We start from the raw sequence: 121,896 nt of genomic DNA on the forward strand, positions 1-121,896 counted from the left end.
CAGTACATTATCTGTAGTCCTACAAATGAAATATCTATTTCTACTTAATTTTTAGATTTACAGCCATATAGATTGTTAGCCAAGGTCTAAATGTATGTGATTAAAATAATGAGCAAACACTTCAGAATGCAGGAAATGCGTTGTACCTGGTTCTGCCTCACGGCAACAAATGATCAATTAAGGAGCAAGACCTAACCAGTACCTGTTTAGTTATATACAGCTTTGTACACACACTTTAGGAGTGTATATATGGTTTGCTTTAGGAGATGCCAAGGAAATACCTCTTTTCTATAAAACCCACATTTTAATGTTTGTAGGATGACTTAACAGCTTAACCCTCCCTGGAGATGGTGTCTGGTTTTGTAGGTAAATCCAGATTCAGAGTAGAATCTTTCAAAACTCAGCAAATTCCTCCTTGAGTCCTACCTACCTTAGAGGCTTATCATGTGAGAGGATGAATAACTCTTTGACAGTACCATTACTCTTCACTAATAAATAGTCCTCTTGTTCATCATGGTCCCTAGATTTTAGACACCCAAAGTAAGAAGGGATTAATTATCCTTAAAGTCACTATGTTCCTTAGAGGATTAAAAAAATGAAAAGTCAGCACATTAATTTTCTTACATACAAGATCAGAAGAAATCCTGAAAAAAGGAGTATTCTAATATTGTCTCATTGTGGCTGCCTATTCTATATATGACATCACTTTATAAACTGCATAAATTTATTCCTGTAACCTACAGATACAATGACAAAATAAAATTGAGCATGAATATAAAAAACATAATGCATTTATCATGCAGAAATAATTTCCACCTATAAACACATTCTAAATTGAACTAGACAAGGCTAATATCACATAAAAAAAATAAAGCAACTAGACATTTACCTCACAGGAAGTAATATGATCAAAGCTAAAGTCTAAATGCCAAAACAGTCAGTAATTGTCTCCGTAAAATTATTGGCAGTAAGATTTTTATGTCATTATTATCAGATTGGTAAAACTTTCTACAGTATAAAAGTATACACTAAACATTGTATTGTAAAAATCCCTGTGGTATGAGTCATAAAAAAACCCTAGCAGAAACAGGTGTCTCTATTACCTGACATCTCTACAAGGCTTTGAAATCAGAAACTAATCTGCACAACCATAAATTTAGCATGCCTTTAAATGATTTGTGAGACCATTTTACTTCTAATGAAATACAGCAAAATGTTCTTTTGACAGAACATTTTTTTCTGAGTCCCTATTTCTATATTTCACCCTAAAAATCACTTTTATAAATTACAAGTGTCACATAGATCAGTTTGAATTAAAAACCAAATCTCAACCTATGAAAGGAGTCTTGATTTGAATAGGCTGTTATGCTTTTAAATCAACTGGAAACCCAGACCAAATTCTCTTTAACATATTCAGTGTGCCTAAGCTGATTTTGGTTTCATTTCAATATAGAAAATAGTGCTGGTGACAGGCAATAACATGAAACTCGAGAGATTTTGGCCATGATTCTTGCAGAATCTGGAGAATTATTAAGTCTGAAGTATGTGAAACCAGTGCAAAAGGGAAGGAATTATCCATGCTAACCTTTTCATGCCTAATTATTTACTGAAGTGAAACGTTTTTGCTATATTCATAAAACCAAAATCCCAATTTGTACAATGGTACTGAACAGGAAGTGTCCCTCTCCTATTAAATGCAGAGTAATTAAACATTGGAGACTGGAAATGCTGGTTAGTAAAAATGGCTGGTGCCTGTCCCAGAGGAGGTTCTCTCTGGAACACAGATTTCTGATAGCTGGATTAACACACTGAATAAATAAGGGTGATGACTTTTTAGCTACTACTACTGGCAATTTCTTTGTTCTCATTCCTCTGGAATACTCATATTGGTTTAGGAAGAGAGGACACAACAAATTAACCATAAATCCTATGCTTAATTCCACATTTAAACAGGATTCTTTGCTGCAGCAAGAGTTGCCACTGCAATGAGAAAGTGTGTGTGTGAGGGCAGTGTCCCATGGCTGTGGAACTGTACATCTCTTCACACCAAACACTGCCTGGGCACGGCTGTGACCTCAGGCAAGAAGGAGATTGCTTGACTTTCATATAAAAAAGCATGTTGCCTGATAACTAGAAAATTATTTTTGCATTATTCCAGTAGTTGGACCAAAAAAAGAGCTGTTGTGATGTAATCCCAGAGACACATCTCAGCTACTTGCTTTGAGCTGCAGAACACTGTCAAATGAGTAGCATAATCCAGAAATCATCTAGGAAAACTGCATTTTGTCCTTAAAACTTACATTCAGAGTATTGCTTGTAGGTGTTATTTCACACTTTGCATAACAAATATGTTTCATTTATACAAATGTACATTTTCACTCAATATTTACACTCTTCATACACACCCATTATTAATGTAACTCTTACTCCCTATTGTAGAATGGATTTTTACCTGTAGCATAAGGTTTATCCATAAGTAACTGCTTGACTAGAATGAATAATATTTCACTTTCAAACAATAACCTACATTAATCACCAGTGGTTAGTGACAGAAAACAACGTGGTTACAGTTTGCTGTAAAATCTTTCAATTCTTGGACTGATTTTTTCTGGCAAAAAATTCACTAGCTTGAATTAAATGTGATAACCACCAAAACAAAGAAGTAGACATATACAATTCCATCAGAATTCCTCAAGTCTTTACCAGCATGGACAAATTGCAATAGAAAATCTTTTAAGAATTTACAAAAGATAAACTCAGTTGTTAGCCTAAGAGTCTGTCCTAAAGTGCAATAGTTTAGTTAGTTAGTTAAAATACATAGGAGAAGCCTTCATGGTGTTCTCTGCACTTGACCTGACTAAAGGCAATACTATTAATCCTCTAATGTCATAAATACTGTAGGAAATAAATACTGCTAATAAAAGACAGATTTGACATCATTTATCATGTGTTGGAGTATATAAATAATGCAGTAATCTCTCTCACTTTTACAAGAAAATCAGCTTTACAACAATTTTCTGAGAAATTTGACTATAATTTCACTGCAAAAATATTTATACTCTGAAAATAAAAGTATTTTTACATAAAAACATGACTTTTTATTCTCATTATTATATCTATGTCAGCTTTTAATGAAAGACTTATGGATGTGTTATTAGTGTTCCTGCTATCTGTTCTGTTTGTGGGAAGGTTTGATTTAGTAATGAAATCCGCTCCATTTGAAAAATGCATTTCAGCCTAATGCCAGAGCTTTGAAAACCTGGATTGGTTCAATATCTAAAATGACTTATAATTGGGAAAAATTAGTTTTCTCCTAATTAAGACAAGACACAATGAGATTGTTCAAATCAACTACTGCTAACAAAAATGCCCAAGCTACATATATTTAGAAAATATTTAGCAAATAGCTGTTTTCTGATACAAGCCTGCTGCAGAGCACTCTGTAGGGAACCCCACTCTGTGGAATTTAAGGGCACTGGTGGAATTTACAGAGTCCATACAATGCATTCCTAAAATGTTGATAAAGACTGAGTTTCAATTACTTACATCAAAGTTTTAAAGGTTGTCAAAATAAATCCTGCAAGGTAAACTCAGCAAAACGCAGCATGGTTTTTACCATAATCTCTCTTTTTCAGGTATTTGTAAAACTGAGTTGTCCATTTCCTATTATGAAGAAATCCTTTAGAATTTTGAGTTATGGATAGCGCCAATATCCATTAAGAAGGAGACAATAAGTATAGCAGTGGCTTTGGCTCCAAAATCTAAATCCTAAACCTGTATAACATTGTAGAAGTAGTTTTTATTTATGATATATAAATATGTTATTCTTCCCTGTGCAAACCGTGCTTTTGCAAGGAGCCCTGTAATCGTCATTGAACATAATTCAGTGATGAAACTCCACAGAGGAACAGGACTGCCTGGATGCAATGTCACATAGAACTGAGGAATTTTTATTCTTTTTACTCAACAGAAGATAAATAAAAGTATATTTTGCTATTGTTTTACAATGCTTATGGGAAAATTTAAAATATCTAAATTTTGTCATAATCCTCATTTTCCTTATTCTTTTCTTATGGGCAAAATATTCTCTTGTGTTATTTAAAGCTGTGTTGAAAAGTGAGGTGATTCATGTCTGTGTGTCAGGATTATGTATATTCTGTATATTTAGATATTCATAATGAGTATAATTTTGGAATGAGAATAAAATATGAATGGAATACTTTTCCCAGTACAAACTGTACAGATTTTTGAAAAACTATATAATCCTCACAAAACTTCTAGGTCCTACCTTTGTCTGCAGCAGACACCTTCTGGCACATACACTGAATTTATGAACACATGCTAGTAAATAAAATATCTCTAGCTAATAGTACCAAAGATATAATTTATAGTAGTAATGGAACTTGCTGTATGTACTGCTGTGGATTATAGTTTTCATTGTATGATGTTTTTATTTCAACCACAACTCAACAGGATGGCAAAGAGAAGTGTGAATACACGTAAATGTGAGATGTTGTGACTAAGCACAGGAGTGTAATGATGGGAAATTTTTCCTACAAATCATCTATTTGCATGAAGCTTTAAATGTATTGCCTCCACAGAACTCAAACCAACACCCTGATGTAATATTAAAGTGAGTGGACTGTTTGTGTATGTCCCTTACTTCATCATTATTTGCTTTGTACGATACACAACTGCACAGAAAGGAGTTTGCTGTGACCCCACCCCTGCAGTTCCCACAAAAGCAACCACTGAAACCCTCAAATGCCTGCCAGAAATCTCAGCATTGGGAAGGCTAAGGAATTTGCCAGCATGGTTTTAAAAGAAGCCAAGAGGATCATCAGTTACATACAATGATTACATTTTTGCCTGCTGATATTAATATATTTTTTAAAAGAAATGAAAGCAATATGTTTTTCCTTTTCTCATGCTTGTGATTGCAGATTCCAGTTAAAAAGTAATGATTTAGGTTACAGCTTTTGTACTTCCATTTTCCCCTTCAATTTGTCATATGCAGTGAGAGAACTAAAAAAAGGAGAGAAGAATAGAGGTGGCAAGACTTCTAAATATAACCAAGATTGTTTATGTCAATGAGCTCTGCAAAAGGATGGTGTGTTTATGTGATTTTCTCAGTGAGTTGGTTTGTAATGCTCATTTATGCTGTGCATCCCTTATTGTTCATATTTCAAAGACCTCTTTTTCCAAGGCTCTAAATATGCATATCATAAGTTTAATTATTAACTCAGTTGTGGAAATTGAAGTATTGAAGCTGACTGACTCTGTCAATATTTACTATTAGAAGAAAGATTAGATTTCATGTCATGCCTCCAAATTTTACATCTAGAATTGTCCACCTACCACACTGTGATAAATGTTCATGTGTTTGGGTTTAAGTGCTTAGATCCCATGGAAGAGCAATCAGGAAAATTACTAAAAAATTTCTTTTGGATAACTCAGATGTTGAACATAAAACCCCCTCATATTTCATGTTACAATTCTCATCACTACCATTTCTCAGGAATGTTCTGATTCATCCCTGTGGAACACTTTATGTGCTGCAGTTTAACTTTGTATTTCTGTCATGGTACCAGCAATGTGCCAAAACAGCAATTTCCTACAGCCAGCATGTTGCTCACTCCTAAACCAAACGTGTCCTGTCTGCTCCCATCCCTGCTGTCTGTTACAATTATAATTTTTTGTAAGATAAGAAAATCCCATTTTTACCACTGGAGAGCCAGGCTGCTTAGGTCACAAGATTCTCCTGGCTTAATCTTTGTGTATGAATCATGAACTTTCCCTAATAAGTACCGGCATTCTTTAGATGATCAAGCTAGCTTATGAAGGCTTCCAGAGCTTTCCACGTTAATTATTACCATGTTTAAAGGATCCAAAGTAGCAGCTAATTAAGAATTAAGACTGTAAGTTGTTTATTCTTACTTTTCCTTTGTGTCCTCTATTCGTTACTCTTATTTGGGTTGATACTGTAAAAGGCAATAATACAACTCATTTAAAAGAAAACAACATATGAATAGGATTATGAAAAATATAAATGGAACTGAAAATTAACTATGTGAAAAATTGTAAACAAATTTGCTTGCTTTCTACACTAGAATGGGTGAAAAGTAAACTATGCATGACCACAAGTTTATTTCAGAAAAAGCTTTTTTCTCATATTAATTATCAGAAAATTGTAAAATAACCTGACTAATAGTAAGCGTCTACTCTGGAAATAAATTACTTAGAGACACTATTGAGAAGTCATAGTAAATGCCATGTGATCAATTAAGTATTCTGTTAGGAATAAATAAAATAAAGACTTCTAAAAGAAACTATTTCTTAACGTTTGAAAGTGGAAACAGAACATTCGCTCTAGATTCAGAGTACAGAAAATTGCTGAAATAACTCTGGACTTCTAAGTACTTTCAATCTGGAAACCTGATGACCCTGGACACTTAAGGAAAAGATTTATATTCTTGCACTAAATTCAGATACTAAGTCTAGTAAAAGTAGAACAATTAAAAGCCTATTATGTATAGCTACCAAAAATATTTTTTTTATCTTTTACCAGGATGAACATATCTAAATAAAGATTGGGTACATTCCTCAAACATTATTTTAAATGTGGCATAGCATGATAGGAGAAAAGTGTATTTTATATTTGGAAAAAAAAAAAGATTTATACTTAACTGGCAGTTAATTAACAAAATGTATAGGTGGATCAATTATATATGTATGAATAATAGGACACACCCAAGTCATAGTCAAAAATCCTTTGGGAACTTCTGTGAAGACGGCAAATATTTTTACAACAGCAATGATTAAGCCTGAAAATAAAAGAAAACCCTGAAAGGAAATCAGAAGTGAGTCAAAATCATTAGTGGTTACTCTCTTATTTATCATCCAAAGTGAGTCAAAATCAGCAGGCGTTACTCTCATATTCATCATTCTATAAAGTGTAGTGTAAGAATGCAGTGAAGAGTAAAAGAAGAAACAAGATTAAAAGAGCAAATCCATCTTTAATATTCTTTCCAAAGAAAGAATATTTGAGAAGAGTACTGAAATTTGAGAAGAGTTACTACTAAAAGAAGCATTAAATAGAAAGTTTTTTAAGCACTCAAATAAGTTCTGAAAAATAATTATAACCAGTGGAATAACATTCCAGTTTATGTTTTCCAGACAAATCCTTTGAAATCAAATTCAGATACTGTATGTAGATATTTACAAATTTTTAAAAAGCACAAAAATATCATAAACATTCAGTATAGCCCTTTTTTGAGGCATAATTCAGTGACATACTTAAACAAGTGAGTAGCTGAACATGAGTCTTGCTTCCAAGGACTTGCGTAATTTAGCACCCAGGTTTAGGAAATTACTCTACGTAATACCAGCCTGATTCAATAAACTATTTGAAGACACAGGGTACTGAATTTAATGTTTGCTATGTCTGTAAACAGATAAACAGAATCTTGCTCCAGAATGAAGGTATCTCTGCAGAAAAAAAAACATTCTCTAGTTCTAGTAAATATTTTCCTGACAGAATACAGTATACAGAAATCAGGCAGAAAATCTAGCATCTGTGGGTAGAGATCTATGCCACCCCTGTCTTAAAATCCCATTATTTGTTAGGGATAAGCTCAAGCCACTAAGAGATACACAGAGATAATCAACACTTCTGCTAAAAAAGTTACTGCATTTTTTCCAGACTTAGTCAAAAACACTGTAAAGTCTTATAAACACTTCATAACATCATGCAAAAATTTAAATGAAGATTTTAGGCTACCACTGTGCTGGGTGTTTAGAGGAGAAATTTAAAGTTCTCCAGAAATTGTACGGTTTAATTATTAACTCTTTTTGTCCTGTTCCTCACTACCTCTGAAAATAATTTGGGATTTTTTTATGGTAGAGTACAAAGCTGCAGAAAATGTTTCAAAATTCATACCAAAAAAAACCCCAACTCTAAACTATGCTTTCCACAAAGCATACTATAACATTTTAACCTAATAAAGTACTGCCCTACTTTCTGATTTGCAGGAATATAAATATTTTACTTTGGCACTGGGACAAAATTACTTCCTAAGAAAAAAAAATTGAAAAAAATTACCTTATCTTGGTACTCCTTTCAGTCCTAGAAACTGCAGAACCAGAAACTGTTTCGAGACGTGACAATGTACATGATGCAGATCAGTAACGGGAGCCACATTCAATTACTGCTCTACAATGGCATTAAGGAATCGGAAAGGACAACAGAAAAGAAACATTTCCAATGCTGTTTTTTTCCTTTGGAATTGAGCTTGTGTAGAGTTACAGAAATGAAATAAAATTATAAGGCCAGAGTACAGGCATGGCATGCTCCTAAGAAGAATTTGTTTCTATCTTCCATATGCTGTACAAGCACAAAAATAATCATGTATCTGAGCAAAAATACTTTTATTTATGAAGAGAAAATTATTCATAAAACTATTTTGAGATAGCATTAAAAGCAACAATGAAAAAAATAAAGGTAAGTATATAGCAAAAAGTGAGATGGTTTTGAATGCTAGACAGATATACAAATTATTTCCTAAAACATCTATCAGTTACTATTAAGTGTGTCATTCTTTGTGGCTCATATTTGCCCAGAAAGCTCCATCACTGATCCAGTGCAGACTGTTGATTAATTCTTCATATTCTCTGTGTATGACAATATTAAAGTACAGAAAAATAAAGATACACAGGATTTACACCACCTTTCTTTTCAGCCAGCGGTTACTTCTCTTACTGGTTTTGTTCAGTCTCTCAAAGGGACAAGGGAAGAAGAACAACAGATTTTCTCAGAAAAATACTGTTTGTAACATATGATATCTACTTTCAAGTATTAAATTCAACTTAATATATGATCACTAGATATGAACTTCATGGGGCAGTGGGGCAGTAGGGCTACAACAATTAAAGTCTATCATAAGTCACTAGAACTGCTGGTGGCTGTTCTCTTTCTACTCTAAGGGTTTTGTCTTGCTTGATATACCAGTAGATTTACATTATAAACCTGATTTTTTTTCTTATGCATGTAATATATTTTAACATATAAGTTCAGCAACAGCAATTGCATCACTTTAACATTCAACATTTATCTTTTCTTCATGATCTTAATTTATCTACCTTATTTATTATCAGATAATGCATATGTAAATACACAGGATTCCTACCACATTACATTACTGCTTATGATTTAAAAGCAAATGAGTTAATTTTTTCTTCATAACAAAGAATGTAGCATGTTATTTTTATGTACCACTAGGAGAAAACTGATAAAGATGAAATGAAGCAGGGGAACAGAAAAACAAAGTGAGAAATGAAATCAAAGTTTCTAATGCAGCGAAGTAATGCCAAGAAACTGCTCCAGAGAAAATGAGTAACTGCCAGCTTTTCTACCTGTTGCCAAGAAAATGTTGCTGTGTTCACTGATCCTGTAATTAAACTGAGTATGTTCTGAAACAACTTCTTCTGAGTTGTGCCATCTTCTGTGAAAGGGGAGGGAGTTTCTTTCCTATAATACACCTATAATACAATAGAAAGATGGTTCTTTAAAAAATTAGGTAGAAGAGCAAGCTTGGTTTAATCATATACATACATTCTTTAAAGAAAAAAAGTAACATTTAGAAAGAGAAATCTTACTGCCTACAGACCTTTGGAGGGAAGCACAGAACTGTCATTTGCATCGTTCAAAATACTCATGTGCAGGGCAAAAATTTTAATATATATCCTGTAATATCCTGCAAAAACAGCAGTCTTGATGACTTCTGCTGTTTTATCAACATTTTAAAATGTGACGTATTAATTGCAGTGTCTTGTAACAATTTCTTGCTAGGATTTTTAATACTTAAGTTATTGCTATTGTGCTGGTCAAGGTATTTGTATACAAATACGTCAGTAAACCAGATCATGCCAGTATACTTCTGTTGTCACATTTTATCTTGTTCAGTCCAATGTTGGTTAGCCAAGATTTAATAAAGGCTGACTATATTCCCTTTATCTCTACTATGGTCCTCTGGGATCTTCTGGTAAAGCTTTATTGTACTTTGTAAAGCTTTTCTGCATTCCTTGTGCTTTTATACCTGATGAGTTAATGAAATGTTGCCTTTTCTTAGCTGAGTCATTCTTTGCTCTGTGGCTGGCTGTGCTAGGCAGGACAATGGCTCTCTCATACGTTTGTCACATAGAAGCACTGAACAGCTGGGATTGGAAGGGACCCCTGGAGATTGTGCAGTCCAATCCCTCTGCTGAAGCAGGTCCACCTAGAGCAGATTGCCCAGGATCACATCTTTATTGGATCAAGAAATGTCTGGATCACCTAATAAAAGTGTCAGAAAGCCCTGGCTTGCAAAACAGTTCCCCAATCCTCTTTCCCACATACAGCAATAACAACTGTCCAAACGTGCAGGCTGACAGGCTCACTCTGGAGCAAGAGCTGGGCACAGCTGGCACCCACACTCTGCTTCATTTGCAGGAGAGTTGCTTTGTTTTAATTCTGTGTTGGCTTGTTTAGTTGAGGAGTAACAGACCAGAGTCATTCACCAAACAGAAAACTCTGCTACTAATCTACCTCCAAACCAAAACTCAGAAACAGAGCCAGGTAACTCTTACTTTCCTGGCTTGCATCAGTCCTTCTCTCTCTTACTGATATCAGCATTATTCACTGACTTTGGACATGCATATGCCCAGGTGGTCCATTGCTGATTGCTTCTAATCCTGACATCAGCTAATTAATTCTTGTACTTCTAAGCCAAGCTTTGGACAGTTTAGCAGAGAATGCACAGTTAGCTGTTGGTGCTGATTCATTATTACTTGTTATTTCTCAGGCTGCGAGCATTGATTCCAAATATATCTCTTCAGATTTTCACTGCTGAGCAGCTCCACTTGCTATGGATCAAGAAGCAAGAGGTTGCCACAGCTGATAACATTATGAGTACTTTTCAACCACTACTAAATGTACAGCAAGAGTAACACAAAAATGTACGTATGTATTTTGACTTGCTGCAAGAAAGGCCAGAAGATGGATGCACAGTTATATTGCACCTGTTCAAAGGAGACCACATTCTGTAAATATTGGGCTTCCAGCAGCCATTCCAGTTGCCATCAGGAGAGCTAATAAAGCTGGCTAGCGGGCAGAGCTCAGCTTCTGGGAGCTATTGCTTGTTACAGTGCTCTCACCCTTCATTAGTTTCTCTGCCTGCCCTGCCAGCAGGGCTCACTGCACACTCGCAGGGATACACATGAGAAGCCACCATCTTTACAGAGGTGACATTAGCAGCACAAAGCGTCTTGTGTGAGATGTGACATCTCACAACTTGCACATGGTTCTTAATCACAGAATTTGGAGAGGGAAATGAAATCTGGCATGCAGCCCTTAATGTTGCCAGTGTATGACCTAGACTGCATTTCCCTAGATGGTTTATGAGAATGTTATTTGAGACATTTTTCAAAAGGGTTATTAAAATTAAAATATACAACTGACTATCCCTCATTCACAAGAGCTGCTACCCTGTCGTAGAGGGAAATCAAACTTGATTAACTTGGTTTGTTGTTCATAAATCCATCCTGATACTCACTTCCTGCTTATCTTCTGGATGACAGCTAACTATTTTTCTTAGTTTAGTCTACAATTTTTTATTTTTATACTTAGTGAAACAAGTTAAAGTTGAATAAAAGTAGTATTTGCAGTTAAGTTGCAGGAAAATTCACCTGTTCTTTGTAGTCTGCATCTAATGGTAAAAGACATCTAATTTGATCAAGTTCATTTAAAATGGGTTTGTTTATTAATTTTTCTTCTTAATCTTATATTATCTTTAACGTGCCTGACTACTTTTTACAGCTCCAACAGGATAATGCTGCAGCAGCTTTGTGTTCTGCTATCTCCCTCCTTTCTGACCATCCTCCACAAAATTAAATTTCATGTTACCCTTTTACTAACCATTTTTACATCTTCCACCTTGTTAACACATTAATAATGGTATTATTATTAAAATATGTTTTTAATATTGCTAATATTCAAAATAGTTTAAAAATCCACAATCAGTTAATTTCCTAAAATCCTTTGCAATAATATTGTCATGTGAAAACTTTTCTTTCTATTCCAATGTACAGAAGCAAAACCTTTACAGCTGCACATGGCTTTAAGAAATAAAATAAATAACACCTTGAACTTTTTATTTATGATATGTTTTGATAATACAGTAAAGCTCTGCAACAGGTGAAATTGTCTTTGAGATTGAAGGCCACAACAAGCTCTTTTAGAGCCATGAAGACATTAAATCATATTTTTGTGAGGCAGATTGCATACTTGCCACTGTTTTACTGATCTTATGGGATAAAATGAATTTGCAGGGAGTTTGGGATTTCTTTTTAACATCAATCTACAAACTATAAAAACGAAAGTGTTTTTTCTCTATGGATGTTTATTTTATGTATCACTACATGCACCATTTGGAATATAACAGTAAGAAGTGTTTTTTATGTACTCAAATGCATTATAAGAAAAGATTTGACACTGAGTGTGTAGGTTAGATCAGTTGCTTACTTAACTGCACTGATTGCAAAATGCTGAACTCAAACCAGCTCACACAGGATTTGTTTTAATTTCTCTCTGTTGGAAGAAATAAAACATATAATTTGGTCCAAATTCCAATGCTGTGCTCTGAGTTTTACATGCCATCTAAAATGTACTAATAATGCCAAAAAATGAAACACTGAATGTTCTTCTATTTATTCTCCATGTATCATTTTCATATTTTGGGAATCAGGCTCTGAAGTGCTGGCAATTGAAATAATCTGAACCATAAGCTTTTGAAAGCTATTCTTTAATATAGACCTTGATTATCATTGTGGGTAGTGTTTCTTTGTACCTACATAAAAAAAAATTGTCATGACTCTTTTTTTATATCCCACCTACAACTTCCTTACTCTTACTAAAGTTTCAGAGAGAAGGCTGTATTTTTCTCCCTAGATTTCCTGATAAATATGAAAAATGCATTTCATCCATTTAGAAAGATGAATAGGCTTCAATTATGAGAAAGTAATATTGGCACACATTTTTGTTGGGCCTGAATTGTAAGGAATTAACTATTACATTCATAAAAATTTCAGGTCTATTACAAGTAAACACTTTACTCAATGGATTTAGATGACAATTTATTAAGCAAATCTGCAGGCTCATTCAATTACATTTTAGAGTGAATTTAGAGTGAAACAAGGATGAGAAATTCTTTCTGGACAGTGCAAAAGAAAAGGTCTTTCCTGTTTTAGTTCCTACCACATATGCACATTTCACACAGGCTTTCTAAAGAGGACTCTGCCAGCATAAAATACTAATTGGAAAACTTTCTCAGTGCTTTCTATCACTGTAAGAAAACAAGGCAGAAGAAGCAGGACCATTACTATCATGATTTGGGGGAACTGATTTTTTGTAGATATGCCAATAAAATTGTTCAGCTAAATCTGCACTGTCTGTACTCTCTGGGGGAAGATGGAAAACAGAAAAGCTGCCTTCTGGTGCTGACTGCTTCTTTACAGGAAAAAAACAGTGGCCATTCCCTGGGAACTGACTCTCGAGGAACTCCAGAGTAACTAACTGAGACTGAAGAGCCAATATTTAAAAAGGTGGAGTGAGAACATTGTTACAGAAGAGATACAAATTTAATCTCTGAGTTGAGCAAGGATGAGAACAATCAGCTCACAGAAATTACCTGGGAACTAGGAAGACACACAACTCATAGCTCTGAAATGAATGCTGTGTTGTTTTTTTTTTTTGTTGTTGTTTTGTTTGTTTGTTTTGTTTTTTAATTGGTGATTCCCTAGAAGCAATCCTGCAGAACTTGCAGAACTACAAACAGCTGCGAACCAAATTTAAGCCTACAGGCAGTAGGTCAATTTGTATAGTGTAGCAGATCATGCAGCATTGAAGATTTTCACATCAACAATATTGCTGCTATGGAAATTTTTTTGGTAAGCATAATGGTAGCAAAAAAATTATTTTAAACTAACACTTATTCTTCAAATTTGCAGCGAAATTAAGCTTTTATCTGAATGTGTGTAATGTCATTTCACCTCCCTCCAAAAGTCACATAAAGGATGCATCTTGACTTATCAAAAAATTGCTGAGAAGTTTAGACTCACATTCTTCACAAGTGAGAAATGTTCCTTAACCTTAACATTTAAATTTTTTCATTAGGACAACACATAGGAAATACCTAAGATAAATACAGGCCACAGCAAAACTGTGATTTTAAATCCACATATGCATATAAATAAATGCAACCAAAATTATTGGTAATACTAATACCATGTTTTCACAGTGCAAAGCTTGTGCCAGAAGTTTAGAAATCTCATATTAATACTGTAAAACATTAAAATGGCACTGCTCATCTTTACAGCCACATTCTTAGTCTGTTTTGGACTGCTGCCTTCAAATTCTGCATGGTCTTAAAGAGCAATTTTCATTATCTAAGTTCCTCTAAGGATGGCATTTCCTTTCTAGTGCTTTGGCACTTCAGGGCTACTGTTGTTTGGCTTTAAATAATGAAGTTAAGAGTGTCTCAAATATTCTATGTCATTATTTTATCAATAAATCTTATCAAAGTCTATATGCCAGGAAGCCAGCAAATCTGCTTTTAAGCACCAATATATCTCTGAAGCCTTAGGTGTTATTTCTGAAAATTACATGCCTGCATGACAATAACACTATTTTAAGATACAGCACCTTCTGAAGGCTTCTGGCAGTAGCCGAGTACGATTTAAGAAAGTAATTGTGATTACTTATGTATGTACACTAAAAGTACCCAACTATCCTAAACTTGTCCAGCTGTATCCATTTAAACAAGCTCCTTTTCAACTTTCAGACAACACAGCCACTTCCCTCTTGATATTACTTCCCTGCTTTTGTAAACTTCTGGCACTTTTCTTTCTGTTGTATTTTCCTCTCAAGAAGAGCAGCTCCTTCACTCTGTTTCATTAAAGGAGAATGCTGTGACTAACACAGTGCATGAGCTTAACATCATCCTCAGAAACATCAATTTCAAGGACTTTTATATGTTAATTTGTTAATATACTAATTTTTAAGCATATTGCACAGATTCAAGAACAAATAAGATTTCTATTAAGATAATGGATTGCACTACTTGATATGAAAATTGTAAACAGGAAGGAAGGAGCAGTAATGGCAACTGACCATCATTAGAACAAGGTAGAGGCAACAAAGAGGCAGGGAGCAGGTACCTCCTCAGAGACAGATGCCCTTGAAGTACAGAAAGCCATAAAATAATAATAGGATGGTGAAGAAACAGAGCAGAAAAACAGCCTGTGGCAGAAGGCAAGAGTTACCTCATGGTATTTAGCCCAGCATTTATTTCAAAGTAGCCTGGATATGTCAAGGGGCATAAACCCCAAGATTCTGTAGTGCTTCAGTCCTGGAAGCCTTCTGAACCCAAATGCTTCATTTCCTCCTGAACTATGTGAGTTGGTATAGACAACACCAATATTTGCCTAAGAACAGGATAAGCTACAGGGTGCAGATGAGCTTGTAGAGCAGCTTATGCTTCTGATATTTCCTAGTGCCAAGCAAATACCTGGGAATCACCTTGCTAAATTCATAAAGGTGTAAAACTCTTCCTGCTGCTCTGAGTGATTGAGATAGAAAAATGTGTCAAAAATCACCCTTTAATATGCAATACTAGTTTGCTGAAAATGTAAGATAATAAAAGCTTGTAGTGATTCACAATTGCTCCAGGAGTTCTTTGGACTACTGTGAGTAATTTGAACTGGTTTTTTGAGCAGGAAGTCAGTATTTCTCAGTAAGCATTCCTGATTAGAGTCATGGCTTTGTTATTTTTTTTTTTTTAACTTTTTTGACCTTTTCTATCTGGGACAACATATTTGTGTTTTGTGAGCTTCCAAGGATGAAGGTTTTATTTCTTTTTTTCTTTCTACCAATTCTTGTGTGAGTAGGACAAATTCTTTGGGAATGAATAGAAGCTATTTGGCCTGCAAAACTTATCCTTTTTTGGTTCTATCTTTCTCCCATGATGTCATGCAGTTATTTTTCTGAATGACTTCAATGCATTTGCCTCAACAAGTCTGCTATTTTATAATTATTCTTGTACTTTTCATATTTTTTAAAGGAAAGTTCCACCTTTTCATTTAAAAAAACCCCAAAACCTACAACAAAAAATCCCAAACAAAAGCACATTTTTCTTTTTTTTTTTTTTCCCTTTTGGTTCATCATTATATCTGGGAATTGTGTTGTAAGGGACATATAAGATGGTAAGTATTACATGCATTCTGCAAATATAAAGTCCTGCCACAATTTCTGTATTGAGAGTCTCTGATAACATCAAGCTGACTGAAAATAATTAGTAGGATTCATATAATCTTAATCTTAGTTTTTCAATATGTTGTTGTCAATACCTCTCTATTCCATTTTAATATTTATTGATGGTGATGATTATTACATCTGATACAAATATATGAGTGGAAATTTTTAAAAAATTCCCTCCCACTCCCTCAAAACAAATTAATAAAATTTCCTAAAAGAAGGGATTCAATAGAAAGGAAATTATAAAAGAATTATAAAGATTTCTGTAAAAGATTTCTGTGATAACTGGAAATATACAGACATCTCCCTCTCATCTGGTTTCAGAAGAAAGGGGACAAATTCCAGATTGCTAAAATGGAATTTGTCAATGTAGAATTTGGAACAGTTAAGTGGGATAGCAAACCTGAATCTGATTAGAAGATAATTTGTGACATTGACCACCGTTCCTGCCTAGCTTCTTGGTAAAACAAATTTGGATAATCTGATTTTTGGCCTGTCAGGACTAAAATAAGTACAAAGTATTTCCTGAGAAGCTTGAGGAAAAGCAGTGTGATCCTAGCACAGCATTTTTTCTCTACTAGTGAGAATTTATAACAGGATCTTGTCTCTTGGGTGTACACTGGATTTAAGAGGCTACTGTGTACACATTCTGGTACTCTAGGGTGGATACAGACAGAAAAAATCCAGCCAGATGCCCCAGAATGTGTGCCAGCAGCAGTTCTGACCCAGGGGACAGAGGTGTCCTTTCCACTGCAATTTCTGGGATGGCTGCTCCTCAACAGGAGATGACACTCACGGAGGGGAATCAGGGACACTCTCATGGCCATGGACTACAGCAGTGTGAAAAGATCTCCCCTGGGAAGAACACCAATGACTGCACAAATCTGTCCTGAATATCTCCAGTGTGCCCTGTAACATTGCTTCAAATGTGGCACGTGTTACTTATATAATATTTTAAATCCCCACAAATACTCAGTTGCTGTTGGCTTATTTCTCCTTTATCCACTCAAGTCCCTGACATACTACAACTGTTCAAAGATTCATTTTCATATCTTAAAAATTAATTCAAAACCACACATATTCGCTCAATTTTTGTTGTTTCTCACTATCTGAAAGACTTATGAAACTGAAATATAACCATTATGAATTTTAATCTATTTTGACATGGAAGATATATTCTTCTACACAATCGATCACTGACAAAATTACATACCTTTGCGAAGTCCTTTAACTAGCTTTTAGACATCTGAATTAAACACTCCACAAAATCCTGAGTAATTTCAGAAGTTTTAAACATGACTTCTAATTCTTCTTCCATAGTCCCAAATTACATGTACAAAATAATTCCCCTCCGTTAGAACCTCTACTTTCTGACATTTTTTATACACCTCTGTTATGTGCTGTGCCTTTATTTACATTACCTCACAGCGTGTACATTTATCATTCAGCAGGTAAAGGAATGAGGAGCTGGTAATAAAACATGAGAAATAAACTCTTTCTGCTTTTCTCATGTTCTTCAATACATCTCTAGGAAAAGCCCAGTAGAAATCCACATTAGAAAGCCACACAGAAAAACTGTCAAGGACTCAGAGTAGGCAACAAAAGAACCAGAAAACCTAGTCAAGCTAATATTTGCACTAGAGGAATGTGGTGAGTCTCTCTCTCTGGTTATCAAGATAAATTACATTGTAACTGCCATTTCTCTCATTCTCCAATTTTCAATGAAGTTCAGCTGGTTAAAATCTAACCTTTCCAATCAAAGCTCAGACTGTAGTCTCCATGAACCAGAAGTTGCTCTATGAAATAATTACAATTGTGTTTAAGGGTTCTTTTTGGGTGTTTTATTTTGTTGGGTTTTGGTTTGGGGTTTTTTTTGTTTGTTTTTGTTTTGTTTTTTTTTTTTTAATTCATGCACTTTCATTGCCACTCATGCAAAAAAGAAAACATCCCATTCTCCAAGGGAAAACATAAGGAATGGAATTCAACACTTACACTGTTTTTATTCATTTATAAGTCAGTCTTTTGGCAGCAATGCAAGGGATTGTCTATGTATTTCTTTTTGCATTAAATGGATACATTCAGCTTTATATTTTCTTCATATTTAAAATACAAATGTCCTCCTCATCATAAACTACCATTTACATACAAAAAAAAACTGTTTAGTTTCTTATTGGAATATATATCAAACTATTTGAATACTTATATTGTGGAGTAGGGAGACCATGGAATAATTACTCACTAACTGGGGTGTTTAAAAACAAAAGTAAAAGCAAAAAAACCACTTCATTTTCTGTCTCTTTAGTTACAATTTTCTAATAGATTGCCCATACAGATCGACTGATATAAAGGATAAATTGTTAACTTTTTTTGAAGCAACATTAGTAGTAATTTCGTATTTTTAAATTATAAATAATCTTGCTGTTTTCAGGAAATGCAGTATTACTGAAAAGACATTTGTAAAAAAGGGTGGATCTAATAGATAAGATGCAAAGGATGCAGCAAACTCACTGGAGTTTAATTATGGCACTAACTTATCAGAAAACAAGTTATCCAAAATGTTTTGAGTTATGAGAAAAATAGGATTTTACAAAGACTGACAGGAACTGAGAAGCTTTTTAGCACAACTGGAGAGTGTTCTTGGCAGACAATCCTAATATTGAAGAGCATTCTAGAATCCCTGCACAAGCTTTGCAATGATTTAACTGGCTCAGGAGAAAAAGATAATCAACACAAAATAATTATTTACATGTAGATGATTTAATTCTAAATATTATGTTTATGCCAATAAAAATGAAAGCATAAAATAACAAGTACCTGGAGTTAAAAGGAAGTGAGTTTTGGGGCGTTATTCTCTCCTTTGTGGCACTTGACATACACGTTCATTTGAGTGCAATCTGTAAGTTAAACGAAGATTTTGTACTCAGTATTTCTAACAATCATTTGCATTAATTTTTGACAGACACTGGAGACAGCACAAAGTGAGAGGTGATTTCTTGATTCCCCTTTGCAAGCCTTGCTTGTAGCTTTACATATGCACTTGGGTCTGCTTATGACATGATTGGAATTTTGTTGCTTGAGATCTATTTCACTGCACAGTTTTGTATTAATGATGAATTTTTTCTGCTCTCAGCTTAAGACGAAAGCATCTACACTGCTTAGTCATACTGCAGTCAGGAACCCAGTATTTAAATAGACTAATCATAAAAAATTAGTCAACAAAAATCTTAATTAAGATGATAAAGGCTTGAGAAAGACATTAAACTGATGTTTCCAGTGGATTATTTCTAAAAAAATGGTTTTTTTTCCAAACATCTGGATTCTTAAATAAATCCTAAATTACTTACAAGTAATTTAATTTTACTTGTGTAAAATTAAAATAATTACTCTCCATACTTATTTAATAACTAATACAAGGAGTGACAGGAATTACAGAGAGCAGGATTAATGCTAAATCATTGAAAATAATTCATTTATACATACAGTAACTCATGAAAGGTAGTTCTACATAAAGTTGATTCTGTAAAGAAAAATCTCTAACTGACAAAGCGAGTTCAGAACTTTTGCAAATCAGTAGTTTTTCAGACTTCCTTGGACAGAACACATCCTTTAAACCATTAAAATCAGATTTAACTGACATGTCTCTTAACTCTCTTAGCAGCAGGTGAAAAGGTTGAGTAACTGCAAACACTTTGTAACCATTAACTGCTGGTAATATCAAATAAGGCTAACCTTTCACACACTACTTTTTTCACGCTAGCCACATACAAGATTTAAGTTCATAACCTTTTATGCTAATTCCTCAGGATAAAAATTGAGGGGGAAATCTACAGTACAGTGCTGAGCAAGTGAAATAAAGCTTCTATTCGTTAAATTTTAACACACAGACCCATGACCTGCAATGACCACAAAGCCAACATTCCTTTGGTTCTGCAGCCCTGGAACAGGACAGCTGAGATGCAGAGCTGACAGATGAATTGAATTCTGGAACCAAGAAATCACCTACCAGGGTTCTCCAGCTGTGGTCAAACACTTCAGAGACAATTGTTATAAGTCATGTCACCCCTTTCACTAACTTTTTATCATCCTCAAGCCCCAGTAAATGGAACTGCCTTCCAGAGCCAATGGGGTTCAGCCGAATTACCTTCTACAGCAGTTAAAGATTTCTCAGTTCATTATGCCAGAATATCTGCAGTGCAGTCACACTGACACCTGTGAGGGGACAGAGTGTATCCAACAGCTCAGTGGAGCTTGTATGCACATGCTTCATGTGGAGAGAGGTTATGGAAGTAATCTGGAATAAAATTATCAAGGATTTCACTGTTTAATTCTAGTAAGCAGAGATCATACCAGGAGTTGTGCCCAAAAGGGTTAAAACTTGGTTGAATATGTAGATTTTTTCATAGAAATAACAAAAAACACATGCTCAAAAGGCAAGTTAATTTCCTGCCAACATCAAATCTCAATTCCAAGCCTTTGGGTCATTCCAGTATTTCAAAGAATAAAGTTGCCAGACCTTTGTTTCTCAATAAGGACAGTACGGAACACACATCCCTAGCGGACTTGAAAAAAAGTTTGAAGTTTACCACGTTGATTTTCCAAGTTTTTTTTCTTTGGATTTTGTGCATTTGTTTGTTTTAAGGTTTGCTATGATATTCATGGTTACCAAAACTACATCCCACACTATCACATGTGGATTTTCACATGCATCACATGTAGAGCAGTGTAACTTCTAGGAATACTCATTTAGAATTTGTAGACCTTTGGATTAAGTACAAAAACATTAATTCTGCAGAATCTGAAGTTTTAAATTTATTTCAATTGTATTCTTCATGTGCAAAAAATCTATTTAACATAACAAGATACAAGCAGATATAATGTACATTGATATAAAATTAGAAAACTCAAAATTGCCTCTTAATAATTCTTCCTTCTCAGTGCTCTTTCAATGTCAAAAGAGTTTTTAACAGAATGAGTTTTAACTAATAAGTTCATATGTCCAGTAGTCTGGGAAAATCTAAGTAAAGCAATTTAATTTGAAAATGCTTAATATGACAGAGAAAGTGGGGATCACAAAGCTAATGCAATGCAATTCCTTAGGCACTAACATTAGGGGCTTCCCTTGTCTCTGGTCACACATTCAAATTCCCTCCCCTCAAACCAGCATTTCCTGACATGATGCTGGTCAGAAAGACCCTGTTAATCTTTTTAAGTAAGCTCAAGGAGTGAAGCAAGCAAGGTATTATACTTGGAAAAAATGGAATTATTTTATGCCAGTTCACTTCTTTGAATTGGTATAACAGTGAGGTAGGAATATGAAGCCAGGATCAAGATGACCGTTCCTGTCTGGATGTTTACAAAAATAACAGATAATGCTATTTGAAACAACAGTAGGGCAAAAAAAAAAAAAAATGTGGCTTTTGAAGCATAATTTTTGAAATTATGCTTCCAAGCTTCTAGCCTTCTATGTGTATATTTTTTTTCTCATGTTTCTGATTCATAGCCAGTCTGAGATTCTTTCGCTTAGAGAAGTATTGGTTATATCTTAAGATTTATATACATCAGCTGCTGGCTTTGAAAATCACCTTTCTACTTAGAAGTTGTGGTGTGATAATGCTCACTTTTCATATTTTATTCCACTCTAACACTTCTTACATACTCTGCTCATAAGAAGCAGTGAGGTGAATAAGTATTATATGAAACAGAGAATGCCACCAGTACAGCCTGTAGGTAAAATACTCAAAACTGTTAAGAAACTACCTTTGAAAAAGCATCTGTACCAATGTGGGAAATCTGTGTGCAAAGCAGGAATCGTGGTTGTGGTTATGAAACTGCTGTATCATTAAATATCTCAGAGGATGTGAAATCAGCCATATGCTGTCAGGGCTGAGTCATCCATGTCTCAGACATGGGGCTGTGGAAAATGTCCCACCCTAGCAGCTCCCACTTAAGAGGGAACATAAAAGGCAATGGGGTATCTGAGCCAGATGGCTACAAATTCACCCAAACTCTTCCTGCAAGCCAGGGTCTTAAGCTACAGATTTTCCCCAAACTTGAAAGGAAGATCTACAGCCACAACCCTTAAAAACTAAAGCATTTGAGAATTGCTGTGAATCACAGAAAGGAAGAAAACTTGTGCATGGAGAAGGAACAGTGAGGGGTGCTTTGCTAACTGACGGCCAGCCAAATGAGAAGGAAACTGGCTTCGGAACTGTGACACAGACATGCATACAACATAATTTAGCAAAGTTATGCACAGAGTGCACAGACTATGCCCAAAACAACATTAGAACTGAGGAAGGGAAGCATACACAGTATATCCAGTGTTTTCTCAGCTGTATGATAGATACCAGCTAATACAAAGAATCATTGATTTTATGAAAATTTTACACCTGTGCTTGTCTCCCTCAACTACCATATCTTTCTAAGAGGTGAACTATAAACTCTGAGTGCATAAAAGGGAGGCAAAAGGAAAAGCTGTGCTTAATCTTTTAGAAAATGTGGCAACACAGCTGTCAGTGCTCATCCTTGGGGCTGGGGCACAAGTGCAAGCTGCCAGTCTCACATTTACCATGTAATAGAAGACAATCTGACTGGAAACTGAACCAGAGAGAAATCTGCTTTCTACTTACATCAAACAAAGCTTAAAGATAAATGGGCTTCAAGAGAAAGGATGGAAACAAAGCAATTCTGTCCATTTGCAGCTGGCTGGACATTATGAAGCCTGTGACAAGCCTGTTTCTTCTCACTAGTGCATCAGTTGAAATTTGCAGGTCAGTTGTCAAATTTTCACTTTCAATAAAAGTTAACATAACTATGATTATTTTAGGAAATCTTCCACACATTAATACCTACAAATGGCTCTTCACTACAGAGATGCTCTTAATTAAATAGTTTTTACAAAATTTGTGCTGTTGCTTGTCTGTTCTTCATATGGTTTTAGCCAAATGCCAGAGGAAGACTTCCTACCTGACACATGTACTTGTTCCCAATGAAATCTATATTCTTCCCTATATTGTAAAATTACACCAATGCTACTAAACTGGAATTTCAAGCCATTTGTAAATATACCAAGAATAGGGTCAGGATAACATTCAGAGTAGTTTTCTTGACTATATAGGTAAATAATTCTGTCCTTGGCTTCCTTACTCATTTATTTGCAAGATAGCAGTTTGCATTTTTAGTGTTTTCAATGCCTCTTCATTATTATGCATTTGTTCATAGGAAAAAAGTATGAGGATGCATTGTGATTGTCTTCTTTTTTCTGGGTGGAGAACCACAAGGAAGAACTTTGGAAATCACACATTAGTACAACATTCAAGTCAAACCATGTCCAAACAGCTCTGGCTGCCTGCACTTCAAAGCACTGGCAAAGCCCCACACAGTGTTCTTCCAAGGTTTGCTCGATTGCCATAGTGGTGAATCATGACCATAAAAGAAGCTGTGTGAATGTTGGTTGGGTTTTTCTCTCCATACAGGAAACAATCAAACATTAATAAAGAAGTGAGGTCAAGAGAGAACTATAGAACTGTTCTTCAGTGAGATCTAAGTGGCTGGGGTTTTTTTCCACCTGGGACACCCTGTCAAAACATTTGTTATTGAAGATCTCACTGTGACTCACATGTTAGAATTCCAAATGCAGATTTAACTCAGTCCTAACAAACTGTCTGCTAACCTGGTCTGACGAAATGCGACAAACAATCCCTGAAATATCTTATATCAATAAATCCAACAGAGTTTGATGTAAGTAACTTCTGAGCATTCTAGTTTGTTTTGGGTTTATTACTCAGAAAAAAAAAATTAAAATATGGTAAAATTTATGTCACTTAGCTCATAGAAAAGTTAATGTTTTGCAAAATTAGACATCAAAGCTAATGAAGAAAGCATTAACATACATTATGAATTTGCATTGCCAAAAATTCTGATACACAGATTATGAAATGTCTGTATTTTCTTTTGAAAAGCATTTCAAGTTTAATAGAAGATCTGCATGTCCTCAAAAAAAAAAAAATTGCTCATCTGTCCAAACTTTCAAAAGCAAACCAATCATTCAACTGCATGGCAAATCCTGTAAAATCTTGCTTAGGACAGTACTTCTCCAGAAATATTTCCTCTATGGCGTTTCAATTTTTTTTCTTGCAGATATAAACCTGATTTATTATTTCAGCTCTATAAAGGAACACACTTATTTCAGTGTAGGATAGGCTATGCTCCATAAAATCTTTATATGAAAGAAATCTTTTTTGAAAGAAAAAATGATTATGTAATTGAATGTAAAACCCATTCAATTACAAATAAAGAATTACATAATTCAAATAGTTAAGACCTGTAACTAGTACTCTAAATAGCACAGAATGCATTCTAATTTATTGTCACTTTATGAGTATCTACTAGAGGAAACATTTGAATTGGAGGCTTGAATCTCAAGGGAGAAGAACAAAAAAAAAGTAAAAAAGAAAAGCAAAGCTGAGTGAAATAAGGATTTCAGATATCTTTTGGAACTCCATGCCCATGTAGAAAAAAGCCCTTCACTTCAGGATGTCAAAGTCAACATCTGAGATTATTCACTGAATTACCACTTTTGTATACCAAAAGCACACAGCAACAGTACAACAGCAGTTGCTGTGTACTGACTTCCAAAAAAATCAATCTTTAAGGACAATCATTCAAGTATGAATATAGTAGGAAACGTAAGACTTCTGTACAGCATTAAATATTACCCATTCACCTGTCAGTCCTACTCAAAAAACTGTTTTTATTTAATAATTTTTAAAGTAAGCATTAAGCTAATAAACAGCTTTCAGTAGATAAATTTTACAGCTTTGGTTCTTGTCTAAATTAAGAATATTGAAATTTAAATAACATAAAAATGTAAAAGTAAAGCTGTAACATTTCAAATAAAAGACTTTCTATTTCCAGTGAACATATATCTGTATGAAATGTAATTGCTGTTGACAGGGGCTGATGAGAACCACTGGATTTAAGCATTAATTTACAATTGTTTCAAGCATACATAATACAGGACACTATGCCAAATTCAGATGAGAACACTAAAGCTCCTTCACAAAATACAGCTATGTTTAACAATTTCCATTAAGTTGTTTTTTGGCACCAGAAAGATTCCTATGACCCAATTTCCACCTGCTTATTGGCTTTATATACCATCCAAAGTAAAGTACTAAATGGGAAATGCCTAAATAAGAAGTAACAAAACATGAGGTTTTTAACAGTTTGCCATGTGTATGACATTATTTCTCCACTTAACTTACGAAAAATAATTATAGGTTAGGAAAGTGATGGAGACTGTGAACATTACAGTTCTTTAGGGAAATGTGAGTTAAGAGACCAACTGATTGTTTTTCTGAAAATTTATAGCAGCAAACAAATAATCACAAACATTTATTAGAGTTACTATATAGACCACCATATTTTTATATCCTGCATGTGGGTTTCACATAATCATGAATACAAGAGTCAACAATGCAATACCAGGTAATGCAGACACAAATGTTAGATTCCAAGTCCTAGAACTTCTTTAAACGGATGGCTTCCTAATGGTTTTGTTTATTGAAATAAAATTCCACTTGAGCTTTTCAGGGGAAAATTGTTTAACTGAACCCTATTTAATAATTTCTAATTGTATATGTGCAAAATAGCTCAATCTAACGTGCAGTAAGTTAGGAGATTTCATGCTGCAAATGTGACAACATTGATAAGTGCAACAATGGCAAATTTATAACATTTCAAATCTAAAGTTTCCCCAGGAGGTAAAACATCTTAAAATTCTGTGAGGAAACACACTGGCAACTGACCCTTATGTGCAGCCTTTTAAAAAGCTTTATCTCAGTCTCCTTCAGCCTCCCAAGAAATGTCAATAATCAAGTCCATTCAAGCCACTTCAATTGCACCTGTTTGCATAAGGCTCAAACTCTAACTTGTCTGAAGTAATTTGGTTACCAAAATCTCATTAAAGACTGCTATTTATTGACTCAGTCATTTCAAACATCTTTTGGTTTGCATAGGCCTGTGCAAAAGTAAAATTCTCAGTCCTGAATACATTTGGTTTGAGTGTCTTTTTTATAAAATTGGTCTTTTAATTAAAATGCATTTAATAACACATAGTATGCACTTACTCCATACAAAGCCCCTAAAGACTTTGAATTCTGCACTACAGAATTTTTTAATTGCGGTCAAAGAAATTACAGTATGCTATTGGAAAAGAAGCAAAAGTTTTCAGGAAGGTCAAACCAATGAATCTTTGGAAACCCTGGCCTTAATGTCCTACTTAGGTCATCCTGAAATAAAAAGGGACCTACAAGAATTATTGAGTCCAAGTCCTGGCCCTGCACAGGACACCCCAACAATCCCACCATACTCCTGAGAGCATTGTGCAAACGCTTCTTGAAATCCTAAGCACCATACAGTAAAAAAAAAAAAATTGTTATGTACTTCAAAATTATTTTAAATAGGTGGCTTAAATACATTTTCCTGCCTGCTATCTTCCACCAAAGGGAAATCACTCAGAAATTTTTACCATAGGCACATTTTGATGTGTACCTTTATTCTAAGGGACTTATCATATAAAAGTAGTGAAGAAGAAGTGCTATCAATCACATTATAATCAATCACTCATAAAATCCAAATAATTCAATGTTAGCATGGTTTGAAGACTAGTCTGATTGCTTTTAGTGTAATGATAATTGCTCATCTAAATTCCTTTAGAGGACATAATTCCTACAATACAGTTTGTAGAATCTTCATATTCCTTCATCTTGGAAAAAGTCCTGATCCTATTTATGTGATCTACATAAAAGAAACTAATTAAAGGTTACTTTAAAAAATTAAAAAGGGATTTGTAGTTTTACTTTATGTTAACAAATCTACTCTTTGTATATTTAAGGAGAAAGAACCTCAAACTGAAATAAGCCTGTTATGTGGTGTTTTAATACTGCAATTCCACTAGTCTTGATCACACTTGTTTTCCCTATTCCCCCTTTCTTTACCTCCAAGGCTTCATCAGGTGGTTAAGCCACTCCTCATGCACACTCATATTCCAACAATGCCTTGTATCCCACTGTCACATGAGGGTCCAACAGCCCCTGGGATAAAAAAGATTTCTCTAGAAGCTCTTGTGGTACTAAAGCTACATGCATATCCGCACACTACTACATCAGAGCAAGGGAAATAACGTGAAAATTAACAATCATTCACCTTTTAAATTGAGAGCACTGTGTCCACAAGGACTCCGCAAGCTTTTAATCAGAAGTGTTAATTATATTATTTCTGTTTATAAAGGTGATTTTCTGTTGCAGCAATCTAAGAATGCAGCTTGGGAAAAAGTCAGTTGAAGGTCAGGAAGCTATAAATGCTAAAGTTAATTTGCACAAAAGTCCTTCTCTTACTGCATACATTCAACATTGATATCACAGCAAAATATGTTCAAACTTTACACTGTAAAAATGTATAAGTGACTTATGTATGGTTCAACTTGGCTAAATTATTTTGGACCAAATTAAGTTCAAGTTCAAATGTGAGGTGCTTCTATTACAGAGCTGGATACTGCACTTTTCAGGCACTGCATATATTACATGAAGAGTTATGTCCTAAGCAAATGAAAAATATTTTTTATAGTTTGCTACATTTCTTTGTGAGTCTCAGAGACTTTTTCTCTACACTCAAAGAACTCTGTCTGCATAAATAATGTATTTTATGAGTGTCTACTCTGCATGGTTTTTAAATCCCAGACACTTTCAAACCACCTTCATAAGCCCTCTCCTGGAGATATTTGGCTCACCAGCAATGTGCATAGTTGGCAGAATGTACACGACCTTTAAAAACAACAACATTTAGTTTTGCTTAGATGCCCTAATAAGTCCAAACAGCACAAGAGAAAACACTGTATTGGAATGAAATGAAGACTTTGTTGAAACTTAAAAAAAAATATTGAATGTGAAATTAATGTTAACATTTGCATTCAAGAAATAAAACTATAAGGACATAAAGAGAGCATATATGGAAGTTGAAAAGAAAAAAACTGAAGCATGTTTTCTTCTTTGCTATGCTCTGCCTTCCACACAAACTCAAAAGCAAAAATTATAATTAGATTGTTGAAACAAATAAACAGAAATTCAAATTCAATTTACTCCCATTGTATGTTGTAATGCAATCAGAGCATTACAAATAAGTGGCCTGAACCTTAAGAGTCCTGGTCTATCTGTTAGGGAAGAGGGAATGCACTGCATATGAACTGAAATTAGTATATCTCACAACACTGACCACAGGCAATAGGATAAGCCCTTCTCTTTGTGCTTACATGATGCTTAAACTGCACCAGGAAAATATTTGAAGAGAACTGCAGCACATACTAAATGCCATTGAAAAGTATTTTTGTGCATTTATTCAAGGAAATTAAAAAAACCTTTGTGCCTTTTCCTACAAATATCAAGATGAAAAGGCTGTGTTGTCCCACGGACCTTGATTTCTACACAAATACACAAATATTATCCAAGAAAACATAGATTTTGATTTCAAAGAACAACTATTCTAATTTCATTTCCCTTGCCTCCTCCCAGTACTGCATTATGCCTGTGTAGCATTCAAGTTGCATAAAAAAACAGTTTCTGTGTAGCAGAGTAATTGCCCAGGTCAGGTTTACAGTGAATATTTATCTGCGGGACCTTGGGCATGCTTTCAGTAACTACTGTTGTGAAGACATCTCAAAAAGTAAGAGTTTGTCTTTTTTGCCTAAGGCAACTGCTCAGAACAAACTTCTCTAAGAAATCTCTTACACAGTAATTAACTTCCAAATTCACACAGCCTTAGTACACATTGTTCAAACTACTGTGCTCACTGAATGAACACACATTTCTAACCCATGCTCTGAGCTGGGAGTTTACAATACCAGGAAAAGCTGCATTGCAGGTCTTTTCAGGACAAGAAGGTGGTGGGGGGCAGGGAGTGAGATCACTGCATAAGCTAAGACTATAAAGCAACCCTGTCCCTATGCATCAAATTAGAATACAGAATAACAGAGTTTAGTTAAGTAACACAGTTTAGTTAAAAGACTGCAGAGGCAGAGGGAAGGGGAAAGGACCAAGACACAAAACATGGTATTTCACATACTTTCTGCCAATAGATCCTGGAAAGATTTCAGAAAGAACAAATGAGGCAGAGTATCTTTAAGAGTGTATGGTAATATTGGTCAAATGAAACTGAAGAAAACTGTCACATCTGATTTTGTCAAATACTTTATAATAGATGCAAAACAAGTTAATTCACCATGCACTGCTTTCATGGAAAAAATTCACATAATCCCAAGTAAATAAATACTAAATTCATTTAAGCAATGATTCTTTTAATATACAACGTCTCACATGAAAATAAAATATACTTATGGAGCTTAACTGAATTCAATCTCAGAGAAACATCAGATATGTAACTATCACTTCCATTTTACAGATGGAGAAACTAGAGACACAGAAGGATTAAAGTGTGTTGCCCAATGGCACCCTAAAAACTGGTGGCTAAGCTGATGGTGACAAAAAACAGATTAGCCAGCGCCATCCTACCAGGAAAAAAATTATCTGTCTCATAAATAACAGAGCATCTCAGAAGTGTTTCTCCACTTTGCCAACATTGTGGATAAATGTTGGCAGTATAAACGTGTGGAATTTGGCATAGAGCCTCTTTCCTTACAATGTGTCATTCATCCTCATTTTTAGCAATTCAGTGGCTGTTCCTTTTAGGTGGCTATTAAAGGGAAGAATAACAGAACAAAACCAGACAATAGAACACACATATTACACGAATGAAACATAAGTTAAGTAGAACATCCTCTAGTAAGTTTGTAGCATTAAAATAGCTCTACAATAACCATCAGATTAAGTGTTGGAGCCGTTCTAGCCCTGGGATATATTGAAATATCATTTTTTCTGTTTTAATTTTGTTGGAAAAAAATGTGAAATTCATTGTGATATGATTTTGTAGTAAACTGAAAGAAGTGCCAGTAAAATTAACAGAGCAATTACTCTATGTAGAGCTAGTAAAGACAGGAAATACTGTACTGTTTCCCCTTACAATGCTGTAAATCTTCACATGTTCCCTGAAGAACCATCCTCAACTAAAAAAATTTAGCTGAATACAATATTAAATTCACATTTACAAAACACTTTAAATCTCTGAAGGCTGACTCAGTGTTGAGTATCCCAGCCATAGCTACTTACATAGAGTTCCAAAATTTAAGGGTTTCTGTCCTTTGAGAATATGATTATGTCACAAGAATAAGAAGCACTGTGAAATCAAGTAAGAGCTCCCTTAAATTGGATCTTATTCTACACTAAGTTTGAAAATACATTTGTGAAATGTTCTGGTTAAGTTGTATTCTGCTGTATAATCCTCAACAGAGCAGTGGAAATACAAATAAACAAATGCAAAAAAAAAAAAAAGAGAAAAAAAATTCATATTTGTTATAAAATCTCATATAAAAACATAGATCAAAATGCAGACTCCCACCAACCATGAATTTCAGTGTTAAACTTGTAATAAACATCCCAGGGTGGAATAGAGAGAAATCACTCTATGAAGAACTGCTTTTGATTCAGACAAATGATTTCTAGAGTCATTTTAGCTTCTAAGTTCAGGATTCTGTAGAATATACTACTCAGTAGCATGTATGGCATAAGAAAAGGGAATTAATGCAGCTGCTCAAAGTCCAGGCCTTGCATTTGTAGCTCCCACTCAACTCAGTGCTAGAAGGAAAAAAAGGAGCATGAAAGGTGTGAGACAGTTGCAGCCACGTGAGCATAAGCTGGATCACAGAAGCACATGAACTGGCATGTCTGAGTATGACTAAGTGCCAAGTAGTTCTACAGTGATTTAAACAGGGCTCAAACTTCAGGAAATGAAGGGGGAGTGGGAGACTGTGCTTTTGAATGTGGCATAGTATTTAATCACTAAGCCACTACCTTCTTCTAATGAAACATAGGTAAAGCACTCATGATTTTCAACTCAATTCTCCATTTCTTCTTCTGTTTAGATATTCTGAATTTTATAAAGGCTGTTAAGTCCCTGCCTTGTTTTTATTATTAAGCAGATACTGTGTAGCTATCATTATGGATGCTTTAACTTATTTATATTACCCATTTTTTCCATTCCAGTTTCCAGTACTAATTTCAGTTACCTAAAACCCAGCCAGAGCATGCTAAAATGGATCCACCCAACCAGCGGGATCACTGTCACAGTTCAGATTTTCTCTCAGGATCAGTCACATTGACTTCTTTTCCACAGAAAGTCGAAACATGGCACTACTCTGTTTGTTATCTACAATAATAAATCTGTGCTGCTTACACTAAAAGCTTTGAGAATTCAGTGTAATGGGTTTTTTTTTAGTTTGAATAAAACTAAATAGATAGTGGATAGATCTTAGTGGGGCTTTCCTAATCTATAGAGTAAACACTGATGTCTGGTAGGTTCAGAATACACAATGCAAGAGCAGCAATGGAAAACATATAAAAGTCACAAGTCCTGCAAACTTTTCTGATTTACTTACAAGTACTTGTATTTATAATAACCAAACTCACTACAGCAAACATTTTTACTTTCTGCTTTTCTAGGTTAAACTACATTAAACTTGAGAAGCACCTCACTTCTCCTTAGAGGCAATTTAAAAATCATCTCACCTTTTCGCCAACTGAATTCTCAACCTATGCGAAATGCAAATACATTTCAGCATTAAGAAAAAAAGTTTCCCCCAAGTTTCCTGAAAATGAGTTAGCTGGCACTTACGTTATTCAGAACACTAGACAAATGTCAGCTTCCTGCTGTTTTATCCCAGAAGTTTCTACACTTGGACTGTTAGCAAATCTAACTCCAGTCAGATTTATAGGCCAGGAAGACCACTTACTACATTCTGTTTCCCACAGTACTGAGATGCCCATGTTTGGCCTTGTTCTTCCTGTGCATATCATTTACACATCTGCACTCATCACATACTTCCATCTAGAGCTTGACAACACATTTTTGCATCTTATTTTTAGAATGTGCCTTCCAATACAACCAAGACTTCCCAAGACCAGAATGGAAGAGAAATTGAATATTCTCTTCAAAGACTGCTCAGACAAACACATCTTCTTATAGTGATGTCTTTCTCAGCAAATCTGCTCAGTCTCGGTAATTATCTGTAAACTGAAAAACTAAGCAGTAAGCTGAAAAACTTAAAGTATATACAGCATCTTCCAACCATCTCAAAGAAACATACAGATAGTAAACATACTAGGAATGCTTGATAAGAAAATATTTCTCATCTTTACAAACTAAAATTAAATTATTAAATGAGGTGCTAGGGCTCTTCTTAATGATGTAAAAAGAATCAAGTAAAGGATTTTGGATAATACAAACACATTTGTTCATTTTCCTGTGTCTAATTGACTAAAAGTTTGTGTATTGTTTGCTAGCATAAAACAAAGTAGATTCTTTGGTTTGTGATATAAATTCCATAGCATTGGCACTTAACAAATGAGCTGTGCAAACAAGTAGTAGAAACCTTAGAGCTTGTTACACTATTAATGCATGTTAAACAGTAATGTCAGTGACTATGAATTAATTGTCCCTTAAAAGGACAAGACACATAAAATCTTCCCCAGTGTGAAACATCCATATCCTGTGGTCCAGCTGAGTGCTCAACACTTCCACACAGTATTATAGAGTTGCATGCTATTCAACAAGACAGGAAAACAATTTCACCTTTTTTCACTCCAGTGTCATCTTTGTCAAAGGGCATCCCTGCATGAAATTTTACCTGCATGAGACGTTTCAGTTCTGTTTAAGAAACATTAAATGTGAAGACACAGGCAAGAGTTCAACAGCTAATTCACTTCTCATGTTTACTGATAACCTCCATTCATTTTCTTTCAGAAATTGTAGGATTTTTTTTTGCTTTTGGGTTAGCTCTTCAGCCTCCAAGCAAAACACTTGCAATTTTCTGTAGGTTTTGCCATGTTTGTCAATGTACAGTTCTCAGACTGTTAGATGAGCTGCTTGTCAGTGCCTCCAGCCTTCCTGCTTGCAGGAATCCCTTTGCACTGGTGGCAGCATGGCTGAACACAATCCTTGCACTATGTTAAACAGTCATCATGCCAGATTATTCATTTTATCTTCCACTTCTCATAAATATTCTGTATGTGGAAATGTAGTGCAGTACCCATGAACACGCTGAGATTACACAGGTTGCCTGAGTCATACAACAGCTTGTGAGAGGTAAAGAGACTGCAGTTTTAAACACAGTGATAATTTCAGTTCTTGCCGAGAGAAACAACATGAAACCTATTTGTCAAAATGACTAATGGAGCAATAAATACTGACTACAGTTCACAAATCTACCTTAAACTGTGTGACTACCTTTGAAATTGTACTCCATGTTCAATTCACAGCAGAACTTTTATTATAATTTATTCCCAAAAGGTAAAATATACACAAGCAAAACTCTACGTAATGCAAACATTCAACATTTTTTCAAAGTTTTTTTACTGCATTTTAAAATGCTGTGTTTACGTGTGTGCCTGCTTTTCAAAAATGTATTTAAGAAATAAGAAAGTGGTTTATTTAACAAAAGCGAGCATTTTGTATAGAGAAGTAGATGAGAATGTGATAGGCACCTTTAAATTTGTTACGCATTACCTTAAACCGTTGAAATATGCTTGGGATGGAAGGCAGGGAAGTACCTTTATTTAAGAAACTGGAATTCAGAACTTATCACAATTCTCGTCTCAGCTGAACTTCTATAGAAGCAGAACACACAACTTTTCAAATTTCTTCTATGAACTGAGAAAACATCTACACCAGATTGAAAAGCATCTTACTGACAGAAAATCTGTTTCACCAAAAATACACAGGCCTGAGTGTCTGTTTTGGCAAGCCAGAATAAGAAAGTCTGTGTGCTTTTTAACATCCTGGGACTCTGCACAAAAGCTTCAAGCTCTTGCTCATAACACACATACATATAATTAGGCATCATACACACAAAAAAACCCCAGACAGGGTCCCTTCAGATATGAGTTTGTAAACTCAACAAGTGTTTGAAAATTGCCAGAATCCTCTGGGAATCCTCTCAGAACACTGAAGCCTTTTTTTGCCATGAAAAACAATGCACTTTCCTCAGAAAATGCTACTTTTTACTGTGGCTTATTAGACCTATTTTATATGTTGCAGTAGCAATTTCAGATGCATGCCTTTTACAGATTACTTCCAAGGCAAAAAACCAGCTCCACCTGCTAATATCTGAGAGCAACTACTATGGAAATATAATAAATTGAGCATCATTCTATTCTTTAGTCTTCCTCAAAATTAAACAGTTTTGTAAGAGTTTGTGTAGCTGCTGCTATATGTTTTTTCAGGATAAACTACATTAATTTAGATGTTAGTATGAACTAGTACTCCTATGGAATCGACTTATTGCTACTGTCATCATAAGGGTTTCAAAATATCTTTCCAAATAGTTGTAAGGAAAAGATGTATTTGCTAAAATCATCAGTCTAAAATGTTTTCAAATTTAGCTTATATTTAGCCTAATTCTTCTAGCTCTTTCTTCAAAAAGCAAAAAGAAGGCATAAAAATCATGTTCTTGGACATGATTAAAACCAAAAGTGTGCATCTCAAAAATTCTTCTGCTCATAATTGCAAATATCCATTAGAAATTATTATTAAAATGTTATAAACACTTTAGAATGCCTTAGAGCTGCACCGTCTATGAGACAGAAGAATTTAAAGAATTTACTTCAATTAAGAAACCTGATTGAAGTATTACCAGTACAGTGATCTGTTCTATGAGAATGGAACATTAAATATTTCAAGCAACACCTAATTTACCTCCTAAAATTTGCCAGCTCCCATTAACTTCTTCATGGACTCATCATTTAGTACTACCACCTTTTAATCTGTTATAATAACAATTACTGTAAAACCCCAGGGGAGTATGGCACAACCCAGCACAAAAGGTTATCAGTCTGTGGCTGAGGGAGTCCAGTAATACTGAGGGGAAATTCGCTGGCAAATCATCTCTTTGCAACACTGCATTATTCATTGAAGACAACATGCTCAGCACAGGAGCAAACAATTGAACTATCAATTCCACTTTCAGCAGTTCTATGCCATTGTAGCAAGTTTCTGATGGTAACTGGCAGCTTCTCAACAGCACATCAAAAATCAGATAACTGAAATTAAATCGAGCATATGAGAGAATTGGAAGGAAAGACTGAAGCATAGCCCTTTTCTAAATAGAATGGAGGATCAATTTTAAATTGCTGTGGTAATGTTAGCAAACATGTATCAGTTATTTATTGCAAATGAAGCAAGCAACTTCTCCTAATGCAAAAATTTTAAATTGTAGAGACATGCATATGCTTGGAGCAGACTTATTTTTGAAGTAAGAAGCACCCTACAATTAAGTCACCTAACATCTAATAAAAAAAAGAACAACAAATAAAAAAACTCCATTCCTGAGTATATATATGAACTAAACATGTTCAGTCATCTTTAAACATTCTTAGTTTAAAAATCCCATCTGAAAGAAACAAAGTTATAATACATATTTAGAATCAAATAAAATAGTCATTCTTACCTCAGTAACAGTGCAAAGCTTTTTGAGGCTTATAAAAGCAATTGGTAACTTCAAAAGGGTTTTTTTTAAGCAATCAGCTTTAATACAATTGTATTTTCAGCCATTTGATGGGTTGAAAACAGGTCATAGATTAGGGTTCAAGTAGCTCAGCACAGCCACAACCTCCAGACATTCATGTTCAGCTGCACACCACTACCAGTCCCATCACACAGGTTCATTCTGGTAATAAACCCCAACATTGTTTGCAAAACTTGCAGACTGTAGACTGCTCATGTACAAATAAAACTATCAGCTCTTTTAAGAAATTAATATAAGTGCAGAGAAATCTAACTTTCCCCAGTTTGGCTAAAGGTTTTCTATACTGCATTTCTGAATAGATGTGTTCCATATGAGTTTGCCTTGAGCTGGGACAAACCTGTGATCTGCTATAGCACTCATGGAAGCAAACGGCTGCCAATAATTACTCTGATGGAAAAAAAAATTAAATGAGCTTCCTGCATACCTATTACAGCAAAAAGAACATCCTAAATATGAATACACTGACCCTATAAAACTCAGTCTAACCCACCATCTATCGCCTCTCATCCAATGAATGTGTAGCAGTATATCTGTAAAGCACACAAATGTAGTGTTAGTTTAGTGTAAGTTTAAAGCTGTAACAGTACAATATAATCAAGAAAATGTTTATTCATTTGCTAAATGTACTGTGGAGTAACTTGAGGAATCCTCTTCAAAGTACACATCTGCTCACCTGGCAGCAGTCTAAGCACATTGGAAGCCAAGAACTTTTGATTGTCAGGAGTCTTTATGCTCCGGCACTGAATTGCAGAGGACATTTTTGTCTGCGTTACACTTACTATGATTTAAAGACAGTGAATACATCCTGAGTACCAGACATTTTCTGGGCACTATGACAGAACCCAAAAGTTTAAAGAAAGAAAGCATTACAAGCTTTACTTTTTCCCCACAATCACCAGAAGTTTTAGCTTTCTATCTCTCTCTTCGTTTTACCACTGGTTCCATAATAAAATTTAGGTCTCCATCTAAATCATCTGAAGCTTTTAACTTTTTGCTCCAAATCATTAGCTCGAATCTGTTGCACTAACAGCAATCTTAATTTCACATAAGATTCATTAAGTCTCTTACCTGTCCCCATTCAAATCCATGTTTTAGGGACACTCACACTCTTCCCTTAGTCTACTTGACACAATTATCTCTATTTCTCGTTTACCAGCAACTTCCTGTGCTGTTTTCTCGTTTACCAGCAACTTTCCTGTGCTGCAATCCTGGGCATTTTGACTTGTTAACACTTCCTCACCTATAAATACTTGAGATTAATTTGAAAATTATTATTTCAAATACAGTTTTAGTGTGCTTTCTGAAGTGAGCAATGAAGTACTCCATCACCACAGATAAATTATCACTGTCAAGTCTAAGTTCCAGCCAACTAAGCCAATTCTCATTCCTCTGCAGTGGCAGGGTTTCAGCTCACCTACCTCATGTTTCTCCACACCATTTTGTCAGATACTCCCATGTTCAGGCCTACACTTCCAAGTGTTTTTTTTTTTTTTTTTTTAAACACTTCCTACCAAATTCCCTCATTTTCTCAAGGCAATTCCTCAATCCCTTCAACGCCCACTTCCAGCACTTCTGTACACAGTTGCGCGTTGCTTCCCGCGCCGCCCTCAGCGTCCCGCAGCCCCGTCCCCTCAGAGCCAGCGGCGAGGCCCGGCCGCTCCTGCCCCTACCCAGCAGGACGGCGGCGAACCCCACCGCAAGCACAGCCGCTGAGGAAAACGCTGCACGCCAGCAGCACCGAGGGCCAGGTCATGCTGGCTCCTTTAGTCGAAAGGCACGACACAAGCCCTCAGGGCGGCTGCAGCCCCCAGCCCCACGCGGCCGGCGGGGAGAGCAGGGCAGGGGAGCCCTGAGGGGAGCGGAGCAGCCGAGGGCGGCCGGCGCCGGTCCCACGCTCCCAGCGGGGCTCGGCGCGGTCCGGTGCGCAGCCGGAGCTGGGCTCACAACCCTCGGCATATTCTGTGACCTCTGCAGTCAGTAACAGCACAAACCCCCAGCGACCAGGAAGCTCCAGAGCCATCACAACTAGTGATGACAGCTTTGCTTTCCCAAAACTAATTCTATACGCATATTTTAAACATACATTATGAAATAAATGTGGATCTAATTTAAGCTACATTCTTTCCCTCCTAGAATTAATGATTTCATTTACGGTGCAGGGAAGCTGACCAAATGCCACACAACAGCAGGGTCTGGTGTAGGATGAGTGGTGTCAGTCCCTGCTTAGGACAGCACTGGCCCTCACCTCTGACACTCATCCACCCAAATTTATTGTCAAAACTATTACAGCCCCATCCAGCACAATTCAGTAACTTATCCAGGTGTCAACTGGTAAAATCAAACACACATAAAGACTAGGGCATGCAGGAACCCCATTTTCTTAAGTGGTATTAATTACTGACAGAGATCAGTAACATCCAGCTTCTCAAAATGACAGCTGAGAGGAGGCACATAGAGGTAGAGCTGTGTTAACCTTTGTAGTGTAGAGAAGAATGTATGCAGCCTACTCTGAAGAAACAAGTTTTAAGGGATTGTACTGTAATGTAATGAAGATTTATATTTTCCCTGCAGGTATGTAAACATTGCTGTTCAAGAGTAAAGAAGATCCTAATGGCCTCAGGGTACAAACTTCAGGTGGATTCTTTGCGACACTGTGGCCCTCCAGTGTCTCTTAAGAAGCAAATTGCTTGCCCCTTAACCTGTACTTCTGACTTTCCCCTTAAATGCTTCTGGTACCCTTCTGTCATCATGACTGAAGCTCTGTCCCCAGTCAGGCTATGCCAGTTCTTTAGGATATACAGTTAATAACTCACTCCAACATTTGGATAGAACACCATGTGATTTACCTGAATCACCTCAATGAGAGATGAAGGCTCCATTCGACTGTTACCAGGTGTTGCACATATTCTGAGGACTACATTTAAAATTGTTTTGAATACTCAAGATGAAAGGGATTTAAGTATTTAGTTCCAAGGCCGTGAGTCTTAGGGAAGAAAAGTCTCTGGATTCTGGAGAGCAGAAGAGTTCAGTTACTAATTTTCTCTTGCATCACTAACAGCAAATCTTCTTTCCCACATTTTAGTGTGAGAATGTGATGATAGAGCTGATATTAAACAATTTAATTATAGTACTTCTGGGAGTATTCTAAGGTTAGAAATGCAACATTTAACATCTTGAAATTATTTTTGCCCTTTGCAATGCAAGTTCACAATAATTTAAAAAAACATTAATTTTGACATACCTTCAAACAGGTTATTCCATGTTTAATAGACAGTGGTTCCCACTCTAGTGTAACTATAATATAATGAAGCCTTATTAATATTCCACTCTTCCACAAAAATGGTTCTGAATTTGCGGATTTGTAGAATTATTTTGTTTTCACCCTCCAAGGGAAACACATAGAAATTTAAACCTTATGACAATAGGCTTGTCTTGGTTACATTTCACAAATATCTTGAAAATACTCCATGGAACAAAAGGGTCTGCTCAAGAGGATGACAAAAAAATTGTTATATTAGGAAGAAGGAAAACAAAGATTTCACTCAAACCATTTCAGACGCTAATAAATAAAAACAAACCAGTTCCTAAGAAAATGTCTTTAATTTTCATGTTGTGGAAATACATATTTTGGTTTTATTTCCATGATACAAAAATTTAAATATCAAACATTTTTGAAATCTACCAATGCAGATCCTTTTTTAAACAAATAAAGGGCTGGTGCAGTTAGCAGGTTTATCACAGGTACCAAAAAACATTTTTTACAGAAACAGGATTTAAAAGTGGGAACAACAGATGTGAAAACAAAGAAAAACTACCTCCCACCAGGAAATTAATGTTTGAGAAACTTTTACAGTTTTTTGAAAGGGTAAGGTATGTATAAGGCTGGTATTTAGATGAATACCACCTGCACTGGGGGTGGGTGTAGAGAACAGCAATTCAAAAAATGTTCCCAGATAAAGTAACAGGTAGAAAGCAGTAAGTAAAACTGAAGTTCTACCTATTTCCAGAATGCTGACAGCATACTGAAGCTGCCTGAATAAACAGTTAAATATTAAGAGAGCTGTGGTAACTCCCTAAGCAAAGGAAACAGCCTAGCACAAAATCACAGAGTGCCAGTTCTTGTACAGTTCATAGCCAGCATGCCAAGGAGGTGACCAAAGGACATTGAGTCTTGCTTCTTAAACTTAACATCAGTTACAACAGCAAGGATTTCACAGGATCAACGACAAGTTATATAATAGGTGATGTACACACAAATGAAAATGACAGTGATTGTTCAAGAAACAGTTTAAAATAATTAAACTGATTTTCAGGACACGTACTGCTTTGTTAACACCACTTTTATTTAAATAAAGTATGGCTTCCAAGAGGTGTATTCTCTCAACTGTTTTCAATAAATTCCACTTTTTAAGGCAGTTGTTTCCTACCATGTTTCAGGTACCTCAAAAATTCCAGTGGAACTAGTTGTGAGGTTTCCTAGAAGATAGAAACATGGAATAAAAATTACATTAAGATTTTTTTTTGTTGTTCTTTCAGAGAATATTAAGACATATCTTTCTACAGAGGGAGGCTCTAGATACAGAAAAAATAAAGGTTAATTTCAGGTTTCTTACATAAATGGTAAATAATGTATTTTTAACCCTAATAATTAGGTAATTTTGGTTTTGCAATTACTGGGATGATAAAGTTAAATACTATTTTCCCAAGTGTACTTGGCATTATTTTTATTTAGGCTGTTAAGACAGGGAAGAATACTTCCATCCCAAATTAATTGGAGAATAAAGATGAATCATTAATACTGATAACACCTATTCCCATAATGCCAAATACAGAGCCTGAATGCTATACTCGGAATTACCACAGACACTCTTGTCATTTTGCATATGCTCACAGGCCCCAACTGCCCTACTGAATAAACAGAAGAAAAAATTTCCAAGCACAGCTTTTGAATCAGCTAAGAAAGATTTTACTCTACCAAGTCAGGAGAAAGGATGTTTGGTATACAATAATACTTTCTGGATAAAAGCTGCTAGTCCAGTTATTGAAACAAAGTTTTAATTATGAATATTTGAATATACTTCAATGCAGGCAGTGCTTCAGATGACTAATATGGTATGGTCATCTGGACCAAATTAAAATATGTTTTAATTTTTATTATAGTCCAGTTTCTTCAAGAAATTACTAATAAACAGTGAAATAGAAGCAACAAAAAATAGATCAATAAAATTAAAATCTTTTGATGTTTAAATTCATGTGACCTACGGATAGGTATTTACTTTTTTTGTGCAAGCTGCAGTAACTCACAAAGCAGCAAAAATTGTAAGGTGAAACATCATCATCTGATTGTAACCTGCCTGCATTTAGTCAGATGTTCAGTTCAAAGTATTTTGACTAAAAAATATATAGGTAGTAAAATCTGAAAACACCCACCTTCACACCAACCCTAGGTGAAAAGTCTTCAGCCAAATAAAGCCCAATAAATGTTATGGTTACAAACATCACGCAAAACACTGAATGTATTAATGTATACATCAAAACAAAGTGCCTTCAATTTTGCTTACAATATGCAAAACACATTGAATAACATTAACTACAAAGTCACATTAAAGAAAATAGCTTAAAAATATTCAAAAAGCTTTATTTTAAGGAAGAAACTAAGCAAAAGTAATAAATCAACTACATTCTGATTCCTTTGGTTGGTGTCAGATTGGGTTTTGGTTGGTCATGAGTTTTTTGGTTTGGGCTGAGATCTTTTCTTTTTGATGTTGTTTGGGGTTTGTTTGTTGAGTTCTTTTACAATTTTTATATGATTTTTTTATATTACATGTTCAATTTCAAGTAGAATTTGGAATGTAATGAAGTAACTGCTAGAAGCAACGACTTTCAGGAAAAGAATTTTAGTTCTGTTCAGGCCTACAACATTTCCAAACAGAAAAAGTAAACCATGTGCATGAACATGGTTCCAGCACTTACCTGCTGGAACTTGTTCTGTCTTGATCTTTTTCAACTTCTTTGCTCTCTTCTTACCATCTGGAAGGGATTCTGCACAGGAGTCTGCCTGATCATTTTCTGGATCTTGGCCTTCTGTCTCTTCCATATCATCAGAAACAGTTTCTTCCTCAATAGGACTCATGCTTCTCTTCCCCACTGTACTGGTACCTGTAAAACTGGAACATAGAAGATGATTATGAAAAAGTCAAGAGTAACTATTACATAGTTTGTACATCTATTAAATGTTTCCGAAGGTAGAAGAATAAACTGTTCTAAGCGGTGCACCATGAAATTACATTATCTGAAAGATTTGGCTTAACTATAAAATTCCATAAATTTGCTATCTAATCGAATCTTATGTAGACCAAAGCATTCATTTTTTGTACTACTGATGTCTCAGACCTAGCTGCTATTCTGAGGAGATCACTCATCTGAAATGTAATTAAATCAGTTCTCTATCTTTGCAGTTTTACATTTTATTCTCATAGTTATGCAAGCTCTTTAAAGCACTGTCAACAGACACCAAATCATGCACAACTAAGGCTCAAAACCACATCTTGAAATTGAAGGAGTCTCTAACCCGCATGCTAACTTCACCTCTCTCCTGCAACTACAGGTAGTTTTAAAAGCATTTATACATAAAGGTAGAGAAAACCATCAAGCTCCATATATAAACTTTAAATCTGGCTTTCAAGTGCAGAGTCCTATTATTCATGAGGCCAGTAAAATATGCATGCTCATTTCATTAGCAGCATTTGAATGAAGCCTGACTAACACAGTATAAAGATTAACTCAGACCTCCACTCCATTCAGCACACACTGAAATAACCTTGTGTAGGTTTTTGTTCCACTGAAATGCTATTGTTAAATTTTCTTAAAAGACAAATGACAATATTAAAATTAAATTAGCATGAGTATAAAACAGAATGAGGTAGCAAAGGGGCTAATTAAAAACCAGTTCCCATTATGAACTTCTAGATACGTAAACACCAGCTACTTAAATGTCTAATAGAATGCTTTTAGAACAACCAATTTTAAAAAGGGTAGTTTTAGATCTGTGAACTTTTATTTTTTAATTAGAACTACACAACATGTTGTATGCATCTAAGCCATGTTCTATTTTGTGAGTTAAATAAATATTAATACTAAGTTATAAAACAAAGCCTTACAAGATATATTTTTTTCTTTTTAATCAATAGCAGTGAATAACAGTGTTTCATTAAGGTTTCAATAAAGGAAGAATTGTTAAATTTTGCAGTATAGTTTTGGCTTTGAAATGTAATTTTTTCAGCTGAACATTTTGCAACTTAAAACAGAGTCTGTCTGGGATGTCCAAAGGCAATAAACAAAGATGAAACATATGATTACATCTCATGCTCTTACATCCACTTTAGGAGCACAAACACCATTTACTTTGATGAATAGCTGGTTTTTCCTCCAAACATTCACACAGAAGGCCTTCTTGCACGATTTCTTACAAATCATCATTTTGAGTCATACCACAACCACCACCAATAAAAAGCTGGGTAGAGCTGTTAATCCTGTGTACACACTTCAGGATCGCAAAACAGGCAAAAACTAGGGTTGGAAAGAAAAAAAAGTCTAGGGAAGAAGGAGCATTTAGGAAATGAAAAACTAGTATTTTTTAAAAATACCGTTTAGAAAATCTTGTAAGAACTCTACTTTTGGGAAAGCCATTCTGAAAAATACATTAGGAAGAAAAAACTCAGGAACCATAAATTATGATCCCAGGATATCTTTAGCACTTGGCTCTCAGAAGGGAACTTGCACTCACTGTAGGAAGAAGATCCTTTCTTGAATGGTATTATGGCTGAATTTATTTTTTTCCAACTTAAGACTACTATGAAGTTATTGCAAATAAAGAGAAACAAGTTATTGACCTTCAATGCACATTTAACTGGGTACCAAAGAACAACATAAAAATTAATTTTAGGCCTTATGGTCCTCATGCAGATACCTTACGGGGAAAAAAAAAAGCCCACCACCAAATAGTGGCAGCACAAAATACAAAATAAACTTATTTTACAATGATGGACCATTGTCTTCTTTTCTCCCAAAAAATTTTATTTTCTATTCATTCATTCATTGCATGGCTTCTAGAGGGGAAAGGGTTAATTTTTTTTTTACGTCTTTTTCTTCTTTAACCTTAAATAAGATTAAAGATTACAGTAACATTATTTATGCACTTAGAAAATTATTATGGTTGCATATATGAGTTAGAGCACTACTCAAAGTTCACTTTTCTAATTATAACTGTTATTTTGGATGTGTCCACATATCTGCCTAAACTTCCTCATTCAGCTGAGAAACAACCGAACAAAGTTAAATATTCAAACACAGTAACAGCTTTCAGTCAGTGCCCAATGCAGACAGACTTCTTTTATGATCCTTATGACCATTTACAGACTCAGATTTACACCATCCTCTAACCACATAACACTTCGGTTTCAACACACACCTGTTCAACAGCTATCCAGGCAATAACTTTATTTTCTAGAGAATATATTTCAAGACATACTAAATAGCAGTAATCCAACTAGTACTGTGATGATTAAATTGAAAGAATCAGCAAGTAGAGGGGAGCAAAAGGTAGGAAAACTATTATGATAATGTAGCATTTAACATTTTCTGTTTTGGAAAAGCATGTCTGAGTTTTCAAAGAAACACTTCATCGCAGCAAGGTATTTGTAACTGGCCTGTATAAATGAGGACCTACAATTTCAAATAAATTTCATTTACACAAAACTGTAAGTTCTCTTGACACTTGAAACAACATTGAGGGGTGGGAGTAGATACTGATCCATCATAAAAATCAGTCATTTCAGCTGAAGAGCAGATGAATTCACCTAAAATAACATTACAATGCAGGAACTCTATAATAATTTACTTGCAATATTTGTTATCTCTACCCTTAATACATCAGCTTTTGCAATTCCTTTTCTTAGTGGGTAATAAACCACTATAAAGAACCATTTCTGTACTAAACCAAAAGAATCATTATCAATAAACCAAGTAGAAACACACATTTCAAAAATCAGATCATCTTTGGCAAAATAAGACATTCAAGGAAGTGGTGCTACAAACAGCACCCTGACTTGACAGAAGATGCAGCACTCATAGTTTTGGGCAGAATATTGTATCCCTTTCTTGTACTTCATATGAGCCCTTACCCTATTTTACTATTTCCAGGTGATGATCAGGAGAATAAGTAAGTACAAAGAGGGCAGGGAACCTAATTTTCCATAGAGCATACCCTATTTGACTTTTCCTGCTATGGTTTAACACTATTTTGCTAAGGAAAAGCTCTTAAAGCCATGCATTTAACAGTCATGGCAGAGCTGGCAGGCAGTCATTTGCTAAGCACAACATAGCCAGTTCCATCTGTTTCCTATGTGTGTTCTGAATAGCAACAGATTTGGACAAGGCGATCTTATTTACTACTTGAAGTTTTGTCAAATGCAGCAGTTTTTCCTCTACTTCTCCATCTTACATTAATAATTAGGCATATTTCCATTGGAATAAATTTTTATATTTAATGGTAATATTAAGTTATATGCAAGGGATAGATATTAATTACAAATAATTTTACTTTGTGACTGCTATTAATAGTAAAAAACTTCATTTTCTGAAGAGGAGTTCCTCTACAATACAGGACTACAGTTTAATCAAGAAGGCAAGAATTACAGAACCTTTGTTACATATTTATCAATCTGTCAAATTAAGAAAAAAGTTCCTTACAAGAAATACTCAACAAGTTCCTTACTGAATGAAAAAGTAGCCAGGACATATTGTCATAATGGAGACAAACAGCTATCCTGCAGCTGTGCTCCTTGGCAGAAGATGATGCAGCAAGCTTATTAAATAATAAATAAATAAAGGATGCAGTAACTTGAAGCTATTATAAGGGATCAGCTGCTGGATACATCACAGTGCTGACTACTCAGCTAGACAGGACTTCAACTGATCTGGAAAAATATACATGCACACATACATATTTGTCCTGATTGTTTTTATAAATATTGCTATTATATTTTGTATCAAAATTATTTCATATAATAGATAAAATAGAAGTATTTTATATACCTTTAGATAGAAATATTTTTATATACCTTTGTCTGGAAAATAAAGAGTTCATCTTGAGTGAAATGAAAGACCATGGTTTGCAGGTCCATGATCTATCTAAAGAGATTACACTTCAGAAGCACTTACAAAATATAAATTGACAAAATAATTAAATATAACTAGTAAGAAATAAAAATAAATGAAGAAAAGCATGTCAAAAGACCTGCATGAGAGGGAATGTGGGACAGAATCCAATCACTTTATTAATGGAATAAGAGAACAAAAAATTATGTAACATCAATTACAAGAGATCTGTCAACAAAATAAAGGCTGCTATCCAAGGCTATCAAGATGCTGATCACATGAAAATAAAAAGCTACTTCTTGTAGAGTTTTACACTAGATGAAAAAAGATACTTAAAATTTTCAAGGAGAGTAAGTGCTTAGACAACCAATTCATTGGGGTATGCCAAACTTTTAGGGAAAGAATTTACCAAAAAATTTGTTCAGCAATTTTCCAAATTATACATTTGTGGTGGATCTTGAACTTCTTTGCAAGACAACAGCAAATCAGCTTTCTGCACTTGCTGTTCTCCATGAGCTGCCATTGTTACCATCTGCCTAGAACGTGTGAGATACCCAAGAGAGGAGACATTTCCTCTGGCAGAAACAAAACTAGAACTTAGTGCTTCTTTGCAGCAAACTCAAAGTGTAGTAAGTATTTTCAGACTATTTAATAGTCTACCACCTTAGTTGTAGAGCTATGCCCTAGCCATGTGCACGCTGGTGCCAGGAGAATCCATAAAGCTCCTCATCCCCTCACAACACAGACTCCCCAGGATTCCTGAGTACAACAGTTCCATTAAACTAACTTCATTTGATATGGATTGTATTATCAGCTTTCTCCATATGTTTTTTTGAATCAAACATGTCTCTAATACATTTAGAATTCCCACCATGACAAAAGCCATAAACATCTGACAGCTTGCCAAAATACACACCTGCAAAATCATAAGGTCATGAGAAGAACAGAACAAGTTTAGCAAATTTGTTACACGACGGATTAACATTTATAGGAAGATATAATGAGAACTAGAACTTAATGTAGCATTTCCAAGAAAGATAAAGCAGAAATACCTTAGCACTGGTTTTATGACCACCAAATTTGGTTTGTGTAACCACAGGGCAGGGAGGAGAAGGAGGCAAAACCCCCCAAAAACAAACCAAAACATCTACTTGGAGAAATGTAGCTTACACACTCCACTCAAACTTATTTTCATATAGAATTCATAGAACTGGCGGGACAGTGCAGGAGAAGGGAGGGGGAAGAATGGCAATAACTTGATAGGTTATTTATACAATTATATTAACACTAAAACTCTCTTCACATGCTCAGCTACACAGATGAATGAGAAAGAAGCTGCCTGTTACCATCATATCCAAAACCTGTCATTACTATCAATGAATAAATATGGAACAAGAAATACACACACAACACAAGGAACATAATGTACCAGTACCGAAAGCACCATGTCCTCACTTAATTTTGTCCTTAAATAATGAATTAAAACCCTTTTCAAGTTTTATACTTAAAGCCATGCAGGTATCATAATTTTTGGAGCATAAGGACAACTTCATCAGGACTGCTCTAGAAGAGAATTAATACCATTCTTTGTGGCACTGTTGTCAGCATGGAAAGTCAACCCAAAACCAACATGGTCTTTAAATGGATATATGATCACAACTAAGTGTCTATGTGACACAAGACATTCACATGTGACATACGGCTAAAGAAATTATTTTTGAAATTTTGGTTATAAGAAATGATGCTGCTACATCAAGCTCAGAAGCTGTGATGTGATGTGCCTTCAAGATCCCAGCATTTAAAAGTCTGTCTGATCACATCTGTGATGAAATTCCCTCTGTTCCTTTACTTACTGTCTTGTGACAGCTGATGCACCACTACTGATTTATATGCAAAGAAATACATATAGAAAAAATGTCTTCTATTAGTTAAGAGCTACCTTAAAAATTGCTAGATTTTGTTTAGAAATGCAGTAAGAACATGAGTTGCAGTGCAGATATCTCACCTGTTAACACAGTAGTATCGACTCTGGGAAACGTAAGGTGTGCACTGGGTTTTTAACCTCTTCCTCTCCATCTCCTTCCAACTATCTTCTGTACATTTTCTCTTGGCCTGTTTTTCTTCATGTTTTTTCTCCACATATTCTGCATATGTCTGGATCCTATAACTTTCAGCATACCGGCTGGTGTTTACAGCTATGGAGGAGGAGAATGATATTATATACAAAACACTTAAATGACAGCATGCCCTCTACTGAAATAGCTTATATTGAAAAGCAGAAGGCTGCAAGCTATTTGTTCTGTTCATAAAACAATTTCTAGTTCTATTGTTAGCAATTAAAAAACCAAAACAAAAACCCAAAATGCCGTATTTTCTAGAAGTCACAATGTCTGAACTAGATGCTCAAAGCTTTTCTCAAAGTCAGACATTGTACAAAAAGAGTTAAATCTACTTAAGACATTTCTTTTAAATTAGAAACTATCAATTCTTCACTCATAACCCTCTTCCAGATTGCTTGTTGGCAAGAAAAGATTTCCTGGATTTTTTTCCCTTTTAGTCTCATTACTTAACTCAGCAGGTTTATTTTGCTAGTCTGCCAGGAAAAGACGACATTTGCAAAGCCTTTGCCAAAACTCTGTTTGATTGCTGTGAAACATAAGCTTATTTGAGCTGCATTTTTGGTTGCACAAGATATCCATGGAAGAAGCAGTTAACTAACAGCCAGCTGTTCCATCCTTGTATCTTTCTAATGTCTGATCTCCCTTTAACCAAAAAACACTTCAAGGTGGAAAGATTTCTGTCAATGCAAAATTAGAAGCACTTTAAAACGAAAGAAAAAAACTTTCACTGCCTCCACTCAGTAACAATTTAACAACATTCCTTCAAGTCCCAGCATCTTCACAGCTCTCAGCCTTTAGTCTGTGAGCCAAGCTCTGGCCTGATGCCATCCCTGTAACAGATGAATCAGCAAATTAAACTGACTGTCAACTGGTGTCTTCTGCTGCTTTCAGCCTAGCTCTCTGAAAGGAAGTATTGTAAACCAACCAGTAAACCAGTTTAAATGTAAACAAAACAAAACAACCCTGCCCTAAACCTCAGCTTGTTTTTCTGCACATTTTAAAATACTGTAATTATAGTGGAGACAAAAATCCTGATTTTATTATGTGCTTCCAATTTTTAAGAGCCATTTCAGATGCATATCCCACTTCAGGATTCTAACTGAGCTGTTTTAAATACGGGTATTCTGTGCTACCTCTGGTGCAAGCACTAGAGATGGCAAGCTCCAACACCAAATTTCAGAAAAGGTGAGGAAGATGGGTAGATATGGCTTTTTTCTCCTCTTTCAGGATGGATCATCCATTCTGTATGTTTGCTGTGTAACAGTGAAATGAGATATCTATAATACCTGCCACGATATATAGATGCTGCTGTTGCAACATATGTAAGACCAGGCAAGATCCTAAGTACAGATAGCAGTAGTTATCATTAACAGCCCCATGAGATAGTTGCACTAACCAACAAGTGTCAGACATACCTCCTTTCACCTTTCTTATATTTGTTTTGAACTGGGAAACTACAGGATCTGTTTGTAAGAATTAGGACAATATTTACTGCCCATGAAGTTATGGGGCAGGCATCATGAATGAATTAATAAGGCTCACTGGATTTTACTACATGCCAGCCAGCATTCCTTGGGGTAACATTTGTTTAGTTAAACTCAAGTATGTTATTACTTGCTAAAATCAAGCACAAAGTCACCATGGATCATCTAATACATACTCATTTGTTAAAACACAATAACATTATTTGTTTTGCTACAAGATATGAGTCAAAGTTATGGGTCTGCCATTTAATTCCCTGATAAACTCAGCCCTTTCTTAAGGAAGAAAAACAAATCATTTAAGGCCTAAATATAATTCTAAAATAAATCTGTGCAAGAGTCAGTATTTTTGTACAAACTCAACTCTACTGTCTTGAAATAAAGCATGTATTTTACAGCAATCCACTCATATGGCACATACACACACAAATATCTGTATATACATATATAGCATTTATATTTAATATAAAATGTTACATGCTGAATATTTTGCTTCATCATTGAAAAACTGAAATGAAGCCATATAGAGAAGTCTAAGGAACCACACAGATAAAACAATCTTTCATGGTCTTGAATTGAAGAGCAGCTCCTTGTAGGAGTTTAATACATTTTCTTTGATGCTTTTTTGATGGATGCTGTCCATATTGCTGAACAAAGCAAATACAGTTAGGTCATTCTGTGCTCCCAACAGAACAAATGCACTGCTAGAATGCTCCGTGAATTCTAAAAAACTAAATAGAACTCAGGAGGGCTATTTACTTTAAATTGTAAGAGATGAGACATATCTTTCTGTGAGAAGCCTGACCTAGCAACCAACACCATGTGGCTGCATTTCAGATTAGCTGCAGCCCTAAAGTTTCTGTCTCATAGCAGAATAAGAGTAATTGCAAATTATTTTAGGAAAAGCATTTCTAGAGGATGGCACCTTCCCTCACTATTAAGCAGGACATCAAACAGACTGACTGTCATTGAGTGGTCCAAGAGGAATGTGTACAAAGATACATTTTGTCAAATCCTTGCTTCTATGCAGAGCAACATCCTGACAGATGGCCACTGACAATATTAAGCCTCTTAATAAAAAGACAAATATGTTGGTGAACTGTGTAGGTAAAAGAAAAACCACAATATATAAATACAATGAACACACAGAGCTATACAGATTAAGGCTGCAATACTAAACACTTAAGCTTATGAAATACTTCAGTAAAATTTCACCTGTGAAGCCTTTAAGTGACCTCTGCATTAACCTCATCTGATCATGTTCTACTTAAAACATGGGAGCACTGCCTCAGCCAGAGCAACAGTGTGCAATTAGTGAGTAGCTAAGGCAGTATTTTGTTTTACTCTCAATACTCACCATATGGTTCCACAGCCTTATTACTGACTACTAGGGCTACTCATGCCACATGTAACAATCCAGAAGTTTGCCATGATGACAAAGTGCACATGCATAGTCCTGTCTTTCAAAGTAAAACTCAGGAGTGGAAGCAGCAGTGCTGTGTGCCTACTGTATCAACAGAAAGCAGAAGACTCAACATCCCAAATCAGAGGGCACCTTTTAAATTAACCTAAATTGAATTCAATTGTCCCCTACAGAACATTCAGGGCTGAGTTCTTTCACAGCAAATATACAAATTTATTCTCAGAGAAGCCATAAATCCTAAAGGAACATGTACATAATCACGTAACCATGGACATTATCAAGGTGTAAGCAGTATTCAACAATATGTTGTTAAATATTAGTGAAATTGGCAATGTAACATTAATGGCCCCTTTTGTTAACCTATATCAGTTTTCAGTCTTTCAAGCATACCAGGACAATTTCTGCTGCAAGGCATTAAAATGTTAATACACATGACTAATTAGCTGGACCAGAGTCTCTTAAGTATATTTGGTAACAGCAACTATCTGCAGACTGTACCCAAACTGGTAACACCAATTTATACATGGTGCTGCCCATCCCTTTGTTTTCCTCTCCTGCATCAGCTTAAGATGGAAGGTGCCTATACAGATTCTGAATAAAAGAGCATTGTACAAAGATTGTCCCCTCTCTTCGTGTCTGAATGCAGAGCAAGGGGCAGTATCAATGCAGGGACAAAGCAGATCTTCACCTTGCAAAGAAGGATGGCAAGTTAGAGAGCAAACCAAAATGAGGCTTTGAACCTCCATGCTGGAGAGCAAGGGAAAATTGACAGGTAGGTGATCTGAAAGAAAATGGTTTTACAGAAGGAAGATAAAGTGCTAAGTACAAAGCATGCCAAAGAAAGAGGAAGGACCCTTATGCAAAGCTTAAACTTAAAATATTGTCCTTAACAAAGAACAGAGAGGATAGCACAAGTCCACTGAGACATTTCATGCTGTGCACATGTATACAGATTGTTATAAAGCACTCTAACTCCCTTACAGATGAAGTTATTTAGTTACTGAAAGAACTCAAGCTATTCCTTCTTTGTAGGCCAGCAATCTGAACAGTCAAAGCTGGATGACAGCATTCAAGGAAAAAATGAAAAACAAGGGCTTAACATTGATCTAAAGCATTAGCTGAGGACTCGCAAGTTAACTGCACAGAACAGTTGAGGGGCTGAAGAGTTTGAAACACAAATACTTCAGGTTATACCAATTTATTAATTAAAATAAAACACTGGGTTTACTTGACAGTTAAGACAAGCTGAAGTCTCTCCTATTTCCCCACCATTTCCAGACTATCTGGATGAAGTCTAGACCCTTGTAAGTCACAGGATCACTGAGACAGTACTTATTCCATACTAACCTCTCCAAATGAAAAGCCAGCTTTATAAACACACAAAGCTGAAAAGCATTCAAAGGCAAACTTATTTAGCAAGGCAAAAATCTTAAGTGTCAGAAGTTGTATGCCAAAAGTTTGTTCTGAAGTTTCTTGTGTTCATCAGTTCTAACAGTGCACAGATTTATCTTTTGCCACACATTTAACAAATATGTGCTTCATGTTTGACAGAAATGCTGATGCCACTTGCAGTGTAATTTGGTAACAGAAAGATTCATCTCCCAGATGTCCAACTAAAGGAATAACAACCATTTAACAAATTCTTATTCATTACCTAGTTTGATCAGCAAATCCCAACAGAACATAGACTGTGCTTATTGTCCATTATAGTTTTCAGGTGCTTGTAGCCTGGAAATCAGTTTACAGCACAGCATATTGCAAAAAGTTAAGACAAATCAGAGCCATCTAAACCACCACTTTCATGATCCTGTTATTGTCTTTAAGATGACACTGTCGCAGCCCAACAGCAAGAGTGAAACAGAGCCCACTGGAAGCCAAGAGCTCTCCCCTGGCAAGGGTCAGGTCCATCTTACACAGCAGGGTGACTGTGCAACTGTTCCCAGCATCTGTCCTGCTGCAGCTTCCACTTCAAGCTATAGAGAGTGTGTAAATATGATTTTATACAAAAGAACAAGCCTTTTCTACTCATAATAAATCTGAGAGACTGCCAATGTGAGAGTCGTATGAATAACCAAATAAAGTGAAGATTCTTGGACATTATCATAAGCAACAAAATAAAAAATTTAAGGCATTTGACTCTTGTTCCCCAAAGTTTGCGTGTTTTAAAGCATGCCATATTGAGTTGGAAAGTTAGAAGCAGCTCCAAAATTGCCTATAAAAGTACTGCCCTTTTCCCTACTTACTTTTTCAGAGGAAAAAAAGTGGAAGAGAAAACAAGTCTTTTTATATTATGCAAAGATTCATAGGTCCTTCAGGGTAACACTTTAACAATTAAAACATTGGAATGCACATTCCCCCTGGCAACATAAACACTACTGATTACCATGTGAAATGTGAAGAGCTGCTTATTAGCTAAATTCAACTAATCAAATGTATACTTCATAAACAGAAAATCTTATGGGTCAATGTTTTATCAATCAGTTTTGGACTAGGTTTTAATGGTTACCATCCACAATATTACCTAACTCGGGCACATTGTTTTAAAGAGCACTGGGGGATGAAGAGATATATTTTATTCCCTACATATTCAAAATGGATTTCTGAATCTGTGAGAAATCTGACATATTCCCAGGATGCTGATGAATAAGTTTTTAAAATACTGAAGCCAGGAGTGCTAGAAACAACCAAAAGAGTACAGCATAGCAGCAACAGCTTATGCAAAGTGGCACATTTTGAGAAGTCTGTAATTTGTAAAGGTTAAGCATGATTATTAATTTATTTGAGATATGAAAGACAACTATCACCATTTCAATACTACCCTTAGATACAGAAAACTAGTCATACAGACAAATCATATTTCAGGTTCTCTTGTAGCACTTATGAAGCTGAACAAAATTAAAAGGCATTGAAGCAAAACTGTTAAGAAACCAGGCAGATCCATCAACCGGTTATGTTGAGCATGCACATCAAGGGACGATGGCAGATCAGTCTTTAAATGATCTGCTGTTCAAGTCTCTAACTTCATCTTAGTTCAAACAAATATTCAGTATTTGAACCACTGCTGCCACAGAAAAATAAAGACACCTCCCAGATGTAAACAGGATTTCAAAATCTGATACATCCAAATCAGTTAATACTCCATACAGATAATTATAAAACCAGTCCCATTTTCATTGCTTTTTCACACACAATTTCCTTATTAAAAAGATGCAAAACAAGTCTGGATATTTTTTACAGTACTTAGACTCCTCTGTAATAGAAATCTGACACTTTAGGGGAAACTTCCATACATTTTTCATGTCCTCGATCCACTTATGTCCTATAGCTGTTCTTTTAGCACTTGTGTTTTCTTAAATATACACATTAATAGCAGCTCAAAGTCAGAAACCTCTTTGAGAGGTAAGCATAGAAATATACCCACAGCAACATCTTGCTTTGTATTCCTATTGTTTCACAGTCCTCCAAATGGACTTTTTATAAAGTCCAGAAAATGCACACATTTATAGAAACAGGATAAAAAACAGACCACATTATAGTTTTTCCTAGGTTATTCACTTAAGTGTATCTCACTAAATCACAAGTACAGACAGTGACTTTAATTACCAAAACAATTCATTAAAGAATTTAAGAGCAGGGAATAGAAGACCATAACTGATTTTAAAATGTATTTATTATAGAAAAAAAAAAAAAAAAACCAAACCCCAAATCAACGAAATACCAAGAATTTTAAGCAATTTTACAGTAAAAATCATATAATTTTTTGTAACTGAGGTTGCTTTAATTTATCTGCTTGGTTGGCTCACTGCTTTCAGTATATGAATTTCTACTAACCTGATTTCATAATAATCTATGAAGGACTATAATCACCTGAGCTGTCAAACAAATAACATTTCTCAGCACACAGGCCACAGAACAAGCCTCCCTGCTTGTCAAAGCACAAAAAGACACAGAGCAGTGCCCAAAAAATCGGTTTCAATATTCTGCAGACATTCAGTTCTTTCCAAAATACGTAGTTGCTATAACAAAAGCAGAACAAAAAAAAAAAAAAACCAAACCTAACAACAACAATAAAAGGTAGTGGTGACAGTGGATATGCCAAGCATTTAGACAATGGATAAGTAACTGAGGTGACAGCAGTGGGGGATTTACTGTATGAGCATCTAGTAAGGCTTAAATTGTTATAATTCTTTATCTGCAACTTCTCATTAGAAGTTATTTCATTCTTATATCTATATGTGGATGAAGAAACAATAGCTCTGGCTGCTATGGAGAAATTGCTGTAAGGAGGCTGCTGGTGAGCCCTCAAAATCCTCTGCAGGGCTATGAATGTATGAGGAAGTTGGATAAACACTCCCAGGATGTTCATAAGACATTACAGAGATGCACTGATTGTACAGCCAGACCCTGAAAACTTCTTTATTTCAGCTTAGTAAGGATAGATGATGGTAAACTCAGTGGAGTTTTCTAATCCGTTTTATTTCTTTTTTTAATTGTGGGAATTCTGTCTGAATAGCTCTTAAGTGCAACAAAACTTTAGCCAGTTAATCAGAAGTGCTACATATACTGCTGCTTTCACTGGCCCCACAGCATTTGATGCAAGCATTACAGTAAACAGGGGTGACACTACCAGAACATATCCCAAATGATCATCTATAATGGCCTGCTTCCAACCATTGTTCCCTGAAGTAAGGTTATGGGTCAAAACTCAAATTAATGCCCAAAAGAACTAGAGAAATCACTAATAGCTTGTGGATTCAACCACAGTCAATGAAAAATCTTTAAAAAAACTCCAACCTAAAGCCACCCCCAAAACAACATAAAATCTCCAAACCACAAACAAACCCAACACACCAAGAAGACTGTTTTCCCACATAACTAAAAGTAATATTTTCAAATGTTCCAATAAAAATTGAAAAACTTAGGTCTGGAGAGACTGCACATTGTTCATACACAGACTGCAGACACATTAGCAGTCCAGGCTCTTTGGACACTCTTATTTTGCATGTGTTCTACAATGCACCAAAAGGCTTCTCACTGCATTTCTTCCTTGTAAATGTAAACCAAACCAAATGTGTATCAGTCCAAAGGGTACTTGGAGGTGAAGACCACAAAAGTCTTTGGTAGTTATCCTCTGTGCAAAGTAACAGTAAACAGCCTCAATAAATACTGCACCAAGCGAAGAAACCAGCGCTATTCTACCTACAGGTTTAGGTACTTGGGAGATCATGGAATGAAACACAAAACTCTCGAGCAAGTCCACTTTGGGCTTGCTGCTGTCACACATGTGCTGCTGCTATGGAAGTCTAGTTCCTCCAAGCAAGTCAGTGGTTTTGCCTTAGAATCACAGGCCCTGCTGGCTCAGAGCATTTTGCAGGAGCCAGTTAAAGTATTAAGGCTGAAGCAAATCCAGCTACACTCACCTATTTGTACTTGCTCTGGCTGGCTCAATGAGACAAATGCTGATGTATCATCAATCCACGAAACCTGAATGTTACCTAGAAAAGCAAAAGAAATTTTTATGACTACTTTTATTTTAGACTCAGTCACAGATTTTTATCTGACATACCATGATATAAAAAAGCCAACTAAGAGTAACTGGACTTGAGAAGGCTTTTGTCCACTCTACAGGTGTGTAGTTCATACGCAGTTGCACAAAAGCCTGGAACTGTTCAGAAAGTCAGGTCAGCATGAGCATCCTGTATACCTCCACACCCTCACATCCTCCCTTCATGGCTTCTGTATGAGTCTACAAAATAAATTGAAGTGATTTTCTGGGAATTTCAGCTCTTTACTCAAATAAATAACAGCTCTTTGAGTGATGATAAATTCCAGTTGAAAGGGGTAGGTAAAGGATTGATCACACCAATGGAGAACTTCACTGTTGGGACATTAAATTTTCAAACTCTGGTTTGTTTGAATCCCACTATACATGATTTCCTGGATGTGAACTAAAAACTTAATTTGAGTCAATGTGAGAACAAATGCACAAAATCATGGACCTCATTTGGAAACTGTTACAATGGAACAGTGACTGGAAATAAGTCCCTCTATTCATCAAGCAGTTAGTGCATTTTCTATGTGAATGGCTTAAAATGTCACATTAGCACTAAAAGAGCTCATAATCAAGCAAAAGCAGAGGAAAGGATTCCCATTCCAGACACAAGGTCTTATTATAGTCTGAAATCCATTTACATCTCCTGTGCTTACATCTCCTGTCCTTATCCAAATGCTTTACTGTTAGTACAATTCAGATATTGAAAATTGGTGCCATTTTTTCATGTAGACTAGAAAATCAAGTTATATATAATGTTACACCACCATTTAACCTTCAGACATTACAAGGTTAAAAACAATGATGCAAAAGGGCTTAAAATACATTTATTCTCAGTTGTTTAATCTATTGAAATCTAATTTAGTCTACAGGTTACAAGGTTATAAAAGTCTCTTCTGAAATCCAGCCAGATTATAAACAGATTTTCTAATTATATTTAAAAAAAAAAGCCTAGATAGATTTCATTCGCATGCTATACATTTGAGTAGCCAGCTATTTAAGAGTTTAAGTTATAATCATTTTGATCATTGCCAAGACCATAATTAATTCAGTATGGTTTCTGAGATCTCCCTGTACTGAAGGGCTAAGGCTGCTATTAAGATGAGCCTACACCATGAAGTGAGAATTTCTTTAAACATTTTTTAGGGCACATAAATTCGATTTCTAGTAACTGTGCCTTTGAAGAACACAGAACTTTGCTGCCTATGGGTAAGGCTCTTTGGTGAAGGGAGAAAATCCTTTTGGCAGGACACTAACATTTCACAACACGAGGAAGGCCCGTGCTGGCTTGTGACTGCAGTTCAGAACTGTAGTGCAATTTGCTAGGACCCCAACATGAAGTTTCCTTTAAAGGACAGAAATTACTGTACAAATTCATATTGCTCTAAATGCATTGATAAGTATTTGCTGTAAAATTATTTATTTATGAAGTTCTCCAATTTTGTATTACTAATTACACAATTTTCTAAACAATCATTTCAGACATCTGAGACCACATTCTGTTGTAACCTGCAACACAGAAATGCTGTCCAGATTGTGTCTCTTTCCTATTTATTAATTAATTTCAATCTTCCTGATTGAATTCCTTCAATATTTATTAATTTCAAACTTCCTGAGCAGACTGAAAGATAGATCAAGAAGAAAAATTCTCCTGAGTACCCTGCAATTGTGCCTTCCATATAAAATAAGAAAGATCAGTGACAGGCAAAAAAATTCTCCTGAAGGAATTCAGCTACTATTCAAATGGACTTCAGTGTCCATGTTTTCACTAAATGCCAAATAAAAATAAATTAGTAAAAATCCAACCTATTGGCACATCATTTCAGTATCAGATCTTTATTGCTGCAGAAAGGCTTTCTTTCCATATGACTTTGTATTTTTAGCTAATAAAGGGTTTCAACACCTGCCAACATATCTTGCTTTTATACTCAGATTTATGCATTTTAAATACAGCATTAAAAGAAAGTCAAACATTACATAGCAGACACTGAGTTCCAATTTGAAGCAAACTGCAATAAATGCTCTTATGCAACTCTCCATGCTTAAGAAATGCTCTCTTCAGACTGCCACATTTCACCATTATTAAGAAGTAAGAATTTAGGAGAGATAAGATTAATACATTAAATCATTCAGCAATACTGCTAAGCACTCAGTAAACACTGTGCATTTCAAAAGTATGGTGAAATGCAAATAAAGATCTGGAAAGCAAATGCAGCTGCAGTACAATATTTAGCAATCACCAGAGCCCCTTGCCAGCTTACTGCAAGGCCAGGGCAGATAAGTCATGGGCAGCAATGTAATGGAACACCAGCTCTAGAGACTAAACCAGGAAGTTTCTCTCTCTGCACTTCTAGAATACATCAAGTCTTCATACTTTGAAGAATTCCACTGGTGGTGGCACTGGTGGACTATGACATGAAGGCGCAAGTAAAATGTATTTATTTTATAAAGAAATTTGAAAATTCTCCATATATTAGCTCAAATATGCATACAGGATTAAATCCACAGAATAAAGTCATACTGATGGATTACATCATTGAAACATTTTCCTTTTTATACTCTGTTCTTGTACATTCCTTACATGACTTCTACTGGCAATTAAACAGTAGTTTTTATAATACTTCAATAGTATGAGTTTTAATCAAAAGCCCAAAGACGTTAATTTAGGTAGAACTCAAGGCTATACACTAAAGCTGTATTCCAGCAAATCCTATTTTAATGACTTATCTCACATCAGCATGACCAAATAAACAATGCAAATTTAAGAATCTAAAGTCTTCTAGGAGACTGCATAGTGCTGCAAGTTTTTGTACAGTGAAACTACATTCACCCCTGAGACTATAAAAACATCTTGCATGAACAGGTGTTCAGTTGGTATGCAGGCAGTCCTGAAGGGTTTCAGATTCATGAACATCCCTTCTAGAGTAGCAAATGTAAACCAGTTCCAAGTGTGACACTGCAGCCCTTTCAGCTGTTTCACCATATTTTGTTAGAAGCTACATGAAAGAGTATAACTCTCCTTCAATTAATTCTAAAATATTTTTTCTGTAAAATTTGAGTAATACTGGTTAATTTCAAGATGCTTTGTTTTAACTGATGTAACACTTTTTTTTTTTTTTTAAGCTTTTGGCAAATCACTTGCCCTCACGCTGTACCACTCTGCCCCTATCCTTACAACTGGAAAAGCATGGGTACTTCTGTATCCCAGAATTTTGGAAGGTATAATCTGCAGTTTGTTTTGAGATACTGTGGCAAAAAGACTTTAAAAAAATACAGCTTAATTATCGAAGCTTTATCGAGTTTGTAAATGGAAATATGAAAACGTTCAGCTCTGAAATCTGGAGCAGCGCGGGAATTGCCTGCAGCGGTGTGTGAGCGCGCCCCCTGGCGGCGGCGGCCGTCCCCAGCGGCCGGAGCCGTAATTCCATCTCGGTAATTAATGTACGGGAGCCGGGCCCGCCCCGGCTCAGCGCGGGACACAGCCGGCACAGCCCTGCCGCCTCTGCCTCTCCCAGGCGGGGCTGTTAAATCCTATCCCCTGCACCGACCCCGGCTGCACTAAAGACCGAATGCTCACGAGGGAGCTTGATGCAGCTCCAGAGACCCTGCACAGACACAGAACCGACCACAAGGGATAAGGAGCAGGAGACCACCATCAATTAGTTCAGATGTCCAGGTACCCACATTTCATACTTCTACTTAGTAGAGCAACAACAAGACTACTGGTCCTCAGTTATTAACTACCCTTTCTGCTGTTTCTTCTCACTTGGATGGCAAACCAAACTGGTTATTTTCAAGCTTGATTGCTTGCCTAGACTCCCATATGCTGGAGTTGGGCTGTACACCTGCTGCAAGATGAACCTTGTTCCTAAAGCCTCCATCTGCCTCACATCAATCCCCAATCCCTTTTTCTACCTATATAAACTCTTTCAGGAGAGGCTGTGAATAAAAGGATAGAAGATCCACAATATTCAACAAACACCAAAAAAGATTTCTAAAGAGCAGTTAATAAGAACAGTAATTTTCAACACATCATTACAAAGTTCACAGGACACCAAATACAAAAATTACAAAAAGAGATTCATCATAACCTACACTAGGAATAAGTCTGCACCCACAGACTAAAAACAACAAATCAAACCAGAAGTTTAACTTGTTAATAATAATAAAGCAAAACAAAAAAAAAGACATCAGAGTATATCACTCACCAAAGGCACTGAAAAGCTGGTATAGGTCACTAGTCTTCCACTCTTTGGGAAAAGTAACATGAAGAACGTGATCTCGTTTGGGCTGCACTACAAAACAAAAATGCTTTTGTTAAAATAAGAGTCACTGCTAGCATCTTTAGAATATCCTAAAACAGTCATCTAATGTGGTCATGTAGCTTTTTTTCTTTCCTTTCCTTTTTAAATAAGAAAACAGGCCAAGGTTTATGAAACTGCATCAGGTACAGTGAGAATGTACCTGCACTTAGACATGAAAGATATACTAAATCCTACTAGATCATCTGCTTAAGACATTGAAACAGCATTTCCTGCAGTGGGAAATGTCCACAACTGTAGTCCATTGATTCATATCTTGCACCAAACCAAATTCCAAGGACAGAAGAAAAAAAGAAAAAAAAAAAGAAAAAAACCCCAGAACTTCATGTTCCACCTTGAAAATATTCTTAGCAATGGTTCAATTTTTGCCATTTTTCTGTTAATAAAACACTTCCTGTGAAACTGTTCAACTTGGTTTTCATAAATATTAGATACAAGCTAGAATAGACACACTTTTTTTTTAATACTGTAAACTACACCAAGAAAAAAAGACAACTCATCAAGGCCAACATCTAAAGTGCAAATGAAGTCTTTAGTGTATATTGAATGTCATTTGAAGGCTTGTGAATTTGAGAGAGAGAGAATTCAAATCAAGCTGCTGGAAGACATAAGATTTCAGCAGAAATTATTACTATGTATCTTACTTTTACACACTTCTCCTACCTGAAGTTCCTTTTACTAGAGGTGTGAGCTTTAATAATCTGTGAATTCTTATTGTATTTTAAAAAGAAACAAGTGGAACCCTGTATTTTCAGAGACAAAGATACTGAAATATTTCACAATTTCCCACAAAACTCTCTGCAGATCATTAATTAAGCCTTTCCACAGGTATCTACAGAGATCTATTTTGTTATGTATGACCCATTGCTAAATCTTATACATTGTTTTATGTTTAATGACAAAGGCTGAACCATTACAGCTGAGCGCTGCACTTGACAATGCAGTGCTTCAGTTTGTATAGCATAACTCAAGGGTTAACTACATACAGCTCAATGTGATCAGATTTTAATCTGACCACTTTACTACTCTCAGGAAAATTTGTCTTCTTTTAGCATAGAGACATAGGGAGTCTTTTTCATTTTAGTGAATGATTAGTGACTTACCCTCCTGAATTCTTCTCTAATACAAACTTTTCTAGTTTCTGATCTCCTTAGCCTTCAGCATTAAAACTGGAGAGCTTCCCAAGGTGTATCTCATTCATAGAGCAGGTGTTCAAAATCAGACTATCAGCCACTTGTTATTGCTAAGTGTTTTAATCTGTTTCACCTGAACAAGTGGATTAGTCTGAGTTGACCAGAAACTCCCTAATAATAATGGTATGCATGATTACTGAGAGCACAGTCAGGCTGGACAGAGACAAAAGTAGTTAAGGAAAGCAATCCCTTCCTGAGCACAGGTGAAATCCTGTTCCCTAAATCTGCTAATTAAACAAAAAGGACACATTTTTTACATTATACAAGTCAAACAGCAAAACCCCTCAAGCAACCGATCAATTCACTGCTGTACAGCTTACTGAACAGAGAGTAACTCATAGTTAAATTATTTGTAATCCAGTAGTAGAAAATCTAGCATGAACAACTCCAGTTTCAGATATTACAGCCCTTTTATATTGATTAGAGAAACTATTCCTAACTTCCCTGTATCTGTTTATTCTTAAATTCACAGTGAATCTGCTGTTAAAATCTCTAACTTTGCCCTACTGAGGTGAAAAGTATTTGATTATTTTTCTTCTTTTTTGCAGTAATTTTGTAGAGCAACTTCATTCTTTCAAATGAATTTTTACACAGTAACAAAAGATGATGAAAGTCACATTCAAATATTCAATACTATTTAACTTAGCACATGTTACTGAAACCCATTATTTCAGAGAAAATTGCACAAACTTGCTATTTCACTACATGACAAACAGAAAGATACAAATTACAACAGTCACCTAGTCAGCTGTGCCCCTTCTCTTTTTTAAAAATACAGATTCCAAGTGCACCTCCCACAGAAACCTGGCTGTTCTTTTTAGGTGTCTTTGCTTCTCTGCAAAACAGTCCTCCACAGACAACCATCAGACTGCTACCTCAACCTACAGGGGTGTTTACATCTCAGAACAGCAACTAAAGTGGCTAAAACAGCCAGCCCAACTTGCAATCCCTGCAATGCTTTCTGTTTTGAGGCTTAGAAAGCCTCCTTGGCTCAGGTTCTCCTAAAATATCTGCATCAGTCTGTTCTACCGGAGTGGCTTTCAGATAAAAGAGACAGACTTTCAGAGGCAGACTCTTTTTTGGCAACCCTCCTTGGCAAAGTATCAAAATAATCCTGTAAGTTGGCCAGCAAGTGGAAGTAGCATCTTTACAAATTAGTAGCTTTGGCACTCTCTCAATGACCCAAAGTTATTTGCCCATTCTTCCACTCAGTATCAAACAGTTGGGGAAGGAAGATGCAATGTAATTAGATTACCATTCCAGCAGAGCCAGAGCTCAGTGATCTGACCACCTAACTGAATTTAAAATTAAATTTATGCCCTTACAGCATGTATTTTCCTCTCCAACAGTTGCTCCCACCTCTCTAAAACTGCATTCTGTAACTATTACACTGGCATCTAATAGAGTCACACTCCAGTCTGAGCTTTCTGATGCAAGGAGTGGAAAATGTGTCCACATCAGTACTGCTTCCAAATGGGTATAATTTTCAAGACATTGTGTATCTGACTCCTCAATATAAAATTAAGCTTTTATCTAATCAAGGACCAGACTGACCTCCAGAGCTTCACATATTCCTAAGTCAAGTCATCAGTGGGAACCCTCATCCAAAGTTTTTCCCCTAATAATGAAACATCCCGTAACAGCAAGGACATTTACATTACTAGACTCTATTTTAACTTAAATATATGATCAACTAATTACAGCTCCAGGTCTGTAAAACAGAAAGGTAGAAATGTTTTAAGCAATATTTTTCCATTATCATAATCCCATATGGTAAAAGAATCTGATGTTTAGGCTGAAGTTAAGGAGAGCTACTAGTGCATGGCAATTGAGAAACAAAGTGGTCACAAGATTTTCAGAACTATTTGCTATTCACTAGTTCTGTATTTACTGCCAGGGTGAGAGGAGAGTATCAAGATTCCACTTTTTACGTGATATGGTACATAAAATAGTAACCCAAAATAACAATAAAGCTGTTAATTTAAAACTCTCTCATTTAGTAACATTAAGTTAATTTGTTCTCGTCAGCCCCCTTTATAATGCAGATTCTCTGGCCAAAGTTAAAGAATTTCTGGGTTTACTATTTGTTAAAGGAAAATAAGGAAGCAGACACATTTAAATAATTTCATAAGTAGCTAATAACCTAAACACAGCTGATGGATATACAGATAAACTTGCTTTAGATATACATAATCAATCTTTACACTTCCTTCTCCAGGAAGTGTGTCAGAATGGTACTACTTTTACAATGAAAGAAGCTACTTACAGTCTGGTCCTTCCAAATTGAGATATGGTATGTCCATTACTCTCATAAGAAACAGCCTAGAAGCAAAATGGAAAAGAACCATTATTAGAAAGTTTCTGCCTGAAGATATTTTCCTTTTTATATTTTTTTTTACATGTTTCCTCTAAAAAAGCAGAATTAACCACCCCAAACTTATCCTAAGGTATGTTAAAACAAAACAGACCCTCTAAGCCCAATCTCTTATCCAACACCAAATTCAAAAGGTACTTGGTATCATGCCAGGAATCATACTTATTCAAGAAAACAAGGCCAAAAAAGGCCCAAACTGTTACTGCTGGAAACAATGAGTTGAGAAGGAACATTTAACAAGTGGCAGCTCTGTGCAGTAAGAGCCCCTTGCACAGTGGGTAGTGCAAACGCTGCCATCATTCTAAATACACATAAATTTTCTGAGCACTTCAACATGCTTTAGACAGAAAGGATCTTAAAACTGCAAAAGCCATCATAACTTCTTTGGAGATTACTGGAATGAGTCTTTTCCTCTTAAACATGTACTTGAAGAATTTCTCAGAACATTTAAGAAATGCTTTCAATAAAAGTTCTTACTCAGCTCTGAAAACTATTTCCTTCCAAAGTAAGATGAACAGCTTAAAATCCTGTCATAGGTACAGATGTCACATTGATATTACAAAACATTTGCTGTGTATAGTGTTCACTGGAAGGCCAAAATAACTTTTTCATCATAAGCACTTTAGAAGCTTTTTAAAGTTCTGAGATTACATCAGTTAGTACTTAGTTGAATGCTGTAACTGCAAACAGTTGAGTTTTTTATACAGACTGTTCTGTAATTCCCTAGATTCTTTGTATCATACCACACTCACTAGCAGTTCCCAAGAGTTAGAATATCATGCCTTTATGATTCCCTGTGTGTCTACTGAATGCAGTTGCTAACTTGGTTTTGCTACAAACAGAAGAAAGAAACCCCAAACACTGGAGTAAAATGTACTGTATGGCAGGTTCACATGTGAGTCACAAGGTGTGAGAACTGGCACCAGTTGTGCCACACATTGTCCCACCTAATTTATCTTCTGAGTCTCAGGAAATGTACAGTCTGACATGCACTGCATCCCCCTGAGCACAGCAGCACCTAAAAGGCACTTTATCAGTAACAATTATAAACATCTGCACCAATAAACTTCAGAAACTTCACCCATTCCAGCACAGCACAGGTAGTGAAGACATTCTGCAAGAAAGCCAGAGTTTCTTTTTATGTTGAGCCTTAGGTGCCACCCTCCTGTGGACTTTGCTTCAACACACCTGCCTGTCTAAACTGGATAGGAGGCGGCACAGGGATGCCACCACAAGGGTATCTTTTGTGGAATTAAAGGGGAAAACAAAGAGCAAGCATGGGACACATCCTCCAAGGAGCAATAGAAGGGATGTGGCTACATTCCAACTCTGGTGGAAGACATTAGGCAGGATCATAGCATCATAGCAGGGCACCAGCTGGGCAGAAAAGAACTGAGATCTGTGCTCTGCCAGTAAGCTGGACTGCAGACTGGCAGATGAGGCTCAATTTGATTTATTACATATTATTTGTGCTTACATCTTCATCTGAAATGTTGGTGTCACTGTTAGTAAGAGATACAGCCCTCTTCAGATCCCTGTGCAGAGGATAAGCACAGCCTAAATAGGCTAAATACAGTTTTTCTACTGGACAGCAAAAGCATCTTAGTCTTTGATGAATAGAAGATGTCCACCATCCATGCCAGGACAGCAAAAGTAGGAGGTCTTATTTAAAAAAAAAAAAGGCAGGTTTGTTTTAAGCTGAGTTATCTGAACAAACTTTTGCCAAGTTCTCGGAACCTACTACTTTTTAAAGCACTCAAATAAGTAAATTTTGTAGGTTTTCATAAAAATAAAGATGAAGTCTACTAAAAACATAACAAAAATTTCTGGGGAGAAGACTAGTTAAACTTCCCTCTCCCAGGTTTTATCATATTGAGGAAAGTAATACAGTGGCCAACCACAAGAATAGCCTTATGCTGAAAAAATACATATAGCTGAAATTAATTAGGATCGGTTTTTTATCCCCTGAGACAACTCCTACATTTATTTGTTTGGCCAAACAATTATGTCACTAAACAGCATGTACACACACACAAACACACATATTCTCCCTTTAGCCATTTTAGTATTAAGAGCACTTCAGGTGTGTAACAGAAGTAACTGTATCTTGTAGCATTAACTTATACTACATGGATTATGAATAGAGTGCCAGCATAATCCATTTAAGTATCCATAATTATGGTTCTAAGATTCCTCATCTATCTGCAGAACATTTAAATTAACAAGACTTTTCTGTGTGACAGCATGAACTCTGTATTAAATTAGCTCAGATCATGAAGTTGTGAGTTAATGTTGTGACAATCAGTGTCATAGCTGTATTTCTTTAAAAGCTAAACAGACCAACCTAAAAAAAATGTTATTTCCTACAGTGTTTAGGGACTACAGCAAGATCACACACTCAAAGGACAGAGACCCATTTCTCAGTAAGAACTATGAGGTATTTTAAGGAATCTACTTGTTTCTAATTGTTTCTGTGGCAAGTTGAATAAAATGAGGAGAGGAAGGCCATCATTGTTACCAGTCACAGCAGTGCATTAATAGTCTCAAAGAATCAACATTGTTCCTCTGCACTGAGCTAGGATCAAAGTTTTCACAGCTGTGTGGTGAACTGTGCAGAGAAACTGATCAAGCTGAAAAAAGTAAAAGGATTTTTTTTAACCCAGCTCAGTTTACCAGTCCAGGTCAATGACTGCTTCAGCCACACGTGGCTGCAGGCACAAGAACAGCAACTGTTTACTCCTACACTGAAGGCAGGAAGTTATTGATCAAACTGCACAAAACCACACCAATCTCCTTTTGCAGTAATTTTGCAAAGAAAAGTAAATTAATATAGAAAAGCTGAGGAATTTCCTACACATGCCAGAGAACATAGCTCCCTATGAGAAACTTTCCACAAATACAGCACAAACCCAAGTGATCTTCATGGATTTTCTGATATCCATTCTATATGAAACATTTCTAAGCTAATTTCTGTTTCTACAGACCACAATGGTATTCAGCTCAATAAAACATGATGTTCTCGTTTCTCTACACCTCTTCCACCTTCTGCCTCCAGCTACATCAAAAGAATAAACAGCATTCAAACAACCCAAGGAGATACAAAAGAACATTGTCATTAAAAGTTTGTGAGGGGCGTGTGGGTGGGGGCAGGAAGATATGGAAAAGCTGCCCTAAACCAGCCAAAAAATTTCAAACCAACTCGAAAGTATATGAGACAATAACAGTATCCAAATCACACACATAAGAGTTTAGATACTGCAATAAAAAGTCCCATCATCTCAACTCATAAATGTTCATTGGGGATTACTCACAGCAGACAAACAGGATTTTTCAAAGATGTTGTATATAAAATAAAGAATAAAGATTGCAGAAATGCATCTCTGGAATTCCTGTCTTATTGAGTTGTTTATCATATAACTTACTGCATTATGCCTAAAAGGGCTAAACAACCCTAAGGGAAAATCTGTTTTTAATCAGTTCCACTCTCACAAAAGCTCTAAAACTAAAGATTTTACCTATGTTCATCATTAATCTGTATGAACATTAACATATATCCTGGCCATCATTCTTGAACAGCCAGCCAGGAAGTTCCATAATTTTGCTGACATAATGAAATCCATCAAAATTACTCTTGAAAAAAGTATTATCTTAATTTGAAAGCTAAGTTCATAAAAATCAAAGCTTGATTTTTTTAATTTTAAATTTACTAATTTAAATCACATTAGTGACAAGCCCATTGAAACAGGAAACATTTCCAAAATCCTACCAATGACATGAAGGTTTAATCACTAAACTGTAGTTAAGTATTAGCATCTAATACACAGATATCTTGAAATTAAGACTCAATCCCAAACAATCACAGTCTGTTGTAAAGAACATTTTCAAGACTATCTGGATAATAGTTCAAACTGAGAACACTGCTTCTATAACAGTGTTCTTACACTAAACTCCTCTGCTTAGCTTCTTTCAGGAAAAACTTGTGACATAAGGTGTAAAATTCATTTGTTTAGGTTACTGTTTGCATGGTGTAGTTTTGTGTTTTGCTTGAAGAACATGACTACAGCACAAAGGAAAAGGTTTCCTTGCTCTGACTGCTTCCCACAGATTCAGGTAGAACTTCTGGAGGAAGATAGTTTTTTTTCTCCCCAGCAGGAAGAGAGGATGTTCAGCTTGGGAAAAATTCTAGAGCACAAACTAAAGACAAGTAGGTGTAGCAGGAAGCTGGCTGGCAGCCCAAAGCATACCTGCCAAAAAGCCCCAGAAACAACACACTCACTAAGGGACCTTTAGGGAACTCTGAACTGCAGAGCCCTGGATGTTACTACAGGTGTTAAAAACACCACATACTGCAGACAGAGATCTGCAAGGACTGACTGAACAGAGCAAAAGACTTGTTCATTTAAACATCCCACAGCTCTGACTTCTGACATGTACTTAAACATTCTTTATTAAACAAAGAAAAAGAAAAAAAGTTATTTTTGTTTGTTAGTTTGCATTATAGGAGAAAGAAAACTAACTTGAAAAATACAAGCCTTGGCCTGCTCACTGTAAGGAAAAGGTGACAGAGTCTCAATTCTAAGCTCTGACTTAGGTGATGTGGCAGATGTTAGAATAGAGCAAAGCTTTTAAAATCATGTGAAAGTAAGATATGGCAATTCTTCTAAGTTTCCATGATTTAAAAATAATATATAGATTTTCTGAAACAAGAAGCTACAAGTTCTGAATAATGGCAGAATGGACAAACACTCTTTTCTTGCAAACAGTAATTTTCAGTTCTTGCTTAGAAAAGAAAAAAAACAAAGCAGCTGTTCTCCCTACAGCCTGTTAACTCTTCCTTTCTATACAGTCAGGCAGTTAGCCCTGCAGCTAGAACAGACACAGCAGGCTTCCTCTCACTCACTCTCACAACTTTGAAATGTCACTCCTGAAGGAATGTCACATTTCAAGTACACAATTAATTTGAAAAGCTTAAATTTCATGTACTATTGTGACAACTCTAGAAGTTGCTGTTTGTACTTGTTGCAAATATTCATTTCTAGGAAGAATTTTGGCTAATGATTGAAAAATTAACCTGCTCAATTGGCACCTACTACTTGGCACATGCGTGTTGGTATTATGGAAAAAAATCTAGTGATAAATCCCATCTTAAAATGAAATTGTGCTGATCAATTCTATCTTCACCTTCACATTCAAATCAAGCAGTCACTGTGGTTTCATGTTTCATCTACGGAGTATCTGTAATATCAGCTAAAATATATGGAGTTACAGTCTCACATGTGTCAGAGTCAAGAGAACCATGTAATTGCTGTCACTATAATGATATGATTTTCAGAACACTGAAAGGTGAAAGCCACTGATCACAATAATTTTCTCATTTGTGTCGGCCATCTGAAGCAAAAATAATTAATTTTGCCAACTCCTCTACTACAGGTTTGAAAGCATGGAATTTCTCCTGAATTTAAACAGAGTAAGCACTAGAATATTTTTAATTTTAACTCCTTTTCCTTTATGTGACAGATTGCACCATCTTTAGAAGTTTCCTAAGGTAAAATCTACAGATTAATTATGGAAAGGATGGACTCTGTGCATAAAGATTTCTGGATTCCCCATGTCTTACTTCAATTTGTTCAAAGAGCTTGCAAGAAGATCCAATTCAAAAGCAAAATACTGCTCATAGCATCATCCCATAAATCATACATCTGTATTTCTTATGCCATCTTAAAAATGGGCTACCTGACAATGTTAATACCAATCCTGTTTGCTATTTGGACTGACATTACCATAGGCATATTTTAGTTTTTCCAGACTGCTGAGCACACTCAGTTTTCACTATCACCAGTTACTGAGGGTCCTACAACATAAAGAACACCTGACCAGTTCTTCTTCAGTTCCACCACTTCCAAAGCTTACTCCAGAAATAATGGCAATGCCATTAAGCAGTCCAGGTACTCGAAGTGTCCTTTCACTGGTCAACAGAAAGCAAACCATTCTCCCCAAAAGAAAGGTATTTACTTCATAGCCTCTCTACCATTACCAGCATGAATCAGAAAGCCAAAAAAATTTCAGTTTAAAGAAAAATGCACTTAGCTATAGATTCCAAGGCTAGAGGTAGATCTGCTGAAGCTGGTGTTGTTGTACTTCCAGGTTTTAGCAAGATTTTTTTGTACAATTACTTACTTGTTAAAAAAAGGTTCAATGAGTTTTGATCTAGCAGACACATGGTTTTTCGGAGGACTGAGGAATGAACCTGATGAATGAAGAATAAATTCAGTATGTAATAAGCAGCTACAGGAAGCACCAGGAAGAAGGTTTGGAAAAGATTTCACACGTACCTAGGAAATTAGCCATGGAAATGAAGCACAGTCCAGTAATGTAAGCATCATATCCTGCTTCATGGAGTTGTTCAGATGCTGTATCATAACTTGGAAATCCTTCTGCACTTTCTGAGGGGAAAAAGACGTTTATAAACACACTATGATAAAGATAGTCCTGTATGCTTACCCACAGGCTTATTTTGTCAGCGTATAACATCATTTGGGGAATGTTGCATAAACATACAACTTTCAGAATATTTGAATTTTCTTAAGTTCTTAAAAAAGCAGTTTTGTTTGGTATTTTTAAACAAAAATAGGTTCTTAAGATGGAAAGTCTTTCCTATTAAAAAGGCCTTAGACCCTAGATCTACTCAGCCAAAATGAAGTATAATTTTAAGACAGTGACAGCAGAATTCCTCACAAAGAGTATCTTTTTCATGACTTGCATTTAAGAAAACAGTCTTCACTATTAACCAGACAGATAGGTCAGATTTTTCAATAGATTTAAATGAAGACTAAACTAAGTGCTTTAAGGATGTCTTTATTGACAAATGCACTTGGTGTTTATGCTCTGCACATTCAGCAAGATAAAAAAGTACTACTCATCTTGATTTTGATCAAGCACTGAAACTTTCAACATATTCTACTCCACAGTATTCCTCTGCCTTTTCTAAATCAGCAGCTTAAGAAAAATTCCAGAACCTTGAGCTAAGTTTCCCCTTTGATTAAATATCCTTGTGCTTACCTCAAAGCAAAATCCCTTTTTCCTACTAAAAGAACTTAAGTAATTCCTAGAACACACATAACTGGTCACTGCTGTATAAATTTTATTGGTTTTGTTTGTGCCTCTTGGAGTGCTCTGGCTTTGATCTGAAGGACAACCACCAAATGAAAGTTTTAAACAAATTTCAAATTAATCCCCAAAAATCAACCTAAAAGAAAAAATTCCATCATTAGAAGATGATTAAACTGCTGTTCACTGAACATATCCATTCTTTTACTGTCTGGATTCCTATTAATTTCCAGGTATACTTCTAAATATAATTGCACTGTATGTACAGTGCCCTCATTTAAAGTCCCTTAATCAAAACACTAAGTATAAGCAAGGGAATTTATATTGCAGACTGAGAACAAAAATAATCAAAACATTTCAGAAATAAGAGCATTTTGATATATCCTTACCAACTTTAGGAGGGCTGAATGGAACCTCTTTTAAACGCTTTTCCAGTTCTGCAAGTGATGTATTATTAATGATCTCCTGCAAGAAAAGCCATCATTAATTGTCGGTGCCAAGCACATTTTCCCTGGAAACTGGAAACAAACAGGATAAAATGAGTATTTATTGCTGCCACCTGGTGTTCCCTCAGGATTTACACACAGCCCTATTTCAAAGAGATGCATCAGAAGTGTGTCAAGACAAATCTCAGTTACCTTGCCTCACTTGCATCATAACGAGTCATAAGCATTTATTAATGCTGCTCAGAATTATTGAGGGATTATGCCAAAGTAATATTTCTATTTGAATCTGGTTTCATGCAGGGTACATGTGGCAAGGGAAAAGGCAGCACAAACAGCAGGGCAAATAGTCTAAATACTGATCATAATGGTTAAAGGCATTCAAGGCGAGTATTGAAATGTGTTTGCTGACTGGACATTCTTTAATAGTTTTACAAGTGTAAATACTGCTGATTTAAAGTAATACAGAGACAGTGAAAGAAGCCTGACAATCAGAAAGTTGCTCCTACACTTCAACTTAGTTGAGTAGCATCAATGAAATCTACTGATGAACTATAAGCATAAAATAAAAAGCCACAAAGATTACAGATTAATTCCTTAATCAAATATATGATGTCAATGGAAACATGCAGAATCAACAGCCAGAGAAAGCAAAACATCTCTCACAATCTTTCTTAAAGTTATCTGAGATCTGTGAGGACCAGATTTAGTTTGTTTCTCAATGAAACTTAGCTGTTTACACTCATCAAGTCTGCAGACTGAAAAGTTATCAAGAACTAAGTACAATGAACAAGCTCAAATGATGCATTAATTTGGCATACCAAAGTAGGGTTTCATAACAACAGGCTAAAAACACAAGCATCTGCTGTAGAATAACAAATATTAACATAGCTGTACCAAACATAAAACTTGTGGAGGTTTCTTACTTTTCAGAATGCCACAAAGCCTCTATTCTTACCAGAGCAGTGTGCAACACAAACCTGACAATACCTACATGTGTATTTAATAGTGCTTCTTTAAGCAATACTCTGGAGTCACAGAGCTATGCACAAAGAGAGATGCTGCTTCCTCAGCATGTTTTTTCAATTAATTCAAGGGCGTGTGGGAAAACAGGAGCTTATGAACACTTATCTCAATACTTATTTAGAGTAATAAAACTCATACTGTAAGAGAATTTAAGAAAAACCTGTTATTTTTTTCCTCCTGCTAACTACCCACTGAGCAAAGGCCACAAGAGAACCTAAAGATGATACAGCACTTTTCCAGACAAATCTAAGTCAGCATTCACAGTACTCTAAGGCTTTGAATATACAAGCAGCCTCCAGAACCTATTTGTTCATGAACAGCACTTTTTTTATCTCCTATGGGGACATGCTACTTAACAAGAAGAAAATAATCTACTAATCATACTTTACCTACTTTACATATTTTGGAATCCAAAGCTGCCAAGTTACCACAAAACTTCAAACAAAAGTGGCAAAAGTCACTAGTAGTAAAGTAAAAATTTGCATTCTATAAATTCTGTAATTTAGATAACGGGTAAAGAAAAATTGTTCTTCTACAATAAAAGGAGCATCACAGAAAATATTATTAGACATCTTTCTCTACAAATTATCATTTGTTTCAATACACATGTATTAATGCAATTTTGTATCTTCAAATCTTTCTATAATATTACCTTACCTTAAAAGGTTGCGTACTTGCCATCAGTTTAGTATCCAGTAACCTAGAAACAAAGTAAGAGCTAAATAGGTTGAAACAGAAGAATGCCAATTTTGCCAAAAAATGTTTTAGTGTATTAGCTGGGAAACAGCAGATACACCCTACTGAAAATTACTGTTGGATTTGGAACAGCCAAAACATTCCTTGGCTTTGTTCAGCATGTAAAATGACAGCAACCAAGGAACAGCAAAAGATGCAAACAACTAGTAGCAAATAAATCTTGCTCCAAATGAAGTGCAGATTCAAAACACTAAACATCATGCCAAACCCAGGGGAATAGCAAGGGTGCATCTTTTGCCACGAAGTGAACAACAGCACTGCTTTTCTGAAAAAAAGCTGCTCAAAATTACTTTAAAAATTGTATTTATCTAACTAGATCCCGATTTCTTTTCCAGTAACAGCTACAGTACAAGTCTAGGACAAAAACCATCAGCTTGCTACAACTATACTGAAATGGTTGAAAGTTTGAACTAAGAACTTACCGGGGAAAGACACATGATGTTACTTCCTTGAACTCACTTAGGTCCTAATTTAACATTAAACCGGAAGATAAAATCCAAGTCAGTGAACTGTTTACAGTCTCAGGAGGACAGAGAGCAGTAGCTACAATTATCCAAACAGCCTCTAAAAGTGAGCTACAGTAATTGCATTCTCACTGTAAGAGATGTATTTGTCAGCATTACCATAGACACCACCTGCAATTACACACAACTACACACTGTGTGTTTCTGATTTGTCTGTCATTAGTAATAAAACATTCTCTCACTGCCAACACCTTATCCTACTTTATACCCTAGGCTACTTCTGATTTCAGCCCAGTTAACAGCTCTTAAATGCTCACAGCATTTTGTATTTCAGTGTAATGACTGCCTACAGGTTTAGGTCTGCCAAGGGTCAAAAATACAGGAACTACTGACAATTGCTTATATTCCAACTTTCTAACTGGTCCCAAACTTCTTTTTCTCATCTTATGATCAAGTCTTTCCCCAAACACCCACAAGCCCTTTAAGACTGCAAGTAACAGTGTCATGTAATCCATCCTTCCAATGAGACCTTTGGTTTCCTCAGACAATGTTTTTGGTGCCAACACTCTGCAATTGTCCAGTCATGAACTGTTAGACAGCCCTGCTGCAAAGTGTGCTCTCTCCAATTATTCTAACATTATACTTCTTTACCTCAGTGAACATCATCCTGCTACAAGACTGCTTATCATTTTAGAAAGTGTACTATATTCTTTAAAAACACACATTCCCATTTTGTAAACTACAGTAACATGTCAGTCAGTTAAATACACCTGACATAAGCAAAAAACACAATTCTACCACCTGGTTTGAAAATTTTAAAAATGCAAAGAAAAGCAATCCAACTAAACTTTCTACATAAATATTTATGACAATAAGGCAGTAGCCCAGAAGTACCAGATTTTTTTAAAAATACTTTTCTAAAGTTGTTCACAAGCTGACCAATTCTTCCATTCAGAAGAAAGTGTGGAGATAATACTAAAAGACAAATGCATTAAGGCATTTATTTCATCATCTGAACACTCAAAAGATTACTCACATCAGGTAAGGGGCAATAGAACTGATGTATGGTGTGCATAACATCCAGCAGCATGTTGTGCCCAATAACAAGCTTGCCCTATGAAAATAACATTGAAGGTCTGTTACATTTCCAGTTCTGGCCATGGCAAAGGCCCATGGAAAATCCCTATCCCAGATGCCAGCCAAGGGCACATGGGAACAAGCACACATCAAACCTCCCCAGTTGCTCTCTGCCTGCCCCACATACTCCTTCATTCTCTCAGAGCAGCCACCCATTTATCACAGGCGTTCACAGCAGATTCTTATGTCAAGAAGGCACACTAGAACAGCTACTTATAACTTGGCTTCCAAATGTAATCTATTTAAGATTGAAGTCAAGGTATTTCGCAGTCTATTACCTTTCAATTTACTTATGTAACAACACACAATATATTCCTTATGGTTATAATATACAATAGTTATTAAGGACATGGTCTGGCTTCTCACAGTGCATAACCTTTCATGCCAGATGAGCAAGCTCTTTCAAAAAGCTCAAGCAGTTTTTTAAATGTTAACTTTGATTCATTTGACATGATAATAGTCCTTCTTTGACAGCCTTTAATTGCCAAGAAAACAAAGGAAAAAAACTCCACAATCTTTTCAGAACAGAGAAAAAAAATCACCAAAGCTTATTTACATAAGAGCCCTAAGAACTTGCTATTCTTGACTCTTACAGAAAGATTCTTCACTCTGTTCTTTAGTTCCAGCTTACTCACCTACTACACTCAACCACTGTAAAACATAAAACAACATAAACTTAAAATGTCACTTCTGCTTCATCTTCTCCTCCAAATGTAACAGCAAAAGAATCCTTTCTTTGAATTATTTTTTCTTACAAACAAAGATAGGTTAAAAATCACATTAACTTACAGAATTAGCAATGGCATGAACAACTCTGGAAAATCCTACAGCATCATTCAATTCTTCCTGTAAGCAAAGATTCTGACATTAGTGAGACATAAATACAAATACTGCCACAACTGTACCTGCAAACTTGCCTCAAACTGTTTCTCAGACATAGCCAAGAACAGACCATGAAGGAAATACCAATATTTGGAAAACACAAGAGGTTAAAGCAGGATACTGCTCACAGAATTTCCATTTTTATATGTAGCTCTAGTCCCCTATTAAGTAGGATGAGTCACAAGCTGCTGTCCTGGGATACCCCTGGCCAGATGCCAAGCAACCACTCTACCCTCACCCAAAATTCAAAGACAGACAATTAAGATTTGTGAATAAGGATAATAAGAGCCCATACCCTCCAGCCTCCTTGCTTTTGAGGGAGGGTGGGAGGGAAAGCCTTGACACTTGGAAAGTGCTGTTGAGCAGCAGACAAAACACGTGGATGGTATCACTAGTGTTTTAGCTACAAAGCAAAGCACAGCAAAATACAGGCTGCTACAAAGAAGAGTAACTTCACCCCAACAAGAGCAGTATCACCTGCAGTCAGTTCATTGTCAGCACATTATCTCCAATGGTGCTCAGCAGCTATGACACTGCACACAGCTCAGAAGGTAAAATTAACCTACATATTTTCAGCCGTACTTTTTACATATATTGATACATATGCAACAGGTTGAATCCTGATTGTCACTCATACTAAATCAGCCCATAATTTTATGCTAACAGAGATTGAGGAAGAAACATTCTTCTTTATTTATATAAACAAAAACAAGGAGAAACATTAAAATGTGCGACTCACATTATGTAACACTGTAGTTGTATAAACTGACTTTTGATTAATTTGGGGGGTTCTGACTACAGCAAACTGTTCTGTAACAGATTTTTCTTTTTCAGGTCTTGGGAAGCAACTTCTGCCTTGTATTATATGTCTTTATTCATCCAGAACTAAAATTCAGTAAAAATATTCACTGTTCCTTTAGTTCAGCTCTGAATGCTGCTAGTTTGAGAAACTAATACCCCCACTAAAAACACTTCAGAAAACCCTGCTGTAGTAGTAAATTGCTCCTGACCTGCCTTCTGGAAAAAGAGATGTCACATTAGTTAATGGCTCTTCAGATATCTCTTTCCCTCTTGAAAGGCTTTCTGCATAGAAGTATTATCTGCTCCACCCAAACTGATTTTATCTTGATATAGGAAAGCACAAACCACAGGAGTTTGATCAGGAAATCCCACAGTTCAAGTCTTATGACCTCCTAAAATTTCCATCACTCAGTAAGCAAAATAAAAGTCTAATAAACAGTGAGTGTCTGAATACACCAGGTGTGACCAGCTTGTTACCACAGCAGTAGTGGACAGTGTGGCTCTGTTGAGGAATGGCACATTCACTGCACAGGACACTAACTCAGACAACCATGAGCAAGCAAGCTTTGTGAGACAACGGGAGACTGTGAATCCAAACTGTGTAACAACTCACTCAAGAGTTTCTGCAAGAAACTGATGTTTCTTCTTACAGGGCCACATTTCTGGGAGGGCAGAGATTCACAAAAGGACGTGGTCGCTAATCCAGAATACTCATTCAGTATTCCACAAATTCTGATTTTTAAAATGTTTTTAAAGTGCCTTGCAACTTTTTGCTCTGTTGCAAAGTCTAAGTTACCTGGTAGAATTTAGAAAATCAAATTCAGCCAGCCACAGAAAACCAAAGGGAAACAATACCAAAACTTAGCCCGCATTTTTGCATTGCTGATTGATATTGGAGATTCTCACCCTTCCTCTCTCACGTAAACGAATGGAATTGAATTTATTTACCTGTTCTTTTGCTTGTTTCTGCTGCTCTCTTCTTTTTCGTTCCTCTTCATCTACCTTAGTAATAACAATATACCTCTCCTTCTAAAACAAGAAAAAATTATAGTTTGAGGGATCACTCTGAGAAGTTCAGATTTAAGACTGCTGCAAGTTTCTGTAAATTTACATTGTAAAGAAAACTGTCATACCTCAGCACCAGTTACCTGGCAACACAGCTGTTTCTATTGTGGGCACCATATTATCACCTACTCCCAAAAGCCTATTTTAGAAAGCTGTATTTGCTTCATGCACCAAACCTAATTTTTCCTAAACCTGCTTTTTACTTCTCAAAAAAGATTATCAGCATTTCCTTGTAAATAGTTTGTTTCAAATACTTTTTGAAGCACAGATCTATGCTGGGAAGTGAGGACACAGCACAAGATGCTGATGGTTTTCCTCCAAAATCACAACCTGCTTTTCACTGATACTGAACACCAGATCCACTGTATTTTAAAACACCTTTTAGTATCTGTTTAAAAAGTAAGATTAAGCCACAGAAATACATGCCCACACTCCATATGTTGGTCAGATAGAAACTAGTTCACTGTGTTAAATTTAAAATGCTTTGAATTTGCATAAGAAAGCTCAAGTTTGTTCTAAAAATCAGGAGAGATGGTGAAACTGAGAAATACAATTTCCTTTCAACAGAATAAATATTGGAGGTAGTAACAGGCCTAGTTACCTTATCTGACTCCAGAGTTTCCACGTGGATACCTTTTGGATACCTACATGAAAACAAATTAAAATAAAATATTAATAGCTATTCACTTGGCATTTAGCATAGTGAAACCACAACAGTAATTCAGTAATTTCATGTTTCATTATTTCTATAAGTCTCATGTGTAAAATAATTACTACAGGTTTCTTTTTAATTTTAATAATGCAAAATTTGAAGCAATAGGCTAGCTTAATTGGCCTCCTTACATTACCTAACAGTAACTGGCACTTACACAATTTCCCATGCTATTTTATGGAACCTGTAATTTCTTATTTTGGTGATATTAAGTAAACATCATCTAGGTATTTCATCACAATCTAGAATCTTTGCTTTCAAGAAATCCAAAACACGAATGCTCTCATTTAATTGCAACCCCAAGATAGCTTCTTTGAAGACTGCATCTCTTTAATACATCACTTATTTGAGGACTTATTAACAACTCTGAACTTTCTGCTACCAGTAGATTTTAGTAGGAATTATTAACTCAAATGTCATCACCCCTGCAACAGGGTTGCATCACACCACTACAACCACATTTAATTTCCAAAATAACACCACACACAGAGCCATAGAGTTTCATGTTGATAGCAAAAGTAAGAGAATACTGCCTTTTCCTCCTTAACCAGTAGCAATTACTCTCATAATCTCATTATAATAAACTAACTACAACTCTGCAACCACTTCAGAACCAGCAAGTTTCCTTACCCTCTGGCTACTCCTAAAATTAGTATTGGAGAGCACACTCCAAACACTGTTGTGTCCTTTCAACCCTGACACCTCACACAGTTTTGAGCCCCCATCTAACTTGCCAAGCATGCCACAAACCTTGCATCAAAACACTCATGCACAAGAGAATACTTCAATAGGGAAAAGGACTTCATTCTTCTGCTTTAATTAGCTCCATGCTACCTTCACAGCTTGGCTTTCTCTCTCCAATACACACAGTGTACACAGCAGTTCTCACATAAAGCAACACTGCTGAACGTTAAAAATAACCAACTGAAGAACACATTCTTTCATCCACTCAAAGAAGATGCAAGGATAAGTGTCAGACTTTAGGCATAAAACTACATGCTACAGGAAGCTATAGATATGTTTAAAAAATGACACTGAGAAATGGTTAAAAACACATCTGCTTTTTTTCGGATTAGTTCTTGAGATCACTTCTTGAGATTCCATTTTCTAGAGAGAAGCTTTATTTAATCTGCTTCCAGTGTAAGTAACAGAATGCCAGATTCAGTGCTGCAACACTGAATTAACTAAACATACAAAAAAAGACTTGCATATTTTCCACATCTTACTACCACAAGGATAACAGTGAAAATCTTACTCTAAAGCCTTGGAGTTTCTCCCAAGGCCTTAAGAGATACATTTTGGCAATATACTAAGTTATAGTATACATATATATATAAAATATATGTATACACTCTATATATATACTACATATATATAATATATATACTAAGAAGTGCTTATGCTTGGCATTCAACAGAAAACTATAACCATACCAGTACCTACTATAGAGCTGCTATTTTTTCAGGTAAAGCCCACAATCTGTATAAGCACATGCACTTTCTGCTCACTAAAAACCTAGCATGCTGCATTTGTTACATAATTCTAGGCTGCACTATCCTATTCAGAGATTTTACATAGAATAAAACAAATAATAGCTGGAATATCTAAATTAATAATCACAAATAATTTTAATGTAATTAATCTTCAGAACATTATAGAAGCCTTCTTTTAAATGGAAAAATAAAGTCTAAATCACTCCAAGGTTAAGCAAATATATCTTACCAAGATTTCTTATCAAAAGTACTAAAAATATACAGTAAGGCAGTATTACCAGTAACTTACTTCCAGCTCAAGGTCTGATAAATTAATTTCCTTTGAAATCTAAAACCAAAAGACAATCATGTTATTAATAATCCTTTCCAGAGTGTCTCCTAGGAATGATTTCCAGTTTAAGTAGACTCTAAGTGTTCATTTGTAGAAATATTTTTTAAAGCAAGAGTCACTGCTAGCAGAACTGAAGGCTAGGAAGAGATTTACTGCATTCCCATGTTCAGCTGCCAAACTGTAAAGTCATTTACACCATGTTTCAAAGTCACCCACGTACCTTCTCATCAGAGAGTATTCATGATCACTCAATTTAGATACAGTGATGGTACCTTATCCCCAGCTTCACCATGTTCTGCTATTTCCAAATTAATTTTTAAAAAATTTTAAAACAATCATATTCTCCAAATATTATTCCAAAGCTAAATAGATTTTTGGGAAACTAACCTACTAAAAACAGTCACACACTGCCAACTGTGAACAACCAATACCACAATAGAGTCAAAAAGTTTCTTTATAAAGTGCATCTCCAAGATTTCTGGATCACTTCAGCAGTAACAAGAGGCAACTCACACATACAAGATATTTCTTGGTTATACTTAAATATTTTGCCACTACACTGAAGATATTACAGCTTAAATAAATTACAACACCCGTATACCTCACCATGTTTTCTCAATGTTCAAAAATGAGTCAAATGTAGATTTTGCTAGTTAACCCAAGTAAACATATTCTTCCCTGTCACTCTCCTATTTCTACATGACCAAACTAAAAAAAAATTTAGAAGAAATGCAGTTTCAGAAACTGACCCTGTACATGGCTCCAGTTCCAAACTTTCACTTTCTTCATTCTTTAGTAAGTCTTCTATCTGTTCCCTGGAAGAAACAGATTAGTTGCTTCTATATCTGCTACTTTATTTTTTGGAAGTTTATAGCTTTCTCCAAAAGACAAGAATATGCTCCATAACAAAAAGAGCAGCATTTTACAAACAGTGAGCTAATATAAATGGTTTCAACATGTGAAGATATCACTACTGTTCACATTTTAGTTTTAGCAACATCAGAGGATATTCAACAGTGTTACTTACACTACTTTCTCTACAAATTTTTTCTGATCTTCAGGAATTGTTACAGGGCACTTTGTGGAATTAGGAGAAATGTATGACAGAGATCCTGCACCATTGGCTTGAGAACGTTTTTCATCATACTGTTCCCTTAGCTGTCTCTCCTCTTCCTGATTTAAATACGGAATTCCTAACAAAAAAAGTAAAAGCTCATCATAATTACAGAATAATTAGGGATGCATTGGGATTCAAGCATTTGCCTCTATTACACCCCTGCAGGCTGAAAGCAAACCCTTCCCTTTCAATGATCTGCTGCAGATGTGTGTGTGTGTCTGTCCAGCCTCCCAGCAGAGCCTCCCCTGCACAAGGTATGAGCTCCAGCACTGCAGAGCTGCAGGTCACAACCACAAAAGCCCTGAGCACTGCTCTCCTTGCTCTATGCATCAGCACAGAGCAGCATGACAGACTGCAGCAGCCCCAGTCACAGGGCACTGGGATCCCTTTCCTAGCCATTCCTACCGAAGTTTACACAGCTCCACACCTCATTACCCTCTATTCACGCTTTGCCTCCATACAAAAAAAAAAACAACCAAGCTCTCATGTTACTGGGAATTCTGTTCTGCTGAACTATGCAATGAATTTTTGGAAAGGGAGTTATCATCAGCACAGTTACAGTTACAGCAGACTGGATAAGAATAATTCAAGAACTTCATTAAGTGTTAAGACAGTATCATGGATGGCAGCCTTGAAAGCTGTCATCATAGATTTTGCAGACATTAAAAGAAATTGAAAACAAACCAAAATAACTCACCATTGCGAAAAACTTTATTAAAATCAAATCCTTGGTTTGCTAAAAAATCTATACTTGAACTCTGCAACAAGAGAAAAAGGCTTTACAATTGGCAAAAGTAGCTGTGGCATCAGTTAAGTTATTGTCACGCTTTTTAAGCAATTATACAAAATCCAAAACCAAGAACAACCAAGTTTGTGTCACTAAAGAAGGCACTGAGCGTTCAGGCTATGCTACTTTTCTTATTCATTTTCAACTTCCATAAATAGAAGAACCATGAATATGGTAAGGGATAAAGATGAAAGAACAAGCTATATGGAGAGAAAAAACTAAAGAAAGTAAAATGTGGTTCAGAAGAACAAATCTGAGACCAGAAAAATGTTGGCAATAGCCTAGGAAGTAGTGAAAGCAAGATAAGCAAATGAGAATAAAGGATTAAAAAAGCAATTGAACTGGAAGTTCAATGAGAAAGGGGGAAAAAATAGAATCACCTTTCCAAGTTTGGAACATTATCTCAAATTCCAGAAATCACACAATATAATGCATAACAAGATTTAAAAACTGAAGTCAAGGATATTCCCTTAAAGCTCCCACTTTTGGGATTGTTCTTAACTGATGCTTATTTATTTTATAAGGGGGAAAAAAAAAAAAAACAGCCCAGAAACTGACATTTTTCTACCTTTTACGCTAAAGTTTGTTTCAGGTATACCTTAATCAAATAAAATTAAACTGTTTTTCTACTAACCTGACAGACAAACTTGACATCTGGTGAATTTCTGTTAAAGGGTTTTGGAAAAATATAGAAATTAAATGACTTCATTATATACCTGTAGAAAAGATGAGTTACATGTCAATACAGCTTATCAGTATTACTTCAGAAAATCCTCAATTAAGAAAACAAGAAATAAGAGAATAACATACTTTTCTTCTGTCTCATCATATTTAAAAGTGCAAAGGCCAAACTGAAAGAGCAAAAAATCCATGGAATGCTGGAAAGGAAAGGAAAATTTTGCATGAGAATAAAACATGCACACATTTAAAAATTACCAGGTTGCATCCACATACGATTTCTCTCCATTTCAAAATTAAGTAAAATGAATCTTCTTAACTAATGTTCATTTTGCTGGTAATTTTAAGGTTAACATACCAGAGTTGTTCTGCTAGTTTTCATCCCCATTTAATCATCTTACTATTGGCCCAAGATGACTTCAATATGCATTTCCATTCCACAAAGAGACAAGAACTGAGGGAAGTTCCATCTTTCTTTCCTCCTGTTGGCCACACAAACGAAATGCTGCACCAAAAGCAGCTGCAGTTCATTTTAAACACTTTACCTTTTTAAGTTTCTGATACCTTTCTTCTGGAGTGTCAAAGCCATTTGTTAATGCACTAACTGAAGGCCCATCACTGATCCCTGAAAAAGTAGATTGGTAAGATTTTCAAAATTAACCACAGCAAAGAAATGCAACACCTGGCAATTTGAGAAAAATGCTTTCACTTGAAGTAGTATTTTTGAGAAAAATACTACTGCAATAAGCCACTCATTTTAATCGTGATGTTCTAGAAGTAAAGCTGTTCTGCAAAAGCTCGGTCATTCTGGCTCCCATTCAACAGGACAGTAGCAGGCTAATACCTATCAGTACCCTAATGTAAATGGGCTTCATAACACAATACAGGAACAAAGGCAAACTAAAAATGGGAAGAGTATTGCCCAGAGATTTATTGAATAACTTAGTCACCTTAAGCAATATGCAACAACTGTACTTCCACAAACACGCCATGTAACAAAAGCTAGTCTCATCAGTGAACTGAACTGTGCATCCCAAAAGCGAAGTACCTGCTAAAGCTTCTCTCTGCTGCACATACCCTCAGGGCTTCACAAGCACACACGTTCTGAGCGCTGCCTTTCCCTGTCCAAACACTCGCAGGATCTCCCTCACTTATCCCAATCCATTCCTCTCATGGCACACATTAGACCTTCTGGTATTTTTTACCTTGAGCTGCAACAACTATCAGTTGTCATGTTGAAAGATTGCTGCGGGAGCACAAGCAGTGTAAGCATGGTATGTATGTATGACCAAAGCCTTGCTATCACACATGTAACAAGTGGTTTAATCACTCTGTGGTAGCCTCAGCTTTAGCTTTTTCAAGCCAACTCTGAGATACATCACAGGAGCGAATTCGGACACCGAGGTCAAACCACCCCCCGTCAGAGACTGTCAACAGCTCACAATGACCAAAGAGGTGCAACTGTACCTGAAAACTCTCCGTCGATGGCCAGGAAGTCCGACTCTTCAATGGCTTCATACACTTTATTTAGGTTATCCTTAAAGTCTGCGGGTAAAGGGTTAAAACACACCTGAGAGTACGAACGGCAGCCCGGCGCCCCTCGGGCGGGCAGGGCCTGCCCGCCGCCCGCTCAGCCTCGGGGCCGCGCCTCACGGGTGAGCGGGGGAATGGGGACCCCTTCGCCATGAAGGAGAGGCTGAGGCCGGAGCGGCCGCCAGCCCAGGGCAGGGACGCCGGGACACCGAGACAGCTGAGCGCCAGCGGCGCAGAGCTCAGGACGCAGGGCCGGGTGGTCACTCACTGCTCCTGATCACCTCCATCCCGCGCCCCCGCCCGCCGAGCTCGGCCCGGCCCGCCCGGCACCGCCCGCCGCCGCCGCCGAGCGCTTCCGGGGCCGCCCCGCGCCGCCGCCATTTCCTGCCGGGGCGGAGCCCGCACGGCCGCGCCGCCGTGTCCGCCGCGGGCTCGGCGCCTTCCGCAGCCTGCCGTGTGCTCCGAGCGGGCCGCGGGGATGGAGGTCACGGCCAGCCGCGGTTCTCTGGGGTGTGGTGAAGTGTCATCGATGTGGGCCTCGCCCTGAAAGCCAGAAAGACGCAACTGGCAGCAGCAAGGAAGAAGGCATGGGACTCTTCCTAGGAGACACCAGGAGGATGGTGGAGAACTGCTAGCGACCATGCCTTAGTGATGATAATTCTAGGGGAAGTGGAGGTGGTGCCGCAGTACAGAAGGAGCGTCTTCCCGTTACGAGGGACATTGTGACAGCCGCGGTGGAAGAGCAGCGCGCAGGCGGAGGGGCCCGCGGCAGCGCCGTGCGAGGCAGAGCTGCCCCGGAGAGAAGGTGCGGTGCAGTTCAGCGTTTCTGCTGCAGGGCTGGAATTCACACGGCTCATAAAGCATCTTTTTCAAAATTCCAGCAGAATGAAAACTGATGAAAAATTCTCCACAAATCGTTGGGCGTAATTTCTGCATACAGAAAAAGATAAATAATTATGCGGGATGTAGTGGAGAGAGCTTTTAAAGATTCTTCAATATTAAGCTTTGCCTTTTCAGTATAAGCAATTTATTCAACAGGCATTCCCAGCAAATCATCTAGTATGATTAAATGGCTCCCAGTAAGATGTTACTTAAAATGGCAGAGATGTTTTTATTTTTAAATTGGCTATAGCCTAAAATTTTCATGTACTCCTCAGTTTTTTAAGATGCATTTCTGCACCTTACAGTTAAAGTGTTCATTGCACTTTAAAGTGGTTGATGGCTGTTTTAGAAGCCTGACATTTTCCCACAAGTAGCTGACAAATCTAGGAACTCTTTGCTTCCCTCACCCACAAAATAAACTGCAAGTCAAACAGGTACTGTAATATGTCTTACAGATGAGACATTTTTTTACTTCATCATGGATGTATTGTTATGTAAGCAGAAGATGCACCTAAAAAGTGGGAGAGAGCAATACAAGCAGTTAGTTTGGAATTCCATGGCTTTTTATATGTCAAAAGTTTTATAAACTGGAACAGAAAGGCCATGTTTTCACATCATTCAAGTCTGCTGCACAGACTATCAAACAGTTGTATGCTGTTTTACTTTACTGAACGTTGAATCTGAAACTAAGTGAAAAGGCACAAAAAAGTAGTAAAAAATTATAATCTCGAACAAGTATTCTGGGCTGCATTTTCACCTTGCGTATCAAGGTAGATCTAGGATGCACTTCCTCAGATCTAGAAGAGGTTGAATTCTTTCAGGCTAGAGTAGTTTAAAGATCTGCTGATTGGTTCTCTGGGAAAAAATGGATAATATGAGAGAAAAAACGATGAGAGACTTATTTCTTTCTTGTAATAGGCTGGGATAATTTAAATGTCATTTGAAGTGGACTTGTAGTTTGTATAAGACTGAAACAAAATCTTAAAAGAAAATGTTACTGTGTTGAACAGTTAAAAAAATACATCATAGAGGTATACTTTAAAAATTCACAATATCAATTAGGTTGGAAAAAACCTCTGAGATCATTGAGTCCCATCTGTGACCAAACACCACCATATCATTTTGACCATGGCACTCAGTGCTGTGTCCAGTCCATAAACTCCTCCAGGGACACGGTGATTCCACCACCTCCCTGTGCAGCCCATTGCAATGTCTGAGCACCCTTTCCTAATCCCAACCTAAACCTGCCCTGGTGCAGAGTAAAGCTTAAGTCTTGTCACTTGTTCCCTGGGAGAAGAGGTCCGTCCCCACCTGGCTACAACCTCCTGTCAGGGTGTTGTAGAGAGTGAATCAGATACTTTTGGACTGGTCAGAAAGAATTCCAGTAAGGGAACAGAGACTGATAGAAGGAGTTGTGCATGTGTGGAGAGGTGGACTCTTATGTGGTAAGAATAGCCTCTGTGCAGGATGCATTAGCACTGCAATCAAACTAGCACCTGAAAATCTTACTTCTAATTATACCTCGAATCTTTACTGTAAAATCAACCTTGAATAGTTTCTGCGAAGGAAGGCTACCTCGCTGCGTAGTGTACAGTAAACAGACGTGCCTCCGTTCTCACGAATATAGAAGTGTATATTCCCAGAAATGGGAGCGCAGCGGTGATTTGAAGCGGCTGAAGCAGAGGCCAGCGCGGTGCGAGGGAGGAGCGGCGGGGCGGAAGCGGCGGGGCGGCCCCTCCTGGCGCGGGGTGCAGCCGGGCCGCGCCAGCTGCGGGCAGCGGCCGGGGCCGGCCGGGCGGGCGGGGGGCGCCGCGGGGCCGGCCGGGCGGGGGGCGCCGCGGGGCCGGCCGGGCGGGGAGCGCCGCGGGGCCGGCCGGGCGGGGAGCGCCGCGGGGCCGGCCGGGCGGGGAGCGGCCGGGGCCGGCCGGGCGGGGAGCGGCCGGGGCCGGCCGGGCGGGGGGCGCCGCGGGGCCGGCCGGGCGGGCAGCGGCCGGGGCCGGCCGGGCGGGGGTCGCCGCGGGGCCGGCCGGGCGGGGGGCGCCGCGGGGCCGGCCGGGCGGGGGGCGCCGCGGGGCCGGCCGGGCGGGCAGCGGCCGGGGCCGGCCGGGCGGGGGGCGCCGCGGGGCCGGCCGGGCGGGCAGCGCCGCGGGCCGCGCCGGCCGTGCTGTGCCGCAGGAGGCTGCGGCTGGGAAGAGACAGGACGGGAGCTAGGAATCATTCTGCTGCTGGCTCGCTCTTGGTGCTGACTGAGCGGTGAAATATTTTTCCGGTATTTTCCACAGAAATCCTCATGCTTCTGTCTTTCAGGAAAACTAGAATAATGTTTTTAGGTGCAAAATCTTGGCTTTATTTTTCCTCTTACAACTGCTGTTTCAGGGTTTAGAAAGCAAACAGCCTGTGCTTTGCCATGGGAATAGAGGTTTCAAAGTCTAAGGATTCTAATTTCACTATCGGTTTCTGTTTTTGAACTTGTGCTTTTTTTCATAATCTCTGTTCTTTATCTGCTTGTTTGCTTACCTCTTCGTGCTTGATCTGAATGGAAAGTTGGTAAGTTAGTAGTAAGCAGGAGCCACAAGGTGGATAGTGTAATCGTATTTTGGTTTGGTAGTGTATGAGGAGAAAATTTTCTAGTTCTTGGTATCTTCTAGTATATCATGAGTGAATGATCTGGATCAGTGTTTTTCTCAATAAACTATGTACTGCTGTTTAAGAGAATGGAGTAGGAACATCAAACAAATATATTTTTTGTAAGCTTGGAACCATTTTAAACTCTTACCTGTGTGTTTTCTGTAATACTAACAAAGTAGCTACAGGTAAAGTTAATGTGGAGTTTAGACCTATGCTGAGAAGGTGTGCAGATCAATCCCTTATGATTCTGAAGCACGTGGCTTGGTGGATCAAACTTTTATTTTTTTTAACATTCCCCAGCAATGTCTAGCATTGACCTCTGTTAGTAATGTTTTATTCCACATGGTTGGAAAGAAGAGGGATTAAGTAAATTAGATCATTATGTTATACTGGTGTTTTATTTTTGTATCCTCTGATGATACTTTTTAATGATATTTTCTTTGACTGGTTTCTTTTACTAAAACCTTGATTAAAGCTACTGTCAGAAGTCATGTGAATCATAATGAATTATTTTGTTTCACTTTCATGTATTTTATGACATGGGAGAAGAAAGCATAGGGAGATTGAGGCTAGCTGTTTACATCTAGAATCTGGTTTTGATTGTAGTTGGCAATGAATATATTGTTGAAAAAGTTGATCATGTTTCTTTATGGGGAGGGCTGAGTTACTTCAAAAATTTAAAACCATCCGTGTCAAAAGCAGTGCAATGATAAATCACATTGCTTACAATTCTAAACTTCCAAAATAGCTGTTTTCATGTTGCTTTGCAGAAGTAGTGCCTTATCTGGTTTGAAGATCTATGAGAGCATTCGGTTTGTTTAAGGCATAAAGGAAAATGGAAGAAGGTGAGACTTTACCAGGGGAAACAGTGAGGGCAAAAGTTGAAGCGTGTGCTACTCCCGGCCTGGGTCGGCAGATATCAGTCAGTGAGTTCCTCTGCCACTGCTGCTATGACATTCTGATCAATCCCACCACCCTGAACTGTGGGCACAGCTTCTGTAGGCACTGCTTGGCCTTGTGGTGGGTGTCGTCCAAGAAGAATGAATGCCCTGAATGCAGAGAAAAATGGGAAGGATTCCCCAAAGTCAACATCCTCCTCAGGTGAGTGAACTATTTTGTGAATGTCTTTTTTACATAAATGAAACCACAGAAATTAGTTTCTGGTTTCTTGAGTTTGCTGCAGATATTCTTAGGTATTTGGTAATCTGAACTGTCACAAAGAAATTTAAATCCCAAAGACTTTCAGCTTGTGCACTTGTCATGGACTGTTCAAGCACATGGAATTAAGGGTGGGTTGGTTGGTTTTGTTTTGAGGGAAGAGTTTTGTTTAGGGGGAGGGCTTTCTCCCCCTTCTACATTTTTTTGGGAGATGGAGAGGCAGGATCCTCAGTCTTCTAATATAGCTAGTTGTTTATAATAATTCTAAGATTGATCTTGGATAATTGTTTAGTAATTTCTGTAATAGGAATTATTTATTGGAAAAATTGTGATCATACTGCAGAACAAAGCTAAAAACATCTACTTGCTATTTTGAATTTCTTGCAGGTTGTTTTGTTAATATTTTATCTGGGGTTAATAACGTTTAAATAAATAAATGTTAGGATTGATGGTAGGTTTTTATGGTATCTTTTGTTTAGCATTTTTTAATAATTGAGGCTTGCCAATGGCACACAGAATTCTAATTTTGCATAAGAAATAACTTGGGAGTTATGTGGTATTTTAGCTTTAGAAGTTAAGGAAAATGTTGTTTGGCAGTGATAAAATTCTAAGTTTACTAAGCTTTAATAACTATTTTTTTTATTGTTTTCAAAGATGATAGTCTTTAGTAAAGGCTGGAAAACAAAAATCCAAAAATTACTCCTTTTTCTGAATATTAAGCCTCAATGGTTGCAGTATAATGACAAATATTTTTCCTATTAGGGATGTTATTGAAAAACTGTTTTCTGAAGCCATTGAACAAAGAAAAGAAGATATTAAACAGAACAGTGATGTAGCACGCAGCTTAGCAACTTTCCAAAAGCATGGGAATGACCAGACACCTACCATTTCAAACACAGGAAGAATTAATCCTCGAGGAGGGTTTTTCTCAGGTGTTCTGACAGCTTTAACTTGTGTAGCAGTAAGTTTCATCTGGTTGTTTTCCCTATTTGCTTCCTTAAGCATGCAATGAAATATTCTTAAATGTATGTGCACAGAAGAAACATTGTCAGCACATTGTCTTAAAACCTGAATGTTCTAGACTTCCATGAAATGGAAGACTCTGTGTCAAGCCTCTTACTGTGTGTTTATTTATATCATTCATGTATTTGCTTTGCAAGTAAAGTATCCTTATAACCTACCTGTAGGTAGTTCTACTTGGCTATCACTGGAGCAGCAGAGAATTTGAAGATGATCTTCTTGTCCACAAGCCTGTCGCCAAGTGGACTGCTGAGGAAGTGATACTGTGGCTGGAGCAGCTGGGCCCGTGGGCTTCCCATTACAAAGAAAGATTTTTATTGGAGAAAGTAAATGGAAGGTGAGAGGCCTGATGGTCAAGGACAACTGTTATGTGATTGGACTACTGACAGTCATTAGGGGTGGCTTATTGTGAAATGACCATACTGTGTTACATGGATTGTGGGAATAGTCTGTTGATGTATCAGAGTAAATTTCAGAAGTTTTTACAATTGCTGTTGAAAACTTTTGGTAGTAGATACTTAGCAAGCTACCTGAACAGGACTTCTTAAAATGCTGACAATGCAGACTGAAATTATACCAAGAGTAGAATTCTACTGATGTATTATCCACCCCTTGCACCTTTCCTTTCTTGTGGAAATAAGCATGTGCTATATGCATATGTATTCCATCCAAGAGCCATGCTGAAAGCAGGCAAGAGGAAACTGGAAAAGAAGGAAATTTAAAACCCAGGCTTTGAGATGCAGTTGGTGTAGAACACTTGATATGTAATGTAATGATGATCTTTTCAAGTCCCAAAGTTTGCCAGCCCAAAGTGTTCTCTGATTCTTTAACCCAAAAGATGCTACCTTGTTTCAGTATGCCGTTGTGTATTTGTTAGTGATCTTTTTTGGTGAATAGGCACTGTTTACCTTCTTAATTCTTCTGTTTTTGTAGACTGCTCCTAACACTGACTGAAGAGGATTTCACCAAAGAACCCTACAGTGTAGAGAACAGTAACCATAGGAGAGCTATTATGGCAGAACTGGAATGTGTGAAAACTTTAGGTGTTAAACCACCACAGAACCTTTGGGAATATAAGGTAAATTTTATATTAAGTGTGTCACGTCATGTATATTAATTCTTTTTAAAGTAATACATTTAAAATAAGATTCTCTTAAAACCAGGAGGGGTGTTAAAGTAGTGGAATTACCTGTGTAAAAATTGCTCAGTGTAATGACGTGTTGTATTTGAAAAACAACCCTTTGAAAAATGATTGTCAGAAAATCTAAGAACTGGCATGTCCCTTTCATTTTACTTTTTTACTGATTGAGACTTAATAATTTGATACCTTTTAGGCCGTAAACCCAGGAAAATCACTCTTTCTTCTGTATGCATTGAAGAGTTCTCCAAGACTCAGTATGTTATACCTATATTTGTTTGATTATGCAGAAGCTTTCCTACCTTTCATCCACACAATTTGTCCTATGCAAGAAGACAAGTATGAAGATACTGTCACAAAACTGCTTGTACGTATTCAAAACATATGCTACTTGCTTTGGCTATAAGCATTTTAAGACTAGCAGGATAAAAACACATAATGTAATAATTCATAATTTCATCTCTTTACACTCTGACTTTAAAAACAACAGACCTACAGAGTAAGTGGCTCTTCGATTTTATAGTATGCAATCACTAGTATTGCAGCCATTACCTTTAATAAGATTGATTTTAGGCTTTTAAGACTTTAAATGTGTGAAAGTGATTCTTCTGAAGTTCACATGACTACAGAAAGTGATGTTCTAATCTTAATATAAATTACTGCATTACAGTATGACCTACTAGCAAGTATAATAAAGATAAATTACTGCTTTCAGTGTATAAAAGCCCCAACTTTTCAACGAAAGACTAGTGGAAATAAGCCAGTATTAAGTAAGTTTAATACAAAATTGATTAACAGTCTCTTTATCCTAATTTACAGGACCTTAAAGATCCTTCTTGGAGGCAATGGAGAGAATTCACTGTAAAGTATTTATTTTTGCCATACCAGTTGATAGCTGAATTTGCTTGGGATTGGCTAGATGTACATTACTGGACATCAAGATTTATAATTGTAAATGCCATGTTGCTCTCTGTTCTGGAATTATTCTCCTTTTGGAGGCTGTGGTCAAGAAGAGAATTGAAGTAAGTCTTAAGCTTGTGGAAGAGGGTAGGAAGTACAGAGCATTTTAAACAGAAAGTAACAGCCTTACAATTTTACGGTTACTCATTGAAATGAGTGTCTAACCCAAACTCTGAGGTTAATAATAACATATGAATCTGCATTCTCACATGCTTGCTTTTGAATACCTTCTGTGCATGCTTCTACTGGTTTCTTAGAGGTGGTTTTACTTATCAGATGTTGCAAATGTGGAAACAGCGACAAGCATGTTCTTAACCACTGGGAGATACCAAACCTTACCTTGATAACTGTCTCTTACGGTGCCTGGTATTAGCTATCAGCTGAGAACAAATACATCAGAATTTAGTCATGATACAGTATAGTTATTATGGGATGAGTCCTCAGAATCATAAATAAGCTCAGTTATACTGATACTAGTTCTGATAATTTATCAGAATTTCTGTTTTCTGTTCCTACCTCAGTCTTAATTCAAGCCCATTAACATTGATAGTTGGTGTGATCTTTGGAAATGGTATGGGAGAAATTGTTTTGGTGTATACTGGGTTTTCCCTTTGCCAGCCGGTAGAAGGCAGAATGAGCCCACATCAGCACAGGGAGCATGGGACAGCCTGAGGCAGAGCTGTGATGTGACACTGGAACCTGCTGGGCTTCGGGGTCTGGGTGCACTAAAGAGTGCTTCTTTAAATCTGCTACTACTGGGTTTAGGAAAGTTTTTCCTGGAGAGCAAAATGGTGTTTTTTACAGGTACCTGAGTAAGGGCTAAGTAATTCAAAGCTGTAGTACCTATTAGGTTTTCTTAGAGCTGGGTAAAAACAAACCATAAAGTTCCTCTAAGCCTTTTCATTTCCTTTTTCACAGGACTATTCCTCAGAGAATGTGGAGACATTTCTGGAAAGTCTCAACCCAGGGACTTTTTGTTGCCATTTTTTGGCCTTTTATTCCTCAGTTTGTCTGCAATTGTTTGTTTTACTGGGCCTTGTATTTTAACCCAGTTATAAACATTGATCTTGTAGTTACGGAGATAAGGCGTCTGGAGACACAAGTGCAGTGATAGGCATTGAACTGTTTAGCTTCTAAAAATGGACATTTTGGATAAACTTTGCTTTTCTTCTTTATGTATGTGGCAGTGAAAATGGTGGATTATGTTAATTTAAACATATGAAAAAGCTTTAAGGTAAGTTATCCTTAAACCAGCTGATTCCAAATTGGAGGATGAAGGAAAAAGGAATTTTCTGTTGGGAAAAAAAAAGCACATTCCTCTATAGCCATGTAAAACTCATACAGTCATCTCACCCAATCTGTACCAGAAAAGTTTCTTTATGCTGTCTTGAGCATTCTGTGTATTTTCAAGCCTGCCTTAAAGTCAGTGTCTTCTGCACTGCTACAGTGATTTCTTTCTTTTTCTTTTTAAACTTAACATTTCATACCATCTGTGTCTTCCTCAACTTCAGTTTGCCAAAGGAATGCCCTTCCTGGATAGGCTTGATGTTGAAAGAACTTCATTTATTTCAGTCTTCTTTACATGTAGCATTGTGACTGCCCTATACACAGTCTCACAGTAGAATTTGTTCGAAAATTCGTGCAGTGGAAGGCAAAGACTACTTGAATTTTCTTGTGTCTTGTTAAATGTGATAATTACCATGGAAATTTTTTATTCAGCTCAGTTAGACTTCATCAATAGCTCCTTTCATTCTCTCTTCTTGAATTCTTTTGCTAATTTGTAAATTTTTAAATATCTTTTAAAGAGGATTATTTTGGAAAAGTGACCTGACACTGTAATTACTTATGGCAATATAATATATGTATCTGTGTCTGAGCAAATATTGACTGGAATATTGACATTTGTTAATGTATGTTCCTTTGACTGAATTGTATGATTCTTACTGAAAAGGTAAGATTTTTTCAAGAACTTTGTCCCCTTGCAGTCTGCATTGGTTTGTTGTTTTCTTGATTTCATTTGTGTCAGTAATGTGAACTAAATTTGCCTGAATATTTTTCATGATTAAAGATGTCTCCTGAAATCTTCACTATTCCTATAGGTAATTTGGGTTTTGATTTTTTTTTTTAAATATTGAAGTACATGTCATTAGCTTTGACTTGTGCAAATCTGCTCTTCAGCCCTGCATCTTTTGAGTAAGTTGACGTGGGTGAAAGTAGACATAAAACACTCCTGGCTCTATAACTGTTAAAATCTGCAGGTAGAAAAAAGTGTATTATTCATCAGTTCAGGGTACTGATTTCTCTTCTCAAAGAGTTAAAAATATCTGTGAAGTGATCCTAGCTAAAACCAGCTTTACATCCTGATGAGGTTTATATACTTCTGAGCTTCATAAACTCTTGCTGTGCAGGACCAAACACTTGTGAGAAAGCCAGTTGGTACCAACAACTTCTACATTTTTTCATATTTCTGTTTTGGTGATGGTTTGCATTTGCATTTTTAAATGTGGCTCTAAAGTTCTAAGGGTAGAATTTCCTCCCTGTGCCTACAGGAAATTCAGGGTGTACATAGAGTAAGGAGTTTGAGCCATATCAAATAAGCAGCTGTTTAGAAAACTCCTCTTGAAAAGTAAATGCTAGAAAAAACCTATTATATAATTCTTCAATGCAGGTAGCATTGCTCCAGGTGAATGAAATTCAACACTTAAATTAGGCTTTGTAGTAAGTGTTTAATGTAGATGAGAGGGCTCTTTGTGCTGACACTGTCACTTCATGAACTTTTTCCAGTCAGTTCAAAGTTAACAAATGCTAAGGTCTGTTAGTCGAGAAGTTTGATTTGAAGGGGGGATAAAAAATTCACAGTGAATAATATTATCAATCTGAATAATCTGTGAATCTGAATATAAACAAAAATTAACATTGTCAGTTATTCCTTAAGATAATAAACTCAAATTTCTATTTAGTCAATAATAAATGCATGGGAGAAAGTAAAGAACAGGAAAAATGTATACTTTTTTACATTTATATTTTGAGGTGGAGAGGCTGAGGTGGAATGAAAGAGTATCAAGAAAGGGGAAAATAATTTCTTGCCGTTACTGTGGCCAAAAAAAAAAAAAGTAATTTTAGATTTAAATATATATGAGTTACGTATCTAATACCTACACAAAGGCTGAATCTCACCACACATAAAGTCTGGCCACAAAAGGTATTTTCTGTGGTAGGGAGCTTTAGAAAAACATTTGGCAGCTTCACGGTCACATTCACATGCCATTTTTTGACATTTATCTTCTAGCGAGTCTGAAAAAAAACACAGTAAATTTGATATTAGTCTGAAGAAATTAAAAATCCCAAATGGAATACCAAGAATTGCTCCCTCATGTTCCCTATTTGCAGTACAAATGCCTTACATTTCAAGTGCAATAAGAACTGTGCTGAGCTTTGGTAAGACTAAGAACCTGTGGAATAGCCAGCCAGATAAAGACTTCAATACCCTTCTAGTTTTTTAATGAAGGAACTCTGATAACTGATCTCTCTTTAGAAAGTGGTATGAGATCCTCCCTGCCTTCCCTCTTGCTCTAGTGAAACTTCACTTTGGGAAGATAGTCCATTCCATACCCTTTATAATCTACTATAGGATATAGCATTAAAAATAATATATGGGATATACACATGGCATGCAAAGGTGTTCCATGTCCAGCCTAAACTGCCCACCTTTTTTGTTTAAGGCGTTCAGTAAGAAGTTAAAGTGTGTGATAAAATCCATGTCTTGTCCTGTTTGTTTTATAATTATAGTGTTGTAACTTAACAGATTTCCTGGCATGAGTGTTCCTTCTTGGCATGAACATTTTCTTCTACAGCACTGTATTTTGGGTTCAGTGTGCCAGCCTGGAAGTGTGTGGTTTTTTTCTCTCTGTAACTGTCTGTAAACTGAAGAATCCTTAATTACATTTTGTCTGAGTGTTTACCATTTTAAAAGCTTAGCCAAATCACTGCTTGAGATTTGTCCAGGAGCAGAACAAGTGTTCAGTTTTGTGAATGAACTCAAATTCTGCCATGAAATTGAAGTGTTCTTAATGTGTATGTGTTTATGCTGCAACTAGCTGCCCTAAGAGCTACTCAATAGCACAGGTAGCATGAACAACATGATAGGATAAAAAATCAAAACACAGTAACTGAGAACTATTCCTTCTTCTGTTCTTCTTCTGGTATTGCTCCAGAGTTTATCTCATCTGTGCTATGCCAGGGACTTGGTTTCCTGACACCATGCTTGCTATCTTGGCCAGTATTTTGAATATTGTCAGGAGCAAAATCTTTACAGCCAAGTAAGGGTGGACTGTAACGTGATTAATCAGTGTGAGAAGATGTTTTGACCATCTGGGGCAGGGGAAGAAGTGAGCAAGTAGAGATTCTGAACAAGGTAGACACTTTGGCAAAGTAAAGATTGAATATGAAGAAGGAAGGGAAGCAATGTCCAAACTTCCATTTGTTTTCAGGTCAGGCAAATTCTAAATTGAGTATAAAAGGAGAGGGTTTTGTGTCCTCTGTAAATGGCCAACTGTTTATTTTAAACCATAGTAGTCAGAAACTCAGACTTCATTTAAACAAGTTTATGTAACAGTTTTTGCATTTCTGTAGTACAAATAATAACCAATTTTTAAGCTCATTTGCATTCTAGGTAGAAGCATAAAATTATATGCAAATTAACTGAGCATCTGATTTTTAAAAACAAAACAAGCAAACAAAATCCCAAACAGCACACAAACAAAAAAAAAAAAAACCAACATAAAACCGTGACATCAACAAGAAAAAACCCTGTAAATACTGGGGGCTTTTGAGAAGCTATTGTTTCAATGAGTTTTCGAGTGTATTGGAAAGCATTTGCTAAAACTCTGGGAGTTGTGAACAAATAATGCAAAAGAAATCTGCTTTTTCCTGTTAACCATTTTTTGGGTTTTTTCTTTGTGATTTCTTTGTCCTTCCCTTACTTCAGCATGGCAAGTGTATTTTGGAACAATCAAACAAAATTTATCTGGATGTGGTCAGCAGTCTGTTGCAGTTTGTACATTTGTGTTATGTAAAAATATTCAAATAAAGATTTGTTAATTTAACTTCCAGAAATAAACATACTCATAAAATATTTTATTACCTCATTGTTTGAAACTGTAACCTGTAATTATGAATTCATTAATAAATTGCAGCCATCAGTGCAACTGATCAGGGATAAATATGCCAAAAACATGCCCATTGTAAACTTTCAAATAGTGGGAAATATTTTCTGCTAAGTAGGGAAAAGCTCTTTTTAAACTGTTACCATTTTCTTGTCTCCTGTTGGTACTTGCTCTCCAGCTGGAGACTTGCAGGGAGTAACATAACTTGGGTTCCTCAGCATATGTAAATGCTGAGTAAAAGGATGATTGTGGTTGTGTTTTCTGAAAAGGTAATAGATGCTTCTAGCTCACAGTTTTGTTTGCTTATAACAGTCAGAGGGAGGATTAAGAAGTGGAAACTACATCAACTGCAGTTGATTGGTTTAGCTGTGCTTTCTGAAGGCACAGTGTATCCTGGCAAAAAAAAGTCACTAAAGGAAGATGGTAAAATAATAATTTTACAGTTAATTAAGAAAATACCTTTCTAATGAGATAATTAGTAGAATTAAGAAACAACCAAACAAATAACCCAACACCAAAAAGCTCCCAAGTGCTCACTCACCACACACAGCAGAATTGTCTTTGCATTCCCAGTGGTAACTTTCAGTCTTTGGCTGGCAACCTGCTTGTTCTGCCCTCCCATAGCAGCAGTCATGGTGGAAGCAGCACCTGAGAGGAACAGAAACAGATGGTGATTTATGGTCACACAGTGGGGTGGGGTTTATCAGTGGATTACTACAGCTGTGGAATAATAAAACAGTCAACATCAGTGAGTGTACAAGCATTAACTGCTCAGGAACCAAACCAGGGTAATTGTTTAATAGATCACCTGGAAAAAAAGACTACTTTTTCATGTAATAAGTGATGAAAAAAATGTCTGATTGAGCTAATTAAACCTTCAGAGCATTCTCAGTTATATGTGAGTATGCTTTTCTCCTAGCCCCTTCCACAAAATGAACTGTTAGCTCATTATCATCAGAAAATTTAAAGTTGCTCAAAAGTACTGTTTCAAAATTGTTATTGTCATAATTGGCACAAAGAATTTTTAGGTTTTCTATGACATTGTGAAACTGAACTGTACAGGTAAGAATTAATGACATTTTAATGCTTAAAAAAGGCATTAAAATATGCTGGTGTAGTGTCTCTGGTGTGGAATCATTGCAAGCCCAGCACAAGCAAGTAGAGGAGGTAACAAGGACCTGAAATTGGGTAGCTTGTAAGTTCTTGCTGCAAACCAAGTACATCCTTTCTTTTTGACCTGTTGGAAGAACTGGGTGTATCCACAAAGTATTCATTTATTTGTTCCTTTATTCATTCATTCAGTTTGCTCCTGGCAGACTAAAACCATCAGATTACAGTAGGTAGATGGTGTTCAGGTTGCCTGAGGAACTTAGGTCTGCAATAGGAAAAGTTAATGGTGTGAGCTTTCACTTTTCAATTACTGTTTTTCCTGTGCTTATTAAGTAATTACTTGGTCATTTCCTACAAATCATTATGTAAAGATTCTGTGGTACATAACAGTTGACCAACATAGCTCAGTAACTCCAATTCATGCATAGAAATTAAAAAAACCAAACCATGCAACAACCCAAAATCATCTTGTCAGTTAATGTTCAATTATAAGTTGCATTGACTGATGATCATCAGTATGCTGTGATTTAGTACTAAATGGAAAGGTTTGGGTTTTAGATTTATTTTTCAGCAGGTTGAATATTGCATAATTCTTATGTATTATTTTGAATACTAATAACATGGAAGATAGTAAAATCAAAATATTTTTGTTGCCTTTGTTTTTTAATTTTTACTTTAGATAGCTTCAATGACCTTTAAAGCTTCTCCAACAAGACTAGTTATTTAGCTCTTTGCTGAAATGCAACAGCAAAGGAACTCAGTTGTACTGTGAATACTGTACTAATGCAATGAGAATTTGAATTAAAGGCAAGATTTTGTAGATCTACAGCAACACAATTTGAATGCCTCAGAGTTTCTTAGCAATCTGAGCTGTGTTTAAACTCGCTTCCCTCTCTCAAATAGGCCTAATTTCTATTTTAGTCCTTTTATTTGTCATGTGCATTCAGCACTTAATTATTCAGATAAGTAGTTACTCTCACCAGTCTACTCTGTCCTTGGGCCATCCTTTTCCTCCCAGGCCACAGTAGCATCCATAGCGCAGGTAGGCAAAGGGAGAGCGCCCTGTGGTGCATCTGATGGCTCCGGCCAATTCCAGAATTCCTCTTCGATTTCTCAAACGGGCTTCCCCAAAAGTGCCTTTATAAACTGTGGACAAAAAACTATTATTGAATCCAACATGTGAATATAAAATAGTTGGGATTGTTTGGGTTTTTTAAAGCATTGATAAATGACTGGACTTGAAATTAATCCAGGTTTATTTTTGACACTTTGGGGCCACGCTGCTTGACCCAGTCCCTCTGTCCTCAGTCCATAGTGAGCAGAATACTGAACCCTGAGAACAGCTGCAGTGGTTTCCTGTGGAGGCAGTGTACAATGGCACACCAGTCATTTCCAGTCTTCCAGCTGGTGAGGGCCAGTGTGTGTTCTGGGGCCCAGGCCCACCCAGTTGCTAAGATTAGCTGCCTCGGGGTTGCAGTGCTTTCTCTTTAACATAACGTACAATTTTGCCCATATTATTTTGTAGAATGTAGTGCTTTACATTGGAAGAAAAAGGTCCTTTATGATAGGGTTTTGGTTTTCCTCATTTTTAGACAAAGCAGCCAAATAATTAGTGGGGATGGTGTGGTGGATGTAAGGCAGAGAAACAGATGGGTGCTTGGAGTTTTTTCCAGGGAAATTAGAAAAGTGGGGTTTGGTTATTTTCCTGTTTACTTTTGTTTGGGGTTATTGTTTTGAAGTGATTATCACTATTATTTCTCCAGAACAAAATTTACTTTAGGAACTATATTTTAACAATCCTATATCAGTACTAAAGCAAGAGGTTTCAAGCAGCAGAAAACTGTTGAGACTCTGGGCGATATTTTTAGGGGTTCATGTCATGCTGAGAGAGTGAACTAACACACTGGAGACCCTGATGGTAATGGGCAGCCTCTCCTTGCAGTGCAGGCTCCAAGCTATTCACAGCAAATTTTGAGAAGCTGAATGACTCAAAACAAATTCATTTTAGAAGGCTTCTGATTAGAGTTTCTTATTAATTAAACTAATTACTTATTTTGGTATGAGGAGAACAGTTTATAAACCTAAACTCCAGTACTGGTTACAGATTCCAAAAGGCATTAAGATTTAATAACTCATAATACCTGTGATGGAGACAGCAGAAAAAAAAATAGACTTCATTGTTGAAGGCTTTGATGGTTACTTTCCTACAAAATAACTATATTATTATGCAGTTTTTATATAATCTGCATAAGTACATAATCTATTATAATAGCATAATAGAGTAATCTTTTGTAATAGATTATATCATAATAGATTATATGATTCACTATAATCAGTTAATGGAAAATCTGACAGAAAAAATACCTGTCCCAGCACAGTTGAGTAACTTGAAATGTGTGGGATGCTGGTGAACTCTGGCACTTGTAATGTCATGAAACAGTGGGATTTAAACACCTCATGAAATCACCTCAGTAAGAAATTCTATTGGTTTGTGTGTGAGAATGGTAAAAAAAAAACTCAGGAAGAACCATGAGGCAGCATCACTTTCCTGACTGGTGACCACTCCCAGATCTTGTCTCTTTAGCTTTTTGGGCATGTGATCTAGAGGCAGAAGTGTTGAAACAAGGGTGTTTAAACTTGCACATGCAGCTTTGGCCATTGATTAAAAGCAATCATATCCTGAGGAATTAAGAAAAACTTCCTTGCCATGTAATCAATTGCAGTTTCATTGCAAAACTGCTGAGTTGGCACTAAACTTCCTTGCTAAGGCAGTGAACAATATCTGTTGTGCATGGCTCCTGTTCCAGAACATCTCCTGTACGTTCAGTGTGAAATTTTGGTTCTGGCTAGCAGAAGCATCCATTTGGTTATAAACAGATTGGTGTTATGATAGCACTGAGAGTACAAGTTCAGTAAATTCTGAGCTAAAACCCTGCAATAAGGCTGCAGCATTACAAGTGACAGCTGGTTATGCTCTTCAAGGTCAGTAATGGCTACTCTTGTAGACAGCCAGTAATATCTGGAGGAACCATGGTTAATGGCAGAGCTGTGTTTGCTCTGCATGACCTTGGGGATTCTGAAAAAGTGAAGAATTTATTCATTGTGTCTCAGTTCCTGGTAACTGGGGAAGGATGGTATAGGAGAGATACAAGTCATGAAGAAGAAAATAAGAATTTCCAAATCATATTCCTTGTTTCATCAGAGAATTGTTTGCTAACCTGGGACAATTCCCAGTCCCTTGATTTAAATCCATGACAAGTAGAAGTGATGAACTTTCTGATGAACTCTCTGACCTGAGGAGCTCAAGTATAATATGCTATGTGTCTTAAAGAAAAGGACATAAACTTTTTGTCCTTGTAATATATTTGTGTTACAGCATCTGTATATTCAGTTGTAAACCAGCATGGCATAGATACTCTGAATATGATACTCTGTCACAGCAGCTTTATGAGTTAACAAAAGCAATAAAATATCATCTGAGAATGCACAGAGCTATGGAAACAATCAGAGTATCAATATGTTGATGATAATCATAGCATATGCTGTTTTGTGGGTTTAAAAAGAGTTTTTAAGCCATTCTTTTAAAGACTGAGGGTACGGAAATGGGATATCTGTATGTAGTCATAGTGCTCCAGTAGTTCAGAACTTGAAACTTGGGAATAAGAGACTTTCTGATGCATTTCCAAGATCTTGCAAAAAATAACTGTATGCCTTATAGAAACCTTACTTTTTGCTTAGATATTTTTTACCTCTTGTTTCCTAAGCCATCAGGAATGGCCTTTTTCACCTCATTTTATTGCCCAGACAACTTACATGCTATCTCCACAAACTCTGGTCACATGTAAATTTTTTGAAAAGTTAAATTTGCCTGTTTTGATACTTTGGACCAGTTGGGAAAGAGGTGAATTGCATTTCCCGTGCTCCTCACTGCCCACGGAGTGGGTGACTGAGGTGCCTGACTCAGAGCTATCTGAGCACAGCCAGGCTCTCTGTAATGAGCACTCCAAGCTGGCAGAAACAGTGATTTCATTGCTTTCCTTAATGTTCTTCTGAGGTTTGTCCCATGCAAAGGGTCAGGTCTGAAGGATGATAAAAATGCAGAAGGAATCTGAGGTCAGGAAGAAGAATTGGGGCAGGGAGCTTGGTGGGCCCTAAGTTGGCCTCATTATGCAAGCACCTTACCTTATGGGCTTTAAATCACAGGACTTCCTTTCCCCAGACCCTGCTCCATTCTGTGCCCAGAATCTGTTCTAGGAATTAATTGAGGCTCTTTTCTTTAGGATCCTGCTATTTGCAAGATTTGGTGTGGTGAATTTACAAACTGTGTAGGAATGCATTAAAAAACCTGCAAGACAATCTTTTACTTAAGGCAGATGATTGGTATTCTGGAAGATAGGATTTTATCCTTACATCTGTCACAAAGGTTCAGCATGAGGTTAATTTAATCACTTTAAAACAATACCTATTGATGTTTACAAATAGTAGGCCCCAACCTGCTGAATATCCTGGGGTTGGAGTACCAAGCTACCATAGCACTCAGTAAGAACCAGGTTTTGAGTAGTTGGAGTTCCACATAATTTTATGTAGTTGTAAGTTAAATTGGGTCCTACCATGTCACCATGGGAACCTAAAATTAGAGGATGCTTTTTTGTGTCAGCCCACATACCTATCTGAAAAAGAGGGATGATACACTTTCAGAGAAATTAGTATAATCAGATACTGTACTGATGAATACCTCAGAAAACCTATGAGGAAACAGACTGTGAATTGTTACAACCAGTCTTTAACACTGATTAATAAATAGGATGTAGGAGACAAAAAAATAATTAAATATTTTTGAAGTGACTAATTGGCTGTGTGAAGGTGTGAGGCAGGGGTCCTTTAATTACATTCTCACATCATAACTCATTCATGAAGACTGATTCATTTTTTAGAATAGCCCAGTTAGGGTTTTGTAGGCGATCTCAGTCCTAGCAATTCCTGCTTCTGAACTGCTTAGTAACTCAAGTGCTCCGTGACAGCTCACTCCAATACCCAGAGAAGAGCAGGGGTAAAGCTACTGGCTTGATAGAAAGATTGTTATTTCACGTGCAAGCTGCTGTTCATTTGAAACACGGAATTTTGTTAGCGGAGCTGAACATTACGGATGAACTTTACAGAAGTAATGTGCGCCACTCCAGCGCCGCTGCCGTGTGCAGGTGCGGTCTGAGCACCGGCCGGGCTGTCGGGGCAGCTCCAGCAGCGGCAAATCGGGGTTCCCGTGGGCGAGTCCCACCCAGCTGTGTCCGAGCGCTGGCCACCTGTAACGGGGACTGCTCTCCGGCGTGGGAGCACAGGCACCTCCCGTGAGGGTTTCTCCTGACACTCCTTTCTCTACCCCTCTTCCCACCTGCCAAGCCCCGTCCGGCCGCGTCGGGGCAAGGGAGCGCGCCCAGCAGAGCCCGCGGAGGCGCCTGCCGGGAAGGACCGCGCGGGTGGCGGCCCGGCCCGGGGCCCCGCTCTACTCACCGGCCGCCGGCAGCAGCAGCAGCAGCAGCAGCGGGGGCAGCGGCGCCATGGGCAGCGGCGGGCGGGGCCGCGGGTCCCGGCAGCGGCGCTGTGCTCGGCAGCGGAGTGTGTAGGTGTGAGCCGCAGCCCGGCGTGCCGGCTATAAAAGGCTGCTTTCTGCCCCGAGCCGGGTCCCCCGGAGCCCGGGTCCAGGCTGTGCTGTCCATCTGGCCAGAAGGGAGGAGCTGCCGCTGGAAGAGCCGGCGACAGCTGGGACCTGTCAGTCGGGCAGCGGAGCGCGGTGCAGGCACAGGGTCACACCCCGCAGGTCTGTGATGGGGGCCGCCTCTCCGCTCCCCCACACCTTCCTGCTCTGGCAGCTGTATTTTCTTTCTGAATTACAGCAGTTCCTAGGTAATTTAATCTAGATCTGCAGAGGAAAGCAGGAACTGTGTTGTAAGTTAGTCTAGTGGTTAATTATAACCAGTGCTGAAGACGTGCTCTATCTGGAGTCTGCATCAGCCAGATTTCATCTACTGATTGCTCCTTTCCTTGGATGACTAAAGGACAACCAACTCCTAAACCAGTTACGGATATTTGTAGCTTGATAAAAACCTCTGTAATTGTACCTCAAACAAAATAAACTGTCAAAGTGAGTATTTTTTTGTATATTATATATTTGCATATTTTTACATTCCCTTTCCAACTTTTGTATTATTTTGTAAAACATACAACTAGGCATCTTATTACAACCAGTTTCATTGCTTCTCTCAACACTTCTTTCATGTGATTTTTTCTGTGTTCATACTTTCCAAGTATGTCTTCAGACCTTTTATTATTGCACTGAAACCAGTGCATTTCCTGTCAGTTTTCAAACAATCAGGAGCCCTGAAATTTAGAGTATTGATTTTGTGCCCATGTGTTTTGTCTTGTGGTGTTCATAATTTTCCTTCTTTTTGGCATTATTATATTCCAGGATATTACCCACATAAGATCCCATTGAGGCCTACACTGCTAGGATATGGAAAGAGAAATAAAATTAATTTTATTTATGGAACTTACAAATGATTTTTTATTTGTCATGTCATCTTACCATTGGAAAGCAGCTGGTAGTTTGGTGGGGGGTTTTTGTGAATGGTATTTCATCAAAGAAATAAAATTGTTTTTTCATGCACATACTGAAGAATAATTATATATTTGCATTAAAATGCTCTGATTTCTGTGTTATAACATTCATCTTATTCAGGAGAGGTATAAAGTCATATGTGATGTGATTCCAAGAGACGAAAAGCATGCACAGACACATCAGATTTGTTTTTGTTATGCTCTCATTAATCCAAGCTCTCTGAAGTGTTTGTGTTGGCACTGAAGTGAGGGTAGCATGGGATAAATGTGGAATGTTGATTGGAGGCAGGATATTGATTTGCCATTGTACACCTGGTATACAGCTGTCTTTGTGCAACCCTGTGCAGAACGCCAGGCAAGGTGTGGCAGCTCAGCCAGGACCGTGCATGGCACTTTGCAAGGCAGAGGGTGCCTGGGGGAACTCCACACAGCACAAATAAGCAGGGTTCCCAGCGGAGTGCTGGAGTTCTGCGGGGAGGGGAAGGTTGCTGGAGGCTTCCTGTGAAGCCACGCTGCTGCAGATCTGTTCGAGCAGCCGCAGGAGCGCTGTGCTGGGACAGTGCTGCCAGCCCGTCCTTCTCCTTCCAGCCCTGCGCCTGGCTCTGGCCAGCATGGGGAGCGCAGCTGCCACTGCGTGTCCCAGCTTAGCTGGAGTGGAACACGAGTGAAGTAGGCTGTGTGGCAACCAGAAAGGATGCTCGTGACCCTTATAAGTGTTGGTAGAAAACCCATCTATTGGGATTTTTTTTAACAATTTTTTAAAGATTTCGTTGCTATTGCCATCAACTGGGTCAGGACAATTTTCCTATTACTCATGGAGTCACATCGCTAATTACTGTTACTCTGGTCTTGTACTGTCACTTATACTTCATTTGTTTACCGACTCTTCCGGTCAATAAGTCACACCTATTAGAACACTTTAAGGGTGTCTGAGAGCTGCTTAATGAAACTTCCAGTTGAACACTATCCCATTCAGCATGCCATTGCATATGACAATGAAAACAGTATCCAAGGGAGCAAGATGAATTACATTTCATGTTGTTCTTCAGTGTCACCCTGATTCTTAAGACTTCCTAAAGCCTTCTGAGTTTACATTCCTTTGGAGAACTTTCCCACACAATTTCTGTAAACAACGTATTGTTTACATTCTTTTATGGGGGTAGAGAACACTTGATGTACTGGTGGTTTGTCCAATGTCTTTGGAGAGGTGGCCCATTCACTCTCCAATCCAATGTCACCCTTGGGAAGGTATAAAAGACAGAGTCTAATAATAAATGTTCCTTTTTTTACCTTGCAAGCAGCAGGTGGTCCACGTTGTGCTTTCACGTGTCCCACAGCAACACTTCAGGACACTGACTGATGCAATGTGTTAGTGCAGCTGATGCAGTTTTGCTCTGAAGAAAGTTACCTTATAACCACTGAAAAATCAAATGAGACTGAAATGCTCAGACTACAGCTGCTTCTATCAGAAAGTACACAGAGATATGTAGGGACAGAAACTGTATATAGTGATGAAGTAAGGAATGCAAGCCATGAGTTCTGATTCCTATGAGTTTAGTAAAAGTTCAAAGGTGAACATCCAGTGAAATTGGTGAGAGGGGAAGAAATCTGATAGAAGGAAATACTTCTATTGAGGCAGAGCTAGATTATCCAGTTAATTGCCAGGCATATGGCTAAGAAAATGTACCAGTAACAGACTGGAAGTTCCTATGGATTACAATGATAGAGTCATATTTTTAAAATTAGATTTGGTTCTCTTTAAGTTTCTTAATTAAAAACTTATGTAGCAGTGTAGACCTGCCATATTTCTTTTTGTAGAGTTTCTTTTCTTCTATTTGAAGCACTTGGAAACTGGCCTAAGTCCTATGTGACAAGTGGCATTTTCCCTCTTACTGATGAATTCTTTCTGTCTGTCAAGTGGAGCTATGCAGGGGTGGGGAGAAGCATTTGCTTTTCAAATATACTTTCTCAAAAAAGGCTGCATGTGCCTTATGATTGCTTTAATTGTTTTTAAGTCTGAGAAATAGATTAATATAATTGAGACATATGGCTGTACTGAGGAACATTCTCACAGCATAACACTGTTAATGGGAAACTTGTTAAATGAGTTTTAAAAGCCTCATTTCTCAGGGTTCAGGATTATGTACATGCAGGAAAATGGCAGGGTGTAATAACCCAAAATGTTAAAATGTTTATGGAAAGTGATAGAATGGTCTAAAATATAGTTACCACTACCCTGTGATCAGGTGAAGGCAGTGATCTTAAGAAAGATCACATTTACTGCTGACTTAACAGCTGAAAAGCTTTTTTTAGCAATAATAGCTCCATTAATTTTTATTTTTTTTTTATTTAGTAACAGTAGTTATTTTTCCTGAGCAATGAAAAAGCATGGCACCTACCTTGGTCAAATTTACATTTAGCTTGTTGTGAAACAATGTAGTGTTGCTGCTGCTGAGTACTGATGAGTGTCTAAGCGAAGTCCTAAAAAAAGCCTACAGCATTAAGCATGTGGCATTTAAGCCATAGGGCATATCTGCTGCCTCATTGAATTAATGAACTAATAAAGAATGGTGAAAGAAATTATTTTCCCATTGTTAGAGATGGGAATGGAGGCAGGATGATTTCCTCAAGGTGCTGTATGATGGCTGTAGCAGAGTTGGAAAACAGAAATTTGATGTTTTGCATCCCAGGTTAAGTCCCAGATTGGGTTTTTCTGTGGCACTGTCTCCTGGAGGAAAATAAGGAGGGTATGCCTTACTGTGAGGGTATCAGAATAATTAGAACTGGAGAGCTGTTTCCCAGCAGTTAAGTCAAATGACTGTGTTTACTTGTTGCTATACTTGGTAAATGTCTCTGAATTATTCCACATCTCCTTAAACATTGGACTGTGACACATGTTTTGCCTGGAATATATCCTTTACAAGTGTATGTTCCTTTAGATACTGAATATCTATGTAGTACACAACTTCTTTATCATTGTTGTCTTCATAAAAATACCAAACCAAACAGCCTGTATTATCTGAGTATTTGTTTGGACACATTCAGTGTTTTTGTTCCCATTTTTGGAGGTTTGGCTGGGTTTCCTCACTTTCATGTCCTTCCATCTCTTAGTTTCTTTTCACAACCAATGCTTCCTGTTTACCAATGTTTTCTTCAGGTCATGTTGTTGGGAATATTGTCCCAAAGTGTACAAGAGTTATAAAGCCAAGTTTGGAGAGACAAGCTCCATGGGAAGATTAGAAAACATTCTGCTAAGCCATTTTATAGTATTTTGCAATGTACATGTATTATCTCAAATCCAGTTTAGCATACACAACAAAATCCAACTTTAAGACTATACCACCCTATAGCATAACTTCTAATGTCTCTGGTAGTAGCAAATCTCTGAGTAGCACAATATGTTCCAAGAGAATTTTGGGGATCATGTCTGTAGCATTGTCCTTTCCACGCCCTTTGGCAGCAACGTTACTCTGTCCATGCTGCAAAAACACCATGTAGTGTTTCACTGCCATAACAGATAGTTGTGTGCTGGAAAGGTTGTTATTACAGAAATGTTCTTGAAACTGCTATGTCTGCAGAGGAGCTGAATTACTCCTACAGTTTTCTTCTTTCCTCCTCCTAGTTTTGTTTTTTTCCTGATCCCTATTTTCTCCTCTGCTCCTTTAGTACAACAGTTGCTAGCACAGAGTCCATTGCGTCCATACAACCACCCAGGCAAGTAATGAGATTGCAAGAACACCTCAGAGCACCATGTATTTACCAATGCAGTTCTGTCCATTTTTATGGCATGGAAATACATTGCCTGTCTTTGAGCAAAGGCACACACTGGAGATGCTGGGGAAAGATTATAAATAACTTGCAGCTTGCTTAGCTCTTAGGTTCTGACAGTCATCTCTGCCTTCCAGAAGATTTGCATTCTCTAAGTCAAGTTCTACATTTGACATTTGCATCCAAAAAAAGACTCATGGCCTGCTTCTTGTGGAACCCAGGGCTACTTCTAATTTTTATATATTGAGAAAAAAACACTTGGTAATGCAATGTGTGCATGTTTCTAAAACAAAATTTGAAGTCTCCAGCATATCTCTGGAAGGATATTTGACTTGCTTTCTTTATATAGGTTACATCAACTTGTATTCTTGAAATGGCTGATGTAATGATCAGGATGATGGGATAGAATGACCTCTCAGCACATTTGTGGGTGATACCAAACTGGGGGGAGTGGCTGATACACTGGAAGGCAGGGCTGCTACTCAGACAGACCTAGTCAGACTGGAAAAATGAGCTCTCGGGGACCTCATGAAGTTCAGCAAAGGCACATGCAAAGTCCTGCAAATGGCCTGGCACAACCCCCCAAGTGGGACAGGCTGGGGACAGCTGGATAGAGAACAGCTTTGTAGAAAAGGAGCTGAGGGTTGTGATGGACAAGCTGAATGTGTGTCAGCCATGTGCTTTTGAAGCTAATGTACTGTCATGGTTTGACACTGGCAAACTGGGCTGAGTACCACTGGTAGGTTTGGAGGGAACTTCCTCTCCATCTGACACTTGTGACACCACATCTGGAGCTCTGTGTCTCATTTTAAGAAAGCCATTGACACACTAAAGTAAGGGTCCCAAACTGCTCAGGCAGCTGCAGTTCATGACATACAAGAAGATAAGAGAGCTGGATTTGCCCATGTTTAAAGAAGGTGGTGAGTGGAGATCATTGTGCTGTGAAGCACTCCATAATCATGCTCCTCTAGCATTTCGTGTAGAAGAAATGCAGACACATTTTTCCCAGAGGTGCTCAAGAAGCAATGAGCACAACCTATAGCAACTCAATATAGGAAAATAATTTTTTATAAGGATCATATACTGAAACAATTTTCCCTGAAAGGCTATGGCAACTCCATCCTTTGAGATATACATAACTCAATTCAACATACCTAAAACCAATCTGCTTTAATAGAACCTGCCATGAGGAGAAAGTTGGACTACAAAACTTGTAGAAGTCCCTTGCCTCCTACACAATTCTTATATTGTGATGTAATAGCAGATATCTTCAAATTAGCAGTTCCACCCTGCCAGGAAAGGAGACTCCAATATCACTTCCTTTTGCCTAAAGGTTTTTATGAAACAATGGCCTGTAGGCAGGGAAGGCAGTAGGTCTGTTCTGCAATAACCAATTTTTTTTCCATATATCATCAAGTAAAAGATGCAAATGTAGTGGGGAAATCATCTGTGCTGAATTCAAAGAGACTTGAGATTTTGCCTGATTTTATTATCTAGACAGCTTTGTCACAAACAGAAGCAGTGCCCTTTTCATACTTTCCTACCATTTTAACTCACTGTTATGAAATCCCATTTCTACGCCTTTTTCTCTGTTGACCATTTCTGAATTTTCTTCCAGTTCTATTTTTAGTGAGAATAGGGGGAGAGGGGGTGGGGGCTGCAGAATTGAATGCAGTATCCAGGGTGGATACAGAACATGGATTTATAGAGACTGCAGACTATTCATTTAAGAGAGAAGGAAAAGGAATTCACACTTCTGAGTAACTTTTGCGGCTTTTTCATTGTCTCTAAATGTTTTAAACCGCTTGAAAATAAAATTAAGATATTTTTATTACCAGTTTATTTGTTCACTTCTCAGTTGCTTTGTTCTTTACCCTGCCAACAGTGAACACCCTATTGGTCTGGTCTGCTTGTCTTGCAGCTTTCTTTCAGCAGCATCTGTGCAGTTTTATAGCAACTGAACCCATCAGGATAAAATCCCTAAATAATTTGTCCATCAAAGGAAAGGTGAGTAGAATGTAGCCCTTGATTGTTCCAGGCTAATCTGCACCAGAGCCCTCTGTCTTTAAACATGATCCAGACTGCTTTGGGAACTGGGAAGTTACTGAATTTCTTGTTGAGGGTCAAAAAATCCCTGAAAGTACTGAGGGGTAAGGAACACAGGGATTAGCTAGAGAATTTAGGAGTAGGGAAAACTTGAGTATAGGAAAACTTGTATCTTTAAGACATGTAAGATCAAAAAGGTGCTGAATTCTGCTGAAGAACTGAGTATGTGTCACTTGACAAGTAGGTTCTGAAACTCTCATCTCCAGGTCTCTGTGGGATGGAGTCCTACTTTTATTCTTTGCTTTTGCAGAGTGGTTGGGATAAGGAGTAATTGAACCATAAAACTGTCAGCACTAACATAATGACTTGATATACCTGAAAAAAGCCAGATACTTCAAATCAGCCACAAGATGCAAGAGTCATTTGCTGAGAGCATGCATACAGTGCCAGTGCACAACAGGAAGGCTAATGTTCAATAAAATGTTGTTTAGGCACCAGGAGCTGCTTGATTTTCAGTGAGAAGTGGGGGACTGAGTAGAAGGTCAGAATTTAAATGCATTCTCAAATCTGGGCCAACATGACAAACATATTATGTTTTCTATGTAGACCTATTTTCCACTGCATTGGAAGGCAACAAATGCCATGGGAACTATACAATATAAATAAATTAGAACTATTTCTATAACCTATAATTATAAAGAGTTAAGCTTATGCTTCTTTGGAGTATCAATTACTATCTTAAGAATACTTTTTCCTAAAACTAAGAAAGATTTTATAATTCTATAGGCTTTGTATTTCCTTTAAAAAGATCAGTTATGGACAAAAGAAGACATATTCAGGACACTTATAAGCAAAAGACTTGTAGACTCATTGCCACACAGAGCTAAGGAAACAGTTGAGTGTGAAGGAAGTTGCTAAATTAAAATCCCAGTACCTTCTACATGTGAAAGATGATATTTAACTCTTACAGAGTTCAATGAATCTGCAAAGACAAATAGAACTGTTGCATCTTCATCTAAATTATGCTGAATGATAAAAATTTTGTCTAGCTTCTTTTTGTGACTATGATACTATAAAAATAGGAGTGATATGGTACATACAAAATTTTATGCTGACCATATTCAGATTACCTTTTAAAATAGACAGCTTATGCATACTTGACATTTTTACATCACAGAGCAAAACAGTTCTGCATAAACAGTATTCTGAATTTTGTGTGTCTGCACATAGGATCTGCATACTGAAATGTAATGGTGATTTCATGCTGCTGTGAGACTCAAAACCATCTCATTTCCTAATTTTGTTTGCAATTCTTTAATGCCTCATTAATGTTTAATGTTCCTCTTGTTATCTCCCCTCTTAGAAAGAAGAAAAGATAAACCCTTATGCACCATGTAATCCCTAGGAAGGATTTGCCTGGGACAGATAATCTTCACTTATGTTCAAGTCTTATTTAGAATGGAGGGTCAACTTAATTATATAAGTAGGCCTAATTTTTATTCTGTAAAATACTAAGTTGAATTTTTGTTTAGATTGGTTTTGACAGCCACAAAAAAAAAATACCTGTATAGTTTCTATCAAAAAACCCAACAGCCAATACTGCACATCACTTTTCCAAATGCATGGACATTCATGGATAATTGTGTGCAGAGATGCTGCCAAACATCCATTTTCTTCCCATCAACTGAGCTTTTTGATTTACTTATTTTTGTTGAAGCAACACATAGTTTGTCTACGGATGTGTGCAAACATGTTTTACATATTCGTACAATAAAGTTGAATTAAAATGTAAAGCAATATAAAGTGGTAAATTCTCTGTAATGACTCAATTCCTGTTCCTATGGGAGGGACTGCATCTTAAGATCTAAATAATACAAGCACCAAATGATCACTTCTTTCACGTATGGAGAGAAACGTTTTCTACCATAGCACATATATTGCATCCCCCCTCCCTCAGTTTTCTGTAATCTGCATAGTTAGCTGATTACTGCACAACTGGAAGGACTGGAATTAGGTGGGTCCTTTTATGATCATTATGACAGCAAGTTGAAGGAAGAGGAGGAGCTGCAGCAGTCCTAATTTTACTTGAAATACTAGGCTTAGAAACCTATGTGAGAACACTGAGCATCACAATCCCTTGGAGAAGGGTTGACTTGGAAACAAATGTCACTGCTTAATGCTGTGCTGCTGCTTTCAAGTTTTTGGTCATTGAATTTTGTTTTTCATCACTTTTTTTCTGGTCTCTGCCCATCATCTTTTTATCTTTGGCTTCTTAACTCCCCTGTCATTTGTTCAAGGAGATGAAGGTCAGATCATCTGATCTGACTTGTATACCACAGGCCCTGAAATTTTTTATACCTCCCCAAGTAATTTCTCTTTGAAGAGAAATATTTTCTATCTGCTTAAAGCATATAATTAAATTTGAAGTCACACAGCGTTAGAAGATAAAGAACTTCCTGTTCTGTTATCAGAAGAGTGTCTTGTAAGGAGCCTGTGTCTGGAAAAAGGATGAATGGAGTAGGCACCAGAGGTAGAGACAGGCTAACCTAATTAGGGAGGGATTTATTTAGAACTGATTGACTTACAGTAAAATGGGACTACAGACATTCAGATTATGTCATATATTTATAGTAAAAACAAAATTTAATAAACACAACTTCTTTATCCCCTCAGAAAAAAAGCAGGCTGTTAATTGAGATATTTGTTATAAGCAATAATTTGGACCTAGTTCAATACTAAAATGTTTTAACTGACAGAGAAGGTATAGTCTTCAGAAAATATAGAGTATAAACAGCATTTGTTATAGGTTAGGTTCTGACCTCAGTTAAACCAGTAGATACCTAAAAGGTAACAAAAATGTATAAAATTATCTAACGCCTGAGATTCAGCAGTTTACAGAAGTAAATGCATTTTTAAGTAAATAAATAGTCACAGCTGCATAGGTCTCATTTTACAAATTTAAGTAGTGAGACTCAGGACAACTGAAGCTCTCTACAAAGTCAGTGGCAAGCTGCAAATTTGAAGAGCCAAGCTGCTTGTCATTTTCTGTGCTAAAGTTCTGCTTATGGATCAAGAATAACAATGCTGTGGTTTTAAAGAAAGGCTGACATGCCCAGACTACATGAATACTACAGAATATAGAAAAACCTCAGAAGGCAGGCAACATTTCCTTTTAAAATAGCTTCTAACAATGTTTTAGTATAATTATACATGCTCCAGACTGAGGTTTGGAAGAATGTTAACTCTCCTGTCAATCAAAAACCTTCTTTTTGTGCATCCAGTGGGTGGGGTGCCATATTTGAGAGTGCAGCATTCAAGTCAAAACCTCAACCATCCATGGTTTGCTTTGAATCTTACAGCACACAAACTCAAACCTCAAATTTTGTGAAAGCCTACATTGTCAGAAACACAAAAATGGATTTATAAAACAGATTTCAAAAGCATGTAAAAAGTGAAAAGTTGATTAGAGTGAAGTATGAGAAACAGCCGAACTCTGCCTGTTGCAGCAACTTCAATCTTAATGGCAGTGCAATTCTGTTGCAACTATAATTGTTTCTTAAAAATATTACTCCACATACCTATGTCCTACCTTGCAATAGCTGTGTGGACTAAGACTGTGTGAAAGGTCTTTGTTGCTCCATCAGTGCCATTATGGGTAATGGCTACTGTAAACTGCATGTCCTTCTGGATTGTCTTCCATGGCTTCCATGAAGCCATGGATACTGTGTTGGCCTGTTAGTCCACTGTCATGGAACTCTCATCACTTCTGGTATTGCCAGTTTGTAGGAGTAATCTGTGTATACCAGGATGCTTCCAATCCAGCTGACAGCTGCAGTTATGTCAGCACCACTAAATTAGGCACTGCTAAAACAGTAGTTCATACTTGCTCCCCAAATGCAGTGTGCTTACTAGGGGATACTGACTCTTTCAAGGAAGAAGAAAACAGGCTAACCTTATTTTTAGATGTATTAATTTCTTCAGAATAATTCTCTGAGGAATCACTAATTTACAAGCATTGTGTTGCTTATATGGCAAATCAATTTTAGCCTGAGATTTCCATTTTAGGGTCATATTGGTTTGAGTGCACAACAGAGGGATGTGATGCACAAGTCTTTATGGAAAATACTTTCCTAGGGTATCTATGGCAGCATTCATAGGGTCATGGAGTGGTTTGGGTTGGAAGGAGCCCTAAAGATTATCTTGTTCCAACCCCCTCTGCCACAGACAAGGACAAACTCTACTAGCACAGGTTACTTTAGGGGTGCATTCAAAGAATTCTCATGCTTTCCTGCTCTATTTGTATGATTTCCTTAAAATGCTAATCCTTCTAGTTTGACAAATAACAATTAAAATATTCTTTACCCTTTTTGTATTTTAAAACACTTAACTTGCTCAAGAAGAGTCAAGATTTGAAATGAAGATTGCCAGGAAGGAGTGAAAATTGAATTCTACAAAGTTTTGTCTGGAAAAGTGAGAGTGTTTTAGGAGGGTGGGAGGACATTTTCACCCCTGCTCTCTGAAGAAGTTGTATTTTGAATCCTGTGTTTTGGTAATGATTGTAAAGAAAACAAAGAAAGCTCTTACCAGTTTGATGCTCAGCAATATAAAGCCACAAGTAAGTACATTGAATGTGTCAGCTAACTTCATTCTCCTTGTGTTTTTGCAGAGTTATTTTCTTTGAAAGACCCTAGTCAAGTCTGGCCATTCCTTATTTAAAGTTTTATTTAAATTCAGAATTATTCAGTATATATATAAAATTGTCCATTTTGTAGCATGACTTTAGTTTCACTACATTTCAGGAGACATTATTAATTTTTTCAGCATTTTCTGCAACATGAGAAAACAAAAAGCAAATATTACTTGAAACTCCAATTGCTTGCAAAGTGTCAGAGGTGAAGTTGAAGAATTCCTTAAGTATGTTTTTATACACAGACAGCTTGAAGACACTTTGCCATTTGGATGACTCCTTGACCTCTTGGAATAAGTATGACAGTTAAGATAAGCTGATGAATAAATGCTTATCCTGTTTGCAGGAATTAGGGTATTGGTCTATAACTGAGCATCATGGTGGCATTCTCTGTAGAAGACCTGAGCTTCCTTCACAGTACATGGAGAGAGTTGAGAATTCATAAGAGCCAGTATGATAATTGGGAAATTTCTGTTTTAGCCACATGGATATGGTTAAGTAAGGCAGAGAGGTGTAACATTCAGTCCCCTTGACCTAAGACTGCAGGGAAGCAGACTCAGTGCTGATGTGTTAATAGCTTTTAGGATACAAGAGAAACAGTTTAGAGGCTTTGAAGATGTTTAACCTACTTAGCTCACCTACAAAAAGGATAATCTGTTTGCCAGCTTCAAGAGGATTACAAGCAACCCTTAGCAGTCTCCTGCAAAACATGCTTCAGAGACGTCATTCATGCTCAGAACAATCTATCTCACTAAGTGTGTGATTTAGCACTTCATTGTGGCTCAAAACAGAGCCAAACTGATTGTCCTTATGCATTGTGTTTTGGTTCATTTGATAGAGCTGTCTCAGAGCATGGGACTCCTTTGGGGAATAAGACAGGAAGGTGTGCTCCAACCATGACATTCAATCTATGTGTTCAGACTAAAGCTATTCCAAATTTAACCCCTGAAATGTGCATTGAGGCTGAGCATTCGACAGCTACACATTTGTTTTATGAAAGGACTTCATTTGGATGAGTCTGCTTGCACACAGGCATGAGCATGTGCAAAACCAGCAGCACCAGCACACACCTTCCTCTCTGGTCTCTCTTAGACAATTTGTACTAAATATTCACTCCTAAAAGGCACACTATTTCCCTTTGACATTACCAAGAGATTGAGATCTTCTAGATCTTGGCAAAGCTAAAAACCAAATAAAGGTTTATTCTGGCAGGAAACTCCCTGTGGAGAGAGGTATTCCTCAGTTCTGCTGTGCTACTTGGCAAAGCACCATTCTTTAACTGAATTAGATGACAAACCATTGTTTCCCCCTCCCCTATCTTCTTTATGGGCAGATTTAAACCTTATATATAACCTATGATTGAAAAGACATCAATTCACTTTACCCCTATTCCATCTTTCCAGTTATATCAGAGTTCCCTAGCATTAAAGACCTGTTGTATGTAATTAACCTCTAAATAGAAAGCAAAGCAAATATGGACAAGATCAGGTAAAAATTAAGACATTGAAGGTAACTAAAACATAGTTCTAAAGTACAGCTGCAATGAGCATTATGTATTGAATTAAACACTTCCTGAGTTTCATGCTACCAGTGGATGCAGTGACAGTCTCTGTCTTCCAAAGGAAGTTATCAGACACACCTTATATTGCTAAATTAGTTAGTGCAGCCACAGTTACAGAAAAGCAAATGATAAAACTGAGACATGATGTAAACAGCTGAAGCTCATGATAATGGGCTAGCTAGTTACAACAGTGAGGTAAATATTATATTAGTAAACAGGTCAGAAAATAGGTGTAATTTTCCTCACCTTAATCTCCAAAGCCTGTTTATTACATACAAATAAAACAGTACTTTTGAGAAAATGGAATAGAAAATAATCAAATAAATTATTAAATGTAGATTGCTACATTTAATAATTCCTAACTATAATAAATAACAAGAAAAAAAAAGATCCCTTTTAAAGGGTAGGGAAAGTTCCAGGGTTTTTTTTAGAGAAACTGAAGGACTAACATAATATTAACAAAATGAGAAGTGTCTCTGAAAGAAGAGTTGACAAACTAAAAACAACATTATGTGCTTATCCTGCAGTTTCAGAAAGGGTCCTTATCTCACTGGACATGAATTGAGAACTGCTCACAGAACTATCTGAACTTCTGACTGCTCATTACCTGTAATAGCTAGGATAAATAAGTTATCATTAAATCAAGAATTGAAGCAAGGTATATATGATTCCTATTGAAAAACAGCCTTTTTGTCCACACAGATACATTTCTCCAATTGTAAGAAATTTTACAAATGTATGACTCTCTTAATCAAATAGTAAAGCACTTTAAAAGATTTTACATATCTTGACAGTGTCAAGGCTCAGTAAGTTAGAAAACTGAATTTAATCTACTAAGAGCCTGCAGAACAGAACCTTTATTTGTATCAGCATCTCAAATTTATTTACTCTTCAGTATTCTTGTTTGAATTAATACAGAATCTTCCACTTCATTTTTAAACCATATTTTCAAAGTTCTCTGTGTCTGTGGCTCTGCAAATGAATCTTGAATTTCATGGTCGAGAAAAGAGCTTTATTTGCAAATTTTTACATACTTTGGACAACTAATGCTTAGGAAGTCTATCTTACCTAGGCACCTTGATTGTAAAGATTAAAATATTAACTCCTGCACTTTTAGAATAGTGTACTTGAAGCAATGGTTTGGGTATTTGCTGTAGAGACATTTTCAGGAATGGCTTCAGTTTTGCCACTCTTCCTGTCCAAGTGTGTGTGTCACCATCAGGAGACAGTCTAGACTGTAACACCACCCACAGCCAAATTATTCTGTCTCTTATCCTCGCCCCTGCCAAAGTGAGATGGTGCAGTTTGATTTGTTGCCAAACATACTGAGTTTGAGTAACTTAGATACCTCGGGGAGTAAAACTATCTGTGGGAAAAAACTTGGATCCATCTTCCACCTGCCCATTATAACTGCTACCACCCTTTAGAGAAGGTTAAACACAGAGACTGACAGTACCCCACACCCTTTTTGTTTTATTTCTGGCTAACCAGTCATCCATTTGAAAAATGGTTTTGTATTTTTTCTGCTCACATCCTCATTAAAGCAGTCATCCATTACTTTGTCACAATGCAACATATTTTACTCATGAGTCACCTCTGAAGCTATCCTGAGGCCTGAAGATAATGCTTCTGATGGCAGCTGGGATTCCAGCTTAGCCCCGCTTAGTATGTCTGCTTTCTGCATTGAAAAGGCTTGTTCTTTCTTTTTTTCTTTTTTGTTTGTTTGTTTGTTTGTTTGTTTTTTCTTTTTTAAATTCAAGCCATCCTTTTTAACGCTGCACCTTCCAGCAGAAAAATCGCTGTTCCTCACCTGTCGTGGGCCGGGTCAGACACGCCCCGGGAGAGACTCGCTCCCCCTGCTGGCCCGTGGCTGCGAAATTCCCCTTGGATCGACTGAGATATTCCACGGCGAGTCAGTATGGAGTGGCTCTTTACGGGGGTTTAATTTTTACCGTGGACTACGGTTGAGACATTGAAATCAATCCAAGATATTATCTGTTGTAAAAAACCTACAAGTGTTTCACTGCCTTCCACCAATTCCAACAAAATTTTAACATGCATGAAATCTTAATTTATAAAATGCTAAATAGTTTCCCAAGGAAACTAAAGGTTCATCGGCAACCTCGGGCTCATACCACAAAAGTTACAGTTTAACTTGCCCTGTGGCTATTGTCAAATACTCTGCTCCTCCTCCAGCACGGCCAATCTCACAGCGACAGCAGAGATCACGTCTCTGCCAGGGCATGAATGATATGGAAAAGCAACTGAACTTCAATGGTTGTTAGACTGACAAGTCACAAAAACAGCTTCACAGCATCCCATTTGTGTACTTGAAAGATCCTGCTACACCGTTTGGCTCAAATCTGAGGGTAACAAAGTTATAATATATAGCTGTTTAATAAAGAAAAGCAAAAAACCAAAAAAAACCACCACAACCTCTTCATACTCTGTTGTCTGCTATAGGATATTTTTTCTTGCATGGATTAAAGAAGCCATAGACTGATGTAGTTCCTACTAAAGTAAAAGCCATCCTATTTTCATGGCTGAAACTGATAATGTGACTGGTAAGTGCTGGAAATGATACTGCATAATTTTATTAGCATTTAAGGAGGAAAAGCTGTTGCTGGTTCAGTGATGCAGTGAGTCAGGGTTTTCAAATGCATGGTATGCACATGAGAGAGCAAATAAAATATCACAAAGAGCATAACTCACATACAATACTCAATTTTTTATCACAGAGATATTAAGAACCCATCACTACCAATACAAAAAGCACAAACAAAACCTAATGCTGGCAATACCTTTAGTGAGAGTCCTCCATATGCTGGTCAGCTACAAGAATGTGCCATAGATCTTCCTGTTCTTGCCAGAGAAATGCTCACTCACCTCTGGGCATCCTAAGCAAAGAGCTGTGTCAAGTGGTGGCAGCAAATTGAACAACAGTCACTGCAAATTGACTTTTAGAATGGATTACACTAGACTATATTTAATATACACATGGTTACCTTGACTAAACAGCAGTATTTCAGTTAAGTCACCTTTGGAAGGGAATTGTTCACACTCTAATTTAGTTCAGTTTAATTTTGCAGGTTTCTCTTCTTATAAAGTTCTAATATGGTTTAAGTATTTCAGTTTGGTAAATTCAGGTCAATATCCTCAAGTATGACTTCACCAAAGGGGTTCTCCTTTTCATACTCTCGTTTTGTATAAAGCTCTATCTTGCTGAAATTTTATAGACTGTATTCTTTGTTGTGGAATATTTCCTTGGGTAGTAGTTATAACATAAATTCATGTCTGATCACAACTGACTATTTTTAGAGATGTTTCAAGGAAAAAAAATGGAAATTTGCTGGTTTAATTATTCAAGGATTTTTCTTCCTCCCCATGACACATGCAGGGCTGGAATAGCCATATATTCCATAACCACTGTTTGAGGAAAGAGAGCAATGTCACCATCCATAAATTGAGTATGTAATTCTGAGCCTGGGAAAGATCAAGTACTTGATTCAAACTGAAAAAAAAATTGAAACAGTAAAATCAAAAGTGTTTTGAAGGGAGTACATTCCTTAAATTATCTCCACACAAAAATAATTTATTCACATCAGAAATTCCAGTGAACTGTAATCCTCATGTCAGAAAGTGTTGCATGACAAGGACTTCCGATGTTGCAGATTAAGGAATACACTGGAAAAACGTACTTGTCTTCCAGTCATCTGGAACTTTCATTCACACCCATGTAATCCTCTTGATCAGCCAGTACATAAGAAATATGGGTTCCAAAATAATTTATAATACTTGAATGATAAAAAGTCAGACTGATTTTGTCTCCTCTCCAGAAGTTTATTTAGAGTTGAAGAGAAGCCCCTTTGCTTGCTTTGTTTCACAAATTTATTCCAGATTTTATGGGAATGTAATTTTTAATCTCAGGAATTTCTTCAATAACCTTCTAATTCTAACCCAAAATTTATTTTGTTTTCTAACAGTTTGAAAGGCAGCAGACATACATTTATACAGACATTTTAGTAATTTAACTTTACCTGATGTGATTTTCAAGCTCACATTTGGAATCTGTATTACATCTGAAATATTCCGAAAGTAGTCAGGAATTCCCAACAGGCCATTCTTTCCAGGTGAACAGTATGCAGCAAATCCTAACAGCAGGCTTAGAAAAATCA

At 36.9% G+C, this 121,896-nt stretch overlaps 3 protein-coding genes across 9 annotated transcripts; 1 reads left to right on the forward strand and 2 right to left on the reverse strand.

Moving 5' to 3' along the window:
• Positions 1-39,613: 39,613 nt before the first annotated feature.
• On the reverse strand, positions 39,614-85,317 carry PARN (poly(A)-specific ribonuclease). Of its 3 annotated transcripts, none has more exons than XM_085592392.1 (24): positions 85,268-85,317; positions 84,921-84,998; positions 83,999-84,078; positions 83,586-83,653; positions 83,410-83,491; positions 82,686-82,746; positions 81,899-82,064; positions 81,621-81,686; positions 80,830-80,868; positions 78,937-78,979; positions 78,219-78,299; positions 76,377-76,433; positions 75,487-75,564; positions 74,409-74,452; positions 73,888-73,930; positions 72,151-72,226; positions 70,987-71,097; positions 70,832-70,901; positions 64,547-64,602; positions 60,974-61,060; positions 56,635-56,709; positions 48,196-48,385; positions 42,006-42,199; positions 39,614-40,508 (listed from the first exon to the last, which is right to left on the reverse strand). In XM_085592392.1, the coding sequence occupies exons 4-24, from the start codon at positions 83,645-83,647 to the stop codon at positions 40,456-40,458; spliced, it is 1,734 nt and encodes a 577-aa protein (XP_085448518.1). In that variant the 5' UTR covers positions 83,648-83,653; positions 83,999-84,078; positions 84,921-84,998; positions 85,268-85,317; the 3' UTR covers positions 39,614-40,455. The 3 variants fall into 3 exon arrangements, with proteins under 3 accessions (XP_085448518.1, XP_077642975.1, XP_021393673.2); XM_077786849.2 differs by having other exon boundaries at positions 84,018-84,078; positions 85,255-85,317; XM_021537998.3 differs by having other exon boundaries at positions 85,255-85,317.
• A 62-nt stretch (positions 85,318-85,379) lies between these two features.
• On the forward strand, positions 85,380-94,862 carry BFAR (bifunctional apoptosis regulator). Of its 5 annotated transcripts, none has more exons than XM_021538001.4 (8): positions 85,380-85,791; positions 89,267-89,597; positions 90,417-90,615; positions 90,842-91,011; positions 91,608-91,752; positions 92,009-92,179; positions 92,632-92,834; positions 93,691-94,862. In XM_021538001.4, the coding sequence occupies exons 2-8, from the start codon at positions 89,332-89,334 to the stop codon at positions 93,881-93,883; spliced, it is 1,347 nt and encodes a 448-aa protein (XP_021393676.2). In that variant the 5' UTR covers positions 85,380-85,791; positions 89,267-89,331; the 3' UTR covers positions 93,884-94,862. The 5 variants fall into 5 exon arrangements, with proteins under 5 accessions (XP_021393676.2, XP_085448520.1, XP_021393677.2 ...); XM_085592394.1 differs by lacking the exon at positions 85,380-85,791 and adding an exon at positions 85,798-86,302; XM_021538002.4 differs by lacking the exon at positions 85,380-85,791 and adding an exon at positions 87,978-88,137.
• A 616-nt stretch (positions 94,863-95,478) lies between these two features.
• Positions 95,479-120,516, reverse strand: PLA2G10 (phospholipase A2 group X). Its single transcript, XM_021538003.4, has 4 exons — positions 104,556-120,516; positions 100,028-100,193; positions 98,479-98,585; positions 95,479-96,066 (listed from the first exon to the last, which is right to left on the reverse strand). Exons 1-4 carry the CDS (start codon positions 104,602-104,604, stop codon positions 95,921-95,923), a joined length of 468 nt encoding a protein of 155 aa, XP_021393678.1. The 5' UTR covers positions 104,605-120,516; the 3' UTR covers positions 95,479-95,920.
• Between the last annotated feature and the right edge of the window lie 1,380 nt (positions 120,517-121,896).

The sequence above is a fragment of the Lonchura striata genome, chromosome 14 (genome assembly GCF_050655825.1).
Source record: "Lonchura striata isolate lonStrDom1 chromosome 14, ASM5065582v1, whole genome shotgun sequence".
Taxonomy (NCBI): Eukaryota; Metazoa; Chordata; class Aves; order Passeriformes; family Estrildidae; genus Lonchura; species Lonchura striata.

Coding starts and splice junctions, on each gene's coding strand:
- PARN (XM_021537998.3), bottom strand. Junction 82,747..83,409: donor ATGTCAAGTTTGTCTGTCAG/GTTAGTAGAAAA, acceptor CTCTTGTTGCAG/AGTTCAAGTATAGATTTTTT. Junction 80,869..81,620: donor GAACTGGAGCCATGTACAGG/GTCAGTTTCTGA, acceptor TTTTGGTTTTAG/ATTTCAAAGGAAATTAATTT.
- BFAR (XM_021538001.4), top strand. CDS start 89,332: ATGGAAGAAGGTGAGACTTTACCAGGGGAAACAGTGAGGGCAAAAGTT. Junction 90,616..90,841: donor CAGCTTTAACTTGTGTAGCA/GTAAGTTTCATC, acceptor ACCTACCTGTAG/GTAGTTCTACTTGGCTATCA. Junction 91,012..91,607: donor TTGGAGAAAGTAAATGGAAG/GTGAGAGGCCTG, acceptor CTGTTTTTGTAG/ACTGCTCCTAACACTGACTG.
- PLA2G10 (XM_021538003.4), bottom strand. CDS start 104,604: ATGGCGCCGCTGCCCCCGCTGCTGCTGCTGCTGCTGCTGCCGGCGGCC. Junction 98,586..100,027: donor CCCAAGGACAGAGTAGACTG/GTGAGAGTAACT, acceptor TGTTCCTCTCAG/GTGCTGCTTCCACCATGACT. Junction 96,067..98,478: donor AGACAATTCTGCTGTGTGTG/GTGAGTGAGCAC, acceptor GTTTTTTTTCAG/ACTCGCTAGAAGATAAATGT.